We start from the raw sequence: 144,179 nt of genomic DNA, 5'->3' as shown, positions 1-144,179 counted from the left end.
GCCAGTCCCCCTGCCCCTCGCGCTCCACAGCCCCCCCGCACTACCTACGATGCCGCCACCCTCCTAGCCCTTAACCCCGGCCGCGCCCCCAACTGCGTCCAAGCCGCTCCTGGACGCACCCATGGACCGTTCTCCTGCTTCTCCTGCAAATTTAGCGGCACCGACAACATCTCCGCTACGACCACACCACAGATCCCCGACCCCAACCACCTACAATGCATCCTTCTCAACACCCGCTCGGTCCACAGGCACGCCATTGACCTTTGGAACCTACTAGACACCATCTCTCCTGACGTCGCCTTCCTAACAGAAACATGGATGAACGCATCCTCCGCCCCTGACATCGCCATCGCTATCCCAGATGACTATAAGATCACACGCAAGGACCGCACCGACCACACAGGAGGAGGAATCGCTATCGTCCATAAGAAATCCATCCGCATCTCTACCAGCTCCGACGCCAACCTCGCTAACTCCGAACACCTTCACTTCCAGATCCACATCGACCCCAAGACCACACTCAGAGGCACCCTCCTCTACAGACCACCAGGACCCCGCGCAAAATTCAGTGAAGACATCACGGACTTCATCACCCCACACGCGCTCCCCTCCAAAGACTACATCCTTCTGGGAGACCTCAACTTCCACCTTGAAAAGATCAACGACCGCAACTCCGCCACCCTCTTAGACAACCTCGCCAACTTCGGACTTAAACAACTGGTCACTTCCCCCACCCACATCGCAGGTCACACACTCGACCCCATCTTCACCTCCAGCAACCATGTCTCCTTCAGCCACACTACGGATCTCCTCTGGACTGACCACAGCTGCGTTCACTTCACCTACAACAAGCCGAAACCCATCATCCACCTCCAACCAACTCTACAAAGAAACTGGAACAAAATCACCACGGATCAGATCTCCACATCGCTCCTTCGAACCTCCCCAGCCCTCTCTTCTAACGCCAACGAAGCTGCCTCCAAACTCACCCTTTGGTTATCCAACACCGCCGACACCTTAGCACCACTGAAAAAACGTCAACACAAACTAGGCAACAAGAAGGCCTCATGGTTCAACGATGATCTCAAGAAGTCCAAGAAACTGTGCCGCTCCCTGGAAAAGGCCTGGAAAAAAGACCCATCCACCAGCACCAAGGACGCCTTCAAAAGCGCCACCCGTATTCACCACCAACTGATCCGAAAAGCCAAGAAAACAGCATTCAAGGATCGACTTGACAACAACGCCCACAACAGCAAGGAACTTTTCAACATCGTCAAGGAATTTTCCAACCCCTCGGCCAACTCCAACGACATCACCCCCTCTCAAGCCCTCTGCGACTCCCTAGCCTCTTTTTTTCCACAACAAGATTGCTGACATCCACAACAGCTTTGACAACCAACCCGGAAGCCAACCCACCCTACCATCTGCTGACCATCTTCCCCCCGTAAACACCCTCAACGCCTGGAACCCAATCTCCACTGAGGACACCATCCGCCTGATGAATTCCATCCACTCCGGATCCCCCACTGACCCATGCCCTCACCACATCTTCAACAAAGCAGACTCCGTCATAGCACCGCACCTCCGAGACGTCATCAACTGCTCCTTCAACTCCGCTACATTCCCAGAAGACTGGAAACACGCTGAACTCACCGCCCTTCTGAAAAAACCAACAGCAGACCCCACCGAACTCAAAAACTACCGCCCCATCTCGCTTCTTCCATTCCCGGCCAAAGTCATCGAGAAAGCCGTCAACAATCAGCTCGCCGACTTCCTCAAAGCCAACAAATCACTCGACCCCTCACAATCTGGCTTCCGAGCCAAACACAGCACTGAGACCGCCCTCATCGCAGCAACAGACGACATTCGAACTCTACTGGACAATGGAGACACAGTCACCCTCATCCTCCTCGACCTCTCCGCAGCCTTCGACACAGTCTGCCACAGCACCCTTTTACAACGCCTCAGAAACATCGGAATCCAAGGAAAAGCACTGGAATGGATCACCTCGTTCCTCACCGGAAGAACCCAGAGAGTCCGCCTCCCACCATTCAAGTCCGAGGCCTCTGAAATCATTTGCGGCGTACCTCAAGGATCCTCACTCAGTCCCACCCTATTCAACGTATACATGAGCCCCCTCGCGGCCATCGCCCGCCAACACAACCTCAACATCATCTCTTACGCGGACGACACTCAACTGATCCTCTCTCTCACCAAGGACCCCAGCACCGCCAAAACTAACCTACACGAAGGAATGAAAGAAGTCGCCGAATGGATGAAACAAAGCCGTCTGAAACTGAACTCAGACAAAACAGAAGTCCTCATCTTAGGTACATCCCCCTCTGCATGGGACGACTCCTGGTGGCCGGAAGCCCTCGGAAAAGCACCCATCCCGACAGACCACGCACGGAACCTTGGCGTCATCCTGGATTCTTCACTCTCAATGAACAGACAAGTCAACGCCGTATCATCTTCCTGCTTTAACATTCTTCGCATGCTCAGAAAAACATTTCGCTGGATCCCCTCCGAAACAAGGAAAACAGTCACCCACGCTCTAGTCACTAGCCGACTGGACTACGGAAACACCCTCTACGCAGGTACCACCGCTAAACTCCAGAAGAAACTACAACGAATCCAAAACGCCTCAGCCAAGCTCATATTAGACATCCCACGCAACGAACACATCTCTGGTCACCTTAAAGACCTCCACTGGCTACCCGTCAATAAGAGGATCACTTTCCGACTGCTAACCCACGCACACAAATCACTCTACGACATCGGACCAGATTGCCTCAACTCTCGACTGTCCTTCTACACCCCCTCCCGCCAACTTCGCTCTTCCAGCCAAGCCTTCGCCACTGTACCTCGCATCAACAAGACCACCATGGGAGGCAGATCCTTTTCATACCTGGCTGCCAAAACTTGGAACTCACTCCCCGCTTACCTTCGCCTCACCCAGAATCACCTAGCGTTCAGAAAGCAGCTTAAAACGTGGATATTTGACAAATAATCCTCCTCCCCTTCCTAAGCGCCTTGAAACCCTCTGGGTATGTAGCGCGCTATACAAATTTTATGACTTGACTTGACTTGACTTGAGCTGTTGTTAGCCCGAGCAGTCACTTTGGTACTCCTGGTCTCTGAGGTCATGATTGGAAAGCAGGACAGAAGGATAGGATAGGATAGGATAGGATAGTATTTATAGAGCATGTTAATTTTCTGTAGTTTTCATTCCTTGTCCTCACTCCACCCAGCAGCAGCATTGGCTGTTGAGGGACTAAGGGTGATAAAAATGGATCAATACTGTGATGTCATCGGGGTAAGGGTCAAATGGCACAAGATGCCGCTGTTACCCATGGTAGTATGTAAATCAATGACAATCCCTTTCCTTTTCACCATTCCCCTCTCATCTTAGAGGCACACCCTCCAAAACATGAAATGTTCTGTAAGAAAGCAAAAGACACACAATTGATGGACGGAATGCAGGACAAATCAAAACATTCACCCCAGTCAAGAGATCTGGGATAAATCCATCATTCTTTTGCTGACCATGCCACCCCAGTTTAGACCTGGCCATATGCAAATCAGTCAGAAAGACATTGTCATTCTCCTCATTGTAATTCATAAAGTAAAATTAATTGGCAGCAGAACCCCGAGGAAAATAACCTGGCATGTGAGGTTTAAAAACGGTGTTCCAGTGTGAATTGGTGAATTAAATACATTTATTGAGAACAATCCATGCCTGAAAGGCAATTGATGTGAAGTTCCAGTGTTTTTGAAGACATTTTGCAGGTACAGTTGCAAGTTGTGATGCTGACAAAAACCCTTACACTACCTAACATCACAGAAAATGATACTTGAGGACCATAATGAGGCAGGCACATTTGAGCCTGATAACATATTCTTCACATTCAAAAGACTGCAACGAAGGGCGATTTGAGGAATGTTAGCCCCTCAGTTTAGCATCAGTCTACTAGCACTTCTGATCCATGTAGCGATTAACAATTCATTTTATGTACCTGGATAAATGAACTGAACTTGGGTCTCAGCCACCGAATGATGAGATGGAAAGGTGTGAACAGCACTCTAGAGTTGTAATAATAGTAATGATGAAATATTATTGCTAATAATAATAATAAAAGTATATAGCAGTTTTTAGTTCTTTTACATTAAGTTCTGTACCTGGAATTCTTTTTTTCAATTCATGTTATCTCATCGAAACTTGTGTTATCGACCGCTGAAGGATAAAAGTCTGAAATTACTTTGTTCGAATTCAAAACTCAGACCTGAAGATTGCACAAAGGTCTCTGAAGTGAGTGCTCACCTCGCTGAGCTACATTCCCAGTTTACCTTCATGCCTTCTATGTGGCGCTCCTATGGACCGCTAACCGTATTCTACATTATGATAAGACATGGATGATTTAGTGGTAAACCACCCGGGTAAGTAAATGTATTAGAAATATTAATAAAAATAATTTCACTTACAACATTAAAATTAACATTCACTCTACAAAAAGCTGCAAAGTAGTCATACTACAAGCCATGCATTATTTCTACGTTCCATTCATCATATTTTTTGCAGCACAACTCGACACACGTATGATTTTTATTTCTGCAAACATTGACAGCATTTTTCCGAGTGTTGATTCCATTAGGAAGAAAATGCTGATGCAGTAACATGTTTCTTTGCCTCATTAAATCACTGCAGCAGCATAGAACATGTTGCAGTGTCTCAGTCTTGTTTGAAACAACCTGCTTACGCCTGAGTACTACAATGACCTTCTCCAGCTACATCTCAATTCCTAGATGGAAACGAGCAAGAAGTGCACGAGGATAATTATCTGCCTAGTAAAAGGATTCATTGACTCCGAAAGATAATATTGCTTTGTCAGTGAATTATATGAATCCCTGCTGAAAATCAAGAGAGTTCAGAGCTCCTGCAGTGACTAATAACTGAGCTTTAACTACCAGGGAAGTTGGAGCAATTATGCACTTTTATGGCCTTGAACCTGCAAGTCACCAATCGCGACATGCCACAATTCATCCATGGATTCATCTGACCCAGGTTCTTCCTATCCAAGTTGTTCTAGAGAATTGATTTCAGAAAACCCTGCTCTTAGTGTTTTATTTGATAGCAACATTTCAAGAAAACAGCCTTACCGGCTAAATCATGTGCTATTACCTCAAATTCCCCAAATCTGTGATTGATTAGTGATAGCTGTGTATTGATTCCTGGTTAGCAGCGACCCTGAATAGTAAGGTCTCGTGACTAGTTATCAAAGACGGGCTTTGTTTTTTATTTTAGATTTCAAATATTGCCTCCACAGGAGGGATTTCTTGCTTTAGGCTTAGACTAAATGTGGTTGGGTGTCGCACACTTTCAACTAATTACTCAAGTTTTAACGATATGTGTGCTGCTCTGTATTAATGCCTGCCAAGCATTGGTAAATGAACTCTAAATTAAGGCCTAACCCCACGTGGGCTGCTAGGACTACAGTGCGCACTGTAGTCCTAGCAGCCCACGTGGGGTTAGGCCTTAATTTAGGCTTAGACTATCCAGAGCAAATATGATTAAAACACCTGTGTTTTTGATAAAAGCCATGTGATATCAGTGGCCGCCTGTATCACACATGGACACTCCAAGACAAATATCAATAGGAGCCTACCTCAAGGGCATATCTTCCATTTACCGCGAGGGAGTCCGCTTACTCTGTCCACAAATATCAGGACCTCAGTTTTACTCCTCTTGGTCACCAGCTTGTTGACTCCATCACACACACCCAGTTCCCTCAGCAGTCAGTAGGAGGGGTCTGATTAATTACAAGCCTCTGCCCAGATCTGCACTATAGAGTCTGAGTAGAAGAGGTGCTAACACACACCCCTCCTTCTGACCTCTCTCAGTATATGTGCTCTCACACTCTGAGGTACCATCCCCAATCTTGACTCGGATTCAAATGCTTGTGAGGCTTCTACTGTGATTCACAATTCAGGTCCTGAGAAACACTGTTAACTTGTGCAGCCTTTTTTACAATTTTATATTTTATTACCAGAATCAGCTGTGCAATAAACCAAAATATCTTGCCTGACAATGTACCAACTTTTTTCCACTTTTATGACTTTATATGGGTCTGTGCATCAATAATTTTCCCTCTTCCTTTAGGTTTGTGTTCCAAACTAAAAGTATGACCACCCGGCCCCAATAAACTGTGAATGTAAATTCCATGACTGACTTTGTGCTACATTTCTCAAACAGCTTCTGATCCCCTATAATTGTCAGAGTTTCTGACATTTTTGCCTCACGTGCACATTTCCTTATTTGTCTTCAGACTGAATTTCCAGTAAATTGTTCGCTCAACCTCACAGTTCTTCATAGGGGAACTTGCGGGATGGGGTTACATAGGCAAACAAGTGTTTTTCGCGGGATGGAAAGGTGGACCAATCCAAGAGAGCATGCCAAGTAAAGGAATAAACCAGGAGGTTGGGAACGGTCACAGCGAAGTGGGTAGTGAATCTTGCTTGCCACCACCTTAATCTGCTAGCATGACAATAATGGTGTGAACGTTACTTAAATTATATAAATAGGCGTGTGTGCCTGGTCATTCAGGGGTTTGTGTGTGTGTTACATATAGGTTCATTGGAAGAGGGAGGTGTTTGGTCTCACTCTCTAGAGATCTTGATGTAGTTGCTTACTTGCCTCACATGTGTGGGGAAGTAGTCCCGGTAGGTAGTTAGCCACTTGGTGTCGCGCCATACGCTGCCATTCTGTCTTTATTCATTAGTGAAGTTGTGGGTATTTAGGCCTTATATGAGTCAAGGGAACTGCTGGAAGGGCGATCAACTGCTAACTACCCAGTGATTAAGGGTAATTTATTAAGTAATTCAATCCAGATTACCTTGCTGGGAACAGTTGGTCAGAGAAAATAAATTGAAAACAAAAAAATAATGACAGGCATTTGATCAGCATATTGTGGCCTATGGTATCAAACACTTATTGTAGGTCTGAGAGGATGAGTGTGCAAGCTTGTCATTGGTTCCTAATTGAAAACAATTCCTCCCTTATGTTGAGTAGCATTGTTTCTGACATACCGCTGAAGTCACTCAAGTGAGGTTGTTTGCTTGTAGATACACAGAGAGGTGAGTGCATACCATGGGTCAAAAAGCTTCTGCAATGGAGGGTAGATGGATATTTGGTGGTTGACCTTTCTGAAACAGGAGGGGAGTGGTTACCACGTGTGTGTGGTTGCTGGGAATGTTACCCATGGGTAAGGGTGCGTTCACGAGATTAGTGTTGAGAGGTGCCTGTGCAGCCAGGCCGAGGATGAATACCTCCACACTTGAGAGTCAAATGTTTTTGAACTATGCTACTAGCTTCTCAGTATTTACCACTAGTGTCATGAAAAATTTGCAGTGATTCGTCAAAGGCTGCCTGTATCTTAAGAGACCAAATTAAGGCAGATGATGCAGTGTTTGCCAAAATAGTGTTAATGCTAATGAAGGAACTCATTGAATACACATTCGTCCTTGCTATTGATGTGTTTAGTCTGGTTGAGTTTTAAAGTATCTAGAACACAAAGAGAGTAAGGAGTTGCGTCCGTAGATGCTGGACGGGGAATACTCCTGATTCCCTGGTCAAGAATTATAAAAGAACAATGGAGGAGTATCACCCGATGAGGGAGATGAAGGCTTTTCCAGACGAGGAAACACTGTTCTTTTGTTAGTAAACCCCTCACTCAACACCTGGTGGTGACTTGCTTCATCATCGGGGCCCACCCAAGTGGCCTAGCGTCACTTGGGTGTGCTTCAACACCTGAGTTACAGTGGAGCAGGTAGTGAAGTGTGGGTTGTGAACAAAAAAATGTAAGTGTTAAAATTGTCCTGGTTAATGCTTTGTAAAGTTTTTAATAAAAAAGTAACTGGACAATAATTAAAAAAGTCGGTGACTTTTTTAATTATTGTCCAGTTACTTTTTTATTAAAAACTTTACAAAGCATTAACCAGGACAATTTTAACACTTACATTTTTTTGTTCACAACCCACACTTCACTACCTGCTCCACTGTAACTCAGGTGTTGAAGCACACCCAAGTGACGCTAGGCCACTTGGGTGGGCCCCGATGATGAAGCAAGTCACCACCAGGTGGTGAGTGAGGTGTTTACTAACAAAGGAACAGTGTTTCCTCGTCTGGAAAAGCCTTCATCTCCCTCATCGGGTGATACTCCTCCATTGTTCTTTTATGAGTTTTAAAGTAGTCATTTTATCAAGAACAAGTACTGATGGTACTCTTAGTTCCAAATAGGTAGGGATTTTGGTTGTGGGTGCCAGTGAGGTTCAGCTGCTTTTAGAGCTTGTAGAAAATAATCTTGATACACGTTTCTTCTTTGGCCAGAATTGGAGTTGATGGTCTTTAATATAGATCCCAGTGTTCTACAGAAAAGGATGTCAAGATTGTTGCTTACAGATGGGTTGGTCTGCCCCAACGATTTCTTTTGGTTTCAAGGAAGATTCCTTGGGCAAACATGATAGTTGAGTGATCCACTAGGCAATAATGGTAGTCCAAGATGGCTAGAATGAGTTAGGAAAGGTTTTAACTATTAGGCCCTGATTATAAGTTGCTCGTATTCCGACCCATGCATAAACCCCTGTTAACGCATGTTTCGATATTACATGTTTGCAGGTATGTAGCACACCCAATAATTATCAGATGTGTTAAATAACTCAAGCTTTGTTAAATCACAGCAAGTCAAGCTTACATAAATTCAACCGGGGGAAACCATAGGCTATTTACTGTACCATGTCGATTTTGGTACGTTAACCACTAATATCTACATGTTACTCCTCAATAACTCATAATAGGTTTTATTTATTACACCTGATAAATAACGTACCCCATGGTATCGTTATTTATAAGGGGCAATATATGATGCCTAAACTCGTATACAGACCCTTAATGTTTATGCCACAAAATGCACTGATTATTCCTGGTAGTAGTTAAGCTTTTCACTAACTGTGGTGCTTTGGTAACCCTGGCAAAAATGATACCACCGAGCTTTCTTGTTCAGCTCTGCTGCAATCTGTCAAGATCCTTTTTGCCAAGGTTTTCTTGTAGACCAATAATTTTAGCAGCATGCAAGCATCTTAGAACCTTGACTGTACCATGAAGGTTCGCATTTGCAGACCTGCCAACTTCTAAAAGATTTCACCATGTGCAAAGAGGGGGCGGGGGTAAGTGCTAAGCACAACCTAAGGCACCACCCCAATCCCCCCCTGAAAAAACAGAAGCAAACGTTTCTCAGCATGCCATCGATGCCCTGAGGGCATCTTACACTCCCTAATGGATATCATCCTTTCAGGGCCTTCAAGCACGAGCTATGAAGGGGTTTCTAGCTCATCCTTTATGTCACCATGTGTTATTCAAATCAAATCAAATCCAATGGGATTTGTAAAGTGGTTATTGAGGTGTTTGGGTTCACTGGGGTTTTTTTGAGGAGAAGTTTGATTACAATGTATTTCCTTTCTTCCAGGAAAGAGGCTGAGGTGTGATGGATGTGTTGATGACAGTGGTGAGTTCCTTGCTGATGGTGTTTTTTCCCCAGATTGAACAATTGGTGGGGGAAGGGATCATTTGGAGATCCTGAGTGGATGGAGCCCATGATGGTGGTGGTTTTGTTTTCTGAGAGAGGGTACCATGTGTTTAGGGAAATTTTTGGGAGTCGGTGGTGTTGAGGAGTCTGTTGAGTTCGGTTACAGGGGCTTGCGGGTCAAAGTTTTCATAGATGGTCGTGATTTTGCTGTAGAAGAAGTTGGCGTGAGAATTGCAGAGCTCCTGAGAGGAGGTGATGGTGTTCTCAGTGGCTGTGGAGTTGAACAATTCCTTGATGATACAGAATAATTCCTTGCTGTGGTCGGAGCTGGGATCCAGGCGGGACGCTAGGGTGTTTTTCCTGGCTGTCTTGAGTTGCTAGTTGTACTCGTTGAGGGCTAGTTTGAAGTTTAAGCCGTCATTGTTTGTTTTGCTGGTGTGCCATATCCTTTCAAGATGCTTGCAGGTGCTTGTAGAATTTGAGCTCTGGGGTGAACCAGCTGCAATGTTTGTAGGACCTGATGTTTTTGGTAGTTTTGAGGGGTGCGACTATGTTGGCGCAATTGTTGATCCAAAAGTTCCCGACCTCCCCCTTGAGGTTGGAGGTGGCCTCAGGAGGTGAGGTGCTGAAGGAGCTGGTCCAGATGCCTTCAGTTACTTTGCTCCAGCTCCTGTAGGGGGATTTGCCTGGTGGAGGCGGTTGTGATGTGGAATTGGACAATGGGGTGGTCGGACCAGGTGATTTCAGTGGAGTGGCTGTACCTGATTCTGAACCAAATGACTTGCTGACTTGCATATTGTTGCTTGAGACTCAGGGATATCAAACACTCTACCCCTGCTCCTGTGCCCGGCTCACTGGCAGTTGCCTAGATACTTGCAAAGCGGATTTTGACGCATGTCCTGTCTGTGTGTAGCATAAGCAGTGCATCAAGCGGGTTGCAGGAGTTCAATCGGCATATCGCCTCAGAACCAGCGCTGTGCTCCCAGAGATTGACGCATCGGGCAGCGTATTGATGCTGCTTCAACTTGGTGAGATCGATGCATCCCCTCGACTGCTTGGCAGAATCCTGCATATCACTCAATGCCTCTCAACTACGGCACCCATCTTCAGTACTGATTGCTTTCACTTTGTGGAGAAGATTGACTCATCCTGCATCTGCCAGACTCAACATCGGCGCATCTCATTGTTTGCGGCCAGGAAAGGTTCTTTGTTCACCGGGGCCAGCGTGGTTCCTGTAGCCGGCCGCCACTCCACTGCGGTCGGCCTGAACTTTGACTCTGCCCCAGTCCAGGGTGGCCTCAAGAAACCTTTTTAGCGCTACTTACTTCTAAGCGCATTACTGCATTTATTTCTTTAAAATTCTATATCTCAACTTCAATACTTTGGATTTTTTATTTTTTCTTCTTGTTTTTTGTATAATATAATAATCTATTTTTATAAACTTGTGTGGAGTCTTTTTGTGATGTATTCATTGTGTTACCTTGTGTGTGTGTTGAATATATACTTTACACATTGCCTCTTAAGGTAAGCCTGACTGCTCTGTACCAAGCTGCCAATTGGTGACACAGGTTATCTTTTAGTGTTGACTTAGCTTACCCTGACGGGAGTGGTCGTTCCTGCCTGGCCGGGGTGCTTACCTCAGCCAACCAGGAATCCCATTTCTAACAACATTTGATTGATTTGAGTGCTGGCCACTGGCTTCTGAGCAAAACTTTGTGCCCTGCTCTTATTCTTTTAAAAATTAAACCCTGCATACATTTTTACAGGCAATTTATTCGAGTTAGCGCATGTATCTCTGACAGCACAGCTCGGAACCAGATTGGAAATTGCGAGTTAAATGTATGCACTCCAGAAAGTGCAATCACATAAACAAAGGTACATATCTGTACTGTGCACAAGTGCTGATCTTCATGATCAGCTCCCTGGTGCCTCACCATTCTTGGTTAAACTGCCTTTCTTTGTGGGTGCTGAAACAGTTATGTGTGAATGTTTGGTTAGAGCTAATGCCTTCCCGGTCCCTGGCAGACCTGATATTGTTTGGAGAATCCTTTGAGTAGACCAAGGAACGTTCGCATATTTCAATCTCGCAAACAAGATAATACTCACATCACATTGTTAATATACACCAATGATGTTCTCTTGAATGTGGCAGGGCCTGATTCTTCACTCTCAGAGATGCTACATGAAATTGTATAATCCGTTTATTAGTCGATTGCATGGTTCTGAGGTTTACATTGAGGTCCATTATGGTCAATGTGGGAATGGTGGTTATTTCTCTTTTGGCCTAGATGTCTTTGAAGCAGGAGTAATTTAACAGGTTTGATCCTATCTCTGCTGGAAGTGAGTTCAGATTCTGGGGGCATTTCCCGGAATGATCGTGCGTATCTCCATTCTTTCTTGAATCAGTGTGGCTTCAGTAGTAGTGTGCTTCTGAGTGTGCAATTTCTACCTGATCTTGTCAGCTTTCTCACTCAGTAATACGTTGTCCCCTGATGTAGAGTATTGTTAGTAATACTGGCAGTTTTTAAAATGCTGCTGGCTTCGATTGGTAGCTATTTATGCCTGGAAAGGGTTCATGTAATGTGGGTGGATTGTTGTTCACCTGATATGAATCTTGCTGTTTAATTAAGGGTGGCTCTCATGGGGCTAGGTGGGTTTTGGGAGTGCCTGTGAGAGTTGCATTTCCATATTCCAGTCTGGTGACGCAGGGCCGGGGGGATGCGGCAGGGTGGGGGGTAGTGAAATTCGGAATACGGCCAAACAGAGGTAAGTAAACAAATAAATAAATAAAATTAATTTCATTGCGCGCGCTGCATCTCCAAATGCGAGGCAGCGCGCTCTACATCTCCAAATGCGTTGCAGCGCGCGCAACGAAATTCGTGAATTTTGTGATCAGCTTTTAGAATTCAACTATACATTTGCCCAGATTTTTTATTCGGATTAGGTCATCGATCGAGTTTCTCAAGTACCAAAATCTGGAACCAGGGAGTCCTAGGGTAAGTGTATTGTCTCTTCTACTTTGGCTGAACAATGCCACAAAAAAGAGTTTGTACTATCTCTTAGCCCTCTGTGGAATTCTGCCATTGTGCTCTAGTCTCAATTGATAAGTCTTACCATATCCAGTGGACAACCAAAGAACATGAGAGGCCAACTTTCAGTTCAGAAATTAACGGGGCACATGCACTGTGGCATCGCCTCTGATACCCACTTAAGTATCCCCTGCCTACTGTCTGAAGATTTGTACAACCAGGCAGCTTCAGCCTCGTGGTCATAGTGCTTTATCAACTGGTCAGGCACAGGAGGTTTGCTTACCAAACAAGGGTCTCCTTCGACTTGCAGTGAAACAAATATTTGGGAGTGGGCTTCTCTAGAAACAGTGAGGCGACCAGAAGCCATTGTATACAAACAAAAAATGTGAGTGCTCCTTTTAACTCACATTTTGCATTGTACTACAGAGAACCTCATAGGCAGTATTTCGAATCCACATACTTTTCTGGAATACTTCTGGAATAATTAATTAATTTAGCAGATAATTTTGCTTGATTGAAGCACATCCGGTTTACTAAATAATGTTTTTTTATTTAGTGGCAGGCAGGTTTATGGGATGATTCAAATTCTTTGCAGATCCACTTTATTGCAAATATTAAAAACAGTGTAATATTTTAGCTTTGAACAGATATCTATATGCCAAGTTTTGTCCATTCATGTAATACAAGAGACAGTAGGATGTCATGTAACCCCTGTCAGACTGTGTAACCAGAAAACTGGGCTGAAATCGCCGCTTCCATATTAGGCTAATTTAAATGATCCTCGCCTTACCAGCAAAATATGAAAAGAACTGAGTGTTAAATCGACCCAGACTTACCCCTATGCAGAATGTAATGTAGTGAATGGTTGCTCCACATATAATGGCATTATTTAGCATTTATAAAGCATACATTAAAAATGTAACTACTTCTTTGCTAAGATTGGCCAAATCATATAGGCATTCTTTGTGCAAACTGGTAAATTTAAGTGTAAAAATTGGCAATTTTAATAAATGTCCCCTAGGGCCAAAATACAGATGTCAAACGATAATGGACTGTTTGACATAAACACACAGGTAGTAGTGTTCCCTTACAGGGAAATGTCCGCACATTCAAAAAACACAATATAGTCCGCCACTAATTTAGCGTGGAAAATCAAAATATTTTGCTAAATTATTGCAAACGGGTGCTAGGTCAGCCCCAGACACCTACTACATAAAGGTGTTGTCAGCACAAACCAATGTGCAACCACTTTCACACAAAAACTGAGGCTCTTGCAGCACACCATTAAATCAACTATTCATCCATAAACAGTAATGGGCTGATCTATAAGATTCCTATACTAAGAGCAGAAAAAACACAACATTAATGATCAGAAACAGAGATCCAGAAAGGTCATTGTTCAAGCTGTTTAGCAGTCTTTATTCATGGTGTAACTCAATTTAAAATTCCCAGCACACGATTAGCCGACACGTGTTTCATCTTTGCTTAGACTTTTTCAAGGCATAAAAGTAGGAATCAACAAGCCAGAATCGAGAATGGGTCGTGTCTGTTCTTGCGTTGGACTGTGTATACAAGAACCCCAGCCCGGATATTGTATAAACAGCTCAGCTCAAAGTGTCCTAAAGATCACGAGCAAGAGCCTGACATCCAGCACTATATCAGGAAAATCCAATATGTTTCAGAGCTTCCTTGAAATGCTACCACAGTTGTTATGGCTTATAGGATCCCGATTAGATATGGCGCCTGAGGGTGTATTTTTTAATTTCTGGTGCAATCTGGTATTGCGGAATAAGCTGCAGATGCTTTGTGAAGTCCCCTAGGTAATGCGGATCGTACCACAAAATGTGTGCTTGCATGATCGCAAGGATGTGGTCCCACTTTTGCACTGAGCATGGACCCAAGCAACTGAGGACATGTCTTTGAGCACATGCTGCTACAGATGCGGGTGCAGGGTCGAAAAACTCTTTGGGACTGACTACTTGCCACAAATGAGGGGGTGCACAGTCAGTCCAACCGCCATAGACAACCTGCAGACAGGTACAGTCACATGCTGCACCCTCCTCCTGGGAGCACAGGAGGCCCCTCCTCAAAATGATTACATCCAACAGGGGCAGCCCTATTCCCCAGAACAAGGGACCAATACATGATTTAGCAGCAACTCGTTTAAAGAAAATATATGCAACCACCATACAGTGACCGAGTCATGAATCTGTGTTACTCAGCACAACAATGAAAAAAACTGAAAGCAGAAATTATAGATATGTGAAAATGCTGATGTACACACAATAAGTTCTTGTAAAAGACTATTTGTACTTGAGAATATTTTTTGTAAAAAATAAATAATACCAAATCCAATACCCAACTACAAGTGGTGCTCACAAGGTTACACATAACAAACATATTATAATACAAATCTTACAGTATAAACAGAAAACAAGCACAATGGCAGAGGAAAATAAGGCAAATGTTTGTCCAATATGTAACAGGATCAATAAAGCAACATAGGCTTCCTCTTAGTTTGCCAAAGAAGAATGTCAATGGTGTTTCGACCTTATCAAGCTGTTAGGTCATCATCAGGACAAGGAATAGTATTTGGGAGCAACCTGTAAATTAATAATAACAAATTGTAGAGGTACCAATAAAAATATTTACATGCCAGAGGCCCAACCCAGGGCCAGATCAATTATGGTAATGTCTAAAAACAATACAGAAAAATGCAACATGCAGAATGAATGAGTTATGCAAAAGTGAAGAAAACCACTACCAATTGAAACAAATAATCTGACACAAAAAGTATTGGATAGTCAAAGCCGGACTGCTTTTAATGAACAAAAAGAACCACAGTTTCAAAGCACTTATATGATTTCGTCTGCACAGTCGTTAAATGCTGGAGTTGGCACCATTGCAGACAAATGAACATTGCACCCCATATGTAATTCAGCACCAATTAGTTGAAATCAAGATGTCTGTGTCCAGTCAGCCACTTGAACAGCCAGTTTGCACATAGTCTGTACAGTCTAGGTTGGGCTTGGTAGCTGGTCACTGCAAGGATGAGTAAATTAGCAAGATTCTATTGTAAAGAGACTGGATCAGCGCAATTAGTATTTGAATAACTAACCATTCCGACTTTTCACATCTGAACTGCTTGTGTACAGGATGAATCTTTTAATAACATCCCTGCTGTAAATCCTTAACATCATTTTAACAAAACTCAGAATGCATGAAGACAGTGCAGCCCTTCTGTAAATGGACATTGGTAATTATTTTGTGCACTCTGCTAATTACGGTGAGAAGATTACTTCAGGAAGTATGGGAGCATCAGATTTGTCCTTGGAAAGAAATTACCCTGATTATCATTGAAAATCAGCATACTTCAGTCCCACTGGTGCTGAGGTAAGTCGTGGATTCACAGCAAAAGCATCCCTACACTGACCAGTGCTTGCTATTGGGTTTGTTAGGTACAGGTTTCCACTAAAATCTATCGCTTTTCTGCTGTTGTCTTTATACTGAAATTGTCTTTCTCCTTTGACTTAACTAATCGAAAAAGGATTTCTATCTGCAAATTGATTCCATTTACACAGCTTAGTATATACGCAGAAACCCAATTACTCCCTCACTAGCTCACAAATGAGTAGAAGTATTGAGCTGTACGACTTGCTTAACTCTCTCATGGCACTCGGGCACTGGCACTCATCTACTTGTTCATTCACTCACTCCATCATATACTTTCACTAAGTTGAACTCACCAGTGAGACCAACTGAGGGTTAATTAAATGAAGGACATGCAGAGGAAAGTGCCTTTCTACCTATCCTGCAGTATCATGAAGCCTGTAACCAAGGAGCTGCTGCTCTGAAACGCGCAAGGAAAGGAAATACATCACCTTTTTTTTTAACTTCTATTCATGAGGACTGTTTTGTTAGTGTTGTTTCTTCTCCCTTTCACACGTTCCACTCCACAGTCTGCTTCTGGTGCCAGATGGGAGTGCGGTTGTTTTTTTTGTGTTTTATTGTTTTCTTTCCTCTGGATGCGGGCGATACCCTGAACGGTATACATGCATGGGGTGTTTGGGGTGTAACACCCCCCCCTAATAAATGTATTGTCTGATAAATAGTTGGGTACTGGTGCTTTCAGCCGGGAACTGTGACATTTCAGCCTGACTTCTCCAGGGATGCTTACATAAACACAGACAAAAATGCACACACATTCGTTCCATCTCTGTTTTGAAAGTCCTCAGAATATTGGTTATTTTACAAAAATATTTGAGATGTCATCAGTGATGTCACTGACCATGTCATGAGTGATGTAATATTTGAGGTCATAAGCAGTGCATTGCGGGGGCGTAAGTTATAGTTAGCTCAGGCTACTGTAACTGCTGAATTTCTATGGTTTTGTATGAGTGAAATCTGAGCCTAACAATAAAATCCCTATAACCTTTGCTTTTTTTCAGTGTAAATATATATATCTACATTCACACTCACAAAAATTCCATAGTAATAGTAGAAGAGTAATCAGCAGTAATTTGCAAGGTCGTCTTGTACAGGTTAGGAGGAAACCTTAGACCTTGTTGACTATATCAAGTAGAGAGTCCATGATTTGTGACTGTGCTGTCAGATTTAACAATTTTGTCTGAAGATGATTTTGATTGTTGTTTAGGACTCATTTTTTAGTTGGGTGCTAGTGCAGGGTTTGCACAGTGCTTGGTCACCTTGAAGAGCATCCTGCTTCTACTATAGGCCTTGAAGGAGGAGTTCTTAGGTGACGCTAAGGAGGAGTACGAGCTTGTGAGATTTATCATAGGAGTCCGAGTGGATCTGACAACTAGGGGCTATATATCACAACCACCTCTGGAGAGCAGTGTGCATTTGTATCCATTTTGTGCATGCTCTGGGAATTTTCGCATTGCAGAAAGAGCTAACTGCTTGTGCAGCACCTTCAGTAATACTAATCATGCTGGTGTCTGCATCATGTTTAAGGTGTTTCCTCAATTATATGAGTGGGTGGGTTAATGCAAATGAGGAAACACCTATTTTTCCTCATTAGATATTGACAGAGAGTTTGAGATGAGAAAACAGACAAACAGAAAGAAGGATAAAGAGGGGAACACTGTCACAAAGGGAGAACGCATGGAAGGCAAAAGTGAGAAAAAGAGGCAAGCAGAGTCTTTTAGTGGACTACAGAGGCCTAAGTATTGAAGACCACGCCGCCTTGGTATTCGGCATGCAGAAATTTAATACCATTGATTAAACACAAAACCTCGGGTGATACCTGAGGGGGGAATTAGAGGCACGGGGTGCTAGGAGTAGGCAGCCTCCAACGTATATGTTTAACACAAAAAGAGCCGCTCCTAGTGCGATGACCTAAGTGCTAAGTATAAAGGTGTGTAATAATCAATTTGTGAGTGGGGCCATCTAACAAAAAGTAAAAGACTGGTCTCACGCACCACCTGGTGTCATGCTTCATCATTGACCAGTCCTCGCCCTCTAAAAACTTGGTTTGATAGAGGACGGGCATACACCTGGAGACAGGGATGCACTTCTAAAGCTAAGTGGGGTTCCTTAAAGAAAAAGTGAGACTAAAAAACCATTATAGATGCCATACTTATTTTAATGTAACTGGCAGCCATATGGTGATTAAAATCAGTGGTCGGTGTGTTGGGGATTCTATTGTCCCCCCACCGTGATATAGAAGGTCAACATGTTTCTGCCTGTTGGCCCTGAGGGGTCCGTGGCATTCATCAGGACCTATGGCAAGGTGGCAAAAATTACGCAATTCCAGTGACCCTGCTCATATGGGTAACTTATCTTGTGTGTCTTTAATACTGCTATACCCTTCTAAAAGTGTAATCTTCAGACTTGGCCACAATACCTCGCGAATATAGCTCCAAATTTGATTACTGGAACTGACTTCCATTCTCCATATGTGACTACTAAAAATGGACACAGTGAACCACAGAACTGGAAATTGTGTTTTTGGGCTCTATGACTAGGCACAATTTGAGCATAGCTCTTCCTGCACTAAATTACCCTCCCATTTTCTACTGAAAATATTAAAATTAAATTTTACAGCACATTAACTCAATCAAATTAATTGTTTATTAAATAATAGGATTATCTAAATACATTAATTTGATTTATAAGCATTGTTTTAAACAGCCATTACCACTACTCAGCTTCACTAACATTTTTATTTTTGGTTCATATTTAGATACATGGTTAAAAGTTATGTATTTAATTAATTCAAAAACTTGACATTAAAAAAAAAAGTTTACAACTCTATATTTTAATACCTTTAAAAAATATTTATCTGTTTTAATCGAAATGTCAAAACTCTTTAATTCCTTTAACAATAGTTCCTACTGGGTGTTATTTTAATTCTCCGCCTCCAATGTTTTTCTATGGGAATGTGTTGGTTTACCAGTGGTTGGCCATGTGTTGTGCTTGACATACTCCAAGGCTGGGCCGAAGTACATTTGATTACATTTGAACCTGTTTTGACACAATAGTGCTGTAGTAACTTCAGGAGTGTGTTTTGTGAATTGCAATTTTCTTGGTCATTTTCAGGTAGAAAAGCCAGCTGAGCAGTGAACAGACCAAGGCGTTGCAAAAGTCACAGGTGGAGTCAAGCCTCACAGACACTTCTGAAACTGTGTAAAATGCAAGTGTAGGCCACGGAAGTGGCAAGGAGAATCGTTGACCCAGGATGAGTACAAAATAAAACAGCTGAGTAAGATCTGGAATGTCACCACATGCTGAAAATCAAAAGGAAAACTACATTCAACCATAAAAAAAACAAAGGGCCGAACCCCAAGACTAGGTGGTCAGTCTCACAAGAGAGTAAAAGAGACAAGACCCACGCAACGCGAACACATAGAGCAAGAGACAACTCATGTGGGGCTGATGAGAAAGAATGTGTGTCTGCCAAGCCCAAGCAAAAGTCAACAGCTCCTAGTGATGGAGCAAGGATTCACTACATGGTGTGGAGGAGCATATAAGCTTAGAGAAGGTGTGACAGTCAGACAAACACCTAAAGACTCTAAGAACACTTCATCAGTTTCCATTGAATGAACTTATTTGCCACATGAAGGCACATCAGGCGTAAAAAGATGTAATCACAATCTCTGGTATCAACACAATGATAAGTCATATCACAGTCAAGAAAAAATCTCTGCAGCCAAAATCCAAGGTCAAGAAAACATCTCTGCAAACAATCACTGGTGAACACATTAGACTCATGACCTCTTCCATTCTGAGAGCAGCACACCGCATTCTGATGACTTCACACAACCATCTGCGAAAAATACTCAGTGAGCCACGTTAGATGGAGCATCAAAAAATATGACCACCATGCCATCTCCAGCAGCAGGAACAGCTTGATTGGCTCAATGTACTCTGAATTCAAAGACCATATGAACAGACGACACAAAAGGATTTTCTTCTTAAATGGGGATGAATTGTTGGATTGCTATTTTTCAGAAAAGGAGGTGATGCAATGTTAAGGATGTGTTTTTTTAAATCTTAAAAGGGGGTAGAGATGTTATATCAGAAATGTCTTGTTTTACTTTAAGGGATGAGGTGTGTTGTAATGAAGACACTTGGATTCCAGAGGACTTGATTCTTCTAAGACAATGATATCAATTTCTCTCAGTGTCCGGACATGAATTGTGAGAAAGAGCATTATCATTCAACATAGGGCAGCAAAGGCACAGCATCAGTGGAGATAAGTCACCACCAAACGCAGAGAAAAACGTGGGCAAGTATAACAAGCATTGGTAAATGCAGAAAAATATGCTACAGTCAATAAAAAGGGAGAAAAGCAAGAGGCAAGTACAGGAACCAAATAAAAGCCAGAAAAGCAAGGGAACTGGATGTAATCCCCTTTTAAGAGATTTATATTAAAAACAAAAGATTTCACAAGTGCAGTTAAAACCCAATAAACATTCAATGTATACCGCACTGCTGTCTGTGTAAACTGCTAACCAGCACTCAGGACACTACTGGTAGGACACAGAGAGTGGCAGTGTTGAGCACAGCTAAACCACTGTCCGTTCTATCACTGCCCTCGGAGTTCATCCGCGATCTACTTCAACCCTTGTAGGCACCTAGCCACGGCTCACCTGGTGCCCATTTGCTTTGCCTTGCATGTATGAGTGAAGCCTTGTCCTCACCAGTATCTGTTATTTGCATGTTACTGAAGTTATGATAACATAACGAGTATTTGTAAAGCGCGTGTTCACCCGTAGGTATCTTGGCGCTGAATAACAGATGTTTATTGTTACCCAACTCAATGGTACTCATTTTGTTGATCTCAGATGGATGAATGGATGAGTGGATCCGCCAGGATTTTAACCTGTGACTATGAGGTTGAACACAGGCTTCTGCAATGAGCGCATTAGTCCACTGAACCCCCAGACCTGGAAAGTTTTCACTATAAAAAAGATAAAACAGTTGTCAATGTTTCTCTTTCTTAGCTGTTGAACTCAGGGCATCATGTGGCATGGTCACAGCTCACGAAGGTCGAAGACCGCAGTGTGATCTGTTACCATTTTGCTATAAAGAGAGCTCTGTTTACATTTTGTGTTACAACTTTACTACAAAGCCTGTGCAAAGATCGCCTGCCTTATAAAAGCTGCAATCACCCTAACAGCCATGACACCCTGCAGGTGAGCTGGAAAGCTTATCAAACTAGAGCAATGCTGCTTCCTGTAATGCCGTCACAGAACAAAGAAAGCTTCTATCTCAATTGCCTCTATTCTTGTGAAATGAGCAGTATCTCTTTTGGAGCGGTTTATGTAATCCTTCTGCAAACTGCAGCCCGAGATATGAAAAGTCCTGAAAGGAGTGATTAACTGTTGCCTTGCTGTCAGCACAGGGTGGCAGGGAGCCCTGCATCAGCATCAGGGAGCTGAGGAAATACACTGAACTATAGCATTGTCCTTGATGTCTACCCACCCGGGTGCCCTACAAGAATGGGCTCAATTCACACAGTTAAGGTCAACTTACACATGCTACGAGCTTGATTTACAAGTGTGAAGTATTATCAATTTAAAATGCCAGTAAATTTGTTTAACCTCTGTTGTTCATGATGTCATATTGTATAAACAAATTTCTATTCATGTCTGGAGGATACCCTTAAGAACTTGAAGCCTTAAAAATATATTCTTATGAATTTATTGTTGTACAAAAGGCTTAAGTTCGACCTTGCTTTTTTTTGCCCTTTCCTCTTTATTCAATCAATCAATCAATCAATCAATCAATCAATCGGGATTTGTACATCATGGCTAATCACCCATGAGTTTATCCAGGCATTAGGATCCGGCTGCAATTAGCCGAAGAGCCAGGTCTTTGGTCACTTTCTGAATTCCACGAGAAGGTGCTGTTCGGAGGTTGAGTGGAAGGTTGTTCCAGGACTTGGCAGGGAAAAGGGAACAGGAACATCCTCCACAGTAGCATCGGTGGGGAGTGTGGGTGAGGGAGGTGGAGTGCAAATGTCTGGCAGGTTGGTGGAAGTTCAGCTTGTGGTTGATGTGGTTGATGTATTCTGATCATAGGCCTTTGGAGGGCTTTGTAGGAGTCTCAGCATCTGGAACTGGCATCTTTTCTGGCCTCAAAGCCGGTGGTGGTTCCTGAGGTCAGGAGTAATTTGGGTCAATTTGAGGAGGTAGAGGGAGTCCGGTAGCTGAGCTCTGTATCGTCCCGAGTCTCTTTAGGAGTTGGGTGGTGATGCCCATGTAGAACGGGTTGCTGTAGTCGAGTTGGCTGGTGACTAGGGCTTGGGTGACAGTTTTCCTGGTGTTAGCGGGGAGCCGTCTGATGATAATCTGCTGCCTGAGGTCAATCATTGTCTCTCATGAGAAGGGCTATTAAGAATTAGCTAGGGATATGTATTTAGTCTCAAGAGCAGGGATTGGTTAACAAACTTCCTTAATCAAAACAGGGAGATAGGAAAATAAGGGCGCCACTCGGCTCCCAGAACTCTTACTGAAGTACTCAAAGGACAGTGGACCACATCGAAAACTGTGCCAGAATCTCACAGTTGTTGTCCCGGAAACCCTTAAAGCCTACTTGCCTCCAATAGTATATATCATCTCCACTAGGGCGATTTTTGTGAGTGGCATCATCATCGGGTTCCGCACCTGGGTACCAGCTTCCTCACGTGAGTGATGCTTCCAAATGGTAGCAGAGTATCTGGTAAGTAATACCTGTGGGATCAGTGCAATTAATAGAATTACCTCCTATCCCTAAATTAGAGTTTATTATCAAAACCAGGGAATAGGGGTAAGTATAAAAAGAGCGTGTGGTGCCGTGGGACGAATTACTTATCCTTGGCATCAAGCAGGATGGTCAACATGTTTCATCCGGAAACATGTCTCAAAGGGTCGATAGCCTTCATCAGGACTGTAAATGTACAGATCCCTATTCTTCTTGGTGTTATAGTAAGTTCATCCACTTACTTTTTTTCGTTCCTAATAGATCGTTGCGGCAGGTGTAATAACTTGCAGCTTCGAAAAAAAAAACGAGAAAGGAAAAAAAGAGAAAAAACATCCATAGGTTTCTGCTCATGCTTGTACGTTTCCTTTGTTCGCCAAATAGGGACTTTTTTACATGCATATATATATAAAAAGAAAACGTTTATTAAAAACACTTCACACTCGAGTCTTGCAAGGACCACGGAACAATTAGTTTCACAGTCAGTTGACTGCACTAAATTTTATTCTATTAAGAACAAAAAAGATATGCATGCCACTCACCCACATGAGTTCTACATAGTGCAGCGCAGAGTACTAAGCACTACTATGGTGATATATGCATACAAAAAAAGTCACTCATCGGGGAACGAAGGAAATGTACAAGCATGAGTACAAATCTGTAGATGTTTCACATCAGTTTTTCCTTTTTTGAAAGTTACAGATTAATATGCCTGCAGCAACGAATAATTAAGAATAAAGGAACGTAAGTCAATGAACTTATTATAACACCAAGATGAATAGGGATCTGTACAATTAGGTCCTAACGAAGGCCATTGACCCCCAGAGGCATTTTTCCAGCCGAAACATGTTGACCATCCTGCTTGATGCCAAGGATAAGTAATTTGTCCTCAGGCACCACATACTGTTTTTAAACTTACGCTTATTCCATGGTTTTTATAATAAACTCTGATTTAAGCATAGGAGGTAATTTTATTAATTGCACGAATCCCGCAGTATCACTTACCAGATACTCTCCTTCCAGTTGGAGAAAGCGAGTACCCAGGTCCGATGATGATGCCACTCACAAAAATCGCCCTAGTGGAGATGATATATAGCATTTGAGGCAAGGTGGGTTTGAGGATTTCCGGGACAACAACCTTGAGCCTCTGGCATTGTATTTGATGTAGTTCACTCTCCTTTGATTACTTGAGTTGTTTGACAAACCACATCTGTGAGGAAGCACAAAGTACACCTTTGAACAGTTACTTTTCAACCAAAGTTATTTTACCAGTGAAATTGATTTTTAAAGCTAAATGGAAAATACCTTGCACCAACATCCTTAGTATTTTCCCATGCATAGTTAGGAAGGGGGTAATTTATTACCAATTATACCTGCTGATGGAAAATCCTTTTCAACTACATAGTGAAAACAACTTTTTTGTAGGTAACCAGAAATATTAAGCCTTCAAACATGTGTGCTACAAGTGCTCTTTAGGGGTGATTAATCTAACATATAAAAGTAGATTTTCCTATTGCAGCAGTTATTTAAACTGCATTCCAGCCACAGCACAGTGGTGCTTTGTTGAATTATACATGTGTGTCACATATGTGTATGGTGTAAATACACTTTGAGGCCCACATGTGACATTTACCTTTCATGCCACTAGTCTATTCGCTGCACCATCTAACACAGCCTTACTGGAAAGGCAAATGAGCCAACTAGGTGAAATCAATGTACAGTACATGTTTTGGGGGAAGCACACGCAGGGCCCGATTCTGATGTGGTTTGGAAATCATTCTGACCGAATAGGTTTGGGAAGGGTTTCTGACCTCCTCAGATAGGGAGAGTCCGACCGACCGATTACGATGCATCCGGATGCTTCCTGATATGATTCGGTCAGACTCGCATTGACTTCAATGGGAGCCTATGTTCCGACTGAATGCATCGGCTCCCATTGAAGAAAGGGGTGGCTAGGATAAATCGGGCACCCTGTGGCGGGCACCCCCTGATACCTACCACACTGTGCATAGCTGGTAAGGGGGACCCATGTGTACCCTCATAGGCCCGATTGGGAAGCCTCTGGGTGCAGGGAGGCCCGTTCCTGGCCCCCAAAGTCTGATTCAGACTGCAGATTCAAGTTAGATGGCACGATTCGGAAAAGCTGTCCGAATCCAGCATCGTAATCGGTAGTTCGGAACTGCGGCCCGTAGAGACGTACGAGTCTGCTCCGTAATGCTTGGTCATTCTGAATGCAGTCGGGTTCAGATTAGGATATTCCTAATGCCTAAATCGCATTGTAATAGGTCAGTCTGAAACCTTTCCAATTCAGTCGGAAAGACACGTTCCCGATCCGATTCGGACAGAGCAATTGCTGTTAGGAGGCCTTGAAAACCGCATCTGAATCAGCCTCGCAGTGTCCATCTCTTTACCAGTGGTGTAGCACACAGACCACTAAAGCCAGAAAAATCAGGCAACTAGACAGGACAAAAGGATGAGTAAGGGACACACAACAGCAATGATATCAGTTTTTTCAGCTGAGATGTTCATTATCAGTTGACGAGGTGTACAGAAAAATAGAGGTATGAACACTTACAAAAGCATCTAAAAATGGGTGCCCCAAAAAGTAAAGCAAATATTTGCTTTTGTAGCATCCAATTTCATGTTCTTTTGTTAGGGCTCAGCCTCCAGTGCTACTGGGCTGCTCACAGACTACAAAATAGTTTCTCATACATTCCAATGGAGGTGGAAGGAAATACCTAAAGAGCTACAATGGTGACATAAATATATTCCTATAGGCTGTTTCAAGAAGTCGGTGGCTGAATGAGAAGTCAATGGCTGAACCCAAAGCCCCTACCCTAAGTTTGAGATACAATTTGTTTACCGTGAAGGCCACTATTGCCATAAACATTAAACCTAAAAAGGGAATACACTTCCAGATTTTCATGTTTCATGTAGAATGAAATAATGATAATGTCAGATTTGGGTAACTGTGCTTTACAATTAAGATATTTGTAGTGAAATGCTCTTAAATTTGAGTAAACGTATTGCTATGAATTATCATATTAGCAAGAAAATATTCAAACACGTGAACATACAATCACGGTTGGATAAAAGTGTTTGTGGGTGGTGTATAAAAAACAGCAATTGACAGACGAAAAAACAGAGTACATCCCATTCATCACTCAGAAACTGTAGTGATATCGGTATGCTGTTATGTAGAGAGAATATAAAAGGAGAATAGTGTTGTTTCAATTTGACACTCAAGTCTAATCTGATTCACCAAACAGAAATAAAAGCCGCAGGAATTTGCAAAATAAAATATGGGGAGACTGAACGGAAAACAGACTATTGACCTCACAGCCTTAGCCAAGTAGGTAGGAGCGGACTGAGAAAAAGAGATGACATAAGTAGAGCTAAACACAGTCTTGTTGGAGGGTGCACACATCTAACAAACCACTGATGATACCTACCAGCTGGTCATTGTAAGATATTCTGGTGACGACTCAGAAAGAAACGCGTGATCCATTGGATCCGATGTGCACTGATCAATATGAGGAAGATAACTGACAATTTGTTTCTGAGGGATACCTGTATCCCTCCTTCTTTCCAACTATCATGTCGCTGTCCCACTTGCTTCTACCCCGTCTGCCCTGTGACTCCTTGTGGTCTTGCAGATGATCCCCAAACTATTCTTCTGATTCTGGACACATGCGGACTCCTCTTCTCTGTTTGCGACAACTCTCTGTTCCCTTAGTCCCACTTCTGTTTCTGTGTTGGAGATAGGATGGGGGTCATTAGCATCTCTCATCCTGTAATGGTGTATGTATGTTCACCATCACTAAATGGGTCAGTACTCTGCTGGTCCATTTCTATGTCGAGTACCAGGAATGTTAAGGGGACCTGTTGGGTTCTGCGCTTCATATTTTAATTATGAGCGATTAATATCTTCTTGATTATTGATGTTTTTCTAATATAATTGTTGCAATTAACATTTCCTTATTTATGATTTATATTTGTCTTTCTTTTATTTCGGAAAATAATCCCAGGCATACACTTTTGCTTTACAGGGGTTAAAAATGGTAATCGGATTCCTACAATGGACAGACTTACGTACGAGTTACTTCTGAATTCAGGAGTTTTTGTACATATACAGCCACATGCATCAAGCTAAAAACCGGTCGCAAACGGGCAGATTCTCAGAATCTGCCCCTTTGCGACCGGTATTTTTGCATTTGGGATGCATCATCCCAAATGCAAAAATCGCAATTTAAGGTATCTCTAAATTGAGATTCCTTAAATTGCGATTGCATTTAAGGAATCCCAAATGGAGATTCCTTAAATGCAATGCATCAAAGTAAAAAAATTAGCAATTTCGCTAATAGGAGTAGCAAATTACCATGAAGTTCAACTTCATGGTAATTTGCAAAAACTTTGAAAAATGCACTTTTGTGCATTTTTCAAAGTTTCATGTTGCGCACACACATGCCCTAAGGGCATGTATGTGCGCAACATATGTGCACATATCAATTTCAGGGGTGCAACAGGGTGTCCTTTTGACACCCCTGAACCCTTGAAATTGCATTCTCAATTTGCGATTCGCTAATTGCGATTCGCAAATTGAGAATGTTTTCCCATTCATTCCTATGGGCCTTTAGGCCCATAGGAATGAATGGGGAGGTATTTCTTATTGCGACTCGCAATTTGCGATTCGTAATTAAGGAATATTAAGAAATCGCAATTTTTTTAGCAATTTCATCATGCATAGCTTTTTGCTATTCCTTATTAGCGAATCCTTATTTTTCGCTAATAAGGAATCGCAAATGACGTTGTTGATGCATATGGGCCATAGTTCATATTTTTCTCAGTGCCTCATTTGTGCCAGTTGTTGCTAGTGGGGTCCACTGACACTGATTTCTGGTGACCAGCACTGATTTTTATGCATCTGACATTTACCCCAGACATTTACCCAGCACAAGAGAGAGAAAAACACAAAAGGGGGAAAGAAGGTGGAAGAGAAAAACTGAAAAACTGTGGCTAATGAAGAAAGCAGCGATTGAAAAAAGAACCAGCAAGAGTGAAATACAATGGCAGGGTGTGTCTGGTGGTGGATTAAAGAAGCATGAGGACTCAAGACTACGCAGCCCTGGTAATCAATATCCATGACATTCTGTAGCACTGGTCGCAGCTTCATAGCATAACCTTGTGCTCTGGCACTTATTCTTTTACAAATTAAGCACTGCTTATGGTTATCTGTACAGGCTCTCCTCACTGTGAACATTCCACATGCTTACCTTTTGGGGCATTCTCAAATGTTGAATTTCCTTTTACTTCTTGGCAGGGGTAACATGTTAACATGGAAGGGCTCTCCTATCAATGTCAGGCTTGGAAAATCGGATGATGTTCATGCTCTTTCCACACATTGTACAGCACTTGTAACTGGGTCATTTAGGTGCATGTTTAGAAGGTCATTGACATGTGTGAAACATACTGAAAACGTTTGGGAATACTGTCAAAGCCATGATTGTATATACCTTATTCACCTTGTAATTTCCTTTTCTCGATCACTCTTCTTGGACGCCTACTGCTGCTCCTATAGTCGTGACAAATGCTCAAAAGTCTTCGGGGCAGATTTACAAGCCCCTTGCGCCTCTTTTACGCCGCCGTTGCGTCACTTTTGTGACGCAGCGGCGGTGCAAAAGATGCGCCATAGTGCGGGGTATTTACAACGTGATGCATCTAGGAGATGCGTCACGTTGTAAAGCCCTGCGCCATAAGGAGGCGTTACGGCGCGGGACGTTCCTGCGCAGGAACGCCTCCTAAAAGTGGCTGAGTGAAATCTACAAGATTTCACTCAGTCACTTTGAGGCCAATGCTGGGTCAAAACCCTGCGCCTGCTTGAAGCAGGCGTAAGGCTTCACGCAGCATTGGACAGATAGGGCACCCCCGAGGCCTTGCTGGAGCTGCGTCGCGCTTGCGTCGCAACTCCACCAATGCACCGCCTTTACGGCAAAGATGCATCACGCATCTGTGCCGTTTTTGCCCTATGGTGCGCTGCATTGTAAATGCGGCGCACCATGGGTGGCGGAGCTGCAGCGCACAATAACTGGCGCATCCCTGGGGATGCGCCAGTTATTGTAAATCTGCCCCAAAGTATATTGTGTAGCCTTCAGACAAGTGGATAACCCACCTGGATGAAAAATCTAGATGTTCTTAGCTTTGGTAACCTGTTAAAGGTCCTCCACACTCACATATTTCTTAGTTCAATGTAATTAAATTGAGGGACGTGTGGTATTATAATTTCAGAGGAACTTTGCTAATATTGTGTCCTAAACTAAGCATTGTCAGGTGTCACCTATGAATACCTAGCACAGTATAGGTGTTTGACCACCTGGGCAGGTAGGTGTGAAGACTGCAATAGAAAACTCTCAATGACAGTTGTAAAACGTCTCCAGAGAGGCAAAATCGTCCATCATTTATTTTTCCTCCAAGCCCCTGTTGATAGGGAACATCACTGGGTAGTGCCTCTTGAATGCAGTTGTAGGAAATAATTTCTTATTAAAGTGACACGGAGAACCGTAGCCTCTGGGCCACATATAGCCAATGTAATCTCTATACTTTAGCCTTAAACTGACTTTTTAAAAAGACTGATCCTCAAAGAAGAAATACCAATTTATATATACCCGAGAAAACCCTTCCATTACTTAAAAATAAATATAAAATGCAGCCTGCTCATAATTGAATTCCTGTAGAAATAATAGACTGCAATACATTAGAATTTTCCAGATAATAGGCAAAGAACATCTAAAATTAGGCGTATCTATAAAGATTTTTGTTGAGACTCTTTCTAACCTCAGAGTCAGATTAAAGGATATAACCCAAGACATTTTATTTTCATGATAATTTGGTTTTTATTGCAAATGGATTCTAGCCATTTAATCCAAAAGGATTTTTTGCTTTTTGATGACCCGGTTTTTTGACCTTCATTGTGGGTAAGTCTCACTATGCGAGTCTCACTCACGGTAATTACATGGTAACTGGGTTGCACGTGTTAACTGTCAATGTCCACCTTTTAATATAAGGCCACTGCAACGCAGCTATGGTAAGGGGCACTGGGCCGGTTACATGTGAAAATCTGTGCGCACGCATGGGCTACCGAGTGCTGGCGGGGCATATGAGACTACTGTCGTGCTCAGCCCGGTAATTGCACACAGGCAACATGGCACAGAAGGGACACTACCAGGATTGATGCTGACCTGGGGTCGGCCCTCTAATATTAGTGACCATTGATAGAAATGTCAGCAAGGTTTACTGGATTATCTGTAAAGTCACTGTATTATACACATAGGTGAAGTCTGCCTTAGAGTGCAGTTTTGCTCCACTTAGGGGTGCACAGTCCAGCGAGGTGTCAAACTGAGGGGCAAAATGCACACTGAGTTTGAATATGGTGGTCCCAATAACATCCATATTCATATTATGGGGCATCCAGAATCGTCATATTTCTCTGACAGCTCAGAATCAGATTCCAGCCCTTTTGTCCCACTGCTGGCCCAGATTAATTGCTTTGCTCTCCAGTAGGGAACTAAACCCTCCCCACATAAAAGGGAGCAATTATTAGTGAGTGACTCTGTTTTTGAGAATGAAGGGGTCGGGAGAAAAATCTGCATCTGGTAATTAGCTGTCACACTGCTGCTGGGTTGGTACATTCGGGCCCACGGCACAAAGGAGGGAACCCAAACATTTGGAGTGAACACAAGAGGGGCTCTCCTTTGAAGTTTTGGTGTGAACGTATCTGGTGGTGATGTCAGCTTGGGGTGGAACTGAGACTCTCATAGAAGTTGTGAAAACTTGACGGTGCCATATTGGATTGTCTCAGAATGCTGTGCAGGTGGATTGGGAGAGGGATGATGTGGCAACCTAAGATTAGCCAGGGAGCCTGGCATCTAGAACTTTGAGCAAGACCAAGGAGCTGAAGGCAGCGACAGCAGCTTAATAGAGAACTGGAAAGAGAACCCACTTGATCCCTGCTAATGACTCTGCCTGCTGCTGACACCCAGGACAAGATTGGTCTCATCAGGATCATTGATGCTTGCCCCCCTTACACCTCCTGAGGATCAATTGGTTGAAGACTTGAACTCCACCATCTTCTAGATGCCCTGCTAGACAATGAAGAAGCTATGGGGTCTGTGGAGGGCAGAAAAGAGGATGAGGATATAGTAGGGAGCCAATAAAACAAGCTCCCTGCAATGTGTGCCCTTTGAAAGTCTGCTGTAAATGTTCCTGGTGGCTAGGGCTTGCCACCAGGATTAAAATTATGCCAAGTTCCTAAAAAGTGGCCCAACGGGATGCGTGACCCAAAGAGAAAAGAATGGTGAAAATGGCTGCCTAGCTCTGCACTAAATTTTCTTCAAATACCCCAGGTGTGGGCCAGTGCCTGGGAGCAGACAAAAGGAACTATTTTCACAGAGGTGGCATGCATGAGGCCTCGTCCCAAGCACACCTTCAGCCCCGAATACCCCATCCCCAATATGCCCAATGCGAGTAATAGAGTCCTGGAGGATCCCATCCCCCAAAGTCATCATGGCCGAAAGGAAGAGGCCCGAGACGCCACTGAACCCTGATGCCTGGGAGGAAGCTGGGTCCCCTGTGTCTGCTGGTTGCAGCATTCCTCCCTACCGCTCAGACCGTGGGCGGGAGGAGGGAGAGAGAATGCTGGTTCCCGCATTCGCGCAGCACAGTGTCAACTGAGCGGGAAGCAAGCAGGGCAGCAAAAGCGTGGGTTCCCCGCACTCCCCCAACGTGACAGGAAGCTGTGGGTGCCATTGGTAGGACTGGGGCACTCATATTAAAAAAATTCAAGTATAAAAAGACGTGCAGTGCAAGACCACTCTCATAATAGAGGGGAAAGTCGCTCATTTCACATGCACGCTGCTGGAGAAGAAGGCCCTGAAATGCCCTGTGAAGGCTGTACCTTTGTGTTTCTTTGCTTCTTTGTGGTGCCCCAAGGATGGGCAGGAGCACCACCAACGTTTATGGCTAGTGTTGTGGGGGGCTGCAGGGAGTGCAGCGAGCCCTCAAAGAAAGTAAGAGTTGTTACAGTATGCATGATTTGGAGGGACTTTTCAACAGTTTAAATGCACTCTAGAGCTGAAGCTTTTCCTCTACAGCTCAGGAGCGCAGAGGACCCTTGTTGGTCATGTGACTGCATTTATTGTGGCCTGAGTTTGTAAAAGAAGGACACAGACACATCATATTGATTTTCAGTGCTTTCTTTGAAGACTAGTGCTGACACTGATTTTTGGTAAACATTGCAACGCTTTTATTATCAAGACGATCGTGTTTAAACATGGGGATTGATTCCAGTGATATGGCAGCAATTTCTTAACATGTGATTTTTATTCCAATAGTGTGGTGACCACTTGACAAAGCTATACAACTACTGGGAGAAAGTAGGTCTGGTGATTGACACAGTAACCTTGAATGCTCAAAAAAGAACTCCTCACCAGTTCAACATAGCTTGCCCAAACGCTGGCTTGAGAGGAAAAGTGTCTCCATTAGCCCACCCATCTGGCAGAGCATCATCATTGGAAGACTCTGAGAAAAAGGGTCAGATATAACCAATGTAGCTCAGAGGCCAACAGGTGTGGAAACTTGACCTATTGTTCTCAGAAATTCTCAGCCACAGTTTGTTCAAAGTATGAATATCATTGATGGGGTGCAGTGCATGTGCTAGGTGTATGTGAAACTAAAAATGACTACGAGGACAAAAAATATGTTTATTAGGTATTGTCCTGGTGTCATGAATAAAAACCGCCTGATAGTTTTAAGAAAGATTTGACTATCTTGTGGCAAAATGTGGAGTCGACATGTTTCAGCCGTAAGGCAAATTTGCACGGCTTTCTTCAAGACCTTATGATGTTAAGTCGCTACTGCAAAAAAACAGAAATAAGTGGACTCTACTGTACATCCGTTCTATATAGGAAGAAAACAGATCAGTTGGGTATCACCACCCTACCAGGTACCATTCCGATGTACACGTAGATAGGATCTATCTCTTCATTCCCAGCTTTTTGTGGGAGCATGCCTCCCCTCACCCAGCTACTGCTCGGTGGTTGAGGCCCCGCTCTGTCCATCGGTACCTTGTCGCAAAACCGGAAGCAGTGTGGGAGGACAAAGCCCATAGGCTTACCTTATATACTAATGCGGGGAACTCTTGACAAAGCCAAAAGGCCTGTTTTATTTGAAATGATAATCTCCTATCTTGTGATCTTCCACTCGGTATAGTTCGGGGGAACTGTGATTTTGGGGGTCATGGGCCTGCCTGATGTATATATTTGTAAAGTAACACATAGTATTTAGTAGTGTGTGTAACAAATGTGCTTTTCATTTTTCACTGACTGGCAATCATTTATTATGTGTTGTTATTGAGTGCCAATGGATAGATAATGCTAGCCCACAACACCTCCCCTGAGTAGGCCTTGGCTCCTCTGCTTCACTACCCCAAGAGGGTCAAATGCTACAATGGGGTGCTTGCTTCCTAGTAAGGAGAAATATGATCACTACTATTCGTGTACAGCTCTAAGAAGGACAGATAATATTGCAAGCTGTATCTCGACTCAGAGATAGTTGTAACTAAGCAATTTCACAAGAAGGCGTATTAACAATCTGGGAAGGATTTTAACAAATGTAACCACATACTTTAGCGATGAAGGGATTACATTGGCTCCGCTGTGAGATAACTTAACTTCAAGTCCATTTGTATCAGCTGCAAGGCCATCAGGAATCATACACTGAGTTACTTTGCAAGGAAACTAACCACTTCAGGTGGACAGCATTATACCAGGTGCAGCTACATCACTTAAAGGGAAACTAAAAAGTGCTAATAAGGAGCAAAATGAAGACAGACCTTTTCTGTTCTAGCCCCCAGGATATGGAATAGCATTTCCGCTGACATTAGAATTATCCCAACATTCCTGCATTTCAGAAAGAAGCTGAGGTCTCATCCCCTCAAATAATATTTTTTTATCTTTAGAGGATGTCACATGTAATCAACTTTTATTTGGGTAATTGGCATTTCTACCATTGTTCAATGCTCCACTGATTCCAAGCCGGTTTCTTGTTATACAAATACCCTCATATCCATCCATATTGAAGCACATACATAAATACATACTTACATAATTATCATCTGTCCAACATAATTAGTGCCACTGTGAACCCAGAAGAAGCAATATTTATTGGTTAGGATTTGCAAGAAAATCCCAATTTGGGGATTTTTTTGCGGTATCTGCAAGTCTGACTAGCTTGGAGTTATCTTATAAGGTTCAAGCTGAAGTCAGCAAAGTTTTTAGTTTAACTTGTTTAAGTAGCAAGGATGACTGAATTGATCAATGAAGCCATGGTGAATTTGCTCAGGGATAAAGAGGTATTTTATAAATGTGTGGGAAGATCATACATGAATCGGATTAATTTCCAACGCAATGTGGCTTACCACTGTTATGTAAACATGCCATTGAAAGTCTTTGGAGTTTTACCCTTCATCAAGATAGCAAGACTTAGTAGTTTATAGGTCCTACACCCTTGTTTTACGAAGCAGATAAAAGAGATTTTAAAGAAAAACTAGAGGATGAGACACCTGAGGGTTTGATACAAATAAAGATGATTTACGGCAGACCCAAGACCTACTGGCCTTCAGAAGACTCCTCAAGACCTGGCTCTTCGATCAGTAGCAGCACCCCACCACCCACCCAGCCCCTTGAGACCCTCACGGGTATGTAGTGCGCTTTACAAGTGCCTTGATTGATTTTTTGATTGAAGATAGCTCGAAGGCAGAGACGGTTGAAGACTTGGGCAAAGTGGTCTCTGGCGCATGGCTTCAGCCTATCAGACCCTCCATGATAGAGTCAGCTCTGTTCTGCAGAGTCTCGCCCTGATGACCTTCAATAATTCTTAACCTGATTTTATTGTTTACCTTTTTCCTGTCATTTATTTTTAATGTGGGTGATGCATGTGCTCTATTAAACAGTCCTGCTATTAAAGACATTTTGCAGAGAAATGCCATTTACCTTTCATGCAACATTACTTTTAGGTCAACACAGGACCTCACATACGAGAAAAGGGAGGGCATCACAGAGATTATTTGCATTAATATTAGTGAGCTGCTGCTGTGTTGCAATATTGAAAACACATTTCACCATCCATGAATATTAGTTGTGAACACATTTAGAATTTGGACGAGTGTTCCTGTGCACTGTCAGTGACCTGGTCAAATAGAGCATGAAACAGTTGAACAGTTGAAACTGAATCATATATTCAAAGCTGTTCCTAACAGCCCCCCCCCCCCCCCTAAATCCTTAAGACGTCCCTGCTAGAAGGATCAGCACCTGTGTCTTAATTTTTCCGATTTAAGACACAGGTGATGTCAGTCACTTTCCTAATAACAGCTTAATTTTCATTTGGCAAGTCTCGAAATGTAGGTTTTAACTTTGATTGTAGTCTGGGTATATCTTCATCGCTAAGTAATCGACCATAGTACTAAAAGATAAATTATGGATAATATGGTTACAGTGGACAGTCTGTGTCTTATCATAATTACATTTGTAAACGGAATTCTGTAGAATGTGAGTTAATGCTGGGTAGGTGTAAGGAAATGTCTCTTTTTGCATGATCATTCACAACGTTTTGGACTGATACTGCTGTTTTTTGGACCTGAAAGTGCACTGATGCCTGCTAACCAGAACTCAGTGCCAGTGTTCTAACCCATTACAAAATGTATGTTGAAATGGCTACAATCAATTGACATTCGCTGACTTACTTATAAGTCAAAGTCAAATAAGCTTTATTTGATTTTTTTGTTAAAATCATAAAAACATACAATCATAATATATAATATCATAAAAAAAGATTAAAAACAAATGGTCTTAAATAGCATTACAATGATCTGATGCAAACAGCGAAATGACTACAAATGTATCTAATCATCTCAACAGCATTGTGGACATTCACAGACTTCCTGCAATTAATCACTGCCCACAAAAAGCTTGGCTTGGTGCTGCAAATAAAAAGAGTGAGTAAGGATTGCAGGAACAAATATACAGAGTGACGTACACAATTGTGTTCTCTGAGCACAGGTAATATTAGGCTCTTTATCAAGACTTTGTAGAATTTACAAAGGAAAACAATATGATTTGTACTTTGGTCTGTCAAGTTATCACAAGGATATTCAGCTAGAATTGTGGACCAATAATTTATAGTTGGGAAGCTTGCCAGGCGATGGAATATATCCAAATTAAAATGAGTTAAAACAAACCTGCATTGTGCACAATCTAAGATATGGTTGCATGTCATAAGTGACCAGCAAGATTTGATTTTTAAGAACATTAGGCTTTAATAATTCTGTGTACAATCTTCAGTTCTCAAGTAGGGAGAAGCACCCCTTTTTTAATTCTTTTCTGCCAGTGAGCTCCAGTAATTCAGAGCGGTCAAAATATTTAGAATGACCCCCGTCTCGACAAAAAAGTGTAACATATTTAAACAAGGGAATTCCTTGAATTAGGAGGGATTTAAAACAGTCTTTAATGACCTCACAGTTAATCCTGGTGTGCTCAGATGGCCAAATCCTATGCCAGAGTAGAATTAGCTGAATTCTGGCTATGTCTGTTATCACAGACTGTTGGTTCATATTGACAAACAAATGAGGAGTATCTCTTAGATACAGAGAGGACGTTCCGAAGAAAAGCATTTTCCACCATTTGTAGAGTTTGACAGGCTCCCTCCCTAAATAGAGCTGTAGAAAAACACTTGTCTTTATAAATGGGTAATATCTCTCTAGGGGGCTCACAAAGTTAGTCAATGCTGTGGTGGTTTTCATGAAATGAAGTTTCCTGGTGTTAGTGGCATGTTCCCATGATCCATCCTTATCAAATCAAATGCCCAAATAGGAAAAAGCATTTTAAAGACCTCCTCCCACATTTCATTATAAAAGTTTTACTTAAATTAACTAAAAGGCCTAATTCCTGCAAATAATTTATGAAGTTAGTAAAGAAACATTGCAGACCCAGGGGAGTACAAGCCATGAGCATGGCAACATCTGCATAGAGAAGGGCTGGGATTGGGCAGTGGTCAATTTGGTGGGGAACACTACAAGTTTCTGCTAACAGATTTCCCAGACTATTGATATAGAATGTGAACAGAAAGAGTGAGAGAATTCATACCTGTCTGACTGCCCTCTCTATGCTGATTGAATAAGTGCATTCTCCCTTAATACCATAACCTTACCCAGGTCCCACTTCCCATATACAATTCCCTGAGGAACTATATTATAGGTGTGTCAACTCTGAGGTATGTCATGATGGTCCACAACTTATCATGCAGGACACACTCAAATGCACCGGATAAGTCTACAAAAGCTAAAAAGATATGTCACTGCTTCCCAATTATAGGGTTAAAATTTAGAGCCTGATTCAGATCTTGGCAGGACTCCCGTTGTCCATCCGTGGAGGAGTTTACAAGTACTTCGTCAAGTTGACTGAATCCCACCTGCCATATTTAGATGTGTGCTGGCTGAATCGACATCCGTGCAGAAAATATTTTCCGTCTCATAAACAGTTCACAACTGTCGACGTGACAAACTTCTCTGCTGGCCAACATTACTCCATCACAGTCAGAGAGGAGGAATTGCACCAAGCCTATTTAGATTTCACAGTTGTGCTGGCGGTGTTCTAGATTGCCGACGGAGAGATTCCTTCACGGGATACATTCAACATTGAACTAGTTCTGTGGCTTTAGGATACATGATTTTTAAGGAACAAGGGGGACCCAGCAGGTAGCTATGGACCATGGGTGTCAGTTAAGTTTTTGGAGACAAAGGTCTTTAGCAGTGGTGAAATAAAAAGCAATTGTTAGGTAGACCACAATAGGCTGCTATATATTTATCTTCCTTGCCCAGCCGGACAAGGAATTTATTAATCAAAAGATAAAAGATTCTCAGTCAAAATACATTTCTACAACAATAGTTCATTGCAGTAAGGCACACTCCTGTGCCGTACTGGGAGAAAAGAAAATAGAAGAGATTGAAAGGGGTGTTACAGGCAAAGGAAAAGAGGAGGCAGGGTACTGTTTCAAGTCAAAAGTTAACAGTATCGCCTGGAGTAGTGCATACAAATTCAGATAAACATTGCTTTAATGTATGCCCACTCATAGGTGTCGACGTTTCGATCCCACGCTCAATTAATAAAGGGGATCATCTTCAGGACTAAATTATAGTTTTGCCTGGGTTGTACTATTGTTGTAGAAATGTATTTTGACTGAGAATCTTTTATCTTATGATTAATAAATTCCTTGTCCGGCTGGGCAAGGAAGATAAATATATAGCAGCCTATTGTGGTCTATATAACAATTGCTTTTTATTTCACCACTGCTAAGGACCTTTGTCTCCAAAAACTTTAGGATACATGATGGCATCATACACCTGATGTGTTTTTTTTATAATTGTGTTCACCTGCATACCACACTATAAGACACACTCCATTTCAGACCATGATCTTTTGCCATTCTACTGCACCACAACATTTTCAAACAGAACTTTTGCTATTTAAGTCAGGTTTCTTTTTTGCTTTCTCTGTTTACTGTCCCTAATTTCTTCTCTCATCTAATTTTCTTGTGGGGCATACCATTAATTTAAGATTTGTTTTTTGATAATGTCATAGAGGAGAAACCCCCTTTTTACGAGGGAGCATTTTCAGCCATGGTGGACAAAATTATAAAATTAGAACCACAATTGTTTTGAGCCCAAGAACAAAATATAGCCATATCTTAGAAAAGGCAAATATGGGCCAGCATATTTAACAGAGTGACTGTTGTAGCAAACCTGTGTCACCTGGAAGCTCAGAGGACGGGTGGTCCAGCCTCCCCCTTACAACTTTTACCTTAGGAGGAGAAGGTCTTGCAGATCCTATATACTGAAATCTTGACATGAATCCCAGGTGAAGTGGTGACTGGTAAGTTACACTTTTTAATGTGTCACTAAATCTAACTCAAGTTATTGATTTTCAGTTAGCTATTGTGTCTTGCACCTTTTGGGAACATACAAATATATAAATATTTTTATCAATTCTTTGGTTGTCTTGTTTGTTTGTTTGAATGTATTTTGTTATATATAAGATTACAGGTTTCAATCTCCATAACATTTCACATGATGGAATGTTGCCTATAAGTGTTTTTATACCACATGACATACGTAATGTCTGTTCTTTTAAACAGTATAATTTCACTAGGTATGTTTACCTTATCAATGTACAACTGGTGTTAATGTTTAATTGAAATGACTACAACTACCATGATGCCTTGTATATTGTTTTGTGGAAATAATATTGCACTCTTATCTTGCTCATTCTCTCTTTCCTATAACATTTTCACATATGGCAAAGTTTTATGTATTGATTAATCTCTATCATGCTATGTTTTGATGACATTGATTTTATTTTTTTCACAAATCAAAGTTTGGTTACAAAGCCTTTTTAAGGTATTTAATGCTGACTATAAGTGATCATTTTTTGTGAAAATGTACTCTGCAATGTTCATATGATGACCAATTCTATATATCCTTCAAAATTGTGGAATCATCAGAATATTAGCTGCTAGGCCTTGGAACAGTTTAACGCACATTTCACCTCTCTATGTGTTGTGTGAAATATTTGGTATATTTTATGTATACTTTCTAATCCTTGTATTGCATTTTAGGACATCTTTTCACCTGCTTTGTAAAACAAAGTTGTGTGTGACATTTAAACTGTTTGTATAAACTATATAATACCACTGAAAGATACAATCTTCATAATCTTTTACTGTTTACTTTTAGGTTGTATATATCAACAAAAGGAGAGAGAGGGTTTTAAGGGCACTCTTAGTCCCCAAACAATTTACAGGTAATCAAAGGAAGAGTGACCATAAGGCAAAGTATATAAAAAGGTGGTTGTCGCACGTGAAGTCTGAGGCCAGTTGTAAGTGGTCCGGTAGTAAGACCAATTTCATGAAAAAATATGCTGTTTTTTCAGGAAACCCTCACTCACCCTAGTGGTGACATGCTTCATCATCGGGTCCACCGGGAGAGATCGAATACCTCCCCGGTGTGCTGCGACTTTCATGAAATTGGTCTTACTACCGGACCACTTACAACTGGCCTCAGACTTCACGTGCGACAACCACCTTTTTATATACTTTTAGGTTGTGTCATATTTTTGCTTCAAAATAATTACCTGTATAATCCAGATTTTTCTACCACTTATTATTCCTCCAATCCAGACCAGGATCAAGCCTTCAGTGAGTACTACATTCCTGCAAATCTAATTGATGAGGAGCAGTTAGGTCCATCCGGTCTTCTGGTTTCACTTTGCCCACACCTACACCTCCCACACCAGCTGTTGCCACACCCCAGACTATGGATGCCTCAATTCCTGTGTCCAACCAACATCACACCAATCTTGAGCCCCCCAGTCCTGCCTACATCACCACCACTACCTCCACTTCAGCTAGGAGCCAGTCAAATGGGGCACACTGAGTCATGGGCACAGGGCAGTGGGGGTGGGGTAGGGGTCGTGGGAGGGAATCTGTGGGGCAGTAAAGTGAGGCTACTTGGTTCAGGATCACCCAGGCCGCCATTGACCAAGTCTTGGGATCCCTCAATTAGACCCAAGACATGATAGGCCAAGTCATGACAGAGCTCCCAGGGGTGAAGCAGTTGCAGAGAGAGCACAATTTATAGTTGGAGAATCTGAACTCCAATTTCGGCTCACTGACTGGGGTGCTGCATGAGATTTGTGTTTTTTTTTAATTTCATCCTGTGTTTTTTTGTTGAAGAAATCAAAACTGACAAAGTCAAATATTGTTGTTGTATTTTATTTCTCAGTTGGTTCATTTTTTTCTTTCATGCATTTTAAAATGTAAACATGAAAATGATTGCTGAGTCATAAATATATATATTTTTTTATTATTTTATTGTTTTATGCAAGGATATACAGCATTGGTCAATCACATATCAATACAGCAGAGCAAAAAAAAAATAAAGCGATAAGAAGAAAACAAAGAACAGCCGAAGTAAAGTAAAAGCCACATCATCATATCGCTTCTATTATAAGCAGCATCAAGCAATGTCTAAATCCAATCAGTTATAAATTCCCAAATTTTTTCACCAAAAGCTCTTCTTCTAACCCCTTTAAGTTTATATATGGCAGATTCAATATTATACATGTATAATAATCTTTCCCTCCAACTAAAGAAAGAAGGGGGTCTGCATTAATCCATTCCCTGGTAATACATGCTCGAACTACTGCCATGCAAATAAAAAGAAAACAAGTTAAAGGTTTAGGTCTTGACATTCCGGCCTCTAAACCAATTAAAACCATCTCAGATGATATTTTGATATTAAGCTTTACCACGGCACTTAAAAAATTCTCAATTTGTTTGAAAAACTCTCCCAGTTTAGAACAACCAAAAAACATATGTTCAGCATCTGCAGCATACAACTCACAGCGATTACATTTTGTCCCGGTTGTCGTACTCCATTTTGTAACTTTGCTAGGAGTATAATAAAGATCATGTAAACACATAAAATGTTGAGATTTCATCATCCCAGTTATTAAGCATTCGGAGGCAAGTTTAACTGAATCAAAGACCCTAATATCGGGTATCCCCAGTTTGCCAACCCACCACCCCTGACATTCCGTTAAATCCTCCCCAAATTCTTGTAATAAACAAGAATACAAAAGACCTATTGGACTTGAGTCATAAATAATTTTTATGTAGGTAATGTGTCCCACATTTGAAAAAAAAATGAGGAAAAATAACAAAAACACAAATCAATAACTAGTAGTTTATCAAATTGGAAGAAATACATTTTTGGAATTTTTTTCTAAACCATTACCCATGCATCACTGAAATACTTAATGCCTTTTCATCATTTACAGTTCCAGACCTTGCCAACATGGAAGAACGGAATATATTTGAATACATCAGATTAAATAGGCTAATTGATATTGATTTATGTCACTAGCTTGAGCCAGATCCCCTAACCCAAAATAGCAATCCCACATCCATAACACCAATAGTCTAAATAATGGCAGTTCTCCATTTATTGACCACAGGATAATTCCAATACAGAGTTGCAGTATCTGGTGCAATGTGACAAATAACTTAAGTGTTGTGCTACAAGACGTTCTTTCTACAATGAAAACATACATCAACAGCCTCAGATGCTTAACACAAACTGAGGATTTGGCAAATGTGAAGAGAGATTAGTATACTTTGTGTCACATACCACATGTGGTTAGAGCAATTTCAGCAGCACATATTGGCTTGGTGCCAACATTCCACAGAAAACAAGTCTAACGCAATCTTAAAAACTTCAATTCAATCACTGTGCAAGTTGTCTTTGTACAAGATATGCACTCCCAACGTCTGTGTGTGTCTTTCCCAGGATCAACCCTTGTTCACTTTGTACTTTGCATATAACTGCAAATGTCACAACTTTGAAATGTTCAAATGAAGATAACAGGGTGAAGGAACCTAAAACACATTAAAAACAAAAGAAACTAGTTGATTACTTTTCAAAAGTCTCACATAAAAACTGAATAATTTTGAGGGCACATTTTCTATGAAAAATCAAAGATTAACAATGTAAAAGAACAGAGTACACATTGTGTCAAAACTTTGAATCAGTAAACTTCTTTGACCTGTATTTTCCTTAACTTGTCCAAAGAAATAGAGAGTTTCCCAGGGACCAGAAAGGACTGGGTATCAAATACTTATCAAAAAAAGCTCCTTTCTGTGTATTAATCTTTCAATTAGTGACCATGGGGCCTACACATTTCTCTAAATACCCGTTACTTTATAACTGTGGTATCAGACGGATATTAGGTAAATATTAGAACTCCACACTAGAATTTCATTTTTGTTACTCTGCAATTTTTATTGTTATAGGAAAACATTGATACTTCATAAAATCATTGTTAAAAATGCATTCAAATTAATACTTTAATTGGGTGCTCTGGTACACTTTTATATACTATCTAACAGTTCCGATTTACGGTATCTATCTCAGAGTCACTCCAAATTCAAACATCATATACTTTTATACTCTCAAATAAAATACAGAATACATACAATTCATATACATTAAAAAGTCCCACTGTCACTGACAGTGGGACTTTTTAATGTATAAAATGAAATTCTAGTGTGGAGTTCTAATATTTACCTAATATCCGTCTGATACCACAGTTATAAAGTAACGGGTATTTAGAGAAATGTGTAGGCCCCATGGTCACTAATTGAAAGATTAATACACAGAAAGGAGCTTTTTTCCTTAACTTGCCCTTTCTAAAACATTTCCATAAAAGACTGTGATCCTCATTAGATTAAAAGCTGGTATAACATTTAATGTAATAAACTGTAAATATATACTCACACTCATGTGAAGAAGTTGTCAGTAACATCTTGACGTAAGTCAGTTCCTTCCTCTTTACCACTATCATCCTCATTTGGCACTTCAACATCCTCACCCAGTAGCTCTTCATGGTCTCCATACTCTGCAATGCATGGGATGTTTCGTGTCAGAGGTATTTTGTGTAACATGATTCAGGCCTTGGCGAATTGGCACACCTTAGAGGAGGGCTCCACCAGTCTTATCCAGACATTGAAATCTGACCTTTAGGAGCTCAAAAACCTGCTCCACTGGCCTCCCTTTCTTCCATGGGCCTCACTGAAGCAGACTTTCCCTGGTAATGTTGGATTTCTCAGCTCTGCCAACAACCATGGTCAGTTAAGATAAGCGAAGTTTCCTATAAGACAAAAAACATTTAGCCCAAAAAATGTAACAATATTTTAGACCATTGAACTTGAAGTTAACCAAACAATATTTTTACAGATTGTACTTACCATTCATTTCTAACTTTAATTGATTTCATTATAAAATCATAAATGTACACATTAATTAAAAACATAAGTCATACATCACTAATCACTTGAAAATGTATACAGTTTGTCCTAGTGATGATTGCAAATAAAAATAAGCAGGGCGACATTGTCTAAAATTAAACAGTCTTAAAAGTGGTAAAATATAGCGCTTCCTCAAATGAAAATAAAATTTGAAAAAGAAAACTACACGCATAGTATTCTGTTTGATGCAGTGATCACAAGAACAATTAGTTAGGTTAGTATACCTGTCGTTCATTGTGGAAAAACTAATTAGACCATGAAAAATGTCAAACTTAAACGGGTCAAAACAAACCTATGCCTGGGGTTTAATACAACTTTAAGCTGGGGTTGCATATCAAACATGGTTAAATTCTATTGATTTTTTAAAACACTTGGCTTTGGAATTTCAATGCTCAATCTAAGATTCTCTAAGTGCATCATGCCTTCATTTTCAAAACTTTTCTACTGATAAGTCTTAATGTTTAAGGCTTCTCAGGGTGCCCCAAATCACAAAAGAAACGCTGAATATATGTCAACCATTGCATGCATGTATATAATCTGGATTTGAGGCAATCTCTGATGACAGCATGATTTAAGCCTGTATGTTCTGAAGACTAGACTTTATGCCAGAGTATGATTGTCTGCAACATTGTTAAGTCTGTGAGAAACAGAGCCTCCAGCTCAGTATGGCATACATATACTGAAGCACCTTTAGGGGTAGCAAGAAGATGCCTTAAAACCTAGTTCTCTATAATTTGCAAGGCCATACATATAGTATGCACCCACACACCCGCCCCATGTAGTGCTATGCTGAAACACTGAACTTTATAGAGCTTCATCATCACCTGAGGGGGATTAGAGCCCAGTCATATTGCAAAATTTATAAGAGCCATGCAAGCTTTTTTACTGGCAGTAGCCTGGGTCAATGTGCCATCTTTATCAAATAAAATCCCCAGGTATGAAAAATTATTTGTAGAACCGATGTTGGTGCCAATTATTTTTATGTCTTGGCAGGTGGTGATCATTCTTCCAAATTTCATGATAAATGCTTTTGCTTGATTAACTACTAAGCCAAGATCTTGCATGTACTCAACGAAATTTGCGCTCAAATCCTTCAGGAAACTAATAATCAGTGCCTCCACCCCCAACTCTCTCATTATTGACCATAGTTTGGCATGTATAACACAGTCAAAAGCTGAAGACAGATTGACAAAGGTTAAATAGATGTTTCTCTCCTTGATATTATCATACTTTCCAATTAACATACTTAAATTAAGACCCTGCTCTATTGTCCCAATACTAGTGTGAAAACTATATTGCAGATCTGACAAAATATTGTGTGTTTCCACCCAATCTTGTAACCTGTTCAGAATAATTTCACCTGCTATCTTTACTAGGAAATCAAGCAGGGAGATTAGTCTATAACAGGCAAGGTTTTGATGATCTCCCTTTCTGTAAATCAGGACAATAGTTGATTCTGCCCACATTGTTGGGAAAAAACCAGTTTTACAGCATGTCCTCAGTACTAAAGCCAGGAAGGGCTCCCATAAAGAAATACTGGCCTTATACAAATCCACAGGGATTGCGTCTAGGCCAAGAGCTTTTCCACCTTTACTTACATTTATTTAATTATTAACTTCCTCCAAGCTGAAAGGAATAATAGCGGAGGTTTGGATGGAATCTTAATTTTCATTATGACTATATCTCCGCTCTGGTGCTAATATAGCCGTAAGAAGATAATAGAAGCTAGCAACGTGCTTTACCTACTCTTCCTCCAGACTTGGCATCTCAATCCTAAGGCCCCATCTGGTCTCAATGCTGAGGAATTAATTACCCACCAAAAGGTATTATTATCACTATTAATACTCGCCTCGTACAAAGCTTCCAAGGCTTTCTTCCTTACCTCTATTTTCCTTTACTTCACTGCACGTTTATAGTCGGTTCTACATATCTGAAACTTGGATTTACACCTGGGAATTTTGTGTAGGGCTTAATGTAACCGTTTAAGGAGCTTGGTACATGATGTGTCAAACCATCATATCCCCTCTTGTTGTGCTTTTTCTCCAGCAAGAAAAAAGGCTCTCTTTTATTCCGTGAGTAATCGACAAGATAACCTTAATAATAGCATTAGGTGCAGTTGATTCATCTAAACAAGCCTCAAAGGCTTCCCTTTCACTAATTATTAATCATTTCAGGAATCCCTTTGGGACAATCTGTGACCAGCGCAGAGAGTTTCCAATAAGACTTGCTAATTCTATCTCTTCAGACTGTGTAATAATTTTACTACGCCACTTATTAAGAAATAAGTCAGGAGAGAGTTGCATACTCAGGGGAAAGTGGACACTTAATGCAATTTGATGAGTATGAAAATTATATGCATGGGCAGCACTCCTATTCGATAGTAAAACATACTTGATGATACCATGGGCATTTCTCCCATTAAATGTGCTCTTACATAACTTATAGGGAAAAGAGATCTCATTTGCAAAAGCCAATTAATTCATTGATCTTGTCCCCATATACATAATGATTAAAATGAAGTTGGTCAAGATCTTCTAAGTTTATCAACCCACATAGTTTTTCCGACTACACATTACATAAACGTGTGTTAAAATCCCCCCCCCCCATAGAACTATTGCGCAGTTGCTGCTCCCTAAATCAATTTGCTCCAAATCATCATTTAGTTTCCGCAAGGTGTCTGTTATTTCTCACTTGGTGGAATTTTCGTAAAAATGTATTATTACTAGCTGAACAGAGCCCGGCGAGTCACATTCAATTATTTGATAATAACAATTAACAGTCATCCTAGCTATACTGGTAAATTGTGAACTGTAAGAAACAAACTTACATAGCCCACCCTTTGATCTACCATAACTTGTAGGAGTAGCTGGAACGTAATATGTTCTATACCCATTAATATGAGTGGGCTCCGTAAACCAAGTCTCTTGCAAGCAAATGAATTGGAAGCCATCTACAAACTTTAACCAATCTGTGTTATGTCTTTTGTTCTGCAGACCTGGCACGTTCCAAAACATAAATCTGATGTATTCAAGAAGGGTTTCAGATAGATTATGTTTATGATTATTAACCAAAGCGACAGAAACTTTGCTACTAAATGGTTGAGGGGTTGTTTTAGTTGACAATATGGTTAACTCACTCGATGGCTGTGTGGTTTTCCCTTCGTCAGGAGAATCTATGGAGGGAGCAGTCATTAGATCTCCCTCAATATCTGCACAATACTCTCCATTGAGTCAATGCAGCCCGTCCAGGTTTGATAGACTCTGGGAACTATTATAAGTTGGTACTGAATAATTTGAATTGATCAGTGATCTCCACCAGCCGTGGAGTTTTAAAAGACATGACCATACATTCACCAGGCAGGTTTTTCCGACCCTTCCTCACCCATTTAACTCTTCTTACCATCTTTATATCATCAAATAGATGTCAGTTAGCCCCGATCTGGTTCTCAACCAGTTTAAGGACTTATTTCTTAATTAAATCCAACTCTCCTAGCTATTTAAAGGTAAGGAAGTTACATTTACCAGGATTATCACATACGGGGTGGCGGCTGGAAGTAGATCCAAAGAATCAGTTATCTGTGACATAGGTTCTCGTGGATCACCAGTGACTTGGGGTTACTGTGAATTTCTACCTCCATCCGCTTCTTTGTAAGGCAAATCTTGGGTCATGTTCTCTCTAGTATTTTGGATACATGCTTGGACAGAAGGATGTGAGTTGGGCCCTACAGATGTGTTATAATAAGGTGCAACCTTAGTTGTGGCCACATTTAGAGGAAGACAGGTCGTGATATGTGATGCATTTAATGTCCGCCCACTTACAATGCTGTTCAACCGGTACAGGCAGGTATTAGATTTAATATCTACTTTCATTAGAGGGGTACATATAGACTCCAATGTGATTTTTATGTATTGTTCAAGAAATTTAAATACCTCATTAAGGGGGATATTCACAAGGACTCAACTCCAAATTATCCCCACCGTAATGCATCAAAAGTGGAGATAGATTTAACACCCCATTCACAAGCTGGTACAAACTGCAGAGATCACCTGTATTCCCGCGCGATAACTGCCCCAAAATCTATCCCCACGATGTACACCACCAACTAACCCTAATGAGATGCAGAGTATGCGTTCCCGTGCAAAAACACACGAAAAAACCACAACATCAATTTCACAACGAACTGCAAGATCTGCGATGCGAATCAAAAACAGGCGATAATCCACTGTAGCAGCAGGTATTTTAACACCTGCTTCCTGCAGGTGTAAAGCCGGATGACTACCTGCAGTAGGCAACGGAGCCCGGCACACAGCCACACCCGAAGAACAAACAATGCCATCGAGCTTCTCATCATGCAGCTCGGAGCCCCAACAGGGCCACAACACCCACCGCCACCACCCCCAGGATTGCCACCACCCCAGGACCTGGACCCGCCCCCTCCGGACCCCCACAGAGGCAGCACAGAGTAAGACTGCGGACCTACCGAAAACGCATCAGTTTCACAGGCCTAACGCCAGAGGAAGTCATTGCCCACTACAGGCTCAAAAGGACAACCATCATCCGCATCATGACCCACATCGCCCACAGGTTGATGGTCCCTACACAGCGGAGAACCAACATCCCTCCACAGACAAAGCTGCTGGCTGTGCTGCACCAGTTGGCCTTTGGTACCTTCCAACCAACAACTGCCAGAGTCGGAGGAGTCTCACAGCCAGCCCTATCAAAGTTCATCACACCTGTCCTAGATGCCATCCTCAGCTTCATACCCCAGTACCTTCACGTCCCCCACACTGCGCAGGAACAGCAGGAGACCAAGCAAGGCTTCTACACCATAACCGGCTTCCTGGCCATATTGGGGGCAATAGACTGCACACATTTCCCACCTGTGCCTCCTGCGGAAACAGCACACCATTACCGTAACAGAAAGCACATGCATTCCATCAATGTCCTTCATGCAGCAAACACCCGCACAGAAGTGCCCCGGAATTTTAGAGAGTTAATTTAGACTATCTTTAATGCGTCCTCGATGTCAGATCTCTGCCAGTCTTACCAACAGCTGGTCTTCAATTACTTGCATGGGAACAGAAGATGCTAGCTCCCAACTCCCTCTCCAGGATTTCTCAGAGACAGAATTAAATCGTGACTCTAATTAACCCCAAAGGGGGAAGGTGGAATGGATAAAATAATAATGAACAATAGAAGAGACCGATTTTTCTTTGTGATCCTGTTGATTGGACGATAGTCGATACACATTCGCAATTCTCCTTCTTCTTTCTTAGGCACAAAAAACAGAGGCGAAGACACAGGCGATTGGGAAGGTCGAATAAAACCGTTAGCCAGGTATTTGTCTATATACTCCTTCAAATGTTGGTGCTCTTTTTCAGTCAGAGCATAGACTCGACTGCAAGGCATATTGGAGCCTGGTTCAAAATCAATTTTACATTCATAGACACGATGTGGTGGCAGTTGCTCAGCTTCTTGTTCGTTGAACACATCTTCAAATTTCTGGAATCTGGCGGTATCTCTTGTGAGTTGATCGCACACACTGAGGCTTCTGCCGAACATAAGGAGTGTGCAGGATTCTCTTCATCTGTTTCTTCCTTTTCTCCAAAACAATTTCTTTTACAATATGTCGAATTCATTTTGATCGTTCTGGCACTCCAATTGATGGCTGGGTTGTGCTCAGTAAGCCAAGGGAGCACTAGTATCAGCTGAAACTGGGGCGCATCAATTAAATTGAAATGAATTTCTTCCTTATGCCCATCTTCTCCAATCATCTGTATCAGTTCAGTGTGACTGACAATGGGTCCTGAAGACAGGTTTGTCCCATCAACTACTCTAACTGGCTAGCTCTTGACCTTGGGAATAGCTCTCAAACCCACTTTAGCTGGGAATTACAAGTCACAAAAATTGCCAGTGGCTCCGGAGTCAACCATTACTGCCACTCCCGTCATGGTAACTTGTCGAAATTTTATTGTCATTGATAACATTAGATGCGGTGAGGATGATCGCAGAGTGTTTGCCACTTGATGCTCTTTTGGAGTTGATTCTTGATTCGCATCCACCGGTCCAACTCCTACTACAGGTGATGCTGCGAGTTTTCCTTCGGCTTAAATGACCTTTTTGGTTTTTTCGGACAATTTCGCACAAAGTGTCCACCAGAACCACACCACATACATAAATTGCTGGCTCTTCTTTTGTCATTCTCTTCCTTAGAGTGTGGACCTCTAATGGTTCCTATTTGCATTGGTTCTGGACTTAATGATCCTTCCATGACTTTTCCTGCTTCAGATTTTGCTCTATCAAACCGGGAAACTATGTTTTTAAACTCTCGTTTTCTTCCCCCCTCCTTCTCCTTGATGAAAATCTAATTCCAAAACTAGATCTATAAGGGCTGAAATTTCGGTGGGGTGATTTGGTATTTGTGGTAATCCATCTTTTAATTCGCCTCTCAGGCCTCGATAAAAAATTGCTGCTCTTTTACTTTAGGCCAATCTGTTTCCATTACTAACTTGTTGAACTGAGCCAAGTATGCCCCAAGATCTCTGTTACCTTGCCTTAACTCTAGCAACTCATTATCCACTGCTTGAGAGATCCTCCGCCTATCAACTATCCGAAGGAATTCTTTTTTAAACTATTCATAATTCTGTAAAAGAGGGTCATCTCGCGACACCAAAGGCATAGACCTTGACGCCGCATCTCCACTCAAGTATGATAAGACGAAGGCCACATTGGATTGTGCGTCAGGGAAAATAGAAGGGCGACACATAAAATGTAGGGAACATTGTGTGATAAACACTGGTGCCTTCTGTGGGTCCCCACTAAATCTTTATGGAGGAGCTAATGGTATGACAGGGGATAAAGAATGTATAACTTGCGTAGTTAATCGATTTGATTCTCCCGTTGAGGAGGCTGAACTCTCTCTTTCTGTATTAAATGGTTGCCTCACCCTCTGAGCTAACTCTGCTGTTTCTTTTCTGGAATTTATGACCTCTTGTCTTAAACTTTGATTTTCTTCCCTAACTGCTACCAATTCCTTCTGTATAGCTTCTAACACTGCTCCCAGAGTCTGCAAATGTATTCCTTCAGCCATTCTGTTCGGGTGCAAGTTTAAAAACGTTGGCATTTCACTCTCTCAGATCTCTGCCAGTCTTACCAACAGCTCGTCTTCAATCACTTGCACGGGAACAGAAGATACTAGCTCCCAACTCCCTCTCCAGGATTTCTCAGAGACAGAATTAAAGGTGACTCTAATCAACCCCAAATGGGGAAGGGGGAATAGATAAAATAATAAAGAACAATAGAAGAGACTGGTTCTGGACCTTCGGATTTTCTATCTGGGTCTTCCATCAATCAACAGGTGACCAACTTGCTGAAGATACATCAGAAAACTAACACACAACAATTACTTAGCACACTATCTACTCTACACTGACTCTTAGATGTTTACTCTCTTTTTATTTTGTAACCTACCCCTAGTCCTTTTGTGAACCTGCCTCTCTTCTCTTTTCTGATGTCTTTCTTGATATTTTCTTTGGTCTGGAAATGCTACATCTGCAAAATATTTTACACCTTAAGTAATACTCTACACGTTATTTACCTATTTACTGTTTACTACTAATATTCGCTCACCCACAGCTCAAAAAAATAAGGTAAGTTTTTCAAGAGAAATAATATGTTCTATTCTTGTTTTATTCACAGTCTTTCTTTGTAAATAACGAACAAAGTCTTTCACTTAGCTTTGATGTTGTTTTCTTCTTATTGTCTATCGGTTTTCTGTTTCTCAGGAGAAACCGGAGCTGAGGAGCTGAGAAGCCAGGAGCGGAGGAGTCACAGGCTCCGACGTGAAGAAGTCGATTGAAGCTCCTGTCACAAACTGTCCGAAAACTTCGCACTAAGAACTCACCATGAACTATTATAACAGGTAATTACTCTTCTCCGCCGATATTTTAATTCAGAACACGAACCTACCATGGGGAAACAGGACACTGTACGGTCCTTGAGTTGAACTTTAGTGAAGTGCGCACTCACTAAGGAGTGCGCGCGTCACCACAATCCTGCACCGGTGCTTCTCTAACCACTAGACCGCTACTCATCAAATCAGTGGCAGCCATCTTAGAATTCCGCGTTTGCTACAACTATGACCACACCGGGTTTTTCTTTGGTTTTCTTCTTCTTTTTCCCCAACAGGAGTTTGTTAGGGAACAAGCTGATTCTGCCACTCGTGCTGGGCGGCCAGTGTTCCTGACACTCGAGTAGGGGGTTAGCTTACTTTTTTAAAGATATAAGCAATAGCCTTGTGACTTCAGTAGAAACTATATTTGGTGTCTTGTCGGTGTTTTTTCATTCGATTTTTTCCAGCATCTTTGGTGGATTGTCCTTAATGCTCACATTAGTTGCTGGTGTGCTTGTATTAATTTGGTTACTTAAATATGGATGCACATCTTGCAGCAGGCGACAATATGTCCCTGTTGTTGCTGGTCCGCAACCGAATGCTTAGTTATTACGGAGCGCTGCCTCTGGCTACATTGAGCGCAGTTTATGGGTTATCGTTTCGATTCTCTTTTTTCACATGCGTTCAACCTGTCTTTCATTGCCTGAGCTGCGATTTCGACTGGACCCTGGATTTGTGTCTCTGCAGTACGATGTCTCCCACGTTTATATTATGTGGTTTGGTCAAGGAAAGGTGTTGTGGGCTGAGCCTTGCACTTACACCGTGTTAAGTTAGCATGGGTTTATTAGAAGCTTAAACAACATTTTTGTTTTCCTGCTCTGCTTTGCACACAGCACACACTTGCAATATTGTTTAGAGAAGGGTGAGTATTTTGCTTCATATGAGAATAATTTGATATACTACATTTGTAGACTGCCTCGCTACTTTAGTGTGTATAGTGAGAGCATGAAACATCAAGGTTATCTTGGATACTGTGTGTGTTATTCGGAATGATTTTCACACGTTCGAGCCATAAGACATATGCATCTCTGATTCTGGTGCATTCAGTAATGCACTGTGCAGGCATGATAATAACAGTTGGAGAATGTTCGTATCTTGACAGTTTGTGTAGAACTCAATGTGATCCACTACTGATGAGTAACAGAGGTATGGGTCTGCCTATGTAGTCGTATGAGATCTTCTGTACTTATAAACTAACCTGCTAAGTAGGGAGGGTGAAATGTAGGTATATTTTAAATCTGTTTCCCTTTTGTAATATAGGATGCTTTCTCCCTTGGTATTTTATGGAATTGTTTCAATGCTGACAACTTTGTTTCTGATAATATGTTTGCTTGTGTTATCTAAGGTACTGGGCATGAGATTACGGTGTTAGAAATAAACATTTGAAAGTTGCAGGTGTCTTTATTTAGTGCTTGTTTTGGACTGGTGTAAGACTGTAATGAAAGAGTGCTCTTGTTATCTACCTTACCTGAGGTAACCTAAGTCGCATGTTGTGGGTTGAGTAATAATTGATAAGTGCAGCCAAGAAAGGGAGCAAATGTGCAAATTTCATAGTGCCTTCGGCCGAGTTAGTTGTTATAATAAAAAGTGTCGATAAAGGGCCTGCACTTTGAATTTGAATTAAAGAAGAATGATTGATAACCCGAGCCAAGAAAGGGAGCAAGTAGGTGTGTGTATGTGTGGATGATGTGTTGATTGAGCAGAAGATGAATAAGATGAAAAATAAGAAAGGCTGCAGACATGCAAGCTTTGTACTTCTTTGTAAGGAAGTGGCTGTTTAGTTTTCCTGTGTGTGTATATATACATACATATATATATATATATATATATTCACTGAAAAAAACATAGGTTTCACATACGTTATAGTTAGGAATTAGCATTTAAAAAACCTTTGAAATTCACTGTAAAAACCATAGGTTTCACACACGTTATAGTTAGGAATTAGCATTTAAAAAACCTTAGAAATTCACTGAAAAACCATAGGTTTCACACACGTTATAGTTAGGAATTAGCATTTAAAAAACCTTAGAAATTCACTGAAAAAAACATAGGTTTCACACATGTTATAGTTAGCTGTACATTCCACTCATACAAAACCATTGAAATTCCCCCGTTATAGTTAGTTCAGCTAACTATAACTCGTGTGCCCGCAATGCACTGCTGATGACGTCACATATAACATCACTCATGACATGGTCAGTGACATCACTCATGACATCACTGATGACATCTCAAATGACATCACTGATGATATCATCCTTGTGAAAGAGTGGCAGAACTCCTCTCAGCGTAATATAATCTTTGATACACACCTTCAAAAATAGAAAGTAAAAAAAAAAAAACAAATGGAGATACCAATACCACTTACCAACAAGTTATTGAGTAGTTCCACCATCTACATACACATCCACTCATTCACCAACAGTTCTATATAGTCACTTATACATGTACTCACTCATCATATGTACTCATACACTTATACATCCTGTTACACACGACACTCATCCATAGACTTAATCATACACATACTCACACATGCAAATAAACATCCATTTATTTGCATATAAAGGATATATACACAGCACTACACTTACTTTTACAGAAAAGTACATATACTTACTCTCTTAAACAATGACTTACAGAAACACATATCTATACTACTATTATAAAGAGAGAGAGCCCAAACCTTTGAGGTGGGTAATCTCAGTAACCACAGCACCAATCACAACACCCAATACAGCGTTGGAAAGGGCAGTTGCAGCAGAAGGACATAGGCTATGCAGACAGCCACCATATACATTTAAAAGCTAAAAGACCCGTGCCAGCAAAGTAGTCCCTTGTGGGCGTGTATGAGTTGTGCTGTGGGTGTGTTTGCTGGGAGCATGACAAAGGGGGCGTGACAGACGCTGGGGGCGTGTGGTACGTTCCGCCCTTCATGCCATCATATTGTGTGCAAACGCTGGGGGCCCGGCATCAGCGCGCCCGGAGGTCCAACATCCAGTTTCCCAGAGCACCCTTCGCTGCGACACCATGCTGCACTCACACGCTCTCCGGCGGTCCAAGATCCAGTTTCCCAGAGCCCCCTTCACTGCGTCGCCATGCTGAACTCACCCACTCTTCGGCCACAGGGGCCACAGACTCGTCCATCACCTTGGGGGACATGGAAGCCAAGAGCAGCACCAGCCCCAGGTAGGTGCTGATCACCAGCACACTGCACAGGACGAAGCCCACCTTCAGCCGCATCGTCCGCTGCCTGTCCTCGGCCCTGCTCACTCCCCCCGCCTCTCAGCCGCGCTCCCCCCTCCGCCCCTCACGGCTCTTCCGGATTACAGTCTGCTCCTTCCCTGGCTCTGCTGCTCGCGGTGCTGGCTGCTCTGCTGCGCGTCTCCTGCAGCGGTGCTGCCCCCTTACAACCCTTTGCACACATTGTATTTCTGCCCCGGACAACGTCGGGGCAGGCTGCTAGTTTATTTATACAGGAACTCTTCTAATATCTCACTCTCACATATAATCACTTATATACATCAATACTCATATATAGTAGATTAAAACATATGTAGTTACTCATAAAGATACTATTGAGACAGTCAATCTCTCACTAACACACCCATACACACACTCATGCACCCATACAGTCCTGCATATATGCTGTCTTCAAAACACATACAAGCAGTGAGTCACTCATTCATGCATCTATGCGGTAAGTAATACTCCCCAACAAATCATACAGACACTCATACTGATACTCAAAAAGCCAACTAATAACCCATATAGATACTGATGTAGCTACTCACGAACCCATGGAGCCAATTATAGACAAAGTGAGACACTGGTACAGATATTTACATATTTAAACATTACTCGGTAATACATGTATTCACTAAGATACACTTAATAAGTCAGTTATGCAATCATTTTTTACAAAGAAACATCCATTGAGACATTTATTTATCCATTTATTCTTCCATCGACCTTGCGAAACACATATAGAAAACATATATACATTTCAGAAAAAAACATTCACTGGATGATGTCATCAGTGATGTCACTGACCATGTCATGAGTGATGGTATATGTGATGTCATCAGCAGTGCATTGCGGGCACGCGAGTTATAGTTAGCTGAACTAACTATAACGGGGGAATTTCAATGATTTTGTATGAGTGTAATGTCCAGCTAACTGTAACATGTGTGAAACCTATGATTTTTTCAGTGAATATATATATATATATATATATAAAAGAAAAAAGAAGCAGATATATATATATAACGTACTGTATATATATATATTTATATATACAAAAAAGAAAAAAGAACCATATATATATATATATATATATATATATATATATATGCACCAAGCAAATTCCACCACTTCCGACATGCGGCGAGGAAGGAACTCGAACCACCACAGCAAGTCAGGCAAGATGTAAACTTTATTTAGCGTTTCTTCTGAAGCCTGCAACGATGCGTTTCGGGCTTCAAGAGCCCTTGATCACATTCAGCGGATATTGCGACCGTTGTAATTTTATACGTTTTTTTACAATCAAATGTGCACACCCCCCTCCTACTGAGTGAACAACAGGTCACATGACTGATTAACATAAAGAAAAGACTTCCAAATTCATGTACGTCTTATCTAGGCTGATTTACACATGTAGAAAACAATAATTCTAACTGCTTAAATGCGAGTATAGATTCCTACAGCATAGTGATCTGGTAATTGCAAACGAAAAGGCAAATTAATATATATTGTACCAATTTTAAGATAACAGGATAAATCCATTTATAAAATTATTTACAATAAAAAACCCACTGTGGGTCATTTGACTAGCTTCAAGATAATACTGCATTGACCAATTAACTTATGCCTTATGTAAATAATGCCTTATGATTATGTGTTCAGGATACAAAGAATGTGATACCTGTAAAACTATGCAGAGTTCCGTAGAATTTCTGCATATAGTGGTGTTACTTGTGCTTAGTAGTGCAAAGAAAAACTAGTGTGAGGTGTTCAACATGTGATAGATGATAACATAAATAGGCCAATTATAACATACTTTCTATAGCTATACATCTCTACAAAAGCACAAACATATAATTTCACATAATTCATTAGTTCAATTGGAATTGAAATTTGCCAGTGTACCTATTACATCTGGAATGAAATCACATAATATATGTTGTGTATGTAAAAAGCTAGTATAGACTATAAGAAGAACAGGAGAGAGTCATGGGAACGGACATGGCAGAGAGAATGTAACATTATGTGATTGGGCTAACCGCTAAGTACAGAAATAGCATACTAATGTGCGATATGCAGTCATAACAAAAAATCTTATGGATTTTGCATTGGCAGAGGAAATCATCATATAAAGATGTTTAAAGAGACACAGTTTTTTAGAGATATGTGTACATATCTTCCGAATTATTAAGACCCCTAGGCCATTTGCTGTCCAGCTCAAGTATGAATTTTGTTTCTAGCTGCCTTAATTTTCTCTCTCTGTTGCCCCCGCGTTTGGATTTAGGAACTGCGGCGATGACAAAATAAGAAAGGCAGTTGATATCTTTGTTGTGACATTTGGCAAAATGCCTGGCCACCGGGTAGGCAGCATCGTTATGAAGAATGGCCCTTAGATGTTGAAGGATCCTGACATGCACCTGTAGCTTTGTGCTTCCCACATAATTCAAGCCACAGGTGCATGTCAGGATGTAGACAGCAAAGTCCGTTTTACAATTAAAACTCCCCTTGATGGGTATTGGGGATGTGTTGAAGGGGGTCTCGTATGAAGACTTGTTACAACCAAATTTGCACGCCCGACATGTGGTGCATTTTTTAAAACCTTTTGTAGGTTGCAGCCATATTGTCGGTTTTCTTGTTTCTGGAGAGTTTTTGTCCAGGTCATTGCCCATAGATCTTCCCTTTCTAAAAGTTACAGCGGGGGGAGTAGATAGTCTTTCACCCAGGTTATTGTCAGTGAGGACTATCGGCCAGTGTTTGTGGATAATGGACCTGATTTTCCTTTCCTGATGTGAATATGTCAAGATTAATCTGGGATTGTCTGAATTGCTGTTATCATAGGTGGATTGGATAGATGGATCTTTAAATAAGCTGCTTCTAGGGTGTTCTGTTCTAGTAATTGCTGTATTGATAATTTTGTTACTGTAGCCTCTGACCTGTAATCTTGTGCGCATGTTCTCCACACATTTCCTGAAATCATCCTCATCGCTGCAAATACGTTTAAGTCGTAAGACCTCTCCGTAGGGTATGCTAGCGATGAGGTGTTTTGGATGTGCGCTGTGTGCATGCAATGTAATATTGCCAGCTGTACTTTTCCTATGTAAGGTACTTTGTAGTGTGTTATCGACAATTTTCAGTTTAACATCCAAGAATTCTATTTCGGAAGTGTGGATGTGGGAAGTGAAAGTCAGGTTAAGATTGTTATTATTGATACCATCGACGAAATTCTGTGCGGAAGTTGTATCACCGCGCCAGATGATAAAAACATCGTCGATGTATCGTGGATACAACATAATATGTTGGTCTATGGCCTGGCTGTATTCCTGCTTAAGGACCTGCTCCTCCCACCAGCCGATGTGTAAACACGCGTAGCTGGGGGAGAAGCAGGCCCCCATAGCAACTCCCCTCGTCTGTTTATACAAGATGTTATTAAACAGGAAAAAATTGTTATGTAGGCACCACTCGATTAGTTCTACAATCAATTTATTGTGTGCATACAATTCTATGGGTCTAGTGGCTAAGAAATGTTTTACTGCAGCCAATCCCTGTACATGATTAATACTAGTATACAAGGATTTTATGTCTAAAGTCATTAGACATAAATCATCAGACCAATCCACATGTTTGATTTTTGTGAGAAAATCGCCAGTGTCTTGTACATAGCTTGGAAGCGTTTTAACCAGCTCCAGCAAAAAATGGTCAATGTATTGACCGATGTTTTCGCTGGCACTATCTATAGCGGAAATAATGGGCCTGCCAGGTACAGGAACTGCCTGTTTGTGTATCTTAGGAATAAGATACAGCACAGGTAGGACCGGATGTTCTTTGAATAGAAATTTACTTTCCTCGTTGGAAAGCAGGCCTTCCCTTCTCCACTGGGCTATCATTTTTTGTACAGATAGTCTAGCGTTGTCATACTCTTTGAAAGTGGCTTTTTCGTAACATTGTGTATTGCTTAGTTGTTTCTCAGCCTCAGCTATATACTGTTCTTTAGGCCATAACACAAGGTTACCCCCTTTATCGGATTTTTTTATCACGATATTACAATTTTCTCCGAGTTTTTTGACCAGTTTGTTATATGCAAGTCTCCTGAATGCAGTACCACGATGGTGCTTGTACTTCTTAGTGCTAACATTCAATTGTTTAACTCCTTGGACGCTCATGACGAGCTCAGCTCGTCATGATGTACACCTCCATACACTCATGACGAGCTGAGCTCGTCATGAACAATGGGCATCAAGAAAAGTCAGCATCCTGGAGGATTACCTTTAGCATTCATGTGGTTAAGATCTTTTATAACCATATCATGATAGGTGTCAATAGAGTCTTTCGGCATCACAGCAACAAATTTGGACTTATTTCTAAAAGGACTCAAACCTGCCCCCTGTTGGACAAAGTCAATTTTACGCAATCTCTCTTGGGTAGAAATATCAATGGGATCAAATGATTCACTGTTGTTAGGCTCCTCTTCTTCGAGGAGATCATGCATAGTGACTACCCCCTCAACATCCGCAGCCTGTAAAAATGGAGTTGCTTCCCCATCATGCACAGTATTATCAGACACGCAATTTTGATTTTTATCTGATTTTAATGCGAAGTGTTTCATAAGTTTGAGTTTTCGTATAAAACAAAAAACATCAATTCTAGTGCGTGCATAGTCAAAGTTTTGTCCGGGACAAAAGTTCAGACCTAATGACAAAAGTTGTTGTTCTGCCTTGGTTAGAACTACTTCAGTTAGGTTGATGACAGTATTATCTAATTGCGTGTTTTCTTTCTCCAAAATGTTTTCTTTTTTGTTGCGGTTTTTGAGCCTTTTTCGCTGCTCTCTCCTGCGCTTGTTCCTGAATTTGCGTCTTGCTTTTTTTGTATCCTGGGACGCAAGGTCTTCAGTCTCTCCTCGACTAAAAAATCAAGCTCCTCACTCATATTAAGGATTGGACGTTTTTGAGAAATCATTTCTCCTGAAGCACTTGAAATGCTTGATCCGCTGGTTATTGACACTGTGTCATTGGATGCATCTTCGTTGGTACTGCCAACTTGTTCTACATTTTTGGTATATATATATATACATATACATACATACAGATCAGGCAGTATACTGTATACTCTGAGTTACAGTTCAACAGTGAATTGATTTTCCAGAGGCTTTTAGGGTCATTGACATCTGTTCTATATGTGGTAACCTTTTTGCTAAATTTACAAGCTTTGCAGCTCATACAGGGATAAAACCCCAAAGCGGAATCCTTCTTCATCGAATTTATTTAAAAATGACTGTGTACCAAATGGTCGCCCACAGATTTCCCCATGGAGAAAGAATACCGGCAGGCGAAATCAGAAGCAGCAGACCGTTTCATTGCAAGGGGCTATTCAACAAACAGTCTCAAAACTGTGGAGGGCAGAGTTGACAAAGTACAGAGACGGGACCTCCTCATTTGTAAGGGGAAGGGTGAAAATAAAACTGCAACCGAACCCAACAACACCAAAGGGGAACCGGTAAGAATGATTACACAGTTTAACTGTAAATCTAGCCAAATCATGAAAATCTTCAGAAAAAACTGGAGGATTCTACAGACAGATCAAGTCCTTCGGGGCTGTCTTCCAGCTAAGTCAATGATCACCTACAGACGTGGGAAATCTGTGTGCCTGATCTGCCCGTGTAATAAGAGGTATATCGGCAGTTCAATTCATCCAGTCAAAAAACGGATACTCGAACACATGCGAGCAATTAACAACAAAGATGTGAACTATCCTATAGCTCGCCATTTCGAGAAATACCATAAAAGCAACAGGGATCTTTTGAGTTTCTTCAGCCTGGACCAAGTCCCTAAGAATGAAAGAGGAGGGGACAGGCTGAAGAAATTGCGGACCTTTGAATCCAAGTATATCATCAAGCTTCAAACCATGATGCCGGATGGGCATAATGGGGATGAAGAGATGTGGGTACATCTGGGCTGACCCGTCTGGACAGTTATCACACCCATTTCCCCTGTTTGTAAACTAATCTGCTGCTAACTAGTCTAAAGACCCATTATAATCTAAATAGTGTTATTGGGGTATTGTATACTAAATTGCAAATGAATTTAATTGAGATTAGATAGATGCAGGAGGTTTTCTTCCTTTTCCTTTCTTCTCTCTTCTTTCTATTCTTTTTCTCCCCTTTTTCGATGTATTATGTAATTATACAAAATTGAGTAATTATCTTCTGATTTTTGTTGATATTAAACTGTGGAACTTTAGGATCTAGTAAGAACTCTCTTTTAAGCCAATTGGAAATTAGGAAGCTCCATGCACATACAGGGCCTAATTACGTCATGCCTATTTGAGGCATTAATTCAAATGCATTTGGCTCTATATAGGTCCTGTACTATTGAACTTAACATCATGAGCAATTCAGCTCTTAGCCCATTTAGGGCACTAATATGTCAAACGTATGAATTTGGATAGAAAACACCGTTGAGGCTGGTTGAGTACGAAATGTGTGATTCAAGATTTACTCATTATGAGTAATGTATTCTCAACCATTCTCTATAATAATGAATTGTATTGTTCACACACACGTACAATTATGTAGCATTTTCCATTTAAGTTGAACACTTGTATACTTTGCACGATTTGTACATTATAAGATGGCTACTATAAATTTTATGTACAGTCACCTTTTCTATTTTTACTGCATTCTGTAGTTACGAAAAGTCACATGCACCAATCACCTGTATTTAAGTTTATTTTGAACTTTATTGAACTGACATTGAGAAAGGTGTTTTACGCCGAAACGCGTCTGTCAGCATGAGAGGGGGGGGGGGACCTTGAAAAATAAAATCGGGCTGAAGAAAATTAATGAGTGCGCCTGTTTGTCTGGTACGACTTACCGCTCTGTTGAAATATATCGCGGCTCACCACCGCGTAGGCTTGCACCCAGGACGAGTGGTGCGGCGGCGGTGACCTTTGTGAGCAAAAAAAAAATGTATATATATATATATATATATATATATATATATATATATATATAAATATATATATATATCGGCACACTTCTTTTGTTAAAAAGAAAATAGAAGCCACAATGGGGGAGTTCCAGGGAGCAACCTTTATTCTCGATTCATCAGGGAAATGCATTTCGGCCGCGAGGGGGAATTGCCTCTACATCGCTTCTCTACCTTCTGGGGTCACCGGGTGCACACCGGAAAATCTGCTACCGCAGAAACAATCACACACCAGCTGGAGCTGCCGCTGCCAATGGGTCCGGTGTAACTTGCGCTGCGAGGGAGTTCTGAACCGTGTCAGTGGCAAAACACGGTAAATTGGTATCTGCCCACTTCTTTTGTTAAAAAGAAAATAGAAGCCACAATGGGGGAGTTACAGGGAGCAACCTTTATTCTCGATTCATCAGGCAAATGCATTTCGGCCGCGAGGCCTTTCTCAATGCCCACAGATGCTGAAATGAGCATGCCTCCTCCCCCTGGACTGCTATGAATGTCCGGCTCAGTCTTGATTGGCTGTTTCCCAATTCCTCCCACTCCGGCCGGACTGGGCTGCCCAACGTGCAGTTATCACCAGATTACTGGACTGCACGTCCCAGAATGCAAAGTTCCAGTGAAGGGATCCGTGGGTTAGAGAAGACATCCCATTCAAACGCGTGACTGGCAGGTGAGTCCAAGAGTAGAGCGTGCCTCCATTTCAATGTATTATTGAGTTAATTGTACTCCCTCGAGTCCCCAAGCCGCAGCTACCTTATACGCCCAGGTTACGGTTTTGCGAGGCTCCGAATGGCACTGCATCCGATCCAAAGAGAGGCGGAATTGCCTCTACATCGCTTCTCTTCCTTCTGGGGTCATCGGGTATATCTGTATATATCTATAAAAAAACTGTAATGTTGTACCATTTTGTGCCTAAAATGAAAGCCAGCACATCTTTAAAATTTCGTCACAATGGTAAAACAAACTGAGAATAATTTAAGATCATTTAGAGTCGAATATATGCATTTTTTTGCTCAGCACTACAGTGGATCATAAATGTGTTAAGCCCTATGTATTTGCTTATGCTGTAGAAGTCATTAGAATAAACCAACAACATTAATTTAGAATTTCTTCAACAGCATAATTAAATAAATGGGGCGTGATACTTTGATAAGCAACTTAAGTACTGAATACTTGAAAATAATAGTTTACATTTGAAGTATACATAAGTTACATGAAGTGAGTGTTACCATTGTGAAACAGCCAAACAAAAAACAGGCTTTCAATTTATGCAAATATTGGTACAACATTTCAGTAAATATTAACACACATTGATATATATTAACACACATTGATACATATTTTATGTTAACAAATTAATGAGAAAATCACTTTTTTGCCTTGTACACAGAATATACTAAGGACTTTTTGATTTTTATTGTTTTTGTGACATACATTCAATATTTAAAAGAACCAATCGGACCCATTCAGAGGTGGTAAACAGTTCCTGGAGAGTTTTTAAAAAGGTGGCAAATAACAATAATATAAAAGCAATAATGGGAACCTAAAAACTGTGACCTATTTTTTTCTGAAGATGTCCTCTACATGCATGGATAATGATAAACGGAAACTAAAGTTTTAAAGCCTTAAAGCAAGTGGCATATGAAAATCAGGAAAATATTTTGAGAGAAAACTGCATGATCTGCATCTTCAAGAGCATGTGAAGATGGACATTGGCCATGAAGGCATGGACGCAGCTAGCCACTGTGTTTTGGGTGGTGAGACCTCGGAAACCGATGGATACCATGACATGGAAGGTGAGGGGGCAGGAACGGAGTCCACCAGCTTTTCATCATCTTTGGAGGCCTCCTCAAGTGACCAATCCCTAGTGGTGGTGTACCTACCAGGATCTGTACCAACCGCATCCTTTTCCGCCACCCAGAGACCCATCTCCACCATCCCTCTTGCTACCCCCAGTTGGCCAAATCTGACCCCTAAATGGGCGGGGTCTCCTTTGCCACATGCACCTCAACCCTTGCCCAAGACACCTCGGCAGTGCTGAGTGAAGAGGCTATTGACCTCTTACACAGCATCTCTGTAGGCCAGACTGCAACAAATGTTAGCATAACTACAAGACTAGCCTCCTCACTGACCACAGCCTTCCAACCAGTCCACCTTCTGCCCCAAATCAGGTCCCATCATCATCCGAATTCCAAAGTCCCAGCCATATCCCAAGCACTCCCTTCTTTGCAGGAACCCACTTCAACAGACACAAGCAGCATAATCACATACACATACACACAAACAAACAACCAAACAACACACATACATTATTGACACTACACCAGACCACCTGCAACTGCCAAACACATAGATACACACGCTACAGCCACACCAACCACTTCAACATCACACTCATCCAAAACAACACACTCACACACAAGCACACCTAAACCCACACCAACACCCACCAAACACAAATGCACACACTCACCCAAACACCTTACAAACCACACACATCCAAACATAACCAACAAACTGCAAAACATACAGACACACACACCACAACCACACCAACCACCTCAACAGCACACTCACCCAAACTAACACAAGCACCCCTACACCCAAAACAACACCCACCAAACACAAAGGCACACACTCACTGAATACCACACATCTGCTGAAAAACACACATCCAAACCTACACAACATATAGCAGACCCACATGCACCTGCAAAGCATACAGACACACACACATCACCCACTCCAGCTCCCTCTACCTCCCAAACCCAGTCCTATCTCATTCCTCCTACCACTACCCCTCCTCCCTTGAATTGTCATCCTACCTCTTCCTTACCTCTGTCAAACATGAACCCACCCATCCCAAAAAGATCCTTGAGGTGCCTTCCCTTTTCTATTCCTACTTGATGCCCCTACCTACGGAGGTTACCCTTTGGCAGTCTGTTTAGGAGGCATTTTCTGGGCAACAATCCCCCTTTATGATTTTTTTCTCAAAATAAAATATTTGGGATAAGTTAATTTATTAATAAAAATCTCAGTTTGTATTAAGTTTGCCCTGATATTATTATTCATTTACGAGTCATTGATTATTAACAATGTTAATGATGAAAGTGTGTGATACCTATTCTTACTTAAATTTCAGACAGTAAAGACAAAAGCTTTTTTAAATTACATATGTGTACAATGCAACTATTTTTGAGAAAAAATATTGTCATGGACATAGAAATTTTGGTGCAAGCATTCATCATGATAATGGACTCTTACACCAAAAATTAACACATTTTAAAATATGTTTTAAGTGTTTATATACATTTGTTTATTTTAACTTGATAAGCGATTACTATAAACATATGTGGATTACTCCTCAATTTTTTAATAGTATAATAATGTGCATCTATAATCAGGATATGCACTAGACATGGGGAAATATGCCATTAATAAAAATCGTAGATGTTTTGATTTTAGAACTAACATTCCTTCGACATTTATTGAAAAACAAACGTTTTGCCTTGTCTAGTGCACTTTTTACATTTAACATTTTTTCAAATATTCCAATTATGTGTAATGCATATGTATATGATTTGATAGTTTACAAAATAAAGTAAATACACCTCTATGGACACATTTAGATTTAACTTTAATGTCTATTTTTGATTCCATGTACATTATCATGAAGGCAGCTTGTACCAAATGTAACATTAAGGTAAAAATATACAGGTTTGTTTCTTTTTTACAATTCTTAAACGACAACATTACACACATACGCATTGCACATTACTAAAACATTGCTTGTACAAGAGTTTCAAAAATGCATGAACCCATAGCTATTCTGAACGGACAGTTCAAAAGGCAACAATTAAAAAAGGAGGCTTGCCTTCGATTCTGGCGACATCAGGGTTGATTTTCTTTGTGGTCAAGTAGCAGCAGCAAAGGGAAGACTTGGACTATCAAATTTATGTTGAAAATGGAAGTGGGAAAAGTGAAAAAGGTGAGACTCTACCTTATACCCCTTCAAAACTGCCAACTTAGGTTTAGAGGTTTACCCACTGCAGTTACATTGACGGGAAGGCACATTGTATTGGCCCGGCTGACAACCTGGCTGAAATCCCTCCAACAGCTCTTTTTGTCGATGGCGCCATTGATGAGGGTGAAAAATCTGGAAGACAGCGGCACTCTGATGGTCTTTCGTCCATCGTCCTGCCAGCATCTACATAGAGCAGTCAGACCGCCTACTAGGTGGACAGAGAATCTAACAGAAAAACGAAGGTGGGACCTATTCAACCACAATCTAAATCAGGCCCTTAGACCCTGTTCTATCACCCCAATTTATAAGTCCCTAGCATATTGTACCAAGTGTACTAAGGAAATGTAAGCCAGTGTGTCTCCTCCAGGGCTGTAGCACTGATTTTGCCGCCCTGTGTGTGACAACATGAAAAGTGGCTCCCTGCTTGCCACTGCAGCCTGGAACAGCAATTTTAAAATGAGCCATGTCTGGTGGATTAGTAGACTAATGCATCCACTGTAGGGGCCTGTGTTCAACTTCATGGTCACACGTTCAAATCCCGGTGGCTCCACTCAGCCTTTCATCCTTCATTGGGTGAACGTGTGCTTTACAAATACACGTTATGTTATGTTAGTTCGACTTTGTCATTTAAACCAATGGCAAAGTCCGCACTTCCCTTAACAATTGATATGTCTCCCTTCAGAAAGGCCTATAGAGCCGTAAGGAAGGGAACTGTATATTATTAAGTAGGACATATACTTTTGATATGCCCCGACAGCAAAACATCTAACTTGTCAATTTTTTTTGTGTGGAAACTACTAAAATGGGAACTTCAAGGTATCATATTATTCGGGGCATTAAACTCAACTTGATGCCTACGTCGAATTTTATGTCACTTGTAAGGAAAGGCAACTTTTAGAAAGGTGCCACTTTGTTGCACACTTTGTCCATTGGACGCACACAGCCTCTGCCCTCGTGGGAAGTTGTGTGAATGATTGCCGGGCTCAAGAATAACCGAAGCATGCTGCAGGGAGAGGTGTTACCTCCCACTTGCAGGAAGCCACTCAGGGTGTAGGACAAAAGGCGAGCTTCAGAGGTGAAGCAGTCATTGGTGGGCAAACAGATATCACACTCTTGAAGGGTTGCTCATTTGTTCAAGTAGACAGGTTGGCTATGGGAACAGAGAGGGGAGACCAGTGCCCAAACTGATTTTCACGTGGTTGTGTAGCCCATAGGTAGCCACACTTCAAGGATGGGCTACCGAGCTCCTAACATCCAAGTAAGAGTTCAGACATATTGGGAATGGGCAGAATAGTGCATCATGTGATTGCTAGATGCCACACAGAGCCAGACATCACATAAAGTGGGGATCCTGGTAGCCCATTGGCTAGTGAGCATATCATCCGTGCAGGGCACTTTCTAGGCATAAATATGGAACCCTTGGCACCCTAAACCTCAGATCACGCTGGACCTGGAGAAACGACTGAAAAAATACTGTCCTGCTGACCTCTGGAGTTGGCACAAGAAGACATTACCTGTGACTCTTAGCTCATGTAAAAGTTGCTCCCAAGCCCCAGGCCAAAGAATTTACTCCAAGGGTCAGTCAGCTGACCCCCTGGAACCAGCACCAGGGCCATCAAAGCTGAAGAAGCCCATTCCGGCAAGTCAGTAGCCATTTTCTACGAATCGCTGCTGACCATCGCTGGGCACCCCAAGAAATTGATCCTCAAAGGCCAAAGGTGTATCAGAGTCTGCTTGACCTGGGGCTGTTGCCTGATTCCAGATTGGTCACCCAAGAAGGAATCCAGCCTTCACCAAAGCATACAGCTGTCCCCCCTCTCTAAAGAGATCGGGAGCCCAGCGGCATCTGACCTTCTGCTCTCTCAAAGAGGACTTCGTGGGACTTTAACCTCTGTGGCCTGTGGACTGAGGAATAACAGCAAGGAAACCCATGACAACCGCTCAGCACCCAAAGCATCGTTCAGCATCCTCAGCATTCTACATCCCTAGCATCTTGACCACTCCATTGAAATCTTTAGCGGTTGTGATGTAAAGTGTGGAACTGGACTTGAGACTGCCTTGGTGACCAGGTAACTGTCCAAATACTCCTTTTTGGCTCCACTGACCCCTGCTGGATTTGGTCGCCCCCTTGGGCTAGAGTAGCCAAATGCAACTCTTTCATCATTTTCCAAAAATGCCTAAACTTTACGTTTACCATTGCTTGTTTGCATTTTGGACTAAAAAGGGGAGATTTACGCTTTGCTTAAAAACCTATATCTCTGGAACCCTCCGATGGCTTTTGCTCTTCTTGGTGTTTAAAAACTCATCAAATATAATCTATTTTTATAAATTGATATAATATTTCTTTTGTGTTGTGTGACTTTCATATTTTGTTGATGGTGCTTCTAAATGCTTTACACTAGTTCCTTTGTTTGAGCCTTGCTGCTCGAAACCACAGCTACCTAGGATTGAGCTAAAGGTTTCACAAATGAGCCTGACTGGATCTAAGACAGTTTTGTGAGTGTATTACATGGAAAGGTTGCACAATACTCACATTACGGCACTGGAAGTGGTTAATTTGTAAAAGAATGAATGCTGGTGCCCAAAGATCTGCTCAGAAGTCCACCACTGGTGCAATTAAATGTCTGCACGGAGAACACCAAGGCTGCGTAGTATCAAATCCACCTAATGCCTCACTACCACACACTACCTGCCCTTTTATCTCATTCTTTATTTTCTCCCTTTGTAATTTTTTTTTCCATATTTCTCCTCCTCCGTCTTTCTGAGTTCCATGTTTTTCCCTCTCTTACTCTCAGGATATGTCTGATGTGGAAAAATGAGGGCTAGTCACCAAAGATGAGAGCCCTTGACCCCCTCCAGCAATCACCGGCTCAAATTAAGCACTGTTGGAGTCCACTGTAATTTCCAGAATATCATTAGCATGCAGCAATATATTAACCAAATTCTGAATGGGACAGAAGGGACTAATGGCACTAGAATTTTTAATATCAGCTGTGAAGGGTTTGTTATAAAGTGTAAACATGGGTGTTAAAGGGCAGCCCCACACTATTCATCATTCCATTTTGATTAGTAGTTTGGTGGGAGAGGGCTTTGCTGGATCAGTCTTAAACTTGTTGAGCTTGTTTCTGGAGGATATATAGCAATTAATCACCATGCTTCCCTTTACATCTCATCCCCAAAATAACAGCGTGGTGCAAGAGCAACGCAAAGGGGCTCAGAAATATGCCCACTGTTTTTTGTCTACCTTTGATGCGATTTCTCTGGGAAAGCCTAAGCACTTCTCCAAAGTCCTGTTGAGGTCAGAAAAATGGTCCACTTTTCTCAAAATGCTGATACATTTACTCCTGATTACTTCTTCAACCCTTTGGTCCTCAGGGCAGACTGTTAGGCACTAGGGACCCTATTAAGTTGCGGTCGGAGCCTTTCCGACCACATCATAATATGCCGGTCAGATTCCTTTCCGACCTCTGCATTACGATGAAGGCGGTCGGAAAGGAATCCGAACGTCATTCAGACAGGCTTCCGACAGACTCGGAGAGCCTCTCTGCCAGTCGGAATCGGCCAGTAATTCTAAGGGCGTTTCTTTCCGCCCATGGGATTACGATGTCGGGTTTTGGCAGCCTTTCTGTGCTGGCCTTTCTGACGGTATACAACTGTTACAACAAAGTTTTTACCACGCACTACCATTACAACGCAGGCATTACCACGCATACCATTACAACGCATTGCGCTGGGGGACGCTCTAGGATAGGGAATAAGTATAATTTTATATCCAACACCTTCCCTAGTGTCCACGGGGACTGGAGTTGGAATATAAAATTATACTTACCACTATCCAGCACCTCTAAGCGCTATGTGTTGTAACGGTATTCGTTGTAAATACCGCGTTGTAATGGTATGCATGGTAAAAGTATGCGTTGTAACGTCATACATCCCTTTCTGACACAGAAAGACTGTTGGAACTCAACTTTGGCAGGGCCCCATTGGATGCATAGCCTCTGGTTGGAGGCCGAAGGGGCACCTATGGTGCCCCCCTGTTGATCCCTGCACCCCTTGGCAGGCACCTTGAGGTGCCTGTCACAGGGTGCAGAAATGACCGGCCGGAATACATGCTCCCATGCAAGTATATCGCATCCTAAGTAGTCGATTGGGATTGCCGATCGGCTGTCGCCATTCCCTTGAGCGAGACGATGTCAGGCAGAGGAAACTCCGCCCGACATCATAATAGGGCCCAAAGTCTCTCTTCCTTCATGGCTCCTGCAGCGTCCAGTCCTGTGTGGTTATTTAGGCCCTCTTGGAGTCAGGAACCTTTTTCCCGTGTTTTGTACCTGGCGCAGGCAAACAGAAGGTCTGCTACCTTACCATTGAAAAGCATTTCCAAGGAAAGGCCCTGTGAATGAATGGGAACAGGTACTGTCTACCCCATTTGGGATCTCCAAAACAAAGAAGGAATTGTTAAGGCTGACAACTGCTCCTGTACCCTTCCCATATGGCCAATCCCTGCTAAGTGGCCTGATGTTGACAACCCCCCTGCAATGCTGAGCCAAGAGGCGAACTCACTAGCCTATGAGGATTTGGTCATTAACTCCAGTCAGGAATGTGTATTGAGCCTCTGGTGTTAACATGAGTGGGAAAACACATTATAACTAATTTTGGCTCAAGAAGCACAAAGTGATCAAAAATCTGATTTCAACAGTCAATTGAAATTTAAAAAATATGTTTTTAATAGCTTTGATTCACTTTGCTAGCATGTTTCATGTGAGATATGAATTAAGGACTGTAATCATACCTAGACTTGTTAGAAAATGTCATCCAAACTTACACTGTGAAAAAAGCTTTTGGGCCGTCAGTCACCATGAGGATGCTCTATTTAGGTGTGATGTATGTTTTTTTGTGTAAGATGTGTTTGTATTTTTAATATATGTGTTGCATTTTTAGTAGTTATTAATTTCTTTTTTATTTGATGTTAGCGTTTTTTAGTTCCATAGCGGGTTGTGGCTTTAGAAGGGAATAGGGTGGGAAGTAATTTAAATATAAAATAAATTGATAATTTTTAGTATTTATTAATTTTGTTTATTTGAATTTTGCATTTTTTGTTCTGTCGCAGGTTGTGGGTTTATAGGGGAAGGGAGATCTTTCTCGGTCCTATTACCGAACCTTTGGAACGCCCTGCCTGAGGCACTCCGTAAGGAGGGTAACCTACTCCGCTTCAGGAAAGCCCTGAAAACCAACCTTTTCAGAACAGCACTCAGCTTAGCTTAAGTCCTGCCCCTTCCCTCCACCCTTTTTTTCAGTATCCCGGCTGTTATGTTCTGTGGTCGAAAGCGCCCTGAGGCCTGCAGGTGATTCGGCGCTATATAAACCCGCTATAACAATAACAATAACAATAACAATTAATCAATTAATAATTGTTGTTAATTAATTTTAGTTAGTTTGGTACTTAATTTGGTAATTGTGTAATTAATTTTAGGTGTGAGTTGTGGTGTTTATAACAGTAAAGGGTGGTAAGTATTTTTGGGGCAGATTTACAATAACTGGCGCATCCCTGCATATCAGCAGGGATGCCCCAGTTATTTTGCGTGACGGTTGAAACCCCTTGCGCCACCATGGATTAGCCGCAGCTACGAAGGGCTATAAGGCTATTAGAACATTCTGCCACTATAGGGTGTAGAATGTTCCAACAAAAAAGAACAAAGCCTTATGGGAGCGTGACGCGATAGTAATTGAAGCTTTTGTTCATAGCCAGAGCTGTGAACAAAGAATCATTGGAATGTTGGAGCTCCAGGCTTATACCAGCCATTATAAGCCCGGAGCCCTCCATTGTTTTTAATGGAAACACTTTTGTGACGAAGCGGTGGCATAAACAATGTGCCACTATGCGACATATTTACAACGTGAAGCATCTAGTGAGATGTGTCACGCTGTAAAGCCCTGCCCAGGTATAATGTATGCAGGGTGGGCGTACTGTCGCAAGGAAACCCCGTAAAAGTGGCGCAGTGAAATCTACATTTAACTGAGTCAATTTTATGTCCCCGCTGCATCAAAACCTTACACCTGCTTGTAGCAGGCGTAAGGAGTGACGCAGCACAGCAAGTATAGGGCACCCCTGAGCAGTGCTGGAGTTGCGTCGTGCTTGCAACACAACTCCAACACTGCATCTCCTTTACGCCGTCAGATGCGTCACACATCTCTCTATCCTTGCGCCACGGTGTGCCGCATTACAAATGCGGCATAAAAGTGTCGCAAGGACAGGGCCGGACTGGCCATAGCGGGCACCGGGCGCTTCCCCTGTAGGACGCTAGGGTGGGGGCCGTTTTTGGGCCCCTGGGGGGCCGTTTTTGTTACCGGGGGTGGGCAATGTCGGCCCTCGGTAACAAAATCGGCCGAAACCAGCCGTCGCAAACTGCTCACCTGCACTCCCCCTGACCCCAGAGGGGGCCAGCTGAGCAGTTTGCCAGGGCCGGTTTCTGTTCTCAGTCCGGCCCTGCGCAAGGAGCTTGTAAATCTTCCCTTTTGTGTTTAATTAATTATTATATAGTTGTTAAGGTTAATTATTTCATATTTATTTTGTGTAATTGTTTATTTATGTGTGTGTTGTTTTTACTTTTAAAGGGGTAAAAGATGGGTATTAATCCCTTCGATGCTCATCTCGTCATGAACAATGGTATTTAAAGGAGTTCAGCACTCTGCATTGAAGGTGTTAAATAAATGTTTAATTATTTAATTATTATTAGTATTCTTTTAATATTTAATTGTGTTTTATCATTTTATAGGATAATTTGGGTGTGTGTTGTGGATATTATAGTGTTAAAGCATGTGTACTCAATGAATGTTTATTTCTTTGTTATTAATACGATTTTTATAATTGATTATTAATGATAATAATTATGGAAACACATGTAATTAAAATGATATATTTTTTTTAATATTTAGTTTTTTTTCAATTGTTAGAAGTCATTTTTGTTTCTCTGTTATTCAACACATTCCCTAATGTTGCAATCACTGGAGTGGCAATAGTAATTTTTACCTCTCCGTTATCCAGCACTTTCCCTACTGTTGCATTCACTGGAGTGGAAATAGTAATTTTTGCTCCTCCGCTATCCAACACTTTCCCTACTGTTGCACTCGCTGGAGTGGGGAATTTAATTTTTACCCCTCTGCTATCCAACATTTTCCCTACTGTTGCACTCACTGTAATTGGAATAGCAAATTTAATTAGTCCGCTATCCAACACTTACCCTATTTTTGCACTCACTGCAGTGGGATTAGTAATTTTTACCCCTCCACTATCCAACACTTTTCCTACTGTTGGACTCTTTGGAGTGGGAATAGTCATTTTTGCCCTTCCGCTATCCAGTACTTTATCTACTGTTGCACTAACTGGAGTGGGAATAGTATTTTTTACCCCTTCACTATCCAACACTTTCCCTACTGTTGCACTCACTGGAGTGGGAATAGTAATTTTTACCCCTCCACTATCCAACATTTTCCCTCCTGTTGCACTCACTGGAGTTGGAATAGTAAATTTAATAACTCCGCTATCCAACACATACCCTACTTTTGGACTAACTGGAGTGGGAATGGTAATTTTTACCTCTCCGCTATCCAACACTTTCCCTACTGTTGCAGTCTTTGAACTAGGAATAGTAATTTTTACCCCTCCGCTATCCAACATTTTCCCTACTGTTCCACTCACTGGAGTTGGAATAGTAAATGTAATTATTACGCTATCCAACACTTTCCCTACTGTTGCACTTATTGTATTGGGAAATGTACGTTTACATTTGTTTTAATAGTTTAATGTTTAAATTTATTATAGAATGTTTTTATTTTTATTTTAAATTATTGATTATATATATATATATTTCATTTTAATATAATTTTAAAGTTTAAAAATGAAATAAAGATAATAGTTAATACATTATTTTTAAGTAAATATATGTATATGTATGCATTTTTATGTTTGTGTCTTTATATTTTTTAAATGAAGTTTATTTATTATATTTAGTTAAAATATATATTAAGTTTAATTAATTTTGTTAAAAATAATATTACGATTTAATATATTTACTATATATTATTTTACTTTACATACATTTTTAAATCAGTATTTTTTACATCTATATTTTTTGCCTCGATATTTTTGATTCAATCTTTTTGTACTTGCCTGTTAAGGTATTTGAATTGATATATTTTTTTCGATTTTTTTTCGATGTTTGTTCCATCGATATTCTATCAGTGAACCCTCTATGTACATATGTAGAGTGCCTCGTTTCTACATGTCAAGCATCCTGCCAGGCATACTGACAAGGCACTCTTTAAGACTGACATATTTATTTGTTTATATAAGTTTTATATAGCGCTAGCTAGACCCGAAGGTGTCAGAGCACTTCACATAATCGAGATCGAATAAAAACAGTCATGTAAAGAACATCTGTGGTGAGAGGTCAATAGATAATGGTACACATTAAAGGGGATAGTAGAGTAACCAACCACTAGAGATACAGTTCGAGAGGAACAATAAATAGCATAAGCACATAAACACCCGCTTAAGACAGAGTGACAAGATCTGATCTGTCGATAACCTAGTTCCGTTAACTAGGTCTTAAAGTATATATATATATATATATATATATACTTCCAAAAGGTAACTTCTATCAAAGAAACCCAGAAGGACGCTGTGGGGATTGAGGGGAAAGTCGCTTTATTTTGATTATCAAGCGGCATGATGCATTTCGACGATTAGTCTTCTTCAGATGCCTTTGCAAGTGGGATTCAGGTTGCACCTTGGTTTATAACCTTCGTGGCTCCTCCCATAGTGTTGGAGTACAGCTGGCCCCAATAGTCTCTGTTGTAGTTCCAATTCACAGACTACTATTCCCATAAGACACCAGGTTTAAGAAATGTCTTCTCTGGGGCTCTTTGGCATATTCACGCTGTCCATGCCTTTTTCGAGGTAGATTGTGCAGTCCAGTAAATGTATTTTATTTTAAAGTCGGTCTCCCTTGGGTCCCCTGACACTCTGCCTCAAAGTCCTTTCACCAGCAGGATTCCGGAACAACAGTTCAGTGTCCGTGTTCCCCCGTCATGTCCGGGTTGCTTCCATCGCAAAAATCACTTGCTGGATTGTTCAGTGAGGCGTTCCGAGATTGAAACCAAGTTCATTGGAAAGCAGAAATGCCAGACATATCTCGGAGTCTTGCGAGCGGGTCCTTCTGCGCGTGACTGGCCTGCGCGCTAAAAACACTTCCAAAAGGTAACTTCTATCAAAGAAACCCAGAAGGACGCTGTGGGGATTGAGGGGAAAGTCGCTTTATTTTGATTATCAAGCGGCATGATGCATTTCGACGATTAGTCTTCTTCAGATGCCTTTGCAAGTGGGATTCAGGTTGCACCTTGGTTTATAACCTTCGTGGCTCCTCCCATAGTGTTGGAGTACAGCTGGCCCCAATAGTCTCTGTTGTAGTTCCAATTCACAGACTACTATTCCCATAAGACACCAGGTTTAAGAAATGTCTTCTCTGGGGCTCCTTGGCATATTCACGCTGTCCATGCCTTTTTCGAGGTAGATTGTGCAGTCCAGTAAATGTATTTTATTTTAAAGTCGGTCTCCCTTGGGTCCCCTGACACTCTGCCTCAAAGTCCTTTCACCAGCAGGATTCCGGAACAACAGTTCAGTGTCCGTGTTCCCCCGTCATGTCCGGGTTGCTTCCATCGCAAAAATCACTTGCTGGATTGTTCAGTGAGGCGTTCCGAGATTGAAACCAAGTTCATTGGAAAGCAGAAATGCCAGACATATCTCGGAGTCTTGCGAGCGGGTCCTTCTGCGCGTGACTGGCCTGCGCGCTAAAAACACTTCCAAAAGGTAACTTCTATCAAAGAAACCCAGAAGGACGCTGTGGGGATTGAGGGGAAAGTCGCTTTATTTTGATTATCAAGCGGCATGATGCATTTCGACGATTAGTCTTCTTCAGATGCCTTTGCAAGTGGGATTCAGGTTGCACCTTGGTTTATAACCTTCGTGGCTCCTCCCATAGTGTTGGAGTACAGCTGGCCCCAATAGTCTCTGTTGTAGTTCCAATTCACAGACTACTATTCCCATAAGACACCAGGTTTAAGAAATGTCTTCTCTGGGGCTCTTTGGCATATTCACGCTGTCCATGCCTTTTTCGAGGTAGATTGTGCAGTCCAGTAAATGTATTTTATTTTAAAGTCGGTCTCCCTTGGGTCCCCTGACACTCTGCCTCAAAGTCCTTTCACCAGCAGGATTCCGGAACAACAGTTCAGTGTCCGTAAAGAACATCTGTGGTGAGAGGTCAATAGATAATGGTACACATTAAAGGGGATAGTAGAGTAACCAACCACTAGAGATACAGTTCGAGAGGAACAATAAATAGCATAAGCACATAAACACCCGCTTAAGACAGAGTGACAAGATCTGATCTGTCGATAACCTAGTTCCGTTAACTAGGTCTATAGGTATATATATCTATATTACCTACTGGCGGTCGCCAGTAGGTATATGTAGTTAGGATTTTTTTCCTATGGGATTTTTGAAAATTCTATGTCGAATAACTTTGGCGTTTGTAGACGGAATTGGCTGAAATTGTCAGGAAAATGGCACATTTTGTTTCTGAGCAGCCCTTGAAAATTTGGGGGGGTTTCGTCAAGGGGGGGCCGAGAAAAAAGGGGGGTCCCAAAACGCATTTTTAACGTTGAGTTTTCCATAGGGCGGTTGGACTCACTTTTAGCTCGAACGGCTGAATGGATTTACACGAAACTTGGCAAAATTGTAGATATGGTTTGCCTGACGTGCCTTTGCTATGTCTCAATATATGTGCTCCAGTGGATTTTGAGAAATTAACGTTTTAAAAAACAGATATATCTGTGACAGCACTCCGGTTAGCGCTCCGGTTCGCGTTCGATAAAACTGTAGAACTTTCTATTTCTACAGTTTTATCGATTTTGACACCACTGTGGATCTCTTGCTTCGGCTAAATATGGATTAAGAAAGACCATCCACGAATACTAATGAACGGACGAGGTATATGTCCGCGTTGTTACATTTCTAAAACGTGATGCCAGGAACGATTTAATAATGTTTAGTTCACAAATCTAATCACCACCCTTCTTTTGAGCAAGGGTTATTTCTTTATATTTTTGTGTCTTTTATCTATAGCCACGTATTGATTGGCCTTCTGTGGACTTTAACATATCCTGGTTAAGAACCTATACGCCTTCACCAGAACCCTTAAGGTACTCTTCACTTTCTATTTGCTACGTTTTATTTAGCTGTAATAAGTTTATTTCACTAAAGCAAGGTTAAATGCCCAACATCATCCCCTAATGTCCATCTTCTGTTTTCTGTTTTTTAGCATTCCTTTATTTTTAGCCATATGGTGTTTAGAATCGCCCGTCAGCCTTGGTTTTATCTTTCCTGGTGCTGTTCGTGAATACCGGTTTTCTGGATATAAAAAACGATGTGTTGCTATTCCAGGTACTCTCGCCAACCACAGATGGTATTTTTATATATATTACTTACCCCCACCCTGCAGTTAGGCGTCTGTTAGACACGAGTAGTATCCACACGGTTAAACATCAGCTATGTCTGATAGGATTTTTCGGCTGACTTATAAGATCATTTACTGATTCCAATTGTTCCTTGTCTGACTACAGTATTGACAATGTGTCATCTGAAGGAACGGATCCTCCCAACAGGGGATGACACGAAGAAGGGTAGCATTCCTCTACGTTACCTATAATAAAATGGTTTTCTCTCTCTTGTTAGACATCACCACCTAGATAGAAGGATAGCGAATAACGGGTCAGCTGTTGCATCTATATGGCGCTGAGTGTTCAATATGAACCATTTATGTTCTTTTTAATTACCTCAGCTATCTATTCCTCTCGACACCTTATGTTATTTTTATATTATTATTTTTTACCAGGCATTAGCCTCTATCAAGTGGCTCTGACTACCCACATGTATGAAGACGTTGTTTCAGCTTCCATGAATTGTATCAATGTAAGTGTCTATCGATATCAAAGGGGTTTTTTATGGTCCACGTAGAAATTAGACCATGTGTCTCTACTTTTAATGTTCTATAGGTTCTGTAACCCATATCCAAAGGGAGTATTACCTCTATACAGAAAGGTTGTTTGTATGATTAAGTACTGTACAATGGATTTATGAATATCTGTCAATCATAAGACAAGAAATGACCAAATTTAATGTCCTTTGTTGGTAGTCTCTAGAGAATGACACTGTTTTTAGATATAAGATGAATTTTTTGTTTATATTGATACATATGCCTTTTGAGAACTCATAGGTGCTATTTGAAAATGATGTATGTTAAACTAAACTAACAAAACTCCATCTTTATATGTATTCTCTTTTTTGTATATTTTATTTTAGAATATCAGCAGAGACTCCTGAAGAAGGCGGTTTTCTGCCGAAACGCGCGTCGAGTGTTTTATGATTACTGATTTCAAATTCCTTGTGTAATCTAATATTGTGATTAGGTTGTGCCTTGTGATATATTTGTATAATTTATAGGAACCACATGAATTTGAAGTCTGTGTATTTGCATTTTTATGATCTATATTTTTAGCTCATCATATAGTCTATGTTACTATATGATTTTTATTTATACTAATTAAATATATATATATGTATACAGTTTATTTTTTGTCATTTCTTTACACTACTGATTAAGGTATAATTGGTCATTTACTCAGTTGACGTCCTAGGTTTGTTTCTCTACATAGGTAATATGTGACATCATCAGCAGTGGATTGCGGGTGCGCGATATATAGTTAGTGCATCTAACTATATATGCGAATTTCAATGGTTTTGTGCGAGTAAAATAAGGTTTTGAAAATGCTAATCCCTAACTATATATGGTCTATAACCTATGGTTTTTTCAGTGAATATATATATATTCGCTGAAAAAACCATAGGTTATAGACCATATATAGTTAGGGATTAGCATTTTCAAAACCTTATTTTACTCGCACAAAACCATTGAAATTCGCATATATAGTTAGATGCACTAACTATATATCGCGCACCCGCAATCCACTGCTGATGATGTCACATATTACATCATTCATGACATGGTCAGTGACATCACTGATGACATCACTTGTCATCAGTGATGTCATATATATATATATATGTGATGTCATATATATATATATATATATATATATATATATATATATATATATATATATATATTCACTGAAAAAAACATAGGTTTTACACCAGTTATGGTTATCTGGACATTTTACTGACATAAAACCATTGAAATTCCCATGTTATAGTTAGTTGGACTCACTATAACTTGCGCGCCTGCAATGCACTGCTGATGACGTCACATATTACATCACTCATGACATGGTCAGTGACAATGACTAGGTTCGTGTACCGGTGAGCGCCCCGTTTGCGTTATTTCCGCGAATGAAAACATCATCGTGACGTATCGCGTAGCCGCGTGATTCGTGTTATGACGCACGGCGTAAGCGCACCCGGATGCACCGCAGCACATACAATCGCGCTACGTAGGCGCCCCAAGGCGCGCCCTAACGGGCTTACGTTACGCGCCCCCGGGCGCACCCCTGGGCGCGTAGCGTAAGCGTGTCAGGTCATGTGACCTGAAAATAACACTTTTCATTGGTTCAGAACACTTTTGGTTTCCAAATGATCAAAGCCCCCACCTTTTTTCCTTATTCTGACTTTGTCCTTTGACTGAGGAAGACCTTTTTGGAGATCTGTGACTAATATTTTGAACTTTAAAATGGCTACAGTAGCAGCAGCAGCTGGAGCATCTGCACCACCACCACCACCACAAGGACCACCACAACATCACATTGGTGGTCAAGAAGAAGAGGAGGATGAGGAGGAGGAGGAGGAGAGAAGGCAGACAAGGCATTTCTTGCCTGAAGACAAAGCCCCATATAAACCTAAGGAGCACTTTAAATGGGAGTTTTTTGAAATCCCAAGGGGTGCAAAGAAGGTAAAGTCTGCAAAGGTGACTTGTCTCATCTGTGGCGCAGTACTATCCAGGGGGAACCCTGCAAAAAAATATTAATTTGGGAATCACACAATGATTTGGCACATACAATGATTGCACCCCAATAACTATTCTGCAGCAGAGGTGAGAGAACTGTGCAGAAACCTTCCACAATCGTCTGCCAGCACCTCAACACCAAAGAACCCACTCCATCGGGACCAGAAGCAAGTCAGATGGCTCCAAATATTCAAACTAAGTTTGGTGGTTTCAAAATTGTTTGCATTTATTGTGGCAAAACCATTACTTATGGTGAGAAGAGTATTACCCTCATCAACATTGCTGGTGATAACCATAAGTGCCCGAAGAAACCCTCATTTTTTTAAATGTTTTTTTTTTGCTCCAGTTGAGCCGTTTATAATTCCCTGTTTTTTGTTTCTCCAAGTAAAAAATACAAAAAAAATATAAAACTGCGTAGATCTTCTCTCCTTCAGATGCACCACGACACAGATGAAGGGAAACAATATTCCGAAACGCGTATGGCGAAGATGGTGCGAATTTCACGTTGAAAAAGACTATCTTTCCTTGCTGCTGCCTCCCAAATAAAGAAGGTTAAATAAACATTGTGCGGGTGTCCTCACTGCGAGAGCAACTTTGTCGGATAAAATTGTGGCCTGCTCCGGCCACGAGGAGTACCCCACGGCTTTTCAGCTGATCCGTGTGTCGTATGTTACAGGGCACAACTTTGGAACAACGTACCTGTTTGGTCTGGCACAAGTCGAGCATCAAGGAGGACTGGTCCAATCAACGACCCAACGGGAGCATATTAGAAAGGAGAAAGAGAGCGATAATCACTATGAATGTTAAACTTGCTCAAAAACTACGAGAACCACAGTGCTCAGCGCGCACACGCCCAGTGGGGCGGGACAAATACTTTTAAGAATCACCTGAATAATTGAATGCGCTATCTTCTCTCCTTCAGATGCACCACGCCACAGATGAAGGGAAACAATATTCCGAAACGCGTATGGCGAAGATGGTGCGAATTTCACATTGAAAAAGACTATCTTTCCTTGCTGCTGCCTCCCAAATAAAGAAGGTATTTAAACGTTGTGCGGGTGTCCTCATTGCGAGAGCAACTTTGTCGGATAAAATTGTGGCCTGCTCCGGCCACGAGGAGTACCCAACGGCTTTTCAGCTGATCCATGTGTCTTATGTTACAGGGCACAACTGCGGAACAACGTACCTGTTTGGTCTGGCACAAGTCGAGCATCAAGGAGGGCTGGTCCAATCAACGATCCAACGGGAGCATATTAGAATGGAGAAAGAGAGCGATAATCACTATGGGGCAGATTTATGAAGGGCTTGCGCCACCTTTACGCTGCAGTTGCGTCACGCAACGGCACGGAAACGTGGCGCATCCCTGCGCCCTATTTACAACGTGACGCATCTACGAGATGCGTCACGTTGTACAGCACTGCGCCATGAGGAGGCGTTCCTGCGCAGGGGGGTGTTCCTGCGCAGGAACGCCTCCTGAAAGTGGCTGAGTGAAATCTATGAGATTTTACTCAGTCACTTTCAGGGCAATGCTGCGTCAAAACCCTGCGCCTGCTTGAAGCAGGCGTAAGGCTTGAGGCAGCATTGAAAGAATAGGCCCCCCCAGAGCATTGCTGGAGCTGCGTCGCGCTTGCGACGCAACTCTAGCAATGCGCCACATTTCCGGCACAGATGCGTCACGCATCTGTGCCGTTTATGCCACATGGTGCGCCGCATCATAAATGCGGCGCACCATGGGTGGCGTAGCTGTGGCGCACTGTGGTGCATGTTAACTGGCGCATCCCTCGGGATGCGCCAGTTAACATAAATCTGCCCCTAAGAATGTTAAACTTGCTCAAAGACTACGAGAACCACAGTGCTCAGCGCGCACACACCCAGTGGGGCGGGACAAATACTTTTAAGAATCACCTGAATAATTGAATGCGCGATCTTCTCTCCTTCAGATGCACCATGCCACAGATGAAGGGAAACAATATTCCGAAACGCGTATGGCGAAGATGGTGCGAATTTCACCTTGAAAAAGACTATCTTTCCTTGCTGCTGCCTCCCAAATAAAGAAGGTTAATTAAACGTTGTGCGGGTGTCCTCACTGTGAGAGCAACTTTGTCGGATAAAATTGTGGCCTGCTACGGCCACGAGGAGTACCCCACGGCTTTTCAGCTGATCCGTGTGTCTTATGTTACAGGGCACAACTGCGGAACAACGTACCTGTTTGGTCTGGCACAAGTCGAGCATCAAGGAGGGCTGGTCCAATGAACGACCCAACGGGAGCATATTAGAAAGGAGAAAGAGAGCGATAATCACTATGAATGTTAAACTTGCTCAAAGACTACGAGAAGCACAGTGCTCAGCGCGCACACGCCCAGTGGGGCGGGACAAATACTTTTAGGAATCACCTGACTAATTGAATGCGCGATCTTCTCTCCTTTAGATACACCACGCCACAGATGAAGGGAAACAATATTCCGAAGATGGTGCGAATTTCACGTTGAAAAAAACTATCTTTCCTTGCTGGTGCCTCCCAAATAAAGAAGGTTAATTAAACGTTGTGCGGGTGTCCTCACTGCGAGAGCAACTTTGTTGGATATATATATATATGTATTTATATATATATATATACATATATATATGTATCGCCTCACAAATTCCAATGTGGTATTCGTTGAAAAGAGAACACTGGAGCAGCGGCCACTCAATTCCAAGCTTGATTAATTTGGCACCTCTAGGTCCGACACGTTTCGGAGTTCCTTCACTCCTTTGTCACGGGCAAAAGTTAAGTGCATCATTAGTTTCTTTTAAAGTGAAACGTGCAAAAAAAACTACAATTGATATAGAAACAGTACTTTTTGTTACTCGTCATGGACAATAAAGTTTACAAGATTTAAACACGAGGAAAAACACACCCAATGTTTCAGTTCAATGCATACACAGTTGAACATATTCTTTTGTCACATTTAACTTGTTGTAATTTAGAGGCTACACAGAATGATATTTTAAATCCCTGTCGTTTGTTGTTTTGAGTTGCATCTAACATTTGTTGGAAAATACATTATACCCCAACAATGCCAGAAGTGCCTGGCTTCACGTATCATTAATAACTATATTAGCAGCCTGAAAAATAAAGTGCATCATATCAAAAGGTACATAGTATTCTAAAATATAGAATAATGTACATTTCCCATATCAATTTTTTTTAAACAAGACAACTCAATTTTTCTAGTACAGTTAGCTTAGAGTACTTTTTGCCACAACACTTCGAAGTATCAGCTTGACATTCAGATACTAACACAAAAAAAAAGATCTTCCCCACCTGGCCAATACATCCAAGGCCTATATCCAACATAAAGTGCATGTGCATACATTGTAAACCATAATAGCAGCCTGAATATTACAGTGCAAAATTTTAAAAAGTGCATACGTGAAATCTCTAAAAACATTTGAATGTCTTACCCATATTTCTTATCTTGCGTTCGCCCAGTATTCTGGAATATAGCATAACATGCCTTTCCCATATCCATGGTCAATTTAACATCAATCACTTTAACCAGTACACCCATCTTACTGCATATCAGGGTCGTCCTAATCTAGCCACAAATTCACAACTCTCAAATTTCTCTTTTTCACCTCCCTTTTTTAGCAAAAAGTCCCTTTCCCCTCTGCCCTGGCACACCACATTTTGGGGGGCCATCTCTTACCAGGCTCTCAAAATGTTTGCAATCAGATTTCTCCCTGCTTTGGGTTGGTGTTTCACTCGGTGTTGACTCTTTGCCCCCCTCTGCCTCCAGCAGCTTTTGGTCCTTATTCTCCTTTCCTCTTCCTCTAGCCTCTCTGAGCAGAGGGGCGGCATTTCTGGGAGGGGACCAGTTTTTGTAGGGACCTCCCTGGATTCTTTGGCTCCTAGCCCCTCACAGGACAAATTCTCCTCTGCCCCAGGTGAGGTAAGTGTTTGGAAAAGTATTTGGTTCTTACTTGCGGTCTCAGCTGCAGAAAGATTGGTGAACATAGCTGTTAGCGTGGGCCGTGCTGGGTCTTCCTCCAACTGCTTTCCCAGTTTCCCTTCTGGCTTTTTAACCCCGGGCTCTCTTCTTCCTCTGCCCATGCCAGTGTGTTGTTTCATCTCTATGGAGCTTCCGTTAGCTCCGCTCCTGTTGAAAGTCACAGGCACAGCGGGACCGCCTCCTGTGACTTCACCGTTTTGCCGCCCCTCGGCACCATAAGCTTTCTGCGTGCCGGACACTGATAGAGCGCGCAGTTATCCCGGGCCACCTGTGTTACCAATTCTATACACGCACTGGGCCCTGGCGTGCGAATTTTCCAAACACCACACTAATAATTTGGGTGAATCGGGAGAGGATTTTATATTTCTCCTCCTGCACGCTGCTATGAGCAATTAAGGTTTGGTTTCACCTCTGCATACCATGTACCTGACTTACCACAGGCACAATTCTTACGACGGACCTGGAGCTATCAGGGAAAATAGTAGACAGGCCTAACATCAGATACTCTTTATAATCAGTAAATACTTTCCACAATTCCGTAAAATGACCACAGACACCTGAGGATGTTTAAAACTTTATATAAGTTCTTTAGAGAGAATATGACAAAGCAATAAGTGATAGGCAGAATAATGCGTCTAACATCAAAATCAACACTATAAAATAGCTATAGATAAATGCTAAGACCATTTGAGTACACGGGAAGACTAAAAGGTAGGAGTTTTTAGAACAAAACTAGTCACTGCAATTTTATACTAAAACATAGGATGTGGATGGGACCTAGAACACGTACTTAACCTAAGTGTTTAAACTATTCTTACTAAGTTCACCGCAATCAGGCTAAAGGTAAGGGAAAAATTGGAACATACTAATATAATATAACAGTAGGTAATTTCCTAAGGGAGGGGAGAGAAGTGGAACAATTCTAGAACAATTGCATATAACTCGTTCTCAAGGTGATAGAGCAATATCACGGCAAGAGTGCTTTATTAAGGAAGGAGAGAGAGAAGTCAAGAGAGAGAGACGCAAACCCACAGGTTAATATTTACCTAGGTCTGAGAGAAGACTAACCCTGGCCACGGGTCAGTTGGAAGGACGGGGACAAGGACCCTCAGGAAGGAATGCCAGAATGCGAGCAGGTACAGCTCACGGACAGTAAGGACAGGATACCCCTCAGGATTTGGGATCAGGACTGGGCTCACCAAGGTACGACCAACACCCACAGCTTCAGAAGCAACGCCAGCGTTACCCCTTTCTGCAAGTAATCCGCCAGTAACCCCGATTGGGTTTTCGAATTCCCCAGCAAAGTGCTTCGCCAGCACTTAGGATTATTTCCACCCCTTAGGAGTTTGTGGAAAGTATGGACAGAGTGCTCCGCAGCACTTCAGATTGAGCACCTATAGAGTTCGTAGGGTCAGTGACAGGTCTGCTACTCGGACAAGTCGGACAATTTTCCTAAGCTAAACTAGGGCAGTTATACTGTTTTGGGGTCCCTCAGACCACCCACTAATGTTGCAAGTGACAGTTTCCCACATTATGATTGGTCAGGAGAGGTGGTGTGGTCATTACCACCTCCTAGAATTCAACTTTCTCATCCAAATATTAAAATTTTCCTACCCGCCCCTTGGGTTCACGTTCCCATGCATAGAATACAATAGAAAATCTGAGTGCACAAGACATTGCAACAAAATCAGTTATTCTCAAGGTGAGTGTCCTCATCTTGTGCTGGGTTTCTCAGGCGCATTTGGCTTCTGGGGCCAGCTGGCTGGTTTCAGCTTCTGCGCAGTTAGGACTTTCCCCGGTCACCTGACAGGGTTCAGAGGAGCCTCAGCATGGCGTCGCTCATGTATGCCCCAGCCCACAAGACGCGGTACATGAAAAGTAAGCGAGAACGAATTAAAATCACATATAAAAATGATCACACTGTATACCATGATAAAATACTAACCAACCCTTATTTTATAATGACTATAGCATTATTGTTTAGTGCGGAAAGACAGATAGGCAAAAGCAGCGGTAGCAAGCGGAGAGCATGGTGAGAGACAAGCGGCCATATTTGCTACAGTGCGCATGAGCACAACTTCCCTCCAGAATGCGAGTGCGTCACATCACATGGGTATGACCGACGCATGCGCAGACTGAATTTCAGCGAAGCAGCCGATTTTAGTGCAAGCTTCGTTAGTATGACAAAAGACATACAAGCAAGCATCCTGGGGACACCCGCGTGTTTGGGAAACCACTTAATAAAGGACGAACAATAGTGTTAATATGATTATACGATTTAGGCAAGGGTTTTGTATGTGAGCAGGGCGCTGGCACGCGAATCCCAGCTCCATCAATCCCCTCTTTGATGATATTTACTATCATCACCACATAGAAGGAAACAGATGCCAACTTTTTCTCATTCATCCATCTTAATTTCAACAAATTTTTCGTTGAGTTTTCTTGCAGCTTCTCTATGAGAGTGGTGATTTTTCACCTTTTTGTAAATTTCACTCTTTAACTCCTCTAATTCTAAATCATCAATATTTCTTTTCACCCCCCTCTTATTTACAGTATATTTCTTTTTGCACTTCTGACATTTGCAGCAGATAAACATGATTAATACAACTACACCTATTATAACTATTGGCATCAGTATTTTCCACAAAAGACTTCTACCTAGGTTAGTAAACCAACTACCTATGGAGGAGAGACCTCCAGTCAGTCTTGTCCAGGCACTGTCAACCTCCAATGGTTTGAGTTCTTTTTCCAAATTAGTTATGTTTTTCACATTGTTTTAGTTCGATACTTTTATCAGGAATGTAGGTGCAACAATGTTGCGCTTTCAGCATTCTACAGACTCCGCCCTCTTTTGCTAATAGGGTGTCAAGGGCAAGACGATTTTGTAAAACCATTGATCTGATCGCAACCATTTCAGTATTGACCAGCAGGAATCCAGCAGCAGTGTCAGTAGATAACCGATCCACTACTGTAGACAATTTGCAGATTCTATGGGTGTTCAGAACTACCCCCATTCCAGGTATCAGTGCACTAAAAATATCACCTATAATTTCACCTACACTTTCACGTTTACTACGCACTAAGCCATTAGTTTCTTCATCGCTTCCAGCTGCATTATTCACATGGTATATTTTCGGGAAAACAATGCCAAAGTAGCAGCTTCCATACCAGTGATCCGGCAATTTGAAATAAGCCTTGTTCCCACATATATAATATATTCCGGGGAACACAGGTTCTGACCCATTTTTAAAACCCCAACCTCCAATTACCTTGTAATTATGTTCACACTCGCTGGAACCGATGAATACATTGTTATAGTACTCTGTCTTTTCCCTATGGATACAAAGTTTCCCCTTTCGTTCAAAATACAGCAACAAGGCAGGACTAGCTTCGCCTTCCGAGGTGTTATCCATGTGCTCAGCCCACCTAGGGACTCTATCCTTCTCGTCATTTGCCTTCTTCTGAAACTTTTCTCTCCTTCTGTCTGCCATCTTTATAAACATCTTTTCCTGCTCTTGCAGTGAACAGGTCAGATTATCTTCTCTTGCTTTATCTAAATCTATGTTACCTATAGTCAGGAAATATTCTCCCATATAGCGGGTCACGTCACTTGTAGTATGTACACGATTCAGGTGTCCTCTAATAGGAAGTTCAGAAAATACTACATCATCATTTGAATAATAGTACTGTAGAGTGCTTCTATAAAACAAGCTAGCTAATATACTACAGGAGATTCCATAGGTCAAAGGTAGATGGTGGTATGTCACACCTTCAGCCACTGAAGTTGGCAGCTTCATGCAAACATAACAGTCCTCTATTTCCATAGCTTCTACGTAATGCACTAACAAGTTAGCAAAAACATTTAGATGCGTCCTGTTTCTCATTTTGTGAAAATGGAGTCCATCCTCATCTGGTGCTTCTAAATTAGGTCGTGTGTGTGTCAGTCCTACTCGTTTGTCGCGTCTTTCTAGGCTTCGTGGTGTTTCTGCAGTCTGTACAACCCCTACGTCTACTGCTTCGGGTTCAGTAGGGGACAGGTTAGGATTTTTACTTATCATAAAAGGTAGAAAAACTGTTAGTCCTATCCACATTACTATTAACATGGCTACACTACACAAGCATATTTTACAACAGGTTTTAAGACACCCACACCGGGATCTTCCAGAGACATTCGGATCAGACATATTTAGCTTACAGGTGGCTTTTGCTACCCCTCTTCGTTTCTTTGCACCAAAGGCTCACTTCGGGGCTCTTTCAAGGAGGGTCTTCGTCCGAACTCCGATCAGCAATGGACTCGTCGTCACTGTTGCCACTGTGGTGTGGCTCGTCAATTTCCTCCAACACAAAGTACGTCCACTCAGGGCTCCGATACAGTCGGTTCTGTTTCTTTATTCTGTCGCTCTTTCTTAGCGATTTGCCTTGGGCTGCCTTTCTTTCGCTTTCAGCCCTTTTTCTGTCTTTTAGTTTTTCTTCGACTGTCTTTAGTCTGAGCCTCAGTCTCTTGACGTATCGGGGTGCACTTCTGCCTCCGTGCCTCCCAGTTGTTGAGGAAACTTGGCCTTCTTCGTGCACTCTTTTTACTTTTTGATGTGGCACCTCTGTTTCCCTGCCTGTCTGACTTGTTCCAGGTCTTTCGTCTATTTCTTCTGCCTGGCCCCTATTCTGTCCCTGCTCAGATTCAAATCGTACTCGCTTTTTATTTTTCGTTATTGCTGTTTCCGTTGTCTGAGCATTTTGATCTAGTTCTATCTGTTCCTGTTCATGCTCTTCGATCTCTTCGTTTTCTTCTGCATGAACGTCAGCTCTAATTTCTAACTGTCCCTTTCCTACTTCTGGAGTTTCAGGAGAAGTTTCGATGTCTTGATCTGACCCTACTTGGCCTACGTCCTGATCAGGTGTGTTGTGGCTTTCGTTGACCTGACCTTCTTCTTCTATTTCTGACTCACCTGGACTATCCCACTCACTGTCTAAGTAGGAATATTTCCGGGTTCGTATTGGATCATGAACCTGGTCGTCGGCGGGGTACCATTCAACGTCTCGACTTGTGCTCGGCAGTTCAATGTCAGCTAGCTCCGGACTCTCCTCCTCGGAAGCTTCTTCAGCTGAGCTGCCTTCAGCTCCAGTCGCGTTTTCTCCAGATACCCGCTTTGTGTGGCTGGCGTGGATCCACTTCGGTAAACCAGCGCACTTTACAGCAGTTGTAGTGACGAGGATCACTTGTCGTGGCTTTCCCCACCTCGGTTTCAGGCAACTGCTCCGGGTGTGTTTCTTTAACGCCACCCAATCTCCTGGTTGCAGTTTATGTGCCGGAGTCTTTGGCCACTCGTCTTCAGTCTCTCCGATCTGCTGAGAGAGAGAACGCACTTGGTCACCCAGCTGCTTGCAGTATTCTAATACCATATCATCAGAAATGCTTAGCAGTTTGTGTCCGGGCACCCAAGCCTGTCGCATCACTCTTCCCATCAACACTTCATGGGGACTTAGGCCAGTTTTTCTGTTCGGGATACTTCTCAGACTCATCAGCACAAGGGGTAAAGCCTCTATCCAGTTCATCTTTGTGGAATCACACATTTTGGCCAATCTGGATTTCAGGGTGCCATTTATTTGTTCCACTACCCCAGAAGCCTCTGGATGGTAGGCACAGTGCAATCTTTGCTTCATTTTGAAGGCTTTACAGAGTTCCTCTAAGACATCGTTGGCAAAATGCCCACCTTGGTCCGTTTCGATTGTCTCTGGAATTCCGTACCTAGGTATCAACTCCCTGAGCAATAACTTGGCTGTGGTGAGAGCATCATTTTTCTTAGCTGGATATGCTTCCACCCACCTGGAGAATAGGCAAACTATGACTAGGATATATCTATACCCTTTACATTTAGGCATGGTTATGAAGTCTGCCTGCATCCTGACAAAGGGACCTATTGCCTTTCCAACTGTACTTTGTTCTACAACAGTCTTTTTCCCTGCATTGAATTGCTGACACACTAGGCACCTCTGGCAAAGCCTTTCCGCCTGGTTCCTGAATTTTGAATTACAGAACACCTTATCAAACACCCGACACATTGCGTCTCTTCCCATATGTGTTGGTTCATGTATCATTCTGATCATGGGGTCGACCAAGCTATCAGGCAGTACAGGCACCCCAGTTGTGTTTACCACCACACCATCATCTCTCAGTTTGCATCCATTTGCTGCCCACCTTCCTTTTTCCTGCCTATCTGTTGCCTGTTGCAAATCCTTTAATTCTTCCCATGTTGACACATTCTCAAACAACATAAGTTGGCAGCTGGTTCCATCCCACAATGCAATTTGGAGGGACATATGGTATCGGGCACAAAACTGTGCAATTTGGTCAGCGTACCTATTACCGGCAGTCACATCATCATTTCCAGATTTGTGAGCCGCACACTTGACCACAGCCAATTCTTTGGGCAATTGGATAGCTTCCAGTAAGTTATGCACCACCTTTCCATTTCTGATAGGAGTGCCTGAGGACGTCATGAATTCTCTTTGCAGCCACAACTGGCCGAAGTCATGAACAACCCCAAAACAATACTGGCTGTCTGTGTAAACAGTTATTCTCTTGTTCTTACCCCTCTTACATGCTCTGGTTAACGCGATGAGCTCGGCCACTTGTGCAGATTTCACCTCGCTCATGTAAGATGCTTCTATGGTTTCTGTCAATGTTACCACAGCATAGGCAGCACTTAGGCTCCCACTTTCATGTCTTAAACACGAGCCATCCACGAACATTGTCTTATCCCCATCAAGTAACGCTATTTCACGGATGTCAGGACGGGGCTTGGTACTGAACTCAGTTAGATCGATGCAATTATGCTCCCCTTCCTCTTCAATTTCTAAATCCAGGGGGACAGGTAACAAGGGTTTAGGACATTGCACCGGGAAATAGTGACATTCTCGGCACCAATCAAAATTCTCTCATACTTAGTCAGCCGACTAGGTGTGAGGTACTGGGTCTTAGTTCTAGTCAGTAGAATAACAACAGAATGAGGAACATATACAGTGACATGATGTCCCATGACAATGTTCTCACTCTGTTCCAGACTGACGCAAGTAGCAGCAACTGCTTTCAAGCATCCAGGTAATCCAGCCGCCACCGGATCTAGGGTGGCCGAAAAATAGGCCACTGGTCTTCTAACTAGTCCGTGCTCCTGGGTCAGGACTGAAAGAGCACAATTCTCTCTTGTGTCACAGAATAGCTCAAAGGGCTTGGTGTAGTCAGGCATACCCAGTGCAGGAGCAGAACATAGACAGTTTCTCAAAGTTACCCAAGCGTTTATGCTCTCACTGTCCCAACTGACGGGGTCTTCTACGCCTTTCTTCGTCATATTTATCAGGGGTCTGGCTAGAGCTGCGAATCCTACAATCCATTGTCTGCAGTAACCCACAACTCCCAAGAACATTCTCACCTCCTTCTGAGTTCTGGGCAGTTCCATTGCTTTAATTATTTTTATTCTTTCGGTAGTAACTTTCCTGATTCCCTTTTCGATCTGGTGTCCCAGATATTTCACTGAATTTTTACAAAATTGTAACTTGTCAGGTGACACTTTATGTCCTCCCTTTCCTAGGTGATTCAACAAGGCAATGGTGTCAGTGACGCAGTCATTTTGGGTTTTAGATGCCACTAGCAGGTCATCTATGTACTGCACCAAAACAGACTCTCTTGGCAGCACTAGGGATTCAAGGCACTTTTTTAATATCTGGTTGAAAATCGATGGACTTTCGGTGTACCCCTGGGGGACACGATTCCAGACATAGATATGGCTGTCAAATTCAAAACTGAAAAGGAACTTGCTTTCTGGATGCAGTGGGATGGAGAAGAATGCATGGCACAGGTCGATGACAGTGAACCATTCTGCATTCCAGGGAATCTGATATAGTATCACAGCAGGGTTGGGCACAACAGGGCAGCACGGCACAACAATTTGGTTTACCTTGCGTAAATCTTGCACCACCCGGTACTTTCCACTAGGCTTTTTGATCCCAATGATTGGTGAATTACAGGGACTGCTCATTACTTCCTCTATTATCTCTGCTTCGAGTAGCCGGGTAATTTCAGTCGCTACTCCAGCTTTTACTTCTGCACTCATTTTGTACTGTCTGGTTTTGGGGTATACAGCATTTGTTTTTATTGCTATCTTAACTGGGTCCACATTTGCCATTAAACCTACATCCTTTCCTGTGAAATCCCACACTTCTGGAACTACTCTTAACTGGAGCTCTTCAGGTAAATCTTCAACTGTTAAAGGTTTGATATCAGAATCTTGTCTGACTAACATCAGCTTGTACACACCATCTTCATCGGGTGTCTGAATTTCGACGCCTTTTGGTGTGCAATAGATGGTACAATTCATTTTGCACAACAAATCACGTCCTAGCAGGTTCACAGGACTGGAATCACAGACTACAAATCTGTGCATTTCTTTGAAATTTCCTATAGAAACTTCCATTGGTTCGGTTACTGGAGTACTTATTATTTGATTTGAGACGCCCACTACTTGGATCGCTTCTCCCGAGAGGGGTAGGTTGGGAACATCCACTGTTCTTACAGTAGATCTGGTAGCACCAGTGTCCAACAGAAAGGTGACGTCTTTTCCCTCAACCTTTCCTTCAATGTATGGTCCAGTCTGGTCTACCGGTAAGGAGGCGCCAAGCACGCACTCCTCATCCTCCCCTCTCAGGCCCCGTCAATCTTGATCTTCACAGAGGAAGGTATCATTTAGCAAGTACTGTGGAATGATTGCATTTCTTTCACTCTCAACTTCCCATACTTCCGCCCTCTCATTCTGCTGACCCTGACTCTTAAAATTCTGTCTAGGAGCGCGGGGTACGGGAGGTAATTTTACCTGTTGCTGGTTCTTTCTTGTCCCCTCTTTCGGCACCTGTGGATTTAAACCATTTACAGGGGCATTACCGGCCTGCAGGTGTGGACACTCGTCTCGCCAATGCCCTATCTGGCCGCACCCATGGCACGGAAACTTTTTCATGGCTTCTTCCCGACTCATTTTAGCTCGGGGCTTTTCTCCTCCCCCAGCAGTGGCATTCTGAGCATTATTACTGGAAGTCAATTTACTTAACTGTTTTTCCTGCTGTTCGGCTAATTTCACCTGTGCCCACATCACTTTCTCCTTGAGGGCTTTCTTTTTATTTTCGATTTCATCTTCGCAGTATTTTGCATATTTTAGGACATCATCTATGGGCTTTCCCTGCCAACTGATTTTATTATCTCGAATCCATTGTGAAATTTCAGGTCTTAATCCCAGCACAAATCTGTAACTGAAATGGGTCATGTCTTTCATGTCTACGTTATCGATACCACTGTAAGTTTTGAATACCTGCAGTAATCTTTCATAAAATGAGTGCACCGTTTCATCACGTTCCTGGGTGGTTCTATCTATTCGGGTCCAATCTGTCTCCTTTGCTGGCACCTTTTTCTTGAGGTATTGTATGACTTGCTCATACTTCCTCATTACTTCAGGTGCGGGAGCTCCTGTTTTCTCATCTCTGGGGAATTCCTCACTGGGCCAATCAATTTCAATTTTACAGTCGGTCCACAAATCTACAGGGACCACAATGTCGAAAAACCCATCCAGGTCTTTCAAGAGGCATTTCTGAACTTTTATGAAGCGTTCTACCTGCCTCTACCAGTCAACTGGCTTCTCACGTAATTTCGGGAAGTCATTTGTAAATGACACAATATCCTGTCTGGACCAAGGGACATGGACATATTTTCCTCCCGGGACCTCTCTCATAGGGCACAATTTTTCCGTTGGTGTTACTTCCTTTAACACGAATTCTGAAGCCTGGGACTTAGCCCTGCTGTCTTCCTTTTTCTTTGCCCACCTGGTTCTCCACTTTCCCACCTCTCCCCACTTTTGCAGGAGCTTCAACAATTCCTTTACTTGGATCTGTTTCCCCATCACATTCAGGCTTTCTAAATCCTTGTCTGAAAAATCTACTCTGTAGGGTTTCTGAAGAATTTTGGAGCGACTAACATCAATTCCCATTTCTGTGGCTGTATCCATTATCTTTTCGTGGAGCAACCTAGCACTCCGGGTAAGGTTTTTGCTGATAAACAGTAATTCTTCTTCACTGTACGAGCTTAGGCGCTCAACTCCTACGTTTCCAGCCATCATTTCTTCTATTTCTATTCTTAATTTATATATTTCCAATGCTTTAGGTTGGGGAGTGGTCTCCTTCTCTAGCTCCTTTGTCCATCTGTCCAAATCTTCTGGGGAAACTAAGGTGGCACTCCTAGCCCCAGTTGCACCTTCAATCAACACCTCCTTTGGTCTTGTCTGGCTTCTTGCCCCCGATGTACTAATTCTAGACTCTCTTATGGGCAAATCCATCAAGACTACAGATTCACACTCACTTTCCTGATCCTCATCTATGAATACTTCCTTCCTCGGGGTCGGGATGCTAGGAGTAGGCAGTATTGGGGTGATAACAGGAGGATGGGGACTAGTCAGGTCATTTCTATACAGTGGAATAGCTGGACCAATAGTTACTGGAATAGTCAGGGAATCAGGATGGGGATGTATCTGGGCAATGGTTCAAACTAAATCCTCTCGCTGTTTAGCCAGGGCTTCTTTCTCTTTTTCCTGCAACACCCTTTCTGCAGAATTGCCATGCAATACCTGAGGTACCAAAGAAGGATAAATACTTGGGGCAGTTGGAGTGACTAATCGGGGTGGACCTTCCCCGAACGGCTGATAATTTGGGACCGTGGGTCTAGGTCTGCAAAACCCATCCCCCTCACTGGCTTTACTGTCTGTACCTGTTCCATCTGTATCACTATCCCTCCTACTTCTGGGATATTTGGCAAAGGGATTTGGAGAATGCATAGGCTCTGACTCTGCAACATATGGAGGTGGATTTACATTAACAAATCTTCCAGGTGCTCATCTTCTGAATCCCCCACGGGCATTAGGTGATGGGTCTTTTCTTTACATTTCCCTTTTCTCTCTTCCGATACCCCCATCATAGGGAACAGCCCTTCAGTCAACATAGATTGCCTCCACTGTTTCATTTTCTGCTCTTTGGTCTGCGTTTGAAGCCTCGGATACCATTTACTCACTCCCTTATCCATCCGGGGTTTATCTCGCTCTGCAGCCTCAATCTCCCATTCCTCCAGGGCTTCGTACTGTGTCAACCTAGGTCTAGGGTGTAACTCATTCATGCGGGTCCTTAAGTTAAACAGAATCCGACCATTAAATGTGCCTTCAACAGGAAATGCTAGGATTCCGTCATCTACAGTATACTTTGCCCAATTTTCTAACCAGACACAAGTGTGGTACCCTTTATCAAACAGCATGAAAGAAGCAGGGGTATTCGGCGGGGGAATGAGCACGCCTTCCCTCGTTCTAATGGGCTCGTCAGTTTTGAAAAAATTCTTTATTTTATCAGAGAAGGACAGTTTCCTCTTTACTCCATACATCATGTGCGGTCTACCTCGTCTAAGCTGATCCGTATGAAATCCTAGGTACTTTGGGTTCGGTATGAAATCTGGATACCACATGCAACTCTCCAGACTCGCTTCTAACTCGGCTTGATTAATTTTGTTTACCTTTGTGCTTCCAATGCTAGCGCGACTTTTATTTCGCACTACCCAATCAGGTCAGAGAATACAAATACTGTTAACCAATGGGTGCGCGGCCTTTTCGCAAGACTGAGTCTCACGCTTGGGCACTCAACCCTCCTTTACAAATTCAGCTCCACTACACACCCGCTGTCTTGACCAATGCCAGCGTGGCACGGAGTGACGTCAGAGCAGCTCTCCGACTGACTCCCTCCTTCACAAGGTAACGGAAACTTTTTACTCTCTCTAAAGTGCAAGTGCACGTTTTAGTCAACAACACACAACGTTTGCCACTATGTCTGAGTGTTCTAAAGAGAAAAAAGACTTTTCTTTCGCTACTAGTAAACCACTTCTGTCTACTTTTCATTCACTCTGGATAGACTTCTTTGCCTGTCCCTTCACTCTAGTAACATAGAACCCGTTATTCTTCTGACTCATCCACCTTAGTCGGGGATATGTACTGTCCAGGATTTCACCAGCGAACTATTTTACTTACCAGACAAGCCTCAGAGACCCTACTACTCCTTCCGTATGCGACCCTTACTAGGTGATATCGCAATGAAAGTTTTATAAAGGACTCGTAGCTATCATTCACTCCAGAAACAAAGGTCCTAATTAGTGCTTCCAGTTATCCTTAACCCTGCACTAATACCTCGAACTTAGTGACTTCAACAGCTAACCGGATTCTGCTCACCGTTAGCTAAATACTTCCCCGGGGATTCGGACTACACTGAACATTCACAAACACTGGTTAATATAAAATTTATAGCAGCAATGCAAAAATCATATACATTTACATATAAATCCTTAAAATATTTCAAAAATATTTGAACCTAATACAGTAGAAAATCAGCAGCACATTTAATTTTCACAGTTTGTTTATGACCTATCCTGTCTACCTAATCTAACTAGTCCAAACCATCCTCTGGCTGCCAGAAAATTACTGATAGAGCGCGCAGTTATCCCGGGCCACCTGTGTTACCAATTCTATACACGCACTGGGCCCTGGCGTGCGAATTTTCCAAACACCACACTAATAATTTGGGTGAATCGGGAGAGGATTTTATATTTCTCCTCCTGCACGCTGCTATGAGCAATTAAGGTTTGGTTTCACCTCTGCATACCATGTACCTGACTTACCACAGGCACAATTCTTACGACGGACCTGGAGCTATCAGGGAAAATAGTAGACAGGCCTAACATCAGATACTCTTTATAATCAGTAAATACTTTCCACAATTCCGTAAAATGACCACAGACACCTGAGGATGTTTAAAACTTTATATAAGTTCTTTAGAGAGAATATGACAAAGCAATAAGTGATAGGCAGAATAATGCGTCTAACATCAAAATCAACACTATAAAATAGCTATAGATAAATGCTAAGACCATTTGAGTACACGGGAAGACTAAAAGGTAGGAGTTTTTAGAACAAAACTAGTCACTGCAATTTTATACTAAAACATAGGATGTGGATGGGACCTAGAACACGTACTTAACCTAAGTGTTTAAACTATTCTTACTAAGTTCACCGCAATCAGGCTAAAGGTAAGGGAAAAATTGGAACATACTAATATAATATAACAGTAGGTAATTTCCTAAGGGAGGGGAGAGAAGTGGAACAATTCTAGAACAATTGCATATAACTCGTTCTCAAGGTGATAGAGCAATATCACGGCAAGAGTGCTTTATTAAGGAAGGAGAGAGAGAAGTCAAGAGAGAGAGACGCAAACCCACAGGTTAATATTTACCTAGGTCTGAGAGAAGACTAACCCTGGCCACGGGTCAGTTGGAAGGACGGGGACAAGGACCCTCAGGAAGGAATGCCAGAATGCGAGCAGGTACAGCTCACGGACAGTAAGGACAGGATACCCCTCAGGATTTGGGATCAGGACTGGGCTCACCAAGGTACGACCAACACCCACAGCTTCAGAAGCAACGCCAGCGTTACCCCTTTCTGCAAGTAATCCGCCAGTAACCCCGATTGGGTTTTCGAATTCCCCAGCAAAGTGCTTCGCCAGCACTTAGGATTATTTCCACCCCTTAGGAGTTTGTGGAAAGTATGGACAGAGTGCTCCGCAGCACTTCAGATTGAGCACCTATAGAGTTCGTAGGGTCAGTGACAGGTCTGCTACTCGGACAAGTCGGACAATTTTCCTAAGCTAAACTAGGGCAGTTATACTGTTTTGGGGTCCCTCAGACCACCCACTAATGTTGCAAGTGACAGTTTCCCACATTATGATTGGTCAGGAGAGGTGGTGTGGTCATTACCACCTCCTAGAATTCAACTTTCTCATCCAAATATTAAAATTTTCCTACCCGCCCCTTGGGTTCACGTTCCCATGCATAGAATACAATAGAAAATCTGAGTGCACAAGACATTGCAACAAAATCAGTTATTCTCAAGGTGAGTGTCCTCATCTTGTGCTGGGTTTCTCAGGCGCATTTGGCTTCTGGGGCCAGCTGGCTGGTTTCAGCTTCTGCGCAGTTAGGACTTTCCCCGGTCACCTGACAGGGTTCAGAGGAGCCTCAGCATGGCGTCGCTCATGTATGCCCCAGCCCACAAGACGCGGTACATGAAAAGTAAGCGAGAACGAATTAAAATCACATATAAAAATGATCACACTGTATACCATGATAAAATACTAACCAACCCTTATTTTATAATGACTATAGCATTATTGTTTAGTGCGGAAAGACAGATAGGCAAAAGCAGCGGTAGCAAGCGGAGAGCATGGTGAGAGACAAGCGGCCATATTTGCTACAGTGCGCATGAGCACAACTTCCCTCCAGAATGCGAGTGCGTCACATCACATGGGTATGACCGACGCATGCGCAGACTGAATTTCAGCGAAGCAGCCGATTTTAGTGCAAGCTTCGTTAGTATGACAAAAGACATACAAGCAAGCATCCTGGGGACACCCGCGTGTTTGGGAAACCACTTAATAAAGGACGAACAATAGTGTTAATATGATTATACGATTTAGGCAAGGGTTTTGTATGTGAGCAGGGCGCTGGCACGCGAATCCCAGCTCCATCAACGCCACCGCTTGCAGGGCTTGCTTTTCCTTACCACGCAGCAGGAGCAAAACGCCGTGAGCCGCAAGACAATTAGCAGCAGCAATAGCAGAGCGTCCACCACCCAGCTCGCCGCGTCCATGCTCTGGTTTGGCAGATCCATTCAGGGGAGACAGTAGGATCACTGAAATCAATCACACGCCATCTTGCCTCTCCTCCCAACCTTTGTTTTTTTCAGTGCCACGATACACAACGCTCACCACACTACTTTAACTATAACTTAGCCCTCCACCATGCACACTGTTCTCATAAATGTTGTCATTTGAGATGTCATGTGTCTTCTTGTTATAAGCTCTGTCATTTAACATGCTGTAAGTAATCTAATACAAAATGGAATAAGCAGTGCATGGAGAAAGTATGAGCTATAGTTAATGTAGTGTGGTTAGCAAGCTGACAACACTGTGTATGGAGGTGCTCGAGTTATGGAACATTTCGACTGGGGCAGAAATTCTAACTGTAAGTTATAACAATAACTTTAGAATTTCAAATGTTTAAGTTGGTTTTGCACACATAAACATGAATAAAGTTTTCTTAACTATAACTTGGTCTTAACATTAGTTTTTTGCATTTAAAAAGTCTCTCTCTCTCTATATATATGTATATATATATATATATATATATATATATATATATATATATATATATATTCACTGAAAAAACCATAGGTTATAGACCATATATAGTTAGGAATTCGCATTTACAAAACCTTATTTTACTCACACAAAACCATTGAAATTCCATATATAGTTAGTTGCACTAACTATATATCGCGCACCCGCAATCCACTGCTGATGATGTCACATATCACATCATTCATGACATGGTCAGTGACATCACTGATGACATCAATGATGACATCTCAAATGACATCACTGATGACATCTCAAATGACATCACTGATGACATCACTGATGACATCTCATTTGACATTACTGATCACATCACTGATGATATCATTCATGTGATAATACGATGAACCTCTTCAGACTCTAATATAACCTTAGATACAATCAGTGTAAACAGACACTCACAGACTGTCACTCATCCATGGAGTTACTCACACACCTAGTCAGTCATGCAAAGAATCAATCACACCTCCATTTCCTCAACTATACAGTTATACAAACTTTACTTATTCAAACATATACTAACACATATTTACTCTCTTATACAATCCCTGATACAAGTTCACAATGATCCATACAGCCACTCACACATTCACTGGCTCTTATGCACAGTTATTTATATATGTCAACTCTCACATGTACTGTGTTTTACATATGTACTTACTTTGACATGTAGCACTGAGATATCCATTCACTCACCAATACACTCATGCACACAGTCAACCGCCCATACAGCTGTTTCCACATGCACTTTTGAAACCATACATCTAGTGAATCAACTGCTCACACATCTATGCACAGAGTCATACACCTCCCAGCCACCCACACACACACTCAGTCTCCCATACAAATACTTGGGCAACTAATCAATAACCCATATAGTTACTCATATACCTACTTATCAACACATGCAACAGTTTACAGAACAACAGACATAATGATGCACAAATTAAGACAGTTTAGTCACTAACCCATGCACTCAGTGAGACACATTTAATCACTCACTCATACAGTCAGTCATGCACCTACTAAATCCTTCATCCAGACACTTATACATCCACTCATTCTTCAATATGTAAGACATATTTTAACTTTACAGAAACATACAGTCACTGGATGTTGTCATCAGTGATGCCATCAGTGATGTCATTTGAGATGTCATCAGTGATGTCATCAGTGATGTCACTGACCATGTCATGAATGATGTAATATGTGACATCATCAGCAGTGGATTGCGGGTGCGCGATATATAGTTAGTGCAACTAACTATATATGGAATTTCAATGGTTTTGTGTGAGTAAAATAAGGTTTTGTAAATGCGAATTCCTAACTATATATGGTCTATAACCTATGGTTTTTTCAGTGAATATATATATATATATATATATATATATATATATATATATATATATATATATATATATATATATATATATATATATATATATATATATATATATTGGTAAAATGCCTGTCTTTTCAGAAACTGAAAAGTTTATGCTTCTGCTAAAATTACTTATTATATTTAAAGAAAACAATGTTTCAATGGTGACCTAATGGGTCCTGAAAAAACAAGAGGAATCACTTAGATTTGATTAAGCGTGGGCGTTAAATCTGTTCCGCTCGCGGATTTTGCGGATTTTTGGTAAATCCGCAATCCGCGAACTCTCGAGGATTTACCGAAAATCCGCAAATCCGCGCGCTGCGATTTTTTGCTTGTGTTCGCACTGCTCGCGGCCCGCGGCGCGGGCAGCAACAATCTCGCACTCGCGAAATTACAAAAATTACAATTGGGGAGGGGTGAAGGAAGTGGCCCAGTCTCCAACTTCCTGTTCCTGTCCAGCAAGCTCCTCCCATTGGGGTGAGGTGAAGGAAGTGCCCCAGTCTCCAACTTCCTGTTCCTGTCCAGCAAGCTCCTCCCATTGCTTAGTCCATTTCCTGGCCACTTTGAATTCGATCTTGACTGGGAAGGATTACTTTTTGTGGATGCTGCTGGATATTTGGATTTGAGGCCTTTTGGATTACTTTTGGATTCGAAATTTGATTTCACAAGTAAGTTGATAAGTTGATGTTGTTTGTTTGTGGTGATTTTTGTGTGTGTTTTTCGACTTTTTGGGGTGGTGTTGGGGGCTGGCTATGTTGGTGGGGGGCCATTTTGAGGCATGGTCCTGCAGGTCCTGGCCATGTGGATTGGGTCAAGCGGCCATTTTGAAGTCAGGCAGTGTGCTTTGTGCCATAGGCCCACCCAGTCTGCTCTGATTTCATTCATTATGCCCAGGGGGCCTAAATTTAATTTTGCAAAACTTAAAGCACTTAGCAGGTGTGCTTAGCTTTGCCACAATAATGTACACTCACTGGTCAACCGGAGGGTGCTGTGATGGCACCGAGGGTGGCATGGGCGTGCCAGCCAGAGGGTGGCATGGGTGAACCAGAGTGCCAGTGTTGACAGAGGATGGCAGTGCTTTGCTTTCCCCCAATAATGTACACTGGTGAACCAGAGGGTGCTGTGATGACACAGAGGGGACATGGGTGAGCCAGAGGGTGGCATGGGTGAACAAAGGGAGTGCCAGTGGTGACAGAGGGTGGCAGTGATGAAGAAAGGCTTGCAAACAGGCTGGGCACGTAGAAACAACAAGTTCGCAAAACTGGCGACCCGACAAGTAAGTTTGCAATTTGCGGAATTGTATGAAACCCTTGCGAACTTGCAGAAACCCGTGCGAACACACACAAAAAAAATCCGCAAAATTCGCGAGAATTCGCGGATTTTGCGGATTTTCGCAATCCGCAAATCCGCAAATTCGCGGATTGCGAATTTGCAAAATCCGCCCATGCTTAGATTTGATATTAAATCAGTAAGGGAGCAAACCATGTAGGGCAGCATGTGAAATTTTAATAATTTCATATGTATATATACGTCCAGGTGCTCACATCAGTGGTAGAGTGCGTATAGTGACATAAGTGAAAAAAGTGAAATAAACAGAATATCACAAATACAACAAGGGGTAATCAACAGAGATATATACAATGGGGGAACATTTTCCTTGGGGGGGTGTTGACGACGTTTCGATCTTTTGTTTAGTCAAGATCATCATCAGGACAGGGGAAGCATCCTGAAACTGGAGGAAGTTAACATACATTAGCCCTGGGCTCTATTTTTATCATTCTTTCAAAAGTGAATGTGTGCTCCCAGTGACATGATTGGTTTAATCTACATGCACTTTTTATACATATTTACATGATAACCGTGTTTTTGGGGCACGCAGGATGCCTTTTTTGAGGCCAGAAACTCTGGTCCTAGGAACGCGCCTCTTCAAAAATTCATAGAGTTGGAAAAACGTATTCTTGTAGAAGACACTCAGTGTTGCTAAATCGTTGCTGCTGCTTATCTTGGGTATAGTCAAAGGGCAGACCTATTTGGTGGGAGAGTGTAGTTAATCATAATGGTCATCTGAAATATGCTTGCTGATCTAAAATTAAGGAGGGGATTCCTTACATGTAGATGGGTTAAGCTTAGGTCTATAAGACTCCGTTTTGTGACATTCAAGGGGTATTCAGGATGATCGACCCTAGATTCGATTCGAAATTGTGCCTAGCAATTTCTGTCTATGGCCTGTCATTTTGCTTTGCATTATAGGGCTTTATACTGTGTAGAATCTGCAAAATGGCTTCAGATTTCTGCATATTCACCCTGCTCCTTCCATGCAGTCTTAATCATCATATATAAATGAGAAGCCACTTTGAAGAAAATGGATGGAATGTTGTGTTGAAGAATGATACCAAGACCTTTGCAAAACAAGAGTTTATTAGTGGAGATCTTGCTTGAAACTCTTGCTGTGTTTCATGATGTTATTCACATGACATTGCTTTGAGAATTCAGCAGGCACCACTGGTGGGGTGAATTTATGAAGAAATCAATTACCTTGGCCAGGGATATTAACAACTGTAGCCTAGGGCTATCTTGATAATCTGGCCTCGCCAAGCCCCCGCGGCTAACTTTAGGCAACCCGAGTAAAGTCTGGGTGATGCTTCGTCTAACAGCTCTGTCTCACATGATTTTTTTTAATAAGATACGTTTATACTTGAATATACTTGAATATAACATTTTAATGTGTACCTCCCTGCTTTTTTCCATAGACATAAGCTAGTGTGTTATTTGGTTGGCTTTAAAGCACAGCATGATTGAAAATGCCACTGCCAAGATGCTTCTTTGTGTTTGCTAGTTCTAACGTATCCTATTCCTATGCAGTTCCTTGAAACAGGTTTTTAATTATAGAGCACTAAAGAAACATGTCAAAAAATAAATGTAAATGGCTATGTTGCTCCAGACTTGTCTTCTGCAGATTGCACACTGGCACCCCAGGCATTTGTGTGCGTCTATATTTGTGAGACGCAGTTATGGAATATGGAGATTTTCCAGGAATCTACAGCAGGAAACTTGAAGCAGTTTTGTGGGGCCAAGCATAACATAAGGTTACAATTTCAGGGTTTCCCAGACCTCTGCTCTAGCGGGACTGGCTCCATGAGCGTGAAAGGAGACCAGTGAAACTGCAGAATGAATTCAGTTCTGTTCTCTAAAAGACCTTCAAGTGCAGTCATGGTATATGGGCTACTGAAATAGGGTCATTCAGGGACAGCTTGTCAGTGATGGATGGGAATAATATTGCTGTAGTTGTAAATGGGTTTTCAGGAGGATATTACAAAATAAAACAAGTAATACAAATGGATTGCAAAACGAGTTAGGTTTGGACTCAGTGAGAGACAGCCATGCAATACGATTTAATGTTGCATTCGAAATTTGAAGTGGGTGCTTAGTAGTGTCTGGTGCAGAGTTGAAAGGATACACGTGTCCAACGCTGTCTGTAATGATGTGTCTTTCCTTTCCTTCCTTCCTTCCTTCCTTCCTTCCTTCCTTCCTTCCTTCCTTCCTTCCTTCCTTCCTTCCTTCCTTCCTTCCTTCCTTCCTTCCTTCCTTCCTTCCTTCCTTCCTTCCTTCCTTCCTTCCTTCCATCCTTCCTTCCTTCCTTCCTTCCTTCCTTCCTTCCTCCCTCCCTCCCTCCCTCCCTCCCTCCCTCCCTCCCTCCCTCCCTCCGGCCTTCTCTTCCTTCCTTCCTCACTTCCTTCCTTCCTACCTCCCTCGCTGCCTGCCTGCCTTCATACCTTCCTCCCTGTTATGTTATATTATGTTAAAATGGGACTTTTATAGCGCAACGGCTACTCCAAAGGAGTGTCCCGGCGCTTTGAGCTCCAGACCATGAAAAAGAGCAAGAAACATAACAATAACAGAAAAAGGGGCCCCAGAGGGGAGAATTATCCAGCAAACAACCAAGTTTTCAAGTCTTTCCTGAAGACAAGCAGATTAGAGGTGTTTCGCAGGGACAGCGGCAGCGAGTTCCAAAGCTTAGGAGCAAGGAAGCTGAAAGACCGGCCGCCTAGCCGAGCCTTTTTAATGCGTGGTACCCGAGCCAAGGCCAAGGTTTCTGACCTGAGGGAGCGTGCCGGTCGATAAAAGTCAAGCCTCCTCTGAAGATACTTGGCGCCAGTGCCATATAAGGCCTTGTGGGCAAGAGTCATGGTCTTAAACAGTATCCTCTTCCGCACCGGGAGCCAGTGGAGGGATGCAAGAAGATTAGAGGCACTAGTGCGACGGTGAAGGCCAAAAATGGCACGCGCAGCAGCGTTCTGGGTGATCTGCAGGCGTTGGAGGAAATATTCAGGCAGGCCCAGATATAGAACATTGGCATAGTCCAATCTGGACCCTATGAGGGCCTGAACAGTGATCCTCCGATGTTGCTCCGAGAGTAGGGGGAAAAACTTGCGCAACATTCTGAGGATCCCAAAACAGGTTCCCGTAAGGGTAGAGACCTGGGATTTGAGCGACAGCTCGTTATCAATTTTGACTCCCAGGTTCTTGGCCCACTTAGAGGACTGTGTGGGAGGGAACTTGTCAGCAGGCCACCATCCTCGCCAATCTGGTTCAGAAGGGCATCCGAAGAATAGTATTTCGGACTTATCCGAGTTGCACTTGAGGCTGCTTTGTGAAAACCAGCTAAAAACAGCCCCAAGGCACTCGCGGATCCCTTCGCCATCAAACTCTTCACCCTTGCGACAGGTGAAGAGGAGCTGAGTGTCGTCAGCATAAGAGACGATCCGGGCCCCATAGGACTCCGCCAATGTCGCCAGAGGGGTCATCAAGATGTTGAAAAGAGTGGGGCTCAGGATAGAGCCCTGAGGCACTCCGACTCCCAATGGCGGCATCTCGGCGGATCCGGGTGGAACCCAGACCGTCTGGCGGCGGTTGGCCAAAAAGGAAGAAAACCAATTGAGCACCGTCCCCCCTAGCCCGATGTCATGGAGCCTAGTGAGGAGATCCTCATGGGGGACGGTGTCAAACGCCGCCGACAGGTCTAGCATAACTAACAACACCCTGCCTCCCATATCCAGCACCTCTCTGATGATCTCCGAGACTTCCAAGAGCGCCGTCTCGGTGCTTAAGTTGGAGCGGAATCCCGATTGGGATTCATGGAGCAGATCATTAGACTCCAAAAAGTTGGAAAGCACGCCATGCACGTGCTTTTCCAAGATCTTGGTCAGTGCTGGGAGGAGCGAGATTGGTCTGTAGTTGGAGGGTGCCTCTGGGTCAAGATTGGGTTTCTTGATCAGAGGAATGACCATGGCTTGCTTCCAGGTCAGAGGCAGAAAGCCCTCGCTCAAAGATAGATTAAGGATGGGATTGGCTATAGGGTTTATGGCATCTGCCACTCTAGCCAGAAATTTTGCCGGGCAAGGATCTAATGGTGAACCCGACTTGAGGTTCCTCATCAGGGTTAAAGATGTAACAGCCGAGAGAGGAGGAAAATCGAGCAGAACTGGGCCCGGGGGAGACAGAGACGCTGCCTCAATCGGCCTCACAGACACATTATCTGGGTCTCTCTGCGGGAAAGAGGCCTGGATTTGCCTGATTTTGGTGGTAAAAAAATTGGCAATAGTGTTGGCCCAGGTCTCTGTCGGGGCACTCTGAGTAGAGATAGACCGGGGGCTAGTGAATTCACGCACGATTGAGAAGATCTCCTTACAGGAGTTGGCAGCATCGTCAATCCTTTTGGCGAGATACCGTTTCTTGCTCTGAAGGACAAGTTCATGGTATGCCTTCATCGTTGTTTTATATCGTTGTTTAGCCTCGGGCTCATACTGGGCTCTCCACGCACGCTCTACCACTTTGCATTGCCTACGGGCAAGGGCTAGTTCCTCCGTGAACCAGGGGGCAGAAACCCGTCGAGCAGCGGACCTGGGTGGCTGGAGGGGAGCGAACTCATTGAGTCTGGCAAGAAGCCAGGATTGCAAGCTCTCCAGATCTTTCTCCAGATCCCCAGTGCAGACCACAGGGTGATCAATTAGAGCATGTGTGAGCATATCTGAGGTCACCCGGTGAAGTGTCCTATAGCTGCTGCCCTGCTGTCTCGTGGTGCTAGCAGGGGAGGCCGAGATAGAATGTATTTCGAAGTGGGCCAGAAAATGGTCGGACCAAACGATTGGCAAAAGTGTAACATTCATGATAGGTATGGTGGAAAAAACCTGATCAAGTGTGTGGCCTTTATCGTGGGTTGGACCAAAAAGATAAGGGGAAAGACCCAGGGTAGATGTAATATCCAACAATTTGATGGCATTTTGGTCATTGTGGTCGTCCATATGAAAGTTGAAATCTCCCGCCAGTAAGCATTGCTCCGATCTCAGGACAAGGACCAACATGGCCTGTTGAAGGTCCTCGAGAAAGGAGCCCACAGGTCCCGGGGGTCTATAAACAATCATACCCTTCAGTGCTTGTTGCGGCGATAAGGAGATGGTGAAGGCTAATGAATCAGCCCCTTCGATGGTATGTGTGTGCGTGACCGTGCACGGAAGAGAATTCTTCACAACCAGGGCAACTCCACCTCCCCTTCCCTTGTCTCTATCCTGTCGATGGATGGTGTAGTCAGTGGGAATGGCAGCCACTATGTCCGGGTTGGAGGAATCATTAAGCCATGTCTCGGTGAGCATCAGACAGGTGGGACTGATAGTTGACAAGAGATCAAAGATCTCTTGAGTGTGGCGATGCAATGACCTCGTATTGAGGAGTAGACAGAGGTGTTTAGAGCTACTCTCCTTAACAGGCAGAGGGGAAAGGAGGGAGCGGACAGGGTGCCAAAGACAAGCAGGGCACTTATGCTTACCCCTATACCGGCTTGGGAAGACTGACAGGCACGACGCATTACAATTGCGCAGCAACAGGAGCTCCTGAGCGGAATAGGAACGCATAGTGGCCAGAGGTACCTGCCACGCCGAACGCTTCCAGGACGCTGACGGGCGCAGACGGGCAGGACTCTGGCACGACTCCGGCGCAGATCCGGCGCGGCCGCTGATCGCGTCCGCTGCGCGGAGGGAGAGGTGAGCTTTTTGTAGCGCTGCTAGAGCGCGAGGGTGGAAGTCCTACCCCCAAGATGGCTGCCAAAATGAGATCCCAGCCCTCGGCGTCAATACTCAGCCGAGGGCGGTCTCAGAGTCCCAGGCAAGGGAGGGGGGGAAAGCGAAGCGCTTACAAGCGCTGGGAGATCGAAAAACAAGCAGCGCTGTGCTCCTACACGCTTTTAACACAAGCGCGAGCACAAGCTGCAAAAGGCACACAATAAAATTGTAATTTTAAAATACACGAGTCAAGTGTTCACAAATGAAAGAAAAGTAGAGAGACCTCCCGGCTTCCGCCTCAGGAGGGGAGAAGTAGGTTAGAAGCTCCCTCCCTTCCTTCCTTCTTTGTTAGGCGCACTCCCCTCGGCACACAGGGAGAGCTTCAGGTCTCAAATTCTAATTCCAGCATGTTTCACTCAGTCTTAGTAGGTTGGTAAAGTTGGTGCTACTACAGTGGATATTAGTTTGCTGCAACTACATTGAATTCTAGTTGGACCGGCTAATTGCATCTCTTGGAAACTGGGCATGGATCTCTCCAGAGGGCAGCATCGGCCCTAGCTAGGATTGTGCTTTTGGTGGGCATAAACATGTCATACATGGCTGAATTCTGTCAAGAATTGCCACCATTAAGCCAAGAATTGCCACCGTAATGTCCGGATCAGCAGTATGCGTGAAGCCAGTATGATCATGCCATGGGGCAGTATGCAAAGAAATTCCACCAATATGCAACAGCCTAAATTATCATATGAGTGGCCACCATCATGCCATGAATATCTACATTATACCGCCATTACGAAAATAGTAATCTGTGGGGGCTCGTAGATATGGTCCCTTGACTTCTGGCCACTGCATCTTGGCCCCCGCCCATTCCATTTGAGACAGTCAAGAACATGGGAGATATATTTGATCGAAAGTGGTCTTTCTTACCTCAGAATCAAAAAGTCTAGGCCACGGGGATAGGATAGCTCAAGCTGCAAAGGCTTCAGAATATGACCATGAATCTTGTCAGGGGGGTCTCAGAAAATGTGACCATGTGTCACAGGCAGCACACACCTGTTCTGGCCTCCAGGAAAGGCACGGTCCACTGTAAGTGTTAAATCAGGATCACAAAGGTTTAGTAGAAGATGTAGTTTATTCGTGGATAAAAAGAAGCATCTCCCAGTGACACGTCTTAAGGCATCGGTCAGCATACAGCAACTGACTCTACATCTCATAACTGTGCAACGGCCCGATAACAGATTGTGCCATGAAGTAATGATAACACATTTAAACAACAACAAGTTATTCATTGAAACACAAAGCGCGAGGAGACAGCGCGCAAGAGAAACAGCACGCGAGAAGGAGCGTGCGTGCATGTGCATGACTCAGAAGCATACACAACACACCTTCCCCCCTTATAAAACAGAAGAAAAGAAAAACAATAAAAAAAAAAATAAAAAAAAAATAAAAACTAACTATCTAATTTCCCCTTCACAAAAACAATAAAATCTGACATCCATTTAGGCTTTCTTATGGATCTTTTTTGTACAGGCAATTCACTGTCATTGACAGATGTAGGTTGAACATCCATATTTTGACTAGAATTGCTTTCCACACTTGAACAACTAGATGTTGCCCCATCCTTATTGCAAATAGTACCATCACCAAAACTCTCATCCAAAAACGAATAATCAGAATGATTCACGGTGGAAAATTTCTTGTAAATAGACTTATCTGATTTAAGGACAGCAATCCTGTTGAGATTCCATACCTTATTATTCGACAATCTCACAGAATTTTTAAGGACCTCAACCACTTTAAAAGGACCCATGAAAGAAGTTTCTCCTTTTTTGACCTTCCAAGGTTTCTTAACCTTTACCATCATGCCAACTTCCACAATTGGGTCAACTTTAGAACCAAATTTTTCATTAAAGTATTTGCTGTTGTTACAATGAGTGTGAGCAAGATTTTCTTTAACTCTACCCAGATCTACACCTGAAAAGGTTGATTTAATCAACCATGACGGATTCACTTTAGTCCTTGGGAGTCTTCCCCTCATGATCTCAAAAGGAGAATAACCAGTCATGGAATTTACAGTAGTCCTGTACATCCACACTTTTTTAAAGACTTCAACTTCCCATCTCTTGCTCTCATTTCCCACTGACTGTATGGCACTTTTCAAAACTCTATTAAACCTCTCTATTACGCCATTCCCACTAGGGTTATACAGAGAAGTTGTTGAATGCACAATGCCTAACCTAGAAAAATAATCTTTAGCCTTATTTGAATTGAATTGAACTCCATTGTCCGTAATAAGTCTAACTGGCAAACCTTCTTCAGTGAATACCTTGTCTAAAAAACACAAGACAGACTCAGTATCAATCCTTTCCACAATCTTGATGATGGGCCACTTAGAAAACACATCAATAGCCGCAATGACATACTTAGATTCTAAACCAATAGGACCCATAATGTCCATGGCAATGGTTTCCCATGGGTTATCTGGAATAACCTGCTTGCCCATATTGGGTTTAAGAGTGATCAAAGACTTGTCAGAATTCGCACAAACAACACAGTCCCTGACAAAACGTTCAATAAACAAATCCATACATGGCCACCAGAACAAACTTTTGACTTGCTGTTTAGTTCTGACCATACCACTATGACCCTCATGACTTTGTGACACTATAGTCTTCCTCACACCAACAGGTGGAATGACACATTCACCTCTTTTAACCACACACTCATTATATGAAAGCTCTGATCTTACTTCCCAGAAACTTTTAAGCTCTGGACTAATGTATTTTTTATCTGGCCAAGCAGTATTAGTGTAATCAGCAACACTCTTCAAAATTCCATCCTCCTCAAATTCTTTACACCACAAAGTCTGATCAATAGGGATAGGACCTTCATCGTGAACCATAGCAATTTGAAAGTCATCCCATTCATTATACAAATCTTCCTGAATGGGTAAAGGCATTCTAGACAAAAAATCAGCTGAAACATTCTCCTTCCCCGGAACATATTGTATTTGGTAGATAAAATCCTGCAACCGCATGGACATACGTGCAATACGGGCTGAAGCTCTCAACATTCCTTCAGTGGTGAGTAACCGCACTAAGGGCCAGATGTAGGTAAATCCGATTTACCGACTCTTAAATACCGACTCATACCGATTCGGTATTTAAGAGTCTGTAAATTGGAAGAAGGCAGATGTAGGTAAAAAATGACCGAATCTGTAAGAGTCGGTATTTACCGAATCGGTAAATACCGATTCTGTATTTCCCATTGATTCCTATGGGCCTTGAAGCCCATAGGAATCAATGGGAAATACAGATTCGGTATTTACCGATTCGGTAAATACCGATTCCTTCAAGGGTGCAGGGAGTGTCACTTTGACACCCTCTAGCACCCCAATTCCGGACTTGTGTGTCACATTGCACAGGTGTGCATGCACAGATGTGCATGCACACCTGAATTCGGTATTTTACCACCCAATAGGATTGGGTGGTAAAATACCGATTCTCAAGGGCCTGTGGCACTCTAAGGAGTGCCACCTACATGTGAATTTTCCGAATCGGTAAATATACCGATTTGGTATTTTATTGATTCTGTAAATTTACTGATTCGGTAAATTTACAGAATCGGTAAAATATAGGCCCCCTACATCTGGAAACACTAATACCGGTCGGTAACGGCCGAATTCGGCCGTTACCGAAGGGTATTAGGGCTCCTACATCTGGCCCTAAAGGTTTATGGTCACTCCTCAATGTACACTCTTTTCCCCAAATAAATACTCTGAAATGCTCCAAAGCCCAAATGCACGCTAACGTCTCCCTTTCTATTGTGGAGTACTTCTCCTCTGAAGGTGTAAGAGCTCTGGACGCATGAGCAATGACAACCTCCTTGCCATCCTTGTTCTTTTGAGAAAAAACTGCGCCAAGCCCTTTCGAGCGAGCATCCGTGGTGATAATATTTTGTAGAGAAGGGTCAAAACAAGAAAGAGCATTGGCAGAGCAAATAGCATTTTTTACATCGCAAAATTCTTTCTCACACTCATCCGTCCACTCAAAGGCAACCCTGTTCTTGATTAGTTGTCTTATATTGAATGTCCTACAAGAAAAATCAGGTACATATCTAGCATAGAACTCAACTAACCCCAAAAATGATCTTACATCATCCTTGGACTTAGGATGCGGTGCAGACTTGATAGCCTCTAATAAATCAGATTTGGGCTTAATTCCTTCCTCACACAGTTCATGGCCTAAATAGTTAACAGAATGAAAACCAAATTTGCATTTTTCATACTTAATTGTAAGACCATGTACATTCAATGCACCTAAAACATCTTCCAAAGCAGAAATATGGTTTTCTCTGTTGTCATTGAAAACGAAGATGTCATCCTGAAAACAGACGGCATTCTTGCAGTTCCTTAAAATATCTTGCATCACCCTCTGAAAGATGGCAGCAGCCGACGCCAAACCAAAAGGCATCCTGTTAAATCTAAAACACCCAAATGGGGTGATGAAAGCTGTTAGATCCTTGCTCTTTTCACTAAGCTCAATCTTATGGTAGGCAGCAGATAAGTCTATGGTAGAGAAAAATCTGGAACCACCAGCAGAAGATAACTATTCAGCAATGCGAGGAAGAGGAAACTGATCCACTATAATAATATTGTTAAGATGGCGAAGGTCAATGCAAAGTCTGACCTTGCCATTGGCCCGCCTGGCAACCACTATGGGCGAAACCCATTCAGAAGATTCAATCCTCTCTATTATGCCTTCTTTCACTAAAGCATCTAATTCCTTTTGGACCTCCTCTCGAACTGCAAAAGGAATATTTCTCGCTTTGTGCACTTTAGGACACGCATTTTCCTTTAATCGAATTTCATGTTTGAAACTGGTTAACCTCCCAATATTTTTTGAAAAAACATTAGGAAATTTTTCTAACAACATAGCTGAAATACCATTATGTTCATCCACTAACATCACTGGATTTGGACTATTTGGATTTAAAATAATACCAAGTTTGCCAAGATCAAACCAGCTTAGAACTGAAGGACCCTTCTTAGAAATGTAAAGTTTAGCGATGCATTCCCTATTTTTGAACCTGAAAACTAATTTTCTAAAACCTAAAATATCTATTCTTCCACCTGAATATCCTTCAGGATTGATGTCACTCTTTTCTAAAAAACCTCCCAATCTATCTACAAACAACTTCTTCCACACAGATTCACATACAATAGAGTATGGTGAACCAGAGTCAGCATACATGTTAATTTTAACCCCTCCGATAACCATGTCACACAATGGCTTTTTCTTAATTACAACATCATTGACATTTAAGATTGCAGATTCTTTGATATTTAGGACAAATGAGCAGTTGTTGGAGTCATTAGAGAAGGTATCATCTTCACTGTTATCACTCTGTTCAATACATTTGACTTTCTGGTTGAGTTTGCTCTTTCTGCAAGCAGAGGTAAAATGCCCAGACAGTCCACAATTCGAACATTTTTGTTTTAAACCAGGACAAGCTTTGCTATTAGCCAGATGTGATTTGCTATTACACCTATAACATTTTAAATTGGTCTTAAACTCTTCCGAATTATTTTTGGCATTGTAATTTGGTTTCTTCTTAAAAGAATCCTTACGCTTATCATCATATTTAGAATTATTTTTTGAAACAATCTCCTTACTTATAGAAACATCTTTCCCTTTAACTTGTTGTGCACTCCTACACGAAAGTTCAGCTTTTCTAACAATGGCAACAACAAAATCCAAATTTTCATCACCATTAATCCACAACCTTTCTTGTATAGTTTCATTACATGAATGCATAACAACCTGATCTCTAATCAGATCTTCTTGTAGATTTCCAAACTTGCAGTCTAAGGCTAGTGTTTTAAGGGAGGAAACAAAATTGTCAACAGATTCTTCACTTAACTGTTTCCTTTGAAAGAATTTATACCTAGAGATTCCTATGCAAACCTTTGGAGAACAAAATTTATCAAAGTTAAATAATGCTTTTTCAAAAACATTAGCATCCCCACTGGCTTGTGAAGCAGGCAATTGGTTGAAGGCTTTTAACCCTTCAGGTCCTAAGCAATGTAGGAAAATACCTTTCTTTTCAGGGGGTTTCATTTTACCATTTGCATCTAGGGTTTCAATATAATTTAGAAAATAGGCTTTCCACTCAATCCAGGGCATGCAAGGAGAACCTCCAGCTGCCCAATAACTCTGGGGTGGGGAAAGCATATAACCCTGTGCACACATGTTAGCACTTTATACTTATACTGTATATAAATAATAAATTAACAAGTGGAACAATGCGTTATTTTAAAGAGAAAAAAAACAGTCACAAATTCAAATGAAAAGTTGAGAGGTTGCCGAGTTTTCCTTGAAACTGCTTCACTCAACAAGCGAAATCCGATTGAGAAATAAACATTAAGTCACCTCCTTCGCTTTTAGAGTTTTCAAACTGCCGATGAATAAACTCAATCCAAGAATAACTTCTTCTTCGTGAAATCCGATTTTGAGAAAAAAAATGAAGAAGTCACCTCTTTTCTTTTCCGAGACCGGTAAAGGGGAGTGGCGTTTACACGAGTTGATCCAATCACCTCTCTGCTTGGAGAAAACCAATGACGGCTCCTCATAGACAAACGTTGCGCAGCGTGTGGAAGGAAGTAAATGAAGAAAACCTTCACGCTTAGCTGGCAGCAAACGATTTTCAGAAAGGCGTTTAGGCGATCAAGGTAAAGTAATCAAACCCAACTCCCACAGTCTTAATGGATGTGTAGAATAAGATTGAAGATCCAGAAATTAATCTTGTAAATTTTCCAATCTCTCGGTGCTCGATAATTTCTTGAAAACAAAATAAATAGAAATGAAACCAGGAAATGCCTCCAAAGTGTTCCGTCCCTCGTCGCCAGATTGTTAAATCAGGATCACAAAGGTTTAGTAGAAGATGTAGTTTATTCGTGGATAAAAAGAAGCATCTCCCAGTGACACGTCTTAAGGCATCGGTCAGCATACAGCAACTGACTCTACATCTCATAACTGTGCAACGGCCCGATAACAGATCGTGCCATGAAGTAATGATAACACATTTAAACAACGACAAGTTATTCATTGAAACACAAAGCGCGAAGAGACAGTGCACAAGAGAAACAGCACGCGAGAAGGAGCGTGCGTGCATGTGCATGACTCAGAAGCATACACAACAGTAAGTGTCTCCATTTACCTCATAGAACCCTCCACAAGACTGGTCCATACGTTTTTTTATCTCACTTATTGACCACGTACTAGCCTGCTTGGCTGTTGCGTTCTGGCGCCGCTTTGTTCCACACATGGTTCTTATTTAACAGGTGTGCAGTTGTAACACAGCCCTTTCACTCTGGGTCATAAGCTCTGGAGTGACCTCACACAGGGTTTGTAGCGTGTGCTTATCTTTGGAGCTTTAAGCTAGGCTTCAATGACCCCCTTTCTTCCCTGCTTCAGCCCAGCCTGATTTGAGTGGGCCTGTGCCATGCTGCATTCCTGCTTCAGACCCATTTTTGGTTTCCTCTTTTAAATGTTTGTGTAGTAATGAAGTACGTGGCCAGGGTGTAGTTTTAATCAGGTTTATTAGGTTGCAGTTACAAGATGTAGCGTTCATTTGATGCAGCCCAACCAGGAGCAGTCTGCCTGCTGCTCAGCCCATACTCCAACTGTCACACTCAAGTATCCAGACACCCAAACATTCCATTCATATCCATCACACCAACATTCAATGCATCACATTCACACTGGCTGAGCAGCTAGGGAAAAAGTAATAAGATAAATACAATGCGGGTTATTACAGTTTGCCTTGCCCTTGTTTATGTTCTTAGTGGAATACGGTGAAGGTGTGCTCAGTAAAAAATAATTATAATACCTACTAATGGTAACTCACATCCCTCCTGCATGACAGATTTGTCTATCCATGTGGTCATGAATGTCTGAAGTCATGATGTTTAGCCCATCAAAAGCACACAGCTTTTGCAAATCTCATTAGCTTTCAATAACAAACACATGTGGTTAAGTGGTTGTGCGCTGTTGTCTGCTTTCATGTTTGCTCTGTTGTGCTGTTTTTATTGTTATGCAGGCTGCTTTGTTCTTGCCTTTTTGGTATATTTTGTTGGTTGTACTTGGTTTCATTGTGTTAGGGTGTTGTGTAGTTATTATTGTGGCATTATTGCATCTTGTGTGTTATAATTTTGCTGTGTTATTTTGGTTGTGTATGTTTGGTGTTACCTTCTGTTTTTGCGTGCCATTGTTTAGTATTGTTTTTGTTGGGTTACATTGTGTGTTGCTGTCTTTGCTTGTATCATGTTATGCTGTTATATTGTGCTATTGTGTTTTTATTGTGTTTGGCTTCTGTTGTTTTGTATGCTGTTGTGTTGCACTGTTTTGTGGTAAATGTGTTTGTAGAATCCACTTGTAACATGAAAGATTGAATGTGATAAACCTGTGGTGATTTATTGTTGTTTTGAGATGTAAAATAGTTCATTGTGTATTGCAATAGAAGCCCACTTTAAGAGACCCAAATAGCTAAGAGCACGAAGTAAGAGATGTTTACTCTGGTGCCCACTGGACGTTTATACCTTAGTCACAAAAGCTCTGACAGACCTCTCCGCTATCAAGCTAAACCTAAAACAATTTCTTTGTGAGGGCAATTGGCAATGACAGACATTTTGGTGGCGCGTCTTACAGAGGTGAATGGGCCTTTTCTAAGTCTATCAATGCCAGAGTCTTACCTTGGCCTAGTTCATTCTTAAGTAGATTCTAGTAGTTGTTGTGAGCGTTAATCTACGCAAGACTTACTAAGGAAAATGTGTGGGTGGCAATTTCAAATCGGAATATAAGGCATCTTCTTCTAAAGTGGGTGTATCTGTGAGGACCAAAGCCATACGACATTTTCAGCAATGCGTCTTAATATGTAAGTGAATCCCATTAAGATTGCTAGTACTCATTGCATATAAACGTATTTCGTGGCCAGCAAAAAAATCTGCCATGGGTCTCCTTCTTGTTGATCAACAATGGACACCAAAAGGCGTGGTGTTGGAACAATTTCTAGAACAGGGGCGCTGGATTTGTGATTTTAAACTCCAAACCATAAATTCAGAGCCCACAGATCTCAAGATTGGGAGTGCCCGGCCTCCTCTTCCACTCCTAGCCCATAACTACTACGTCAAGATGTGCTCTCTTTGATGAGTATGTGCGAAGGACACCGCTTCGGTAGTACTTATTGCAGTTCAGGAGTTCTGAATGAGTCAGGAATGGAGTACGGGCAAATAAATACCCCATGACCAAGAAAGAGAGATGATAGCTTGGAAGAGATCTATTGTGATGCATCACTGCTTTAATATTCACTAGAATAGCCACAATCTGAGGAGGAGATTGAAGTTAGTAACATAATCAAGGATTTCACGTAAAATGGCGAAGGCACTGCTCCTCCTAACTGCTCGAAGTTTACTGCCGCCAGCACTGCTACAGATAATCCCGAGTTCCCTCTGTTTGGTTATTATTTAACAAATGGTAGGCAATTAGAGAGCAATAACCAGGGAGGCCCAAGAGAACCTCAGAATATTTCACCATTAGGGATGGAATTAATCTTCTCACCTTTTGAAGATGTATCCTTTTTACTTGAATAGCAATAGATTTAAATGAGTATAAATGATATAAGAAGGCCTGGACCAAAGGCCCACTTTTGGGTCAGTGAAAAATCTCTAAGAGAATCTGCATTTCAAGGATTGATTTAGTTCTGTATGTTAAATTCGAACAAATACTTTTTGTATTTCCTATATCATGTTCAGTATCTTTTTGCTATGATTATGCATATTAGTCTGTCAAACATATTTACATATCAAGTCAAGAATACTTTATTTCGACTCTAAAAGAGCCACAAAAGATTGTACACACATATTTTCATTTAAAAAATAGCAAGTCCACATACACAAAATTTACAGATTTTTAAAATGATTAATATCTGCTGCGGATCTTTAAAAGAGTAAAAAGATAATTTAAAATACAATATATGATCTAAACAGTTCCTAGGGAGAGTAAAAACTCCATTGCCAGTTTGTAGTTCATAATCCCTGCAGAAAATAATAAAGGGGCGAATAAACTGTCTCCCTTGGGGGTTGTAAAATCCACAGAAAATAATAACGTGCGTAGTGCTTTGAGGTGAACAACTGTCACACGGACAAACAGGGAGTGAAGCAAACCACGAACCTTGAAAATGGGAAAACAGCTAAGAAATATACAGTTTTTAAGCGCATCCTTGTCAACAGAAATGTCCTTCTTTCGTTTAAGTCAATTTGCAAGCACAGGGCAGGTTCTCTTTGTGGTTGTGAAAGGCGCTCTTGCCGACCAATCAAACTACATATAGGACTAGCCCGGACATAACTTTGATAAAAAAAGGGACTTTATAGTGACGGATGATACATTTTCTAATGTGTCGGGGTTTGTGTAATATTCTGGAACACCCATTTTGGCAAATCTCGATTTGACACACCTAAGCCAAGGTATGTCTGAGCTATTATCCGGCTTCATGCAGTCTGTCAGTATTGTTCTGCAGAGGGCAGCCTCTCAGTTCTTCCAAGTTTTTAGTCTTTGAAATAACTCAGACCAACTTCCTCATGACAAAAAGAAACAACAGAATTCTGGGGCACTGAGAGAAGTTGTCTTAGAAACCTATTCTCTACTATTTGAAGTGATTTAAAATGTACGTCCCCCCATACCCCTGCCTTGAAGGTTACCACAGGTGACATATCAAAATCTTTATGCATTATTAGAACATTGGACTGTTAAACACTCCATTGAAGACAATGGAGTTCTCTGGTTTTCTAATGGCTGGTAGAAGTCGCAGCATATTATAAAATATTGTGTATTTGTAAAGCGCACATATCACCCAAAGGTATACAGGCGCTGAATAACACTCCAATGCTTGTTCACAGATGTTGCTGTCAACAAAGGACTCACGAAGCCCAAGGAGATTTCAACCCGCTACAGCTCTGTGAGGCCTTTGTTAATCCCCTTGCGCCTTTGCTTTACAAATTAGAACATTCTGCCCTCTAGGGGCAAATGTTCTAATAGCCCTAGAGTCCTTTGTAGTGGACTCTACATCCATTAAAGGCACGCTTCTTTGTAAAAGACCGAGCCGAACACTGGAGAGGCCCTTTAATGGCCAGTAGAGCCCGATATGTCGGGCTCTAAGGCTATATTAGAACATTGAAATGTTGAGAGCTCCATTGAAGTCAATGGAGTAGCTCCGGGTTTATAATGACTGGTATAAGCCCAAAATTCCAACATTCCAATGTTTGTCTTCATGGTTCTCTCTTTTAAATTTAGAACATTCTACCCTCAGTGGGTGGAATGTTTTAATAGCCTTATAGCCTTCTGCCTCAGGTTATACTGGCTGTTAAAGGTCCTCGCCCTAGTTATAGGCCCTCGCCTAAAACTCTGGTTCAGGGCCTTTAAAAATGGATATAGCCTCGGCAGTGGACTATAAGGCTACAGTAAAAAGCTATTGAGCTAGTTAATTCCCTTCATTAGGGATATGGCCACACACACCATCCCTATACCAAGATTTATAAGCCAGTGAGCAAAGGCATATTAAATACAGCTTTTAGAGTTATTAAAATCCTGAACTCCTTTAGATCACTGTGATATTTAAGAACTGATAGTCAATGTGTCTCTTTTGAAGGTGCAAATGAGGCATCCACGTGGCTTTGGTTTCAGTTTATTTGATTAAGTATAGTCATTTGGCAAAAAACTCCAGAGAAAGGGTTATGGCGTAATGGACTCTCAGGAACAAAATACATAGAGTAAGGAACAAGGGGCCAGATGTAGGTAGCCCTTTACCGATCGAAATCGGCCGAAAATACCGATTTTCGGCCGTTTCCGATCGGTAAAGGGCTAGGGAGATGTAGGTGCACATATTCGGTAATTTTACCGAATCGTTATTATTACAGAATCGTTAAATTTACCGATTCGGTAATATTTACCGATTCGGTAAAATTACCGAAAATGCTATGTGGGTAGCCGATTTTCTATTGGCACATGGCTTACAGAATCGGTATTTTACCATGGAATACAAATCCATGGTAAAATACCGATTCCTGTGTACATGCACATCTGTGCATGTACACATGTGCCATGTGACAGACAGACGTGCCCTTAGGGCATGTCTGTGTGCCACATTGCACACATGCCTGTTTTGGGGGTGCTAGAGGGTGTCAAAGTGACACCCCCTGCATCCTTGTGAATTCTTTAATTACCGATTCGGTAAATACCGAATCGGTAATGCCTAATCATTCCTATGGGCTTCAAAGCCCATAGGAATGAATGGGCATTACCGATTCGGTATTTACCGAATCGGTAATTAAAGAATTGTTAAGGATTCGGTAACGAATCCAGATGTTGGGACCTACATCCCATTTACCGATTTTGAAATACCGAATCGGTAAAATTCGGTATTTCAAAATCGGTAAATGGGATTTACCTACATCGAGCCCTTAGTATTAATATTTTGCAGATCAGCCTTGAACCCGGTAAAGGAATGACTTACAGTGATGTGTTTGGGAACTCTTTGGATCAAATAATGGTAGGGAATACCGACTCAAAATAGGTTCCTGCACTTCCTCTCCTGCGCTGTACGGTTGCCTGGTGCCGCCTATTTTGTGGCATTAAGTATTTCCCCATGTCTGAACAATAAACAGGAACTGCTTACAGACTACTACTGTACTCCAGGGATTATGATGTAGGTGACTTCCTGCCTGCCTGGGCAGAATGTGCACAATGGATGACAGCAGTATGCACATGGTCACTTGCCTCCTGGAACACAGCTGATCTCCAACCTCAGCAGGATAATTCTGATGTTCTTAACTACTTACACAATTTTTCATTTATAATGTTGCGAGAGAGTAGGGCCATGTTATATGCTTTCAAATAAAAAAAATCGATGTCCAATTTCAGAAGTATGGATGACAGCTGCTGTTCTTGTTTTGAGATTAGAATGGTCCACTCCTATGTGGTCACCAGACAGTAGTGTACTCTTAAGAAGGTATATACATTACCCTAGTAAACAGAATAAGTATGGTACTAAGGGTGAATTTGATCTAATTGCTCATGGTCGCGCAAGCGTAATGAACCGATCCTAGGTTCACTATGTCACATTGTTAAGGCATAATTAACTCCAGCAAATATGATTGCTCTAAATCTCCCATAAGGTTGATCTATTTGATTAGGGTTTGTTATAATGCATAAACTCAGGGGCATGAGTGAGAAACCTTTAGGCTGAAAGAATACACAGAACTTGCAATGGTTTATTGATAATCTATATAAATAAAAATGTAACTTTTCGTTTGTTCAAAATCTCAAATCTCTGAAAGTTCTTCGCAGATTACTTTGAAATTTTGACACAACGTTGCATTCGAATACGCGCGTGTTTTTATATATAGATGTCACTCCTGTGACAGGGAAAAGGCGCCGGAATGGAAAGGTGCCGGCTGATCTGCGCCAGAACGGAAAGGTGCCGGTTGATCTGACCTCAGGACGAATTTCATTGCCTCATTACTTCTGCAATTTAGTCACGTCAAAAGAAGAATTGGTTGAAAAAGTATTTCCCAATATTCAAACCAATTCTAAGAATCCCGATTGGCTGAGTGAACGACCAAGCGGCCAAGAACAAAGACGTCTACGAACTTAACAATATTATTCAGTTTAACATTCAAAGCGAGGCAGTCACATACAAGTCCGTCGACACTGTTGTGGAAGCAGATGAAGCGGTTAATTATCCAACAGAATTTTTGAATTCACTCGATCTGCCACGTACTGCAATTGAAAATCGGCATGCCAATTATCGTATTGCGAAATATCAACCAGCCAAAGTTTGGCAATGGCACGCGGCTTGCAGTAAAAAAATTAATGAAGCAACAATCTTGACAGCGGATATGGCATTTCATTTTAAGAGATTGCAATTCCCAATTCGATTAGCGTTTGCAATCACCATTAACAAAGCTCAGTGCCAATCTTTAGAATTGCGCGGTTTACAGCTAGACACGCATTGCTTCGCACATGGACAATTATATGTTGCGTGTTCTAGAGTCGGCAAACCAGACACTCTCTATATCTGCACAGACAATGGAACAACAACAAATATTGTATACCCACAAGCATTGGGAAATTAAGCATATTAGAAACGTGCGCTTCCGCTTTTCTTTCTTTTCCGTTTAACCAGACTGAGCCACAGCAACGCGTGGCCGGTTACAGCTAGTCAATAATAAATGATTAGAGTTATACACTGTTATCTCGGGCACACCTCTCATAAACTTATGTCAGTATTCACATTTATTCATAATATAGAATTTTTGCTAACCTTTCCAGCTTCCCTGGGGTTATCCAGAACCAGATTACTATCTACAATTGATGATCCTATGTTTTTGATTTCATACATTCCATTTATAAAAAAAAATGTTTAGATGAAAAGTTTCATCTGTTATTTATGTGGTCTTGCAACTTATTTCCATACTTGTATTTATCCTAGATGAGCCCTACGAGGGAAGGAGCAGAATCTATAGTCACATATCCTAACTGCATTGTATTTTATTGAATCATTTATATAGCGCTTAATAATACTGATGAGGCTATGTAGTGTGTGCGGCTGGAAGGTTGTGGTTGGAAGGGTGTTACATGTAGGATGTCCTGTATGGGATACGTAGGTTGTGGTGTGTGAGAATCAAAGGCATGCTCCAAAATATTGTTCGTCGTTTGTTTCAGCACATATGCCTGAAATGTAGGGTGTGAGAGTAAGTGCAGCCACACAGACTTACTTAAGACCGTGTATTCAACTCGTGTTCATAGCCGTTGGTAGAGCCGGGTTCTTTAACACTTTCAGCAAAGAGCGGTGATTCTTAATACACTGTATTTGAATAGGCATAGATTTCCTTCCTCTAATGCCTTTTAACTACGATGCTTTTTACTCTACTATAATGCTTTTTTAGCTACTATGATGCTTTTCCACTACTATAATGCTTTTTAACCACTATGATGCTTTTTAACTACTATGATGCTTTTTAACTACTATAATGGTTTTTATATACTATGATGCTTTTCAACTACTAAAATGCTTTTTAACTACTATGATGCTTTTAACTACTATAATGCTTTTTATATTCTATGAGGCTTTTCAACTACTAAAATGCGTTTTAACCACTTTGATGCTTTTCCGCTTCTATAATGCTTTTCAACTACCATGATGCTTTTCCACTACTATAATGCTTTTTAACCACTATGATGCTTTTTAACTACTATGATGCTTTTTAACTACTATAATGCTTTTTATATACTATGAGGCTTTTCAACTACTATAATGCTTTTTAACCACTATGATGCTTTTCAACTACTATGATGCTTTTTAACTACTATAATGCTTTTTATATACTATGATGCTTTTTAACTACTATAATGCTTTTTATATACTATGATGCTTTTCAACTACTATAATGCTTTTTAACCACTATGATGCTTTTCAACTACTATGATGCTTTTTAACTACTATAATGCTTTTTATATACTATGATGCTTTTCAACTACTATAATGCTTTTTAACCACTTTGATGCTTTTTAACTACTATGATCTTTTTTTAACCCCTTCGATGCTGATGACGAGCTCAGCTCGTCATCAGCCACGGGTGGCGTGTGCTGATGACGAGCTGAGCTCATCATGAAGAAGGGGGATCAGAATAGTTCAGCACCCAGCGGGAATTGCCTTAGCAGCCAAGGTGATATACTATGATGCTTTTCAACAACTATAATGCTTTTTAACTAGCATGATGCTATTTAACTACTATAATGCTTTTTAACCACTTTGATGCTTTTCAACTACCATGATGCTTTTCCACTACTATAATGCTTTTTAACCACTATGATGCTTTTTAACCACTATGATGCTTTTTAACTACTATGATGCCTTTTAACTACTATAATGCTTTTATATTCTATGAGGCTTTTCAACTACTAAAATGCTTTTTAACCACTTTGATGCTTTTCCACTTCTATAATGCTTTTCAACTACCATGATGCTTTTCCACTACTATAATGCTTTTGAACCACTATGATGCTTTTTAACTACAATATGCTTTTTAACTACTATAATGCTTTTTATATACTATGATGCTTTTCAACTACTATAATGCTTTTTATATTCTATGAGGCTTTTCAACTACTAAAATGCTTTTTAACCACTTTGATGCTTTTCCACTTCTATAATGCTTTTCAACTACCATGATGCTTTTCCACTACTATAATGCTTTTTAACCACTATGATGCTTTTCAACTACTATGATGCTTTTTAACTACTATAATGCTTTTTATATACTATGATGCTTTTCAACTACTATAATGCTTTTTAACCACTTTCATGCTTTTTAACTACTATGATGCTTTTTATATACTATGATGCTTTTCAACAACTATAATGCTTTTTAACTAGCATGATGCTATTTAACTACTATAATGCTTTTTAACCACTTTGATGCTTTTCAACTACTATGATGCTTTTTAACTACTATAATGCTTTTTATATACTATGATGCTTTTTAACTACTATAATGCTTTTTATATACTATGATGCTTTTCAACTACTATAATGCTTTTTAACCACTTTGATGATTTTTAACTACTATGATGCTTTTTATATACTATGATGCTTTTCAACAACAATAATGCTTTTTAACTAGCATGATGCTATTTAACTACTATAATGCTTTTTAACTACTATGATGCTTTTTAACTACTGCACCTTTCACAGATACCATCCATTACAGTTAACATTCATTTCCCAACGATGAATGATCTAAATTCCTAATGTTCTTGATGTCATCCTTTTACTGATATTACTTTCCAATGACTTTGACTACATATCTATCTGTGTCTGCTTGGGGGATGAAATGTATCAAGCAGGAGAAATCTGATCCTTTGCTGATCAGACATAGGGGTTGTGGGAAGGTTTTCATGAGTCCTGGCCAGCCAGGGGCCAGGCAGGGATTACTGCCCCGGATCGTGAAATTCAGGGCCATTTACCACTGGTGTTCTGGATCTTAACCCCACTACTGGGCTCAAAACTGAGCACCAAGTACACCCCTACAACCTTTGACTCTCAGTGGCACATGAGCAAGCATTCCAAGGCTTACTTAGGGAGGTGGTGTAGGTTTAGGGACTCGGAACTCAACAAAATGATAGTTAATAAAGTGTTGTCCAGCAAGTACTTTGGGTTATCAGAAGAATGCACCTCTTTGAACTATCAAGTTAATTTATTTATGATTTTGGAACTCATGTGAGATCCACATAAAAGAAATAACAAATTTACAGGTACATGCATCATTGGTGCCGTTTGCGATTCCTTAATAGCGAAAATTAAGGAATCACAATTAAGGAATCGCAAACGGTTATGCATCAAGAAATCGCAAAAGTTTTAGCGATTTCTTAATATTCCTTATTTGCGATTCCTTAATTGTGAATCGCAAATAAGGAATCGCTTTACATTGATTCCTATGGGCTTAGAGGCCCATAGGAATTAATGGGAAGGCATTTTCATTTTGCGAATTCGCAATTAAGGAATCGCAAAATGAGAATGCAATTTCAAGGGTGCAGGGGGGGTCCAAAGGACCCCGCCCTGCACCCCTGGAATGTCACGTAAGTACATTTTACTCACACACATGTCCCAAGGGCATGTGTGTGTGTAACATGTAAGTGTCAAATATGCATTTATTTGCATTTTTTACACTTTTCGCAAAATTACCATGAAGGTGTACTTCATGGTAATTTTTCCCTACAAAATTGCGAATTCGCAAAATAAAATTAATCATGCATAGCATTTAAGAAATCACAAATTTTGCGATTCCTTAAATGCTATCGCAATTTGAGAAATCGCAAAAAATTGTGACTTCTTAAATTGCGATACATGAAAAATAAATGATGCATCCCAATAAGTGATTTTGGAATCGCAAACGGACGTTTTTTGCGATTCGCACCGTTTGCGATTCCAAAATCGCTTGATGCATGTGCATTGTTAATACGATAACATATAATCATGAGCATGATACAACGAGAAATAGACGGTTTTAGGCATAAATAGACATTTGTAACCTTCTAATATATCGCTAAGAAACATTAAAAAAAATTATACAATTTAAAACAGAACATTTCATTTGGAGGGTTGTGAATTGCATCAAGGAAAGTAGTAGCTGAAAGAATACTCAATTGAAGACAAATAGGTTTTAACCACTTACGCCTATGCACCGTTAGGGCCGGGCACACAAAGATAACATGATGCATATCCTGAATATTGATATTACAGAAGTCCCATAATGATGAGGAGCCATACCATCTGGACATTAGAGAGTTCAAAGGAAGTAAATCCTGCCTCAATAAGAACAGTAAACGCCGGACTCCGTGAGGGAGATTCCAAACAACATATGGTTGGGCTTTCCTCATTAGACAAGAGTCTATGGCAGGAGTAATACCTTTCTTCGCTATACAAGCCTCCCTATCCAATCTAAAACCTAATTCCCAAGAGGCCAACTTCAGAGTAGATTTCAGCTGATATGCCGATAAAGTGAATAGAACTGATTCATCCAATTGCAAAAGATCGGCAGCAATTCTAAAATTCTTTACAATGAGCGAGTATTCATTAAAATTTCCCAATAACTCAGTTTTTATAAGGTACCTTAATGTGCCAGGATCTCCCTTTGCCAGGTTATATACCCAGCGCACTATTCCCGATAAACCTTGAACCCAGCTACTACGTAAGCCGAATTCCTGTCTAAGGGCGGCTGTTGAGCTTGCTGTGTTAACTGATGCTAGACTACCTAGAATTTTGCCTTCCGTTGCATTCATGAAGCTCCAACTTTTCATGTCAACTATTTCCATGCCATAAAGTAATGATGCTGGAATTTTCGCTCGATATACCTCCAGCAATGTCGCAAAGTGCCTTCTACCTGTAGCCTTATAGAATGTGATTAAACTCTTCCCCTGGGCAATAGCTTTCCGTGTATTATTAGCTATATGTGTTTTTTCACTTAAATTACTATCAACTATTTTTCCAAGGAAAATATAAGAATGTACTACATCTAGTCTTTGTCCCCCCACGGACCAATGAAAGTTTGCATATATTGACTTTTTCCTCCCCGTCAAGCACATAACTTTACTTTTTGCAATATTTATCTTTAAATGATGTGCCTCCGCATATTCATATAAGGCATGCAGGAGACTATTCAGACCTTGTGGTGTGAGATCCAGGATCAGAATATCGTCTGCATACATTAGGCATGCAATTGGGGCACCCCCCAAGATCGGAACTATACCTTTGCTTGCAGATAAAACCTGGGGGAGATCAGCTATGTACAAGGAAAATAACAGAGAAGCCAATAGGCAACCCTGTTTTAAACCATTTGTTGTGGAAATTACTCTAGATAACCCTCTTTCCCCGCCCATCAACACTCTGCACCAGGTATCTGAGTGCAAGGCTCGAACTAAATTAATAAGAATAGGTGGCATCCCTAAAGCGAATAACTTTCTCCACAGCAAGGATCTGTCCACTTTATCAAAGGCTGTGGAGAAGTCGATAAAGGCGCCGTAAACTCCCCCTCCACGAACCTTGACATATTTCTCTGTTATGACCTGCAATGCAGTCAGATTATCTAGAGTGCCATGCTTTAGCCTAAACCCAGTCTGTTCATGGGGTAAGATTTCAGCCTTAAGCACTCAGTCGTTAATCGAGTTAAGAAGGCATTTTGCAAAAACCTTACCTATAGCATCTAAAAGAGCGATTTGACGGTAGTTTTGTGGCAAGTCTCTAGCTCCTTTCTTGAAGAGGGGGACTAAAATGCTCCCTTTCCAGGAGGGTAGAACAGTTCCACTAGCAAAACAGAATTTAAAGACAGGAAAAAGAATTTTACTCCAATGCTCGCTCCGTTGTTTTATCACCGAGATGGGGAGCTCATCCGGACCCATCGCGCCCAAAGAACGCAAGCTCTTAATGACTAGTTCAATGTCCTTTTCGGACGGTGGGTCATAAGGATGATTAACCTCATATAGTGTATCATTTTCACAGGGCAAGCCATTGCTACTATATAATTGCACAATGTATTCGACCCAAATCTGCTCATCTATAGAGATTGGTGAAGGTCTAGATCTTAGACCGCAACCCTCACCAATTATCGACCAGAATAACCTAGCTTGTCCCCTATAGGTAGCTTCCCGAAGTTTAATCCACAAGGAATCTTCGTTCTCTTTCTTTAATCTAGCCTTCACCCTTGTTTTCCTTCTTCTTAAAAGAACTATTTTATGGTATCTTTCAGGGGTGTAAAAGAGATATTGCTCCCTAACCAATTTATTTATTTCAATATTTAAATTCCGAAGGCAGTTTGGGATTACTTTGGGTTTTTTTGCAGGATAAGATTTTTTTGCTATAGAAATTACTACTTTAAAAAAATTGCAAAAGCATAGTAGTTCATTTCCTTTCCATTGAAACAAATTCTCCACAGTGGACTCCAAAATATTCGCCAAACTCCTAATAGCCCCAAAGTTCCAGTAACATCTCCCAGAATTGGCTCCAAAATTTACCAGATCACTATTTATGTGCCATGTATCCACAGGGTGGGGATTGAAGTTTACACTAAGGACCAATATCTTATGGTCACTAAGTTCTGTGTTACATACTGACAGATCTTTCAGGAGATAGAAAAGGGTGTTGCTTGCTACCACATAATCGAGTATAGATTCACTGTTCTTACTTTTGTGTGTGAAATTAGCCGGAATGTCCGAGGGGAGCCTTCCATTTATTATTATACTATCAACCTCTAATATTCCCTCCAAGAGCAATTTCCCTCTCTTATTGGTCTTGATGTTCCCAGGGAATAGGGCTCGCGGTATCTGAAGTGATTCCTCCTTGAATTTATTCCTGAACAAGTCGAGGCTATAGTTTGAGATTTTACAATTGAAGTCCCCTAATAACAAAATGTGAGGGGGGGACTCGGAGTAGAGAAGATTCTGTATAAAAGAAAAAATCGTTTTTAAACCTACATTAAAACGTGCATCTGGGGGAATATAGACATTTATCATTACAAGTGATTTCCGTGGGTCATCCTTAACTAAGTTTAGCAATGTTATTGCGTGGAACATATTATTAGGATCTAGGTAATAAGTGTAGTGCCATTTGATCTTATTGGAAAGTAGGAAAGCCAACCCTCCTTTAGCATGACCTCTCCTCGAGGGGACTGCTCTACCATCCAGCACGAAGTAATCCTTTTCCGTCAAGAATTTCCCATCCACCCAAGTCTCCTGTAAACAAATTACGTCAGCTTCTAAGGTATACAAATATAACAATTTTTCGGGACTATGCTTTAATCCAGCCGTATTCCACAAGATTATTTTTAAATCAATGTTAAAAATTGGAATACGGATTAAGAGCTGTGGTGGATTTGCTTGACAGATCACTGGGCAACCAGCTCCATTTAGAATCATCTTCTACCAGAGTTGGTTAGGGGGGGGTACAGGATTTTTATAGATAACTTGTCGTGAATTTTTCGATACACAGATTTTTAATTCCTCAGTTTTTATTGAGGACCGATCTGAAACGCCTGGAGTTACTCCATAGGCTAACGACAAGTTTGTAGATTTTTTATTACGTGTTTCCACAAAGAAAAAAGGGGTGACATCAATCCCCCTTATTTGTAATTCTTCAGACCATTGTAAAATATGACTTAATACTAGTTTTGAGTGAAATGTAACCCTTGCTATCTTCCCAACATCGGGATTTAAAAGTGATACAACGTCTATATCATTTGACTGAATTAATTTCAAACTTTCAATCTCTCGAAAGCAGGTAAGGAGTACAGATCTATTTAAAATAAGATCAAAGTCAAAAAGAGGAATAAAATCTAAAAAGACAGTATCTACACTTTCCTTTTCGGGAGTGGGTAATTTAGGGGCATGTTCAATTGCAATCTTATCCGGAAAAGATGTAGCAAAAGGATTAAGAACTGGTATTGAACCATTTGCAATAACAAACTTTTCACTATACCCAGGGTAATTAGAAGGCCCTAATGAGTCAATAGTCATGATTACTTTATCGGATTTAGTTTGATCAATTAATTCTTGAGATAAATTAGGCACAGAGTCTTGGGGAGACATTTTTTCAGACGAAGTCTCTATGTTGTCTTCAAAATTAATTTTCCTCTCTCTTTTTAAAAAAAATCTACGGTTTGGTTTCCTCTTTTTTTCTCTTTGCTTTTTTGCTTGGTTATTACTGCCCTTTTCTCCTTTTTTGGAGAGTCTACAATAACCTCTTTTTCTTTATTTATTTGTGGTGTAAAAATAGGAAATAGATCTTCATTTAACATTTTATCAGGGTCAGTCAGAGTTTCTATTTCTAGATCTTGTTCGGCAACACAATTACCGCTTGCAGATTTTAATTTGCCAGCTAAACTACTCCCCGAGGTAGCCTCTATTTCTTTCTCATTGGAATCTTGAGAGTTCTTATTTAGATCAACTTGAACTAAGTCTGAGGCTAACGGAAAGCCTTCAGACTCATTTATGGACTTCTTATTTTTATTCACTTTCACGTCTGAGTTAGCAGACTCATGATGTGAACCACATTCGGTCCCATAATTACTATTTATTAATACCCTGAGTATTTGGTTTACCGTATCTAGGACACAATCTGAGCCGCCGACAAATTTTTCCAATAAAAGTAAGATGGAGGATAGTAGATGTTCTATGGAGAGTAAAGATTTGGATATTATATTGTCATTTCCAATGGGAGAGTTAGGTAGAATATTATTCATATTAAGAACGGGACTAGATGAAAAATTTACCTGAGATATAGAAAACTCTTATTTATTAGCAGGAGTACTACTAAAAAGTTGAAGCCCTGGCGTTACCAATACATCTTTGGTATTGGTGTGAACCGAGACTGTGTTGTGTACAATGTCGGACTGCTTCTTCTGAGTCTCTGTATCTATATCAGGAACTTTTAAAACCTCCTTAGAAGGTAGCGAGGGGTTATGTACTAATACCTCAGTTAGTTTCGCAAAGATGCCGTAAGAGGGTATAGTATTATTTAATGTGGGCACCCCAGAAGCAATCTCTATGTGCCTCTGTAGATCATGGGAATCGGGAAGGCCTCCCACCGCAGTATCAGAGGAAGATTTCTCAAATAGTGACGTTGCCGAAGCATCCACTTGATTACTGTTATCTTTTGTTGAGAATATATCTTCCTCTACGTCTTTACCCTTAATTTCTTTGGGCTTTAACCCCTCAGACAGAGCTTTATCCTTTCCCCTTTCCCATAAACTATACAATTGACATTTACCCTTTAACTGTTGAATAGCGGTATCTTTGTTTCGCAGGGGATTTGATTTTGTCTCAGAACATGACCTACCCACTAGTACACGCCCTGAACTTAATTTTTTTGCCGTCATTTCAAAATCCAAACAAGCACCACAAAAATGTTGTGAAGCAATAGTATTTTACAGCAAGCGGAGGCTTGGATAGAGCAATGGGACCATAAGATGTATAAAGAAAAATCTACTTTCAAAGCCTTCAGTAAATACAATATATCAGGAAATATAATTAGGAACAAATTTTTCTAGAAAGGAGACCTATTTCATTGGAAATACTAAGGGAAAGGGCCAAGCCCAGCCTACTTAAGCCTCTGAGGGCCTTAGAGGGCTTTGCTCCGGGCTCTGTCCCGCGCGCGTCTCGCGAGCGTGGATAGGGAGGGACTTAAGAGAAGGGAGACGGGGCGGGAAGAGGACCAGCTGCAGCTAATGACCCGCCGCGCTGCTGGCTGGTCCTCGCAGTCCCTCAAGCCTATTGGTCCTGGACGCCTTCACCCGGTCTCGTGTCCTCACTCAAAAGGCACTTTCGCTCACTCTGTAGACGAGCGGCCCCCGCGAAGCGGGCGCCGCGAGAGGTGGGGGTAAATCCGAAAAGAGATCAAGGATGCAAGTGTGCCCCAGCAGACTCCAGGGAACTGTCACGGAAACACCAGGTATGCAGCACAAACAGTTGATTTTATCAGGCGGAGGACGGGGGCCGGAAGAGGACCAGCTGCGGCTAATGACCCGCCGCGCTGCTGGCTGGTCCTCGCAGTCCCGCAAGCCTCTTGGTCCTGGACGCCTAAACCCGGTCTCGTGTCCTCACTCAAAAGGTACTTTCGCTCACTCTGTGGACGAGCGGCTCCCGCGAAGCGGGGGCCGCGAGAGGTGGGGGTAAATCCGAAAAGAGATCAAGGATGCAAGTGTGCCCCAGCAGACTCCAGGGAACTGTCACGGAAACACCAGGTATGCAGCACAAACAGTTGATTTTATCAGGCGGAGGACGGGGCGGGAAGAGGACCAGCTGCGGCTAATGACCCGCCGCGCTGCTGGCTGGTCCTCGCAGTCCCGCAAGCCTCTTGGTCCTGGACGCCTTCACCCGGTCTTGTGTCCTCACTCAAAAGGCACTTTCGCAACAACCAGAAATCTGTGGGCCTTATTTACACGAATTTGCCATTGGGCAGTGCCGCAGCCCTCCTGCTGTGCTGCCCTATGGCAAAAGAAAAGGGCAGGATTGCGCCATTTTATTAGAAATGGCACATTCCTGTCTTTTTCCCCTCCACCGTGGTGCAAGGGTGTCTCAGATGTGCGGATGATCGTGTTTGTGCAGGAAGTGACACCTTCCTGCACTAAAACAATCACAAGAGGCAGCACACATAGAAAAAGGAAAAACAAGGAGAATTAAAGGTATTTCTCCTCTTTGCACCTCCTTTACTCCTCCCCTGGGGAAGGTAAATTTTTGGTGCTTCCTTAGAGTTACGATTCCTCGTAAATTTGGGGCAGTGTAAAAAAAAAACATGGGTATTGATGGTAACGCCCCCAGCAGCACCCATTGAACTCCCTATTAACGCAGAAAAACAGGATAAAAGGAAAGATATTTACAAGGCCGCATCAAGCCACGACAAGTGGGTTAGTGCTGCCTGGAGCAGGCCCCTGTGCCACCGGAACTTCACAAATAGTGATGCTCAGGTTGCGCAACCTCATTGTAAATGAGTCCCTGAGTTTCTGTGCCCATTTCTGTGTGTTTTATCAAGGTCATGAAAAACAAAAACTTTCAATTCTGATGTGCCTGGTAACAGGCTAATCGAAATGTATGACCTACTTCCAATTAACCACCCTACCATAGGCAGGTCGAGCCACACACACCTGCTCAGCACCAAGCTACCCTTGCAGGTGATATTTTCTCTCAAATACCCACAACATGCAGAAATCAAGTTACCTCACCAAATTTCTGCAAGTGGTTCATGATTTCCAAGCCATTTTCCGGGCATATATTTACCCTGCTTTTAGCAGATCTATATGGTCCAGAGATCCATCCAATATTATTTCCGTTTTATACACCTTCCTACAATATTACTGATCTGGACTCAAGCCATTTGAAAGGAGGTTGCCATTATGCACTTAGGGGGCTACTGATTGGCCTAAAAGGGCAGTGGATGATATGCTTGACAGGGTGAGTTGTAAATTTTAGTGTGAGATTAGACTAGTTTTCTAAGTCAATGTTGTAAGTTGGGGCAAAGGATATGATCCCAGGACGAGTGGACCAATGGATTTCTTCGGTCAATTTTTTTTCGCTCATTGGCTTCACACTTGTCAATCACGCCTTGAATCAGCCCATTGGGGTATTCATCTCTCATCTAATGCTATTGGTTGTTTGAGTGTATCCATCAATCCGGACTCGAGTGTTCGCATTGAACAGCATGAGGGACTACTTTAATACTGTATCCCTGGCTGTCCACCTCTGCTGGTTCTCTCCCTCCCTTTTACTTTACACTAATGTGCTAACGCTTGCAGGCGTTAGCACATCAAACACACAGGTATTGGCTTTCTCAAGCCTTTGTTAAATTTAACATTTTATATATTTCCGTAATACTATTGTTATGAGTCAACCTTTTCCTTTCAAATCCACATTATTCAGAATTCCACTGACTTCTTCAGCCAAAATGCTATGCTTCGCAGTGCTAACTTCTTCCATAAAGCTGTTTTTCTATCTTCTCCCAAGAGTGTTGTTACGAGAGGAATTTTACGGTATTGAACTTCTAGGAATTGCACTGCAGCGCTTTTGTAATTCCATTCATGAATCAGGCATCAGTCCTTGGAAGAAGGCCAAAGCAAGGATGACATGATCTACGCGCTGCAGGGAGCAACATTTCTGGCTTTCCCAGGAGGTCAAAATGCTGCGTCTGAATGAATGAAGTTGTTATTCTGTAATGTCTAATTCATTTCTGTAGGTCCCCCTTGCTCTCGGATACTCTATAATGCATATGTATGGACACTTGCATAGGCAAAATAAGGTTGATCTGACTGTGCACAGCCGTGTCATGATGACACCGATGGCTTCACATGAGTACAATGGAAAAGAGTAATTATGCTGAAGTGCTCGAGCCTGGTGTTAGCTCACTGCCCTGGATGGATTCCAAGCATTTTGTTGAGCCACTTACCACATCTGCCTGTACCCTGCCCTGTACTCCAATGGCCTGATGCTAGTTGAACAGGGTGCATATGTTTCATTAGAAATCCAATACCTTTTAACAGAACACACCAAAGTGCCATAACCTTCCGTCTATTTGAGTTTAGATATTGAATTTATTTTAATTTAATTTTTACTTCCATTTTTCTATTCAACTTCAATTATGTAAGGCAGGTTTGTAGCTGTATTGTTCTTATACACGTCAGAAAGCTTACTTATTTCAGGCGCTAACGAGCACCCTTGAATCTATGATGTGATTGACAAAAATTTGCGAAAGTGAAAGAATAATATTTGTAAATTAAGCAAAACAATAAAACAAATGTGTTGGACCTGTCAGCCTTATGATGGACTTCCCCCAAACGTTTTGCCTCACCGCCTCCATTTTGCTGCACTTATTTTTGTTGGCTGTAGGACTCTGTGCACTTTACCACTGCTGACCAGTGCTAAGGTGCTTGTGATCCCTCTCCTAAAACATGGTTAGATTGGCTTATACCCGATTGACACATTTAATTTACTTACACGTCCCTAGTTGAGTGGTATATCCTCTACCCAGACCCTGTAAATTAAATGCTACCAGTAGGCCTGCAACACTTATTGCACCACCCACTCAAGTAGCATCTTAAACATGTCCCAGGCCTGCCATTACCATCTGAATGTAATATTAAACTGCCATGTCGACATAGCATTAAAACACCCTTACCAAGCCTTGAGCTCCACTTTTATTGCATATACTTTGCCACAAAGGTAGGCCCTAGGTAGCCTATAAGGCAGGGTGCTGCGTAATTAAAAGGTTGGACATTTTTAAGTGTCACATGTCCTGGTAGTGAAAAACTCCAAACATACGTTTTTCACTACTGTGAGGCCTACGGCTCCCATGGAATAACATTGGGGATTTACTGTTACGTTTAATAAGCTATAATATCCAATTGGGACAGGAAGCCATGTCATGTTTTATGTCTTTGGAATTGTAGTGAAAAACCCTTTTAATTGTAAAGTTGGGTTTTTTATACAATTTTTAAAAATGCCACTTTTAGAAAGTTGCAAAAAGAACAATTGAGGACGGAATGCTGAACAATGTCAAATATCCATCCCCAGTATAGAGATCTAGGCTTAAATCCATCGTTTTTTTTTGCTCACCATGCCATTTCAGTTTGAACCCAGCTATATGCAAATCATGTTTAGCCCGAACTGCCAGGCCAGGTCCTCCCTGTACCGGAAACAAGCATCTATGGACCAGTTTCGGGGTGTCCCCCTCATCAGCCAGGCAAGCTTGATTCCAGTGGCATGGTGAGCACAGTGCTTATGTCTGGCCATACCCATCCCACTCTGGGTGATGAATCCAAAAAGAACAATTGATGGAAAGAATGCTGAACAATATCAAACACACACCCCCAGTACAGAGATATGGGCCTAAATCCATTGTTTTTTGCTCACTATGCCATTCCTGTTTGGACCCAGACATATGTAAATCTGTCCTGACCATGCTTCTCATGGGAACAGCCCAGCCCGAAGTACAAGCCAGGTCCTCCCTGGACTGGAAACAAGCATCCTTGGACCGGTCTTGAGGTATTATCATCCAAGCTTGCTTGCCTCCAGTGGCATGGTGAGCATGGTACACACATATGGGCACCCCTTCCCACTTGGGGTGACAAAAGCAAAAAGAACAATTGGTGGGCAGAATGCTGTACAATGTCAAACATCCACCCCCAGTACCGAGATCTTTTAGAAAGTTTGGATTTTCTCTGGCCTTAGCCCTTTTGGGCTTGCAGCCTGGGTGTAATTGACAGACTTTGTGAATTCCTTCCAATCCCACAATAGGGGGATTATATGTGCAGAGATGAGCACAGCTCCACTTGCAACCGAATAGCCTGTGCTCTGCCTTCACACAAAGGCCTAACGACCCTACACCGTCACTGTATCCAGCTTGGAGCCTAGGCAGCGAAGTCAGGAAATTCCATGCACTTCAAAGCCAATATCTTGAAGGTTCTCTGACCTTCCAGAAGAAGGGTGCCAGGTTATAAAAGTAGGACCTGCTGCGTTGCTGCTGGATTGCTGCCATGTTGTCATGCTGCTCTGCTACCTTCTGCTTGTGGACAAGGACTGGCTCTTTAACTGTTCCTAGACCTCTAGAGTGACTCACAAGTGCTGGTTTACTGGACTCCTGTTCAGAGCCACTGGGTCACACAAGGCTTCCTCCATCTTGAATCCACACCTAACCCCAGTTTAAGTGAGTCCTTGGCCTCCGAGTGGTGCCCTTCTAGTCCTGGACCATTGCAGGTGGTGCTAACAGTGCCCAAATAGACAAAACCCAAAAGTGGGGACAAACATTTGTTGGCTAAAAACATCTCTGAAAATCAGGAGTAGGCTGGACTAACCTGCTCGCCTACCCACCCGAGGTGCAGCAGTGCTTCGCTAAAGGGGTATATGACCTTGTGGAACTGTCTTCAGCTAAAATCCTCTGCCTCGTCCCACTGGAGATTTTCAACTTCCATTTTAGACACCTAGTCCAAACTTAGGAATCTTCACCATGGCTTCGAACTAAGGCTATCTGATGATGGCACGCCATTCTTGGATACTTCCTGTGGCCTTGCCTAGCAGAACTTTACCTTCTCATGACATTTTTCTCAAGAATGTCTGAAGGTAAGCGCTGAACGCGCTCAATTTAGTTGTTGTATCCGAAACGCACTCCAGTGCGGTCTGACATATTTTTCGACTTCGGCCCGGATTTGTGCCACTACATGTCCGTGGTTAGCGCGCTATTATTTTAGGCGCAAGTTTTCACTAAAAACAAATAACATTAAAATCTACTCTATTTTTCTAAATTGTTTTGGGGTTTTTATTGTGCTGTATTATCACTTTATATTGTTTGTGTGCTGCATAAATACTTCACACATTGCCTCTAAGTTAAGCATTACTGCGTTTTGTGCCAAGGTACCCAGGGTTAAGTACAGGTTAAAGTAGTGACTTTTTTGTAGTTCACCCTGCAAGGCATTGTGGCTGTTGCTTGACCAGGACTCATACCTAAGTCAACCAACAATCCAATTTTTAACAAAACTCAATATGAAAAACTTATGAGGGCTAAGCGATTTTCAAGCATTGCATCCTTCATAGATTCTCAAATTATTCTGTGTAGCAATACTGGTAATCCCTGGTAAAATGTTATACCCTGCAGTATTAAACAGTGCACATTTGTTGAAGCACATCATCCTCATTGCTTAGGCATGCAAGGCAGGCAATGAGGCAGGGTGACCTAGAACACTCTTGGAAGCGTTTGCTCCCACACATAATGTGAAAACATCCTTGAACTGAGCTCTGCTCTTTTCAATATTTCTGAAGAGGTTTCATGCTTTCTGCTTGGGCCTACATGTAATTCCTCATTTCACAGAGGAAAACTCGTAATAAAGTTATTAATCTCACCAAAAATATACAATATTGTTCAATATCAGTATTCACAGGATGCAGTAAATACCTCACTGTTAGAAACTGGGTTACTGGTTGACTGGGATGTGAGCACAAGCAGCCCCCAAATTAACCTGTGGCTTGCCACAGAGCAGTCAGACTTAACTTTGAGGCAATGTGTGAAGTATTTGTCCAATACTTCAAACAGTAAACCAATGAAAACACAAAAAGAATGCCATACCAGGTCAGACAATTAGAGCTTTATTTAATAAATCAAACAAGACAAGACCAAAATGACAAAGATCCAATCAGTAGAACCTGAGTTATGCATTTTTAAAGAGTAAAGTGAAAAATTGTACCCAAAGCAAAAAGCACCAACCGGGGATATGCGGTTGTGCTGGACTGGGTCAAAGTCAAACGTTCTGGATGACCTCGATAAAGCGTGGGTCGGATACAGCCCTAGATTAGTCCCGCTGAAGGTTTCTCTTCTCAAGTTTTGTGCCAAGACTTCCCTTCGCATTGGAGGCATTTTCGGGGAGCAAGGAAAGTGTTGCTGGCGGTAGTAGGTGTTGTGCAAAGAGCAGGCTGGGCATCGCAGACGGGCGGACTGAAACTTTGCATTGATGGTCTCCCATGGGCTGCTTATGCTGCTGTGCGAAGAGATGGGCTGTTGGCAGCTCGCACTCAGTTTCTGCCGATGACTGCTCCAGGAGCTGTTGGGGAGTCTTTAATGTCCCTGAGGCTCGGATCAGAGGCATGCCTTGGAAGTGCACAGATGCCCTACCTTTCCTGCACTTGCTCAATACTAACTACACAGGGTAAGCAGCCCTTTGTGTGGAGACAGGACAGAACCTGTTCAGGTGTAAGTGATTCTTCCTATGTTGTGTTTTCACTTTATTAATGTTTGTGTGCTGCATCAATACTTTACACATTGGCTCTAAGTTAAGCCTGACTGCTTTGTGCCAAACTACATTAGGGTTAACCACAGGTTAATATAGTGTGTTTCAGGATTTTGGTTGTTGTCTGAGTGGGTCTTCCACCCTTCCACAACCAATAACCCAGTTTCTTACACTAACGCAATGTTTCTTAACCTGACTCAAGTGGCCTGTGAATGCTCAGAAAATTAAATTATATTAACAGATTAATAAAGTGTTAATAAATGAAGAAGCAGAATTTTGAAACGTTCTTTAAACATTTAGGAATTTGAAATTGGAAGTTAAAAATAAGCTAGTGTCCTTGGATTGATTTGTGGGAGCAGTGCTACTGCATCAAACTGAAAATAATATGGACAACGAGGAGCAATTTGTATTTAGAAAGGGTCTAACCTTCCCATTAATTTTTTTTAATACTTGTTTGTGAATTAAATAAAATATTTCATAATTGATGGATTTAAATGATTATTGCTTGTGACTGTATTTTTTGTGTGTATGGTTTTGCATTTCAAATCATTGAAAAAGCTTATGTTGGGGTCCCCGGCTTCTAGTAAACACTCATAGGGGTCCTCGAATTCCAATAATGAGTAAGTGGGGGGTCCCTGGATTCCAGTAATGATTGTTTCTTTTTCCACCTATTTCTCAATACTTCTAATGGAAGAACTAAATCTTCTTTTTTCACATTAGCGGAGGTGGTAGCTCAGAGCTAGAAAACTGGAGACTTTGAGAGATGATAAGGTGGGAAAAAGATTGTGGGCACTGACTTGAAAACAAAATCTTATAACAGGAGGATCAAGATCACACTGGGGCTTAGTGCAGGATCCTTTACGGAAGAAAAGGAATACTAAAGCTCTTGGAAAATAAAGAGCCATTTACAGAGAGAGACAGAAAGTTCGAACAAGTGAGCGAGGAAAGAAAAGATGGAAACCTAAGGGAGAAAGAGGCACAGATTAATAGAAGAAGGCCTGAAAGCAGTAAGTAACTAACCTGTGTTTATTGTTTTCCAACGGTCCCTGTGAGAAAAAAATAAAGAGAAACCATCAAGACCCTCGAAAAGAAGGAGGAAGAAAAACCTAGCACTGATACAATCCCAAGAAGATCAAGCATTTGCAATGCAATAGGTCTCGCATTATTAAAGTTTGAAATATTGTCATTGATAATAATAATGCGATAGCAATAGCTATTGCATTGCTTTTTGGCATGCGCGCTGCGACAGGCTCGACCTAAAAATTAGCTGAAACACAAGCGAGGAAATAGGGAGAAGAGAGAATAGAAGGCATTAGTGACGCTGTCATTGAAAGCAGCTTTTCCTCCCCGGAAATTGTGCAATGTCTTTGTTTCCATGGCGACTGCTGGATACTTTGAAACGCGGTGAAGGCAAACCTGGGATCAGAACTGCTACCAGCTGCCCCCCAGCAGGAGGAGGACGATGGCCGGTGAGTGTGACGGGCGAGTTGTTGCCGGGGGCCGTGTAAAATCTCTCCGTAGCCAGCTCACTTCAGAAAGGAGCACCATGCACAGGTGATGCTCAGAGTAAAGAAAGTGTGTTGCTGCCGATGTGACAACATTAAAATAGCCATTTGGCGGTTCTAAGACACTGAACCTATCTTCTTTCTAAGGGAGAAAAAGATCTCCAACATGTGAGGATGAACAAATGCAGGTCCAGGATCAAACAAAGCACCCGTCTTAGATGAAGTTCCTGCAATATAATCTCAGACTGAACTAACAAATTGTGCTGAGTTGAAGAATTGTTAATTTCCTCCCTCACTGGGCTTCAGTGGCACATTACTTTGAGCCACCATGTAACAACAGCGGATGGGAGCGAGTTGGCTGCACTTTGCTGAAGCACTGGGCCAGCATCCTCCTGATGCATTGAAACTGGGGTTCCCGTCTCCTCTCCGGATTACCACCGAGGGGTAGTGTGCTGGGGCACACCTAGTATCACATGTCAGAGAGTACACTGCCTTTCCGCACCCCCATCCAAACAATGGAGCAACACCGACTGGTTAGCCAGGAGTGAGGCCTAATACTGCTAGGCTGTACAAGGAGCACTGGAGACACATGGCCCCGGGGCTTTACCCCCTTCTCCACCCACACAATTTCAGTGAGCAGCTCTCACTTTACCACCCCTATCGCAAAAGCCTTCAACAATGACAGCAGTATGACAAGCTGAACGCCCATGCAGTTATCGCCATGGTCTGCTGCTGCTACTCCAGTGCTCTCTCGAACACAACCACGTAAGGAGAAAGCTGATAAGTTGATAACACCTACTGCGTGGACCAACAGGTAAGGGTGATAACAGGGTAGCGCAACTGCTATAAACCGGCTTGGACACGAGTTTGATGATGGCGAGAAATCAACAAAGGCTTCACTGTGGGCGGTGGCGGCGGTGGCGGCGGTGGCGGCGGTGGAGGTGGCAGCGGCCATCTTGACTGGAAAGCAGACTACAATCTTAAAGATAAGAAATGGTGTGGTCATTCTAATGCTCACCCTGCCACCATTAAGGCACGACTTTTTTATGCCTTTTTGCTTCACAGGTTGACATACTTAAACCAGATAGACATGAAGGGACCTATCCGATATACCAGTCTTTTCCAATGCCGGATCCCAACCACTGCTGCCGATAGATGCATGCTAATTTGGAGAACAACTCAGACAACTAGGTTGAGGTTCACATCTATATGACATATGTAATATTAAGCAGTCACACCTCTAACCTACTACCCCTCGTTGTTCTCACCAATCGTAGCCATCCATTCCCCAGATGCATTAAGCATCCATTTTGCGATTCCTTATTAGCGAAAAATAAGGATTCGCTAATAAGGAATAGCAAAATGCCATTCATGAAGAACTTGCTTAAAAAATAGTGATTTCTTAAAATTCCTTAATTGCGACTCGCAAATTGCGAGTCGCAATTAAGGAATATCTCCCCATTCATTCCTATGGCCTAGAGGCCCATAGGAATGAATGGGAAGACAATCTCAATTTGCGATTCTCAATTAGAGAATCGCAAATTGAGATTGCAATTTCAAGGGTGCCAGGGTGTCAAAAGAACACCCTGTTGCACCCCTGAAATCTGCATATGGGTACATTTTGCACATACACATGCCCTAAGTCAGAGTTCTTCAAACTGTGGGGCGCACCCCCCAGGGGGGCGCGACACCATCCCATGGGGGGTGGGGGGGCGCTCGACCCTAAAATCTTACCTTTGTTGTCCTCCGCGTCGCAAGTCTTCACCCATTTCAAATGGGAATTGTTCATTAGAGAACTCCCGGTGACAGAGGGTTGGAGGGGGGAGGGAGGAGAAATCATTGGGCACGACGGGCCCATGCTTTTGTTTGCAAAGTGCTAACTGTTTACCATCCCAGGAGGGGGTTAATAGGTAGCACTGAAATGCTTCAGCTGCAGTGGGAGGCAGGACGTCTCCTCAGCTAAAACTGAAAGCAAAGGAAGAGACAGTCCTGTTCCTTTGCATTCGATTTCAAAGCAGAGGAGACTCCTTGCCTCCCATTGTAGCAGAAATGAATGTTCCATAGCTGCCAAGGTTAAAGATTGCTTTGTGTGACACTTTAATAATTTCAGTGTAATTATGAGTTACATTTCAACCACTGAGTGACACTTTTCTTGCGAGCAAAATCAAGCAGTAATGACGAGGGAAATGTATATAAACATTAGAAATGACACACATATTGGAGCAATAATTCAATGTATTCACTTGTGTAAATTCTAGACCGCCTTGGTTGCAGAGTTTATGTGAGTTATCAGTTCTTTAAAAACAGTTTCTCTAATATCAAAATTTGCATTGTGTTTCTTGGCTTTTTATTCCATAGGATAACTCTGTTATTTAATGACAGAATCATACATTGACTTGAAAGTCATGATTGGCTAAATATATTTATGAACAAGTTACCGGAGAGCTTCAGAATATTGAATGTCTTTTAAATGTGGCATATTGTTTTCGAGTGCCATGGTGCCACCAGCTTTCCTATTTGATTATATTTTCCGAAATTCAAATGCTTTGTATGATCGTGGCAGTATTTAATTCACAGTTCTTCTTACCCCCATGCACAGTCCTCCTTCCTGTCACCTCACTCAGGTAAACTTGTGTGCCATCCTGCTCAGTGCCACTTGGATCGCCGGTGGAAAAGGCCATTGTCGATTGGATAGTAAAGACTGTGGGCCTTGTAAAGTTATTTTCTGCCTCGTCGCCACTGTAGCAGACGCAGTATCTCTACCAGGCCGGCCGTAGCTGGGCCGCCAAATCTACAGTCTTCTTCTGTTAAACAGACACATACATACATGAGTAAAAAATACATCATGGCTGCAGGTCAGCCATGCCAGCATGGTGTTCTTGTCATCACTTGTGGCTCCTCACTGTAGGCCTTTAAAGCAGAAGTTGGTGAGCCCATCCTAAACTAAAATCCCCATGCTGTGGTAGTGCTCTTCTGTGGCATGGTTCTGCCCTACTACTAGTACTACACTAACCTAGTCACATAGCTAAAAAAAACTGTAACAGCAATCTATTCGCGGCAGCAGCGGCTAAGTGTTTAAAAAGATGTAATTGATAACTACAGTTTAGTTAATAGATATGGCCCGTGATATGTACGCGGCGGTCGATTATGTAGTGTACTAGATTCCAGAAATTTCTGTCAGGTGGTGGGGGGCCCAACATCGAAAACAATTCAGCTGGGGGGGCTCAACCTACAAAAGTTTGAAGACCTCTGCCCTAAGGGCATGTCTGAGTGTAAAATGGAACTTTGAAAAATGCACTTCAGTGCATTTTTCAAAGTTTTTGCAGATTACCATTAAGTTCAACTTCATAATAATTTGCGCCCCCTATTAGCGAAATCGCTAATTTTTTAACTTTAATGCATTGCATTTAAGGAATCTCAATTTGAGATTCCTTAAATGCAATAGCAATTTAAGTAATCGCAATTTTGCGATTTCTTAAATTGCGATTTTTGCATTTGGGATGATGCATCCCAAATGTAAAAATACCGGTCGCAAAGGGGCAGATTCTGAGAATCTGCCTCTTTGCGAGCGGATTTTAGCTTGATGCATCTGGGCCCATGTCAAAGCATAAGTCAGTGAAGTAATTGCTGTTCTCATAGGCAAATCTCTCAAACTGCCCTTTCAGACTCAAACAATGTTGGTATCACAGGGGCCTGCACAAACAACATTGGATATGTTGTTCAAGAAGATAACCGAGATTAAACTTCCTATAGGTTCAGTTGATATAGCAATTACAATAACTGCGATGGAAGTAGAATACTTACGAACAGATATTGCAGACTTCAATACTCACTGATAACGGAAAAAAATAATTACAGACGTGGAATTGCGCCTGGACACTCTTGGAGTGGGACCTACACATATTGAAAAATGCACAATAAAGTGGCAGATCTGGGAAACCCCAGGAGAGATAATGTATGTATATCGGGAGGACCAGAACATCAAGTGACAAGCCTGCGAGTGGTGCGCGCGCCTGGTACAGCGA

The sequence above is a fragment of the Lissotriton vulgaris genome, unplaced genomic scaffold (genome assembly GCF_964263255.1).
Source record: "Lissotriton vulgaris unplaced genomic scaffold, aLisVul1.2 SCAFFOLD_472, whole genome shotgun sequence".
Classification (NCBI taxonomy): domain Eukaryota; kingdom Metazoa; phylum Chordata; class Amphibia; order Caudata; family Salamandridae; genus Lissotriton; species Lissotriton vulgaris.
The sequence above is the reverse complement of the archived record's forward strand: the minus strand, read 5'-3'. Positions refer to the sequence as shown.